This window comes from Seriola aureovittata, chromosome 9 (assembly GCF_021018895.1).
Source record: "Seriola aureovittata isolate HTS-2021-v1 ecotype China chromosome 9, ASM2101889v1, whole genome shotgun sequence".
NCBI lineage: Eukaryota > Metazoa > Chordata > Actinopteri > Carangiformes > Carangidae > Seriola > Seriola aureovittata.
The window spans coordinates 26,492,904-26,636,221 of NC_079372.1; the positions used below are offsets into that span (position 1 = coordinate 26,492,904).

General features: G+C 40.7%; 9 protein-coding genes and 1 long non-coding RNA gene across 13 annotated transcripts in view; 5 read left to right on the top strand and 5 right to left on the bottom strand.

The window, feature by feature from the left end:
* Positions 1-1,751: 1,751 nt before the first annotated feature.
* Positions 1,752-8,267, bottom strand: LOC130175015 (uncharacterized). Its single transcript, XM_056385275.1, has 6 exons — positions 8,187-8,267; positions 5,081-5,428; positions 4,582-4,689; positions 3,737-3,829; positions 3,617-3,657; positions 1,752-3,291 (listed from the first exon to the last, which is right to left on the bottom strand). Exons 1-6 carry the CDS (start codon positions 8,224-8,226, stop codon positions 3,169-3,171), a joined length of 753 nt encoding a protein of 250 aa, XP_056241250.1. The 5' UTR covers positions 8,227-8,267; the 3' UTR covers positions 1,752-3,168.
* Positions 8,268-13,666: 5,399 nt separating this feature from the next.
* On the top strand, positions 13,667-22,485 carry LOC130174300 (polymeric immunoglobulin receptor-like). Of its 2 annotated transcripts, XM_056384012.1 has the most exons (9): positions 13,674-14,004; positions 14,215-14,337; positions 14,457-14,497; positions 15,676-16,396; positions 17,454-17,777; positions 20,000-20,323; positions 21,513-21,608; positions 21,687-21,727; positions 21,870-22,480. In XM_056384012.1, exons 4-9 carry the CDS (start codon positions 16,357-16,359, stop codon positions 22,011-22,013), a joined length of 969 nt encoding a protein of 322 aa, XP_056239987.1. In that variant the 5' UTR covers positions 13,674-14,004; positions 14,215-14,337; positions 14,457-14,497; positions 15,676-16,356; the 3' UTR covers positions 22,014-22,480. The 2 variants fall into 2 exon arrangements, with proteins under 2 accessions (XP_056239986.1, XP_056239987.1); XM_056384011.1 differs by having other exon boundaries at positions 13,667-14,004; positions 21,513-21,727; positions 21,870-22,485.
* Positions 22,486-23,557: 1,072 nt separating this feature from the next.
* On the top strand, positions 23,558-26,933 carry LOC130175156 (uncharacterized). Its single transcript, XM_056385462.1, has 6 exons — positions 23,558-23,652; positions 24,444-24,788; positions 26,051-26,128; positions 26,505-26,609; positions 26,695-26,735; positions 26,853-26,933. Exons 1-6 carry the CDS (start codon positions 23,613-23,615, stop codon positions 26,931-26,933), a joined length of 690 nt encoding a protein of 229 aa, XP_056241437.1. The 5' UTR covers positions 23,558-23,612.
* A 3,797-nt stretch (positions 26,934-30,730) lies between these two features.
* Positions 30,731-34,275, bottom strand: hsd17b10 (hydroxysteroid (17-beta) dehydrogenase 10). The gene is made up of 6 exons (XM_056383926.1): positions 34,222-34,275; positions 32,781-32,945; positions 32,127-32,291; positions 31,876-32,004; positions 31,651-31,759; positions 30,731-31,184 (listed from the first exon to the last, which is right to left on the bottom strand). Exons 1-6 carry the CDS (start codon positions 34,243-34,245, stop codon positions 30,994-30,996), a joined length of 783 nt encoding a protein of 260 aa, XP_056239901.1. The 5' UTR covers positions 34,246-34,275; the 3' UTR covers positions 30,731-30,993.
* A 1,383-nt stretch (positions 34,276-35,658) lies between these two features.
* LOC130174944 (uncharacterized) lies at positions 35,659-38,326 on the bottom strand. The gene is made up of 2 exons (XR_008828663.1): positions 38,245-38,326; positions 35,659-37,754 (listed from the first exon to the last, which is right to left on the bottom strand). It is a non-coding gene; the product is annotated as an uncharacterized LOC130174944 (long non-coding RNA).
* A 680-nt stretch (positions 38,327-39,006) lies between these two features.
* Positions 39,007-65,027, bottom strand: fam120c (family with sequence similarity 120C). Its single transcript, XM_056383830.1, has 17 exons — positions 63,404-65,027; positions 60,895-61,141; positions 60,647-60,729; positions 57,622-57,750; positions 56,537-56,639; positions 56,325-56,398; positions 55,669-55,943; positions 53,907-54,069; positions 53,720-53,803; positions 53,347-53,518; positions 51,509-51,758; positions 49,107-49,221; positions 47,156-47,365; positions 46,599-46,839; positions 46,263-46,398; positions 45,672-45,735; positions 39,007-45,485 (listed from the first exon to the last, which is right to left on the bottom strand). Exons 1-17 carry the CDS (start codon positions 63,917-63,919, stop codon positions 45,228-45,230), a joined length of 3,120 nt encoding a protein of 1,039 aa, XP_056239805.1. The 5' UTR covers positions 63,920-65,027; the 3' UTR covers positions 39,007-45,227.
* Positions 65,028-66,480: 1,453 nt separating this feature from the next.
* On the top strand, positions 66,481-72,598 carry LOC130174213 (isocitrate dehydrogenase [NAD] subunit gamma, mitochondrial-like). Of its 2 annotated transcripts, XM_056383832.1 has the most exons (11): positions 66,481-66,605; positions 67,566-67,613; positions 68,126-68,223; positions 68,374-68,489; positions 68,656-68,716; positions 69,492-69,624; positions 69,751-69,884; positions 70,019-70,121; positions 70,427-70,573; positions 71,540-71,695; positions 72,005-72,598. In XM_056383832.1, the coding sequence occupies exons 1-11, from the start codon at positions 66,537-66,539 to the stop codon at positions 72,104-72,106; spliced, it is 1,167 nt and encodes a 388-aa protein (XP_056239807.1). In that variant the 5' UTR covers positions 66,481-66,536; the 3' UTR covers positions 72,107-72,598. The 2 variants fall into 2 exon arrangements, with proteins under 2 accessions (XP_056239807.1, XP_056239806.1); XM_056383831.1 differs by lacking the exons at positions 66,481-66,605; positions 67,566-67,613 and adding an exon at positions 67,697-67,926.
* Positions 72,599-74,958: 2,360 nt separating this feature from the next.
* On the top strand, positions 74,959-82,985 carry LOC130174282 (vasopressin V2 receptor-like). Its single transcript, XM_056383986.1, has 7 exons — positions 74,959-75,098; positions 77,073-77,347; positions 77,519-77,764; positions 78,746-78,892; positions 79,039-79,336; positions 80,273-80,491; positions 80,925-82,985. The coding sequence occupies exons 2-7, from the start codon at positions 77,078-77,080 to the stop codon at positions 81,107-81,109; spliced, it is 1,365 nt and encodes a 454-aa protein (XP_056239961.1). The 5' UTR covers positions 74,959-75,098; positions 77,073-77,077; the 3' UTR covers positions 81,110-82,985.
* A 27-nt stretch (positions 82,986-83,012) lies between these two features.
* LOC130175226 (monocarboxylate transporter 1-like) lies at positions 83,013-111,812 on the bottom strand. Its single transcript, XM_056385586.1, has 5 exons — positions 111,652-111,812; positions 98,435-98,781; positions 87,970-88,113; positions 86,833-87,648; positions 83,013-86,718 (listed from the first exon to the last, which is right to left on the bottom strand). Exons 2-5 carry the CDS (start codon positions 98,649-98,651, stop codon positions 86,426-86,428), a joined length of 1,470 nt encoding a protein of 489 aa, XP_056241561.1. The 5' UTR covers positions 98,652-98,781; positions 111,652-111,812; the 3' UTR covers positions 83,013-86,425.
* Positions 111,813-126,640: 14,828 nt separating this feature from the next.
* Positions 126,641-143,318, top strand: part of lima1a (LIM domain and actin binding 1a) — a 23,065-nt gene continuing 6,387 nt past the window's right edge. Inside the window, exons 1-4 of one of the 2 annotated variants that reach the window (XM_056384069.1) lie at positions 126,641-126,837; positions 128,617-128,789; positions 130,577-130,619; positions 135,038-135,511. In XM_056384069.1, the coding sequence (XP_056240044.1) occupies positions 128,665-128,789; positions 130,577-130,619; positions 135,038-135,511 (642 nt within the window). In that variant the 5' untranslated portion in view covers positions 126,641-126,837; positions 128,617-128,664. The remainder of the gene's footprint in view (positions 126,838-128,616; positions 128,790-130,576; positions 130,620-135,037; positions 135,512-143,318) is intronic. The other variant, XM_056384068.1, reaches the window with a different exon arrangement.

Below are 143,318 nucleotides of genomic sequence, written 5' to 3' on the forward strand. Positions count from 1 at the left end.
ATAACACACTGAAAGCAGGAACTTCTAATAAGAAAGTGTGAACACATATAAGCTAAAAAAAACAAACAAAAACACAGGAACTGCCATTTGACACCCATGTGGAAGTTGCACTGCCATGTTGGTGGCAGAACTGTAATGTCATTGTGTAAAATTTACCTCAACTGCTGCTGCTTCCAGCTACAGTTTGCAAGTTACTCAAATGTTGAATTTCTTTTCATTATAAATTAATTTCTGATTTATTTGTGACAGAGAGTGTCACTGAAGTGTCACTCTCTCCACATGCAGCTGCTAAAACAGTTCAAATGTATGTTCATATTTTGTCATGTCTGTATCATATTCAGATTCAGCCCAGACATACATTATATTGCCAAAAGTATGGGCTCACCTGCCTTGACTCACATATGAACTTAAGTGACATCCCATTCTTAATCCATAGGGTTTAATATGACGTCGGTCCACCCTTTGCGGCTATAACAGCTTCAACTCTTCTGGGAAGGCTTTCCACAAGGTTTAGGAGTGTGTTTATGGGAGTTTTTGACCATTCTTCCAGAAGCGCAAAATCTCTTGGTATGCTGAAGCCTTCAGAGTTCCTTTCACTTGAACTAAGGGGCCAAGCGAAGCCCCTGAAAAACAACCCCACACCATAATCCCCCCTCCACCAAACTTTACACTTGGCACAATGCAGTCAGACAAATACCGTTTGCGAGCGATTCGTCACTCCGGAGAACGGGTCTCCACTGCTCTAGAGTCCAGTGGCGGCGTGTTTTACACCACTGCATCCGACGCTTTGCATTGCACTTGGTGTTGCATGGCTTGGATGCAGCTGCTCAGCCATGGAAACCCATTCCATGAAGCTCTCTACGCACTGTTCCTGAGCTAATCTGAAGGCCACATGAAGTTTGGAGGTCTGTAGCGATTGACTCTGCAGAAAGTTGGCGACCTCTGCGCACTATGCGCCTCAGTATCCGCTGACCCCGCTCCATCATTTTTACGTGGCCTACCACTTCGTGGCTGAGTTGCTGTCGTTTCCAATCGCTTCCACTTTGTTATAATACCACTGACAGTTGACTGTGGAATATTTAGGAGAAAATTTCACGACTGGACTTGTTGCACAGGTGGCATCCTATCACAGTACCACGCTGGAATTCACTGAGCTCCTGAGAGCGACCCATTCTTTCACAAATGTTTGTAGAAACAGTCTGCATTCCTTGGTGCTTGATTTTATACACCTGTGGCCATGGAAGTGATAGGAACACCTGATTTCAATTATTTGGATGGTTGAGTGAATACTTTTGGCAGTATAGTGTATTTCAACTATAATGGAAGGTGTCCGTTTTATGTATTGTTGCTGGTATGATGTCAATATGGCATCAAGGGAATTTCCTCCGTCTATTTTTGCCTTTTTACCTGACTGCACATCTCTGCTTGAAGCTAGAGGCTACATTAGCTGCTACTAGGATAACTCACTTGAATCCCAAGTTGCATTGTGGGTAACGTAGGTCCCAGGTTCAGACAAGGAGGAAGCTGCTGCATCAATTATGATACATCTTGTTTAGACACAGTTCATCATGAGTCCCGCTGTTATGGGAGTGTAAAACTAAAATCAGAGAAGCTACTTATCAACAACAGATGAGATACAAGACTGAGATTTTTCCAAAGTCCAAAGTTTTCTGTGTCCAACAATCTACATTAATGATTTGTGTAAGGAATAAATATATTCTCCCAAAACTTCTTTAGCAAAGTGTGTTTATTTAGAAGACAGGGTTGCTCCTGTGAACGAGAGTAATTTAAGAAATGATATGCATTAGAAAATGTCTGACTTATACAATAAAACAGTAATCAATAAAAAGCACATAACATTGTAATAAGACTGAGATAATAAAACAAAACTTAAGAGTATTTGATATTCAGTCTGCTGGCATTGTGGCTTTTAAATCCCACCATAAAGCACATACACAGTCAGCTTCCTGTCTGAACAAACAAGTTTCTCTTATGTCCTTTTTTCACCTGATGGCTTCATTTCCCGTTTCCTATTTGTCATCTTATTTAGACCCTTAAGCATTTGCTTTTTCTTGTAATATTTACATGCTTGTTGTTCTTATAGAGACCCTAATTTGAAATTTAGGGTTTCTGTAATTTGAATTCTCACTTCCTGTATAAGGAAATATAAACTATAATCATGCGGCTCTCTGTATCAGTACTGTCACTCAAAGCCAAACATTCACACTTCCCAGAGAACATTAATGTAGGGGCGCGTCACTGCAGAAAATTAGATACCACTACAGCTGCAACTATAAGTTAATTAATTGAGTCCATTGGCAGAAAATCAACAATTTTAATAATCAAATGATAGTTTAGTCTTTTTTTTTTTTTTTTCTTTTTTACAAACATTTTCTGGTTGCAGCATCTTAAAAAGAGATGTTTCATTTCGTATTATGCCCTGACATTACAACATGAACCTGCACAGTAATGAAATCCAGGTCTAAATTCAGACAGTATAACTTAAGTTGTGTGTAAGACTTGTATTATTATATCATTATATGTATTGTCTCTTATATATTATACATTACTAGTTATATTACTTTGGACTGGGTGAGGATGAGGCTGGGCTGGATCGGATGGACGTGGAGGATGTAGGTTCCCTGCCTGGCCTCTGGGCGACATGTGGGGCAAGACCTGGGGAGACCTCCCTCCCTTTGTCTTACGGGGCGAGGAAAAAGAAATGTATCTCTCCTCAGTGGACAGACCCCCCCCCCCCCCCAGAAAGGTCTGGGGGTTGTCCAAAGCAGGAACAAAAAAACTAGAATTACGGGCTTGCGGTTGTATGCCTCCGCCACTCACACTAGTTTGAGGTCACGTCCCTGTTTATCTAGAGTCACATGAAATATTAACCGTTCTGGTGTGGCCTCTCCCCCACTCTAACTACATGAATATAATAATTTATCATCATGATGGATGGTATCAGTATTATATTTTATCAATATTACACTACATTATATGATTATTATATATTAGTATTGTTTGCATATATAAAATGTTGCCATGTCATTATTATCACAACATTGTTCATCATGTAATTGCTACTAAAATTATTATTATTATTGTTAATGATAATAAGTATTATTATATGTCACTTTCTGTTCATCATGTTTTGACAAATTAAAAAAATTATGTGTATATGTGAGTGAGTGTGGAGTAGATTTGGTCATGGTCCCTGCTGGCTGGATTGAGGCTCATGTAGGTGGAGTCTTCACATGTAGAGGGTGGAGGACAGTTCTCATGGGCGACACACTGAAGTAAAAAGAAACAGCAGCAACTTTACTGACTTGACAGGAAATGACAGCACAGCTGAGATACAGTCGTAGTGCTGAAAGCAGGAGTGGAAGCAGTAATTGTGTATTTGGAGCGTTTGAAACATCTTGTCATGCATACAGAGAAGTGAACTATGTAGTTGTGGTTTGTGACATGTTTAAGCCCTTCTTCTTTCTGTGAAAAGCGTGACTATTTAAATCCACCAACTCATGTTTGTGTCTGTCTCTTGAAAACAAATGCAGTAGCAGTAACTGTAAAGGCCACAGTGAGAGGAAACAGAGAAAGATTAGTTAGAAAAAATCACCTCAATGTTGCTGTTGTCCGAGTTTCCTTTTGTCTTTAAACCTGCAGAAAAGATACAAGATTTTCATTCTTAAAATTAGTTATTATTAAAAGGTGCAGATACGGTTGGAAGGTAACTCACCACAAGAGTCCTTCATCTTTTTTTTGTTGAGCAGCAACAAAACAACAGCCAATAGGACGACCACCACACAACCAACCAAAACCAGGGAGAAACCTGGACAAGAGACAGGAAGAGAGAGGGGAAGAAAAGAGGATGGAAATTCTTCCTGTTACAAGAAATACAGCTTCAGAAAGTATTCACGCCATTTAATTTGCACACTTTATTGTGTTGTAGATTTAATTATAATTAAATAATCTTGATCAGTTTTTTTTAAATCTTATTTTAATTGTATTTAGGATAAAGCAGACAAATCTGTGACGGTTCTTCATTGTTTTCAGGAGAAATATTCGGAGCTGTGAACAACAAAAACAGGGTCATGTCTATTAAACAAGAACTGATTTTTGTATTACTGTTTAGCAGCAGCTCAACACTACTTATTTGTAGTATTTTCACATTTATGGTCATTACAGTTTGTGTAATAAAAACACATCTATCAAAATATAGTGCAAATTCTGAAATATAAACCAGAATAACCAGTAACCAATAACAAATAAAGGCTGGTCCCCAAATCACAGCTAGATATAGAACACAGAGAGAAAGGGGACCAAAGAACATCTACTATCTCTAATAATTAATAAAGCCAATCAGTAGAGGGAAGAAATGTGTCCCTTAAAGCACAAGAATAAAATCTGTGCAGGAAGTGTTGAGTTTCATTGACAGTAGCTTAACAACAAATTCTTAAAAAGGAAAAGCAGAAAGGATTAGAATTCAATTGTTGGTGTAAACTTTTTTTTTTGTTGAAAAGAGAAACTTAGAGCTCAGAGTGTTTTTTTATGCTGAGAAACACCTTTGTATGTGTAACATACCTGCAGGTGATGTCTCAAGCTGATTGGTGGCTGCTGAAGGTGTGGAGGATGATGGGAGTGAAGTTGACAACGGTCGTAGAGTCAAGTTTGGTTTTGAAGGGGTTGAAGCTGTGAACAATGAAACAATCAGTAACTGATACAGATAAATCGGGATGACAGGATGTTTTCCTCCTGATGTTACAGGCTGGAAACTAAATGTCAGTGAAATGACTCAGTCATCTACAAACAGGCAAACACTTTTTAATCATTACAACACTGGGTTCAGTAGGTTAACTGTCTGGGTCATTAATATTCAGATAAACCCGTGTGTCTGCATGTGAGTAACTCATTGTTATATTGAGCTTTAACAGGTGTTCACAGTGATGAAAATAAGCAGCACTAAGTTTTTTTTATCATATCAGGTTATTAGAAACATAAATAGCTGTCAGGGACCAGTGAAAGTTTCTTCACACCTGCAGAGACATGGAGGAACATTTCTATAATTTCAGTAGAAACTCACCTTCTATGACTCTGATCTCAAACTCCTCGTATCCATCTGGACCAATTCTTTTCAAACGACACCAGTACCGTCCAGAGTCAGACATGCTCAGCTGTGTGATGCTCACATAAAGAGTTTTTCTTTCTATAACACCCCCTCTTTCATATTCAATCCTGTATCTGCTTCTCTCAGCTCTGTCTTCTGTTGTTTCAAGGAGAATGTCTTCTTTTTTTTCACATGTGTCCTTACAGAAGATCTTCGTATTTCCATTGAGGATAAACGAGCAAGAGACTGTGATGTCTCCTCCTTCAGTTCCTGTATAGACGCGTCTTTCTGCATTAATGAGCCCAGTCTTAACATCCTGCAGCACTGTTAAAGAGATGAACAATCACTTATTATTTTCCAATAAGATACTGCGGTCTAATGATAATAATTCCTGCTTCACATTTACACAGTCACAGTGGGAGCTTCCTACTTCCACCACAGTCGAACACAATTTGATTCAGTTTTGATGTTGTCAAAAAGATTCAGATTTTAACTGTAATTAATGTCTTTGATTCTGGTTCCAATGAACTGATACCAGAGTTGATAAAACTTAATTTTATTGCCCAGCAGGTTTAGTCTGATAATCAGACTCGCTCAAGATGAACTGCACTTCGTCTGGAGGGCAGACAAGAGCAGGTGGGGGCAGCAGGGGGCAACAAGCTGCAGTCAAGACAGTTTGCTGTCGCCTTCACAGTCTGAACAGGAAGTCACAGAAACACAAGACTTAGGCTTCACAACTGTAATATAGGCTGGACGTATGCAGTCACCACACAACATTTATACTGTTAAATATTAGAACAAAACTTCATAATGTAAAATCAGATTAATTAAATCAAAATCTTTCCAATTAAACAAAAAAAATGTCTATAAAACATCATGTTATCGATCCAACATCTAAACCAATCAGCTCATAGATCAGAGGAGAGCCAGGCATTTCCCATCATGCCCTGAGGCCTTGAAGTTTAATGATGATGGCAACAAATAATGCACAAAAAAATAAAAAAATAGCAATGAACAAATTCAGATTCGGGCATCTGGTGAGGATGCCTCCTGGACGCCTCCCCGGGGAGGTGTTTCGGGCCTGTCCCACCGGGAGGAGGCCTCGGGGGCCGACCAAGGACACGCTGGAGGGATTATATCTCTCGGCTGGCCTCGGAACGCCTCGGGATTCTCCCAGAAGAGCTGGTGGAAGTGTTGAAGGCTGCTGCCCCCGCGTCCCGGATCCGGGTGAGCGGGAGAAGAAGACGACGACGACGACGACGACGACGAGCCACATTTACTCTGTTACATTTACTTGAGTAACTTTTGGGATAAATTGTACTTCTAAGAGTAGTTTTAATGCAACATACTTTTTACTTTTACTTGAGTATATTTGTGAAGAAGAAGCGCTACTTTTACTCCGCTCCATTTATCTACATTACGCTCGCTACTCGCTAATGCAATCAAATGTAGTCACTGGTGACGTTTAACTCCGTTTCACCAATCAAACAGAGCCAGGCGGTCACATGACTAACTGCACACAAACTTTCAGCGGCAAACACCGGCAGCAAAGAAGCAGAACACAATGGCAGACACAACAACGAGCGCTTCGCGACAACCAGAGGAGGAAGAACACCCCTGGCCTCACATAAAATCGATGTTCACGCTTCAGACAACCAAAAAAAACAGTTATGTAATGCGCCTCTTATGTGTCTCCCCAAACAAGTGGACATTTCAGCTTGCATAAACTCAACGTCAAATTTGAGGAAGCACATAAGTAACGTTAGTAGATATTTTGGCTGTCACCGTGGGCTGATGTTAGCCGCCCTGCTATGAATCACTGTCAAATATAGAGTGTGGGGTAATTTATTAACGCACTGCAGCCTCATAGACAGACAGATAAATATACACACACACACACACACACACACACACACAGAGCCGCAGACTGATACAAACACACAGTCAGTGAACAGCAAAGCAGAGTAACTTAGCCACAAATGGAGAGGAAATAAAGTGAAAACTAAAGTTTTGCCAGTTGATTTCAGTGAATAAAACAATTTATTTTCTATTAACTTATTTTTTCTGTTAGGTCCTACCTGTATGTTTTTTCACACATTTAAGTCATGGTATCCCGCCATCATGGTGTGGTGATGAGTCTATTTTAATGGATAAATTCCCTGTAGCCTCATTGATATTTTTTCTGTCAACAGAGGGTTCACCCCAATAAATTGACAACATACACAGACTTGATAGAATCACACAGAAAGAGAAGATCGTCTTCTTCTGAGGAACCCCCCATCAAGAATGCAAAGATCACAAGTTCCCTTACTGTCTCTTCACGGCGGGTAACACAGACAACACTTGACAAGCTTGTGCTAAATTTTGTATGTCGAGCCAATCAACCATTTTCTGTGGTTGAGACACCATCCTTCAAGACCATGATAGAAACCCTGCAACCTCAGTGTACAGTTATGACAAGGAAAACATTTAGCTGTAGAATACAGGAAGCTGCAAAAACAATGAAGTGCATAATTGTCAGAAAACTGGGTGCTGTGAATCATGTTGCTACACATGCACACACACTCACACACACACACTCACACGCATGCATACAAACACCAATCAGAAGTGCACAGTGTGTTCCCAGGTGCGGCCCACACCTATCAGAGTTTATGGTTTGCGTAAAGGCTAACTTGTTCTTTTCCTTTGTAATCTCTGCCTACTGAACCTATTGTGCTGTTATTAAGTTATTGTGGCTCAATTTGCCTTAATTTATTTTATTTTAATGTATTATTTCATTTATAATTGTTTTAGTTGCTTAAGAGATATTCTTGGCTCTGAATTTGTTCATTGCTATTTTTATGTTTTTGTGCATTATTTGTTGCCGTCATCATTAAACGAACAGGTTACTCATCAGTTACTCAGTACTTGAGTTTTTCACAACATACTTTTTACTTTTACTCAAGTAAATTTCTGGCTACTCTACCCACCTCTGACGAGAGATGTAACGAAACAGACTCCACTGTTAAAACTGTTAAATATTACGATTATTGTGAAAAACAAATTAAAAATGAGAGAAATATAAAGTGGATATACTCACTGAGAAAGAGGCAGCAGATCAAAGTGTGATGGACTCTCATGTTTGAAGCTCAGGTGGTTTATTACTGCGTCTTCCTTCTTCACTGTCAAACCAAGAACTTCTCTTTTCTCTAAATGATGAAAAAAAACCCTCTAATCTCCTCCCCTCTATGTTTACCTTTTTTTCTAATGCAGAATTCACCAACTGCACATTTTGTCAGTCACTCAGTCATGAGACTACATAATATGAGCAATAGAGAGTAAATGACCTACAGCCCTCTCTTTTCCTTCTTTGACAGTATAGCGCCAACAGCCGCTAAAAAACATACACATGACGTTTATCTGTTGGTAAAATAGTTAGCCACAAAGCTAGCTAATGCCATGGTTTGTCAGTGGAAGACAGCTAATGAGCAGTAAACGTATATCGTTATACTTATTCTGCCAAAATGACATAATGGTAAATGTATGCACGACTTGCATGTCAGTACAGGTACAGTCGGTACATTAGAAACTCATGTCATTTTCACCAGAGGTTACACCGGTAGTTTATCACAAACGTTTAAAGCTGAGACACAGAGCCTCTTCAGAATTGACACTAACCCCCTCAGTTGATATCTCACCATCACATTTCAAAACTGCTGCTAGAACTGGTGACATTGGAGAGACAATAAGACCAGTGAAACAACACTTGAGAGAAGTTAATGACAGCAGAAGTTGATTCAGACACTCCACATGTATCAGATTTTATAAACCCTCAAATATCAACATTGAAATTGTATTGGTTGGGCTCCAATTTACTACATGGTTTGAGTTGTTCTTGTCCTCCCCAGTAGGCAGCCATTTTCCAGCACACAGGCTCCAGTGGCCACTGTCCAATATTCATCACCCAACAGCAGACAGATAAAGTCTGGAGAAAGTGCAACATGTTGCTATTAAAGGCCAAATATTTGTTCAGGAACTGGAGGTGGAGGTCTTCACAGGTTTACTGGGTTCCTAATAACAGAATGTTTCTTCCCAATTTATATTCCACATAGAAACACAGGTTTATTTTATGACCGTCAGTTTTAATCATTTGAGCTTATTTTCTGAGAAATCCTGTGTGTCTGCCAACTACAGGCACCAAGCAAAGCTTGTAGTAAATTCAAAATGCTTCTTTATGGAATATTCAAACAGAACTGAACTAGATTTTAGTGGCAAAATTCAACCAGAATTCACCCAAATTAAAAAAGTGAATAAATCTAACTTGCAGTTTGTGTTCAATTTTCTCAAAGTAGCATTAAGCATTTAGCAGCGCACATAACAATTTTAAGCCCTATGATTGGACATTTCTTGCCTAAATGTATCTTGGGAGTTTCTATGCAGGCGCGCACCGAAAACTTTTTAACTTTTGTCATGATGATTTAAGCGGGGGAATTTCATTCCAGTCCAACAATAGTCCAACACCCAGAAACAAGACTAACAGCCATGTCAGCAGCTAAGGTTGTACTTGGGCACAACAGTGGTGCTAATATGCGACTCTTAGGCAGGTATGATGTTTAGTGTGTTCACCAGCTAAGCTTAGTTTAGGATGTTTGCCTGCTAAAATTTGCGGTTGAGGTTGATAATCTGGGCGTCATGAACACAGCACAACATTTCATGGTAAGCTATCCAATAGTTGTTGAAATATCTTTGTAAATATATTTCATATTTTATTTTATTTTTTTTTTTTTCCATCGTGTAACTGGTCCCAGCATGGCTAAAAACTACAAGACAGATTAAAGTGTCAAAGTCACACAGGGTGTCGCTTTCATAAAACTGCACGTCGGCACAAAATGGCATTACACATTCAGCCTTGATGAACATCATCACCACAGACACAAAGAGGAGTAAGTGGTTGCATCACATCAAGTTGGGTAACTTCAGCCTCATTCATCACACAGACAGAGACTGGAAGGAGTGAAGTGATAGAGGCAGTTGTTCTGCAGTTTAATGAATTTTCTCCGTCAGAATGATGGTCCACCCTGTTCTGTTCCTCTGCTTCTTATCAGGTGAGGACTGATTACCTGGCAGTCTTTTTAATGATGTAGTTTCTTATGTACACGCTGTTCTTACTTTCTTGTTGAAGGTGTTTGAAACCTCCTTGTCACTCTGGTCTAAGTGAAACAGTTATCTACCGCAAATATTAAAATCCATTTTTACTCTTCAACTGTATTAAGATTTAATTGATATTTGTTCATTGTGTGTACAAAATACTTTGTTGTGTAGTCTTAGTGAGATAAACTTATCAAACTTACTCTATTGTACGGAAGTGAAATATTTGGATTTGGGTTTTTTTTACAAATTCAGAATTGCAAGATAACCAGCTGTTCAGATAATTTACTCTGGATAAAGGAACATCAGATCGAATAAAAGTGTCACTACAAAAAAACGTCAAAGGTAGTGGGAGATGGGAAGCTACTGTTTAATACACACCTACATGGCACTAAATGTCTGGTACTATGTTTCCCTGGTAAATAGCTCCTGCAGCATTTCTGCATCTGTATCATCTCTAAACCTCATGAGACATAAATCTTTTTTCTTCCAAAGAGGTTGGGAGTAGAAAGTACTGATCATCTATATTCAATAAACACAAATGTTTATGCTTTAATGCTTACAGGAATCTCCTCCGGACACATTACCCTCTATACAGTGAGTGAAGGACAAAGTATCTCCTTTGAATTCCCCTTCACTCAGGCTGCAAACAGCAGGAGATACTTGTGTAAGGGAGACTGCACAGAGGAAGGCTCCCTCATTACAACACATCATGCCTCAGCTCAGGTGGGAAGATACAGCCTCAGATATCGTGAAGGATTGTTGGAAGTGACCATCGAAAATCTGACAAAGTCCGATTCGGGGCAGTACAGGTGTGGTGTGAGGAGCTCGTTTTTACCAGATTGCTACGAGGAGCTCGTTGAGATCAGAGTTACAGAAGGTGAGTTTCAATGCAAAGTCGTGAAAATGCTTCTGCATGAGGTTAGAGGTATGACCAGAGTTTAAACTGTTTCACCAACAGCTGTTGATCTTTTATTTGTTTAACCTGAACTGGATAGTTCAAAAGCAAAATATCCAGAGGTACATATGTTCACTCGTGAATATGTCGACAAATGCCATTTACACAGCAGATTCAGGCTTCACACTTTTGTGCAAGAGACTGTTTTTCACGATTTGGGCTGGGCCTCTGAGACCCTGTTCGGACCTGGTATTAACATCCGTATGGCTGATCCTATCACAAGTGAACAGCTCTAAGTTCAGGTGTGAACGCACCCAAGATGCATTGAGGACGCATTTGAGATTCAGTCACTCAGACCACATTCAGAGGTGGTCTGGGCCACATGAGGCCACATTCTTTTGGCAGTGTGAACACAAATGCGTCCTGGGCCATATTGAAGGACCGCCTACTCTACTGACGTCCTATGAAACAATCTAATTAGTCCCAACACAGTTTCATTGGGAACCGAAAATATTTTACTATTCGATATAGCTAAAACCTGATTTCATTGTAAGAGCTGTGAGCACCGCATTGATTCGCTCAGCCCCCTCCGTGCCTCTCTCTCTCTCTCTCTCTCTCTCTCTCTCTCTCTCTCTCACACACACACAGATAAAAACAACAACGCATGTTGCAGTTTTCGATGTTGCAGTTTTCGATGTTGCAGTTTTCCAGTTTCAGTTTCCTGTCCTTCAATGTATTAACAATATGTTTGCCTATGGCGTCTTTTCACAACAGTGAAATATTACCACGCTTTTTAAGTTTTTACATTATTTCCATTGTATTTCCATTTTTGGTACGGTACCAGTCATCAAGTTAGAGAGAAACGTTCCTCTAGACTACTTTTCTGTGGGTGGCCTGGGTCATTCTGCGTAGGCCGCAGGGTGTTACAGTACAATGTCATTGCAACACTTCAGTTCATGTAAAAGCAGAACCAAAGTGAGTAAAATGCATCCACTATATTTACACTGAATGAATCACATTTACTGGCAGAATGAGGCAAATTCAAGCACATGGAGATTCAATAACTGCAGCATCATGAGCCCTGCAGGGCTAAGCAGCAGGGTCTTTCCCATTAGACACGTCTGCAAATTACACTGCAAATGTATATTCCATTAGTTTTAAAATGGTGTCATAATTAGCAAATGATTGTTGTATGACATTTTAAGAAATTTCATCACGGTACTTGATTACTGCGATATCACGTTCACGAGAATATGATCTAGAGACAGAAAACATAATGCGATGACATGTAACCTGATTGAAAATATCCATATTGCCCACCCTTAAATCAGTTTAGCTATTCTGTTAAAAACCTGAATTAAACACAGTCACTACAGTTTCTCTGAGGGCAGTTGCAATGACTCATTCAATGTAATAACAATGTGCTTACACAGCACTTCTTTATACAAGTGTGAAATATCACCACAGTCAGAAACAACCAGATTAAAGACCATATGTGGCATCTATTGATTTGTTCTTTATCAGTATTAATTTCATTATTTGCATTGTATTTTCATTTCATCATCACAGCTCAGCCTTCAGTGGAAATAACCGAGCTGTTTGAACAACAGTCCACTGTGAACCCGAAGGTATAGCACAATTTATATAGGCAGATATTCAGATGTTCAGAGTTGTTCTTCTAGACTACTTTTCTGTGGGTGGCTCGGGGGGCAGCAGTCAGCCTGCGTAGGCCTCAGGGTGTTACAGTATAATGATGTCATGGCAACATTTGGACAGCTTAGTTCTGCTTTTCTATGAACCGAGTTAAACACAGTCACTATAGTCACACTGAATGACTCGAGGTTAGCTGCCACCAAAGTATGATTAACAATCAGTTGATGAATATTTGCACACGACGGCCTGGGTTCGAGTCCAGCCTGTGGCCCTTTCCTGCGTCTCTCTCTCTCTCTCTCTCTCTCACTATGACTGTAGGCAAGTGCCTGAAAAAATAAGAAAGATAGTCCGTCTCTTCTAACTTTCTCTGAGTGATCATTTTATGAGTAAACACAGCTGAAATCACAGCTTAGTCTTTGTCTTTAATTCATGCGTTGGGTGACTTTGTCAGACGATGTCACAATCATAAAAATCAGGATTTGACCACAGGCGGTCAGCCACATACTGGGTTTTGACCTAGCCGTGTTCATTGTTCACAGATTTAACCACTTCTTCAAAAACCACCAAGCAGTTTGAATGGGAGCAGACTGAGGACACCACAGCTACAGGTACAGTACAGTTCATGGAAGATCAAAACCTACAGAATCATAAACCCTGCAGGGCAAAGCTACCAACAAGTCAACCCAAATACACTATGCTAACATACGGTAACATAAATGTGGCTAAGCTACCAGCAATCCATCACCAGCACCCAGCGGACGTAGATTTGGGTATACACAGGTATGGCACACACACAAATGTCCCTTCACTTGAGTAAAAGAAAATGTAGCTTCATGGGCTTCATCATCATTTCATACATCACTTCATCTGCAGTCTCCAATTTGGAAAAAGTGCACTGTGTTTATGCGTGCGTTGCAACACACCAATACCTTGAAAATGTACATTCTCTGGACCAGAGTTGGACCAAACTCTGCGGACTGCCTCTGTTTTCTCCTTCTACTAACCACGCATTTCTCTGCATAGGCACTACACCCTCTCCTGGACATTTACAAGAAATGCAATAACAACCCTTCCATTTAATTTACCCATTTCCTGTTAGAGAGCTCCAGCTATTTAGTATTGCACTTCCATAAAGTGTGGGATGACGAATTATCACAATTGAAGAAGTAGAGGTTTGGTTCAAGCTCTGAAGTCCACACCACTAATTTGTAGCAAAGAGGTTTGTGAAATGCTCCTTTTAATCTCCTCATAAAACTTGAGGTCTTGCTTAAAGACTCTTTGTTTCAGAGAAAGAAACTTGACAAGAAACTTTTACCAGTTCCAAAATCCTAAACTAAAATCTTTTTAGTTTGGTCAGTTAATTTTTTTTTTTTTTGCACCAACCCCTCTCTCTCCCTCTCTCCCCCCTTTCCCCCACTCTCCTCTTTAGTGTCACACTTGGCTTACCCCCTGGTTGTGGGCATATGTGCGGCGCTGGTTGCTGTTGTTGTCGCGCTCTTGGCTGTTTTTATTCTGCTGCTTCACAAATGGAAGATAAATAAGGGAAGTGATGGTGAGTACAAATACACACACAGAAACAAAAAGGTCGTCATTCTCATTAGAAATATTGATCTGACTAAAATAAACAACAAACCTAACTCAAGCTTTTCTTTATTGTTTTTTATTCCACAGGTTTGAACACCAGGGAAAAGTCAGACAACACAAACACAGAGGTGACTTTGTTAAACTCTTTGTGCTTTTACGCTCACCCTCAGCTTCTGCAATGGCTTACTACACTGTAAAAAAAACTACACTTTGCTCACCAAGAACTAGCATTAAGCCTCTTTACTACTCTTCAACTACTCACCTTTTATGTCAAATTAAAACTTTTGTTTGAATAAACTGTAATGACCTGTTAAATTCAAATTTTAGAGCCTACAAGCACCTCAGACTGTTTAAAATAGTTCAGTAATAGTTGAGTAGACTTTACTCTTGGTCCAGGAGTGGATGCTCGTAAGATTCACTATTAACTTGTTCTATTAGTATTTTGGATTCTTCACAAGAAATGGCAAAACAAATGTAAAGCAGGTGACTAGGCCTGGGCGATAAAACCAGACATCTTCAATAGCAAGAAAATTGTTCAATAGAAAGTCAGATAGTTTTACGATTGCATGAACAAACCTCAAGCATGCTCCTTCCCTGGCTCATAAACAGCCAATCATACCCCAGGATAATGGAGCGTTATACGAGTGACATGCAAACAGCCAATTATTTAACAGGTGTGTTCAGTTGAATCAAAACCAGAAAAGTGATAGAAGATGATGAGCACATAGTTAACAAAGAGCACAGGTATGGCGATGTTTCTAACCCATATCAGAGGACTGTTGTGTGTAAACTGTGCAGGAGAACTGTCCTGAACAAGAGCGACAATACAACCGATTTATTTCATCACCGTTGCTGCTTCCACCGTTTGGATTACACAACAAGTCACCAGTCACAACCAACATAAGATATAAGACAACACAGTAAAATATTTTTAAAAAACTATACTAAAGTGTAAGACACACGCTCTGAACTCTGACGGATCGGCTTTGTTGGGATGGTGGATGCATTAAGCTATGTGGGTTGTGTTCGAGTTAGTTCCAACTAATTACATCTAATTGTTTGACTTTTTGAAAAAGTGACAACCCGACCAGCTACCTGAGGGATCCTGATCAAACGTTGTTGTTTCTGTTCTGTGCTCACGTATAGAAACAAATAAATCAGATTTATGAAGCTGTCATATATTGAGATTAGTACTTGCTTCGAAAATCCCTCTTTAATTTTGCACTGATAAAAGGATCTTTGTGTGTGTGTGTGTGTGTGTGTGTGTGTGTGTGTGTGTGTGTGTGTGCGCATTTGTTTTCATCAGTTTGTCACCTATGAAAACTGGGATCGAGCCACCTGGGGCGACTCCACATACCAGAGCCTTGATCCAGCCAGCAGAGACCAGGACCAGCTCTACTTTACCTTCACATAGGATGTGCCGTTGTTGAATGGACACTTTTTTAACATAAAATCTTTCAGTGCAAATGTGTGCGATTCCTTTTTTGAACATCATTGGTCCTTCATCTGATGCACCTTCTGCTGACGGACTGTGTGGGACAAAGTAAAGGAAGGGATCATTCACTAATCTAAGTCTAATCAGGTGTCAGTTATGAGTCAGACAGCAGTTCGACCTGATGGTGGAGGCTCGAGGCAGAATCTCCAGATTCAGATTTATTCAACTTGAGAAAAGGTCTGAATGACCAACGGTTGCTGTAGTGAACTTTTACAATAAACTGTTTACAGGAAGTAAGAGTTTTAATGCAGCAAAATGACTGAGTACCTGAGCATTTACCTAAAGCTCAGTTCTGAGAATCAAGAGAGGGAGTGGGTGAGAGAGCAGGAAAACATGTTGAAATAAAAACTTAACCACAACCTCACTGAGCAATTTAGTGGAAGCTGAAGTGAGGAACTAAGTTTGTTTATACATCAGAGACACAGTGGAAAGTAAAGTGGTAACATTTCTCCTGCAGTTGATTAATTTCTCTTCATCAGGATTAAATTCAGAATGAATATCCACCATGCTCTGCTCTTCTGCTGCTTATCAGGTGAGGCATGATGACCTGTATGCTCTTTAAAGCTGAGGTACACGCTCCCGTACATACTTTTTACATATTTTACACATTTGTCCTTAATTTGTGTAAATATTAGAACTGTTTAATGCTTACAGACAATTTCTATATTGTTTTGTTTGCATTTATTAGTATCCCACTGTTTAATTTTAGCCTCAGTTGTAATATCTTCATAATCTGTGGAGTATTTTCTAATTGATTTAATGGTTCAGTTGTTGATAGTGATGAATGCTCTTTGAAATTTCCCAGAGCCAGAGGTTTTGTATCAGATTGCTTGTTTTGTACAACTAATAGTATTCAATTTACTAATGATACAACTATCAGTTATTTTCATTATTGATTAATCTCCTGATTATTTTTTCAATTGAGTAATCCTTTGCCCATTCCTTGAGGTGATGGATTCATACAGCTAAATACATTACATTTTAAAAGCTGGGGAACTAGGGAATTAATTTGTAATTTTTAGCTGAAAATTGACTGAAACAATTAATCAATTATTAAATAGTTGCTGATTAATTTTAAGTTAGTCAACTAATTGATTAATTGACTTATCTACAATAACATAAAACCGAAAAAGCAGCAAATTCTCACATTTGAGTTTAATTTTGGCATTTTGCTTGTGCCTTGGCTTATAGCTATTAAATAAGGTCCAGCAGTGACAGAAAATGCTCTACTTATTGACCTTTCATTAATAATCTAACATGTATGTTTGAATGTAGCATGTATGTATGAATTGATCCAAAGCTTTTACAGTTTACTTTTCTATTGCCTATATGACTTTGTATTTGTCTTATTCTTTACCTTATGAAATACTTTGTAATCTCTGTTTTTGAAAATTGCTGTAGTAGTAGTAAGTAGTATATTGCATCATACAGCTTCATAGGTTTATAAACCTAAAAGCATTATTTTTTGATAAAGTTGATACAGTCATTGCAACTACAATAAACTACATTTTAAAAACGTTATAAAAGTTCGGCTTTCAGTTTGCATATAAAGGAAACTGCTACTGACCACTACTTTTTCTCTTCAACAGCACTGTCTGATAGAAACACTGGTCTTATCAATGCACAGACAATTTTTACAAAAACTGAAGGAGAAGATTTCAAACACAACTTCACTGTTATGAAGGCTGAAAAAAGCAGAAAGTACCTCTGTAGGAATGAGTGCAAAGAAGGAGACGTGCTCATCGAAACACACGGCAGAAGAGCTCAGAGCGGCAGATACATCATTAGATATGACGGTGTTTTGAATGTAGCCATCACAGAGCTGACCCAGTCCGACGCGGGACGGTACAGGTTTGGTATAAGCAACTCTTCCACACTGGGTGTATTCCAGGACTTTAAGATCAAAGTTAGAGGTGAGTAGAAATACCTGCATTTACACCGATCCACACTCGGTGAACGCCTCACTGGCACACTCTAAATGAAAATGAACATTACAAGCTTCACAAAGGTTTTAATGCAGCTTTGTTGTATTAAAGTGCATCATTTACAGCTATGACCCGTGTATCTATTATCTGCCCATGAGGCATCAGGATTCTTCTAACACTTCGGTCAGATCATAAAACTGCTAAAACTCTGACACCACAGTAGGCAGGGTTTTAAACTCTCTCTCTTAAGCTGTCTTTTTTTCCATTCCTTACTCAATAACTTCTGTAATTTTTTGCCAGTGCAACATCATGAATGCTTTCAAGGAGAATCTGTGGCCATTTGTACAATACATCACAATTCACCTCTCTCTTTGACAAGCTGCCTTTTTGCTTTACCTTCAAGCAGGGCCATCCAGAACAGCTATGAACATTTGTCTTGGTTGTAGTTAAACACGTCATGTGACCTTCTGTAGCTCATTTCAAGCATTGTCCAGCCTATAGTCGTTTCATAACCATGTCGAAACAACATAAATCATTAGAATTCAGTTTGATCTAAGTCACAAAATGCTAATAAGTCAATTTCTGCTAAAAGGTTTGGTTAAAAAAAAAAAAGACTCAATGTCAAAGAAAGAAATTACTCTCTCAGCATGTGCTAATTGTTACTACAACACAAATTTCATAAAACAAAGTACTGGATAAAATTAAATTGTGACCTGAAGATGGTTCCCGATGAAAAGTGGCAACAAGTTGGTGCTTAAGGAAAGGTCATTAGAATTCCCCACTCTGAGCATCTTGTACACCTGTGCCAAATTTCAAGGCAATCTATCCAAAGGTTGTCGAGACATGTCCCTAAAAGCCAAATATGTCAATGTGCTGGTGGTGTCAGGAGATCACCACCAAGTTTCATGGCAACACATCCAATAGTTGCTGAGTTATTTCAACTTAGAGAAGTAATAACTCTTACTTTTTCAAGTTTGAAAAAAAAAAAAAAAAAAAAGTGCCCTGTCCACATCAGGGTACTTCATTACACAATGGAGATAGAAATACTTGTTTCTGATTGGCTGTTAGTTTATGTACAATTTTAGCATAAAATTGCCACACAAAGCTGAAGGTAACCATGGTAACCAGTTTGTTTAGTCATGTTTTGCTCCTAAAAAGAGGAAACTGAAGATTTTCACTGTTATTTTTGCTCAAGGCAAAGTTATAAAACTAAAATAAAAAGAAAGACCCAATTCCTCTTTCCTTTAGATCAGTGGACAGATATAGTGACCGAAGCAAAGAAAGTGAATCTCCGTAGTCAGTGGCGTCAACAGGCCTTGAAACTTCTTCTTATAAATAGAAATCATTGGATTCAGAGTTAATACCAAAATATTGTTTAATGGATCTAAAATATCACTATGTATAGAATCTGTATATGATAGGATCTTTTAAGTTATTGTAATGGCATATCCAACAGTCCAAACAGGGTTATTGTCTTGGATGTTGTTATAATTGTGGTTTAATCCTATCTTTATAACTTTGACGCTGCATTAGTAGTCACCAAGTTAAATTTGCTGAGAGCTAGAAACAAGCAAATGTCACTACAACAAAAACAGCATTTACACTTAAGTCATGTTGTGCGTCTTGGGCCGATCAGATTGAGACAGCGATGTCCTGAGTAAACAAACGGACAGTTAAGCCAAATTATCCAAACCACTTTTTACAGGCTGGTCAAATTGAAAGTACGCTCACCAAAAGCTTCAGTAACTATGTTTCATTGCACAAGAGCACGAGGGCTGCAACTAATATTCAAAATTGATTAATCTATTTTTTTCAAATAATCAATTACTTGTTCTTTAAATGTCTTGTCTTGTTTGACCCGCGGACGAAGCAACCCAAAATATTCAGTTTAAGACAAGAAAAAGCTGCAGAATGTCACATTTTTGAGAAGCTGAAAACACATTTAGTATTTTTGCCTGAAAAATTATTCACACAATCATTTGATTATCATAATAGCTGCCAATTAATTTTCTATTAATGAACTAATTGCTGCAGCTGTAGCGCACACAATTACGGTGAGTACAGGAGGTTGTCGAAGTTGAAGAGGAAGTCTCTTGATTGATCAAACTTTGCTAGCTCATCTCTGTTTCTTTGTCAGGTGTGATGTTTGATCCCTCATTAACCTGCAGAACAAACTGATCATCCCTGTCCACCGTTGATCTTTTCAACAGAGCTGTGCGAAGGAAGCGTCGTCATTGGAGAACCTAGAGATTATAGCAGCACCGAAGGAGGAAATGTCACAATTAGATGCTCCTTGGGTGCAGCTGAACGAAACAGGAAGTTCCTCTGTAGGGAGGACTGTAAAAAGGTTCTCATTGGAACCATTGATGTAGTAGCAAAGAGTGGCAAATACAGCATTGTGTATGGGAGCAATAGATTCTTCAATGTGACCATCGCACAGCTGACCAAGTCCGACTCTGGACGGTACCGGTGTGGTGTAGGAAGACAATCGTCAGAAAACAGGTGCCTGGAGTTTGAGATCATTGTTACAGGTGGTAAGTTTCTACTCAAAGTTTTGGGGTTCTGAAAAAACTTTTAAATAATCTACTGTATTTATTGTATGTATTACCTATTATTGATAAAACCTACCCTTTTGAAATCTTACAGCTTTGTTATACATTGTTCACTCATATTTTAGAGGGGTCACCACACCTAAACAGGGGGACCCCAGGAAGAGTAGCCATTGTTACAACACAGCGGCTAATGGGGATCTGACTAAATAAATAAATACATAATACGGCATATTAACTAAACAAATTTCAACTCTTTAGTGTAACAAAAGATGAAACTTGATATTTAAGAATCAGCTTGTTCACGTCACGTTGATAGCACAAGTGGTAATTTTAATTATGATTTAGGGACCAATAGCCAGTCAAGCATAACACTGATGTTAATTATCTATCACACTCAAACCATGAATATTCTTTTACCACATATTTTATCACCGCTCTGTGACGTTCATCACCTGTCCTGAGAGAAAGCAGTATTTGCTCTTCACTGATGGGCTGTGTATCTATAGAAGCTCAAGTTAAAACAACACAATGAAAATAATATGCACAATGCACTTGATGTTACCTGAATGTAAACCCACTGGTGCACCACTTCAGGTCATCATCCTCACAGGTCGCAGAAGGCAACTTAACCCCGAGCAATCGTCCTGCTTAAGTTATCTAAAATAACTGTAGAAATTTAAACAAAGGAGTTGTCTATAATCAATAACATTGATTAATACAAAGTCATCATTCCCCCCTTTGCCATAAGTGTCGGAGAGAGAGGTCAAACAAACAGAACAGAGAAAGTGTATGAAAGATTCAATAAGGGACTCGTTAGACACATATCTTAACGAACCCAGGTATTTTTTAACCAGCTCAACCCTAAACCTGCTTAATTAAACCAAACTACCACAAAAGTAATATTTGAATAAATATACTGTAACACTAGAATCAACAAACACTTTGTGCATCTCGTACATCTCAGCAGTCACTTCACCCTAGCAACTATCCGTACTCGAGATACTGGAGCAATCACCCTAAACACCATAACTGCCTCCCAGAGCTCCACAGTAACCATAGCAACAGTCTCTTCCTACTTCCAAGAGAATGCACCAGCAACAAATTAGCGAGCATCTATAATATGTTTTTAATTAATTCATTAATTGTTCCCGCTCTCGCACGTCTCATCCAGGTCACACGTTGCCTCTGGTTGTTTGTCTGATGGTGATTGTGCTTTTAGCCGTTTCTCTCCTGCTCCTGTACAAATGGAAGAGAAGAAGCTCCACCGGTGAGTTAACTTCCTGTTATGTCACCTGTATCATCAATAATTACAAACTGAGAACAAAGAAAACTTTCTGCTCCACAGATTTGAAATGCTGGAGAACCTTGACTCACAGCAACATGGAGGTAACTCTTTTCTCTTTTTTTTTTTTTTTTTTTTACTTTACAACATGCTTTTATACAACAAATCAAAATGTTCATATAACAGATACATATCTGGACTGTTGCCACTGTATGTCAGGTGTGTGATCATTCCTTGTCGCTTCAGTTTGTCCCCTATGACGACTCTGCCCGAGCCTCCACGCTGGAAGACCCCGTATACGAGAACCTCAGTTCACCCATGTATGAAACCCTCCACAAACAAGACGCAGATAGTGATCAGATGTACTCCACACTCAGACAACACATATGATTCATGATGTTATTAGTTTTTTTTTCTGATTTACTCTTCGTTTTCTTTCTGTCTTGTGTGTGTGTGTGTGTGTGTGTGTGTGTGTGTGTGTGTGTTTTTGTTGTCATTGCTGTTATGGATGTTTATAAATTGGCACATGCAAATGAAATTTATTTTTTATTTCATGCTTTGTATCTGTCTTTCTATTGAATAAAAATAAAAGGAATTTGTTGAGTCTGAGGAGATTTTGAGAGGTTGTTTCTTGATGCTTTCATGATTTCAAAACTGGACACTTTTTGAGAGTGTTAATGAGGAACTAGACATGAAGGCATTTCTGTTAAATCTACTTCACTAAATTTGTTCTGGATTAACAGGATTTCTTTGAGGGACATGTTTTCATTTTGATGGTCTTATATTGAAGATCTGGTTTGTTTTTTCTTTTCTACAACACAATGTTTTCTAGTATGAGTTGAGGAACATGTCCCTGATTCTACTTACAAACTTTTACTTACGTAATACTTTCAATACAGGACCTGAGTATTGAGAAATTAATATTTTACAGTGTACAGTTAGTACTTTTAGATAAGTATATGGTCTGAATACGCTCTGGTTACACTTTACCTCTCATTAAAAACAGCCGTAAACACGTAGCAGTAAGAAGGAGCTGCCTAACCTTTTGTTGGATAAAGCCATCTATTCCCAGACTGGAGGCATTCTCCGCTCCACTTCGTTTCGTCACCTCATCACCACGAGGAAAACGTCCAATCAACATGAAAAATGGTTTATAGGTTTATCATCATTCCTTTTTTGTCCTGCTTTCTACAACATTCATCAATATCCATCATTTTTTTAATCAACTCACCTTTTTTCAGATTCTGCTGAACTTCACCGTGTGAATCATCTACAGAACAAACTTGCTTAAAGCTGTTCTAGAAAACTTGATGCTTCAAACGATTTTAAAGACATAAACAAATACACTGTAAGAGCATTGCTTGAACGAAGACAATCGGCTAGTGTTCTGAAAAGAAATTATCAGTCGTTGCCAAAAGTGGCCCAGGTTTGATAGTTTTAGTCTATAAATAAAACTTTTCCATCCTCCTCACATATTTCTGCTGTGGCACCACGATGGGGAAGCAGATAACTGTGAAAGAGGCACCTGATGTCTTTTTGGTCTATTTCTAGATCATGGCGCCAGATCAAGTTTCCAGTTAACAGCCTGTAAAACTGGCTGAAGAAGACTTTTTAGATGTATTTTTTAAAAATAAATGACTTTGTTGTTACCCTGGGTGTGGTATTTGTTGTCTGGGTGTTAAACAGCAGAACCTAGAAGACCATTTTATGTAAACTATACAGGACGTCTCTTATTGTGTTCTGTTTGTTCATCTTTAAATCTAAACAGACTGAGGCTGCTGACATTCACTGGACTTTGACGTCTCTGCTTATTAATTCAAAACTATAAATTCAAAATGACAAAGTCATCACTGCACCACATCATAAACCACAGAAAGGAAGGGAGACATTAAACTGGGCAGCCTCAGTTTCCTGATTGTTCAGACAGACAGAGACCGGGCCAGAGGCAGTTCTCTCGCAGTTTATTGATTATTCTCCATCAGAATCAGAATGAATATCCATCGTGTTCTGATGTTCTGCTTCTTATCAGGTGAGAGCTGATTACCTGTTTGTCACAACTATATCTGATTATTGTCTGGTGTTTTCCAGTCATGGAAAGCAACTACAAATACGTAGCCTAAACTGAAGTACTTAAAAACAATCATGAGGTACCGGTACTTTATACTACTGCTTTTATGCAACTTTATATTTCTACTCCACTACAAATCAGAAGGAAATATTTTTCACTCCACTGTTTGTGCTATAGTTCTGGTTGAAATTTACAATAAAAAATATGATTAATTAATAAAATATGATGACTGTTATAGATTAAACTACCCAACACTACTTACAGATTATTGCATTGGTAACAATAATAAAACAATACACATACAACACAACAATGACAGGGTCTGTTTGCATAACAAAAAGATTTAAAACATCCTGTTGACTATACTTGCCTATTTTTACTTATGTAAGACCTTCAATGCCGGACTTTTAACTTGTAGTGGAGTGTTTTTACACTGGAGTACTTCTGCCACTACTGTAATGTTTTTACCCATCACTACTTCTTTGTAATTCTCTAATGTGTTACTAATCAATAAAAAAAAAGAAAAGCGACACAAAGACAGGTAGGCCTACTTTTGCAGCTGTTGCACTGTAGAACAACCAGTGTAACTGAGGCTGATACGGTTACCCTTGCTTTCTGATGTGATACAAGGAGAACATTAATTAACTAATTCATTAAGAAATAAAAAAAAGGGACTAAAACAGATAATAGGTTACAACAACAACTCACCTATAGACAGTGTTCAGTCTAATCACACATCATCTTTTCTACAGCACTTTGTGATGGAGACACCGGGCTCATCAATACGAACACGTTGGTGCGTGCTGAAGGAGAAAGTGTCATGGCCGCATGCCCCTTCACTCTCTCTGGAAGGAAGAAGTTCCTCTGTAAGGACGAATGTAAAGCAGGAGACATTCTCATTGAAACCAAAGGCAGCGTAGCTCAGAGAGGCAGATACACCATCAAATATAAAGAAGGAGCTTTTCCAGTATCTTCTACATATCTGTATGTGAGCATCACACAGCTGAACAAGTCGGACTCAGGACGCTACAGGTGCGGTTTGGAAAGACCTTTCTTACCTGATTCATACTGGGAGTTTGAGATCAGGGTCACAGACGGTGAGTTTCTTTGTAAGCGTATTGAGAGTCATGTAATGCTGCCTGGATCACATCCTTTATCCACATAATGAGAAAACTACAGTTGTATTAGAGTTAAATATGTAAATATAAATAAATATTTGTTTACTGACAATATCCACCCACAGCAACTAAAGCATGATTCATGTTTTTAATATTCTTGAGGTATTTGGTTAAATTTGAAGAAAAGATTATGATCCTGGCTTTTGATTCATTCATTCCTTCATTTCAATTTCCATTCATGGTCCCCTGAGGGTGAATACTACTTTGGAAATAATGGTGGGCTGCATAAGCATCCGATAGGAATGTAAATCCTTGAGACAATGAGCTGTATTGTTCACATATGCACACAAAAGCAGTTGACCTGAATTTCTTGCCATTGGTAAGTTGAGCAAAAAGGTCTGTTTGGGTTGTGACTAAATTCTTAATGACATTTCCATCAGCCTCAGTTGTACTTATTGTTTCCTGCCAGTTAGCATGTTAACAGCGTAAACTAACACACACCTGCTGAACATCAGCACGACACACTCACATTGTATACAGTGCACTTACAGACCATTTCTAAATATGTCACAAAACTCCGGTGTAAGAGAGGCTCAGAGCCTGTCCTCTGATTGGCTGACTGTTTTCTGAGTGATCAAATAAAAAGTATAGCAGATTTCAGGTAAACAGTCAGAGAATCCAAATCCTGCAAGGCTTGACTGTGGGTGTGACGGGCCAGGCTGGGGGAGTGGCCGAGGTCAGTGACTGCTTCGTTGTCCTGACAGCTCGTTTTAAGTCACACTTTCTCATTTCTCTAAAGACTGAGCACTTTGATACTTACAATGTGGGACCTTTAACTTTGGTGTTTGACTTGCAAATCAACAAATCACTGCTTACATTTAATTAACTGGTTGCCAGTATTTACAGGTGGCATATATAGAAACAGTTTACTGTAAATATACAGTAATTTGTGGATGTGGGTTTTATCAAGAGGCTGCAAAACTAGTCCAGCCTTGTTTGTTTCATTTCCATGTCTTTGGTGACAAGAGGTCTGCAGCTTTTGTTTCCTGACAGCTGCTGATGTTTTAAATATCCTGACATTGAATCAACAAACACATTTAGTTGTGTAGATTTTCATTGGTGTCAATGTTAGCAAATGCCTATTTAGGACCAAACATGACCTAAGTACAGTATGTAAATGATCATTATTTATGCATGAATGTGATTGTCATTGATTTGCATTATGGTTTTGTTGTTCACAGCGCCGGTTTTCCCTGAGAGCGTCGAGCAGCCTGAACAGCAGCAGCAGGCGGAGGAAGCAGCTGCAGCTACAGTTAAAGGTTCAAACCTGCAGACTGCAACCTGTTATATCCTTAACTAAATACATATATTAAAATATTATATGTGAATCTTTAAAACAAGTTTACATAACATGGAACCGATTAATGATGCAAAAGTTTATTGTTGATATAGGACATATTTTTATGTGTGATGTAAATGTAACATATAAAGATGTATCATCGTTTCCTATAAATTATGTTTATATACTTTTAATCTGCAACAGAAAATACACTTTGTGAGAAACATAATGTCACCTGAGTTATGTTTTTATCAACACAATGAGTAAGCGTATCTGACAAGTCAAACAATGTGAACATACCAGTAAAATGTTCACTGACTGTTCTCTTCCCTCCTCTTCCCCATTCTCGTCCTAAGTCTCTCATCCAGGTTACATCCTGCCTTTGGTTTTATTTGTCACTGTGCTGTTTGCTGCTGTTGTGTTGCTCCTCTACACGTGGAAGACGAGGAGGGAGTCTGATGGTGAGTTACAATCTGACTCCATCTCAGTAAAACATTCAACCAAACAGAAGAAACGAACTTGATTTTTCTGCTTTGTACTCCGCAGGTCGGACGACCAGGGGTCCGTCAGACCACAGAAACATGGAGGTGACCTTCTTTACCTCACTACTTGAGTCTGGATTCTTTAAATCCTTGTAACTGTTGTTTTATGTCATTCCTTGTCATCTCAGTAAAATTTCATTTTTAGATATTGTTTTGCCACAGTTTGCCACCCGTGAGAATTGTGCCCCAGTCTCTCCAGCTGTAGCCGAAGCCAGTCGAGACCGAATCTACTGCAACCTCTGACCTTTCATTATTGCACAATAACAGCAACACATGTTGAGAAGAAGTGTTCGTCTTTATCATTATCATCTTATATTTTACTTCATTGTACTTTGCAAAAATAACCTTATCTTATCTGGTTAAAATATTTTTCAGTAAATTCCCAAAATGATGGTAAAACAGCATCATGTTTTATTTTTGGCATATTCTGTACTTATACATAGCAAAATTTCTTGAATGTATTTTTGAATAGTATTTTCTTGAGCTCTTGAGCTTTTCTTTCCTCTTTTAATGTGTTTTAAAAATATCTATATTATTTTTTTTACCTGTTCTTTGAAAAGGGTTGAATTTTAATATTTTCTGTATATTTTCTTCAGAAATAAATTTACTTCATCTTGATTAAACTTTCAACTTGTATTTCTTATATATTTTATTAAACATTATTATAATATTGCAAGATTTAAATGTATGTTTTTAAATGCTCATTTAATTGTAAAATTAAATTATAAGATTATAATTAATCTCCTGTTTTATTCATACTAGTACAATCCTTTTTATTCCTTAATATTATGTTTGTGTTTTGTTACTTACAACTATCTACCTACTTTACGGTAGAAAGGCCAATAGCCAGTTGAACAACTGTCTTTTTGAAACTGTATGGCTGAGTAATGACCATAATCTGTGTTCAGGGTTTCTACAGTGACTATTAGCAGTTTATCTTTGATCAGTTTTTAACATTCTTTAGTTTTTGTCTTTATGACTGATCTTTGTCTCTTTGTTCTGAAGCTTGTTTCATACTTTCAGTTTCTTTTTCAGACACACACTCCCATGCAGTCATACTTCCACTTCAGAGGACTATACATTGTCTTACATAAAATAAAAGAATTTAATGATTTACATCATAGGAGCTTGCTTTTTGTCCACAAAATATAAGTCGTGTCCCCACAATGGGACTCTTTAAACAGATTTATTGTATGTCACCGCAAGATGAGTAATATAAGTGCACAGACTCACACACACAGAGAGTGGGAGGAACCTTTTGCAGTCTGGTATTTATGCCCCTGAATGGGAGTAGTTAGTTAGTACAGAAGTTACGCTGAGTAGACAAGTCATAACAACTTTTACAAACCACACAATCTCATTCTGGTAAGTCTCACTAATTAATATTTTTTGAAGCTCAGTGTTCAGCCTTCAGCTCCAACCTGAGATAATCACTGAACTGCTTTTGTCAAGTCTCAGATCTAAATAGAGTTAAATGAAACATTGCTGCATCTCGTCTGTTTTTTATGTTGAAAATCTGACAGAGGATTGTGGAGGTTTTCATAATTTCAATATCACATTTATGCTATTTATATAATATAAAATGTATTAGCTGGTGATGGGTATTATTAAAAATTTTACGGTACTACTACTTTAATCGATATCACTTATTGATCTGGTACTTTAATGGTACTGTTATCTGTACTTTTTTTTGTCATTTTGTAAGAAAAAAACAAAAATGAAGAACAGAATTAACATTGCTTATTTTCAAACAACAGAACAAAGAACGTGTCCATAACAATCAGATGGCTATTGGTTACTTTTCATCACTAATCCATGTTTGTATAATTTAATTGACTGTGTGTGGGCTCCAGGCTGCAGCAGTAAAGCGCTTATCTCTCGCTGCCATTGATAATAACAGCAGGGTCCGGGTGTGTCTCTGTGCTGCACGGTGCAAAGCTCCCCCCGCCCCGCACAGAGAGAGAGAGAGAGAGAGAGAGAGAGAGAGAGAGAGAGAGAGAGAGAGAGAGAGAGAGAGAGAGAGAGAGAGAGAGAGAGAGAGGGGTTTCTCCTCTGGGATGGGAACAGTGAAAATGCATCATTCATAGACGAATGTCTTAATCAGAAACGGAGTTGGTGAGATTGAATGTGCAAGAGAAATTTGTCGTAATAATAAACAGGAAATCTATTTTCTTAATTTCTCAAGTACCGAAGGCAATGCCATTAACGCTGGAGCCTATCGATACTCTGGTCTTTAGCCCCGGGGCTGTTTAATACCTTGTTTCGGTACATATCCTTAGCTATAAATGCAAACAGTGTATTTCCAATATGACAATTATTTTCACTCTACTTGAAGCAGTAGAAAACGTGATTCATCAGAATCACCTTCTTCCATTAGTCTGTGGTCCAGGTCTGACGCTCATGTTCCCATTGTTGTTGTTTATTCTATTTATTCTTTTTCTTTTATTTTTTATTTAGATGTTCATGTTCAAGTGAATCTACCGAAATTGTGCAATGCCAAAACAATTGTAGAGGAGGTGTTACAATTAAAAATGTAGACAAGTATTAAAAAAGGGGTTACCTAAATTTTAATAGGAAATAAAATTATAAATTTTCTACATTAATAAAATTCGTCCATAACAAAAGAAAGTATCTAAGACGATATGACACACAGAGACAAGGCGCCCTTTAAAACTTGCTCATACTTTTCACCCGCAACACAATTGTGATGCAGCTGTTAGCTCGCGGCTAATGGCTCCTTGTTCTGTGAAGAGTTCACACACCTGGTTTAGTAAAACACACGAAGACAACACACACACACACACATAATACCGCCGTGAAGGCCACTTACCAGCAGCTGAAGTTTCCCTTTGGAAGAGTGAAACAAAACTCCAATATTTCTCCAGCGCTGAGTCTGTCTGATGTGTCCCAGATGAAGGCAGTGACCCTAGAGCACGTCATGGTTGACCTCTGGTGAAAGGTCATCATGTGACGTAACACTGACGGACGGCTCTGAAGCATAATACACCCACGCTCTGAAGGCAGCCACGTCACTTTATTTATAGCTAAATTATTATTAATTGTTAAATGTTGTTCTTGATTAAAAAAAAAGAGGAACAACATAAAGAATGCCACTTATTGCAAAGGGCACTTTGGACATCCAGCTGCCCCCCATCTGCATGTGCATGTCATAAATTATAATATACATAGTAGTTCAGAGAAATTATATCATTTAGAAATTGTTATCACAAGAGGACAATAACCCAACACATGTTTTTTTATGGGGTTAATTCAGCCAGTCCTCACACTCCAGACTCATAGTTTTGCAGAGGGTTTAGAAAAGAAGCCGCCACTCCAGTAATATCATATTTCTTCACTTTAAAATCATTGGGAAAAGGCACATTGATATCTATGTTTCTTTTAGAAAATACGCCCCAAATATTTTAGGATGCTTCATGCTTTGCCGAGGACAATTTGTACATTTTGTAGAAAGACAGTGAACTAATACAGAATAAAGTGCAGCCCATGTGTGATCTGAATGCAGACTGAAGAAGAGAGGAGTCTGTTCACGATGGCTTTGTGTACGTTTATAAAGGAAATGGACAGAAGATGCTCTGAAATCTTACCACCAGTCGTGTTAAGTGACTTCATTTATTCAAGTACTGTACATACGTACAATTTCATGTTACTTTCTACTTTCTTTGAGTATTTCCATTTCGCTTTTTACTCCACTACATTATCTGACAGTTGCAGTTCGGCTGTTTGATATTTTTCACATTTTTAACATTTTACATTAAATTAAAACATGCAATGGGTTTATGAAATACAAGGCATTTAAAGGAGCTATTTGTATATTTTACTATTGCTACATAGCCAAAATTAGCATTAGCAGCCATTTACTTACCTGTCTGGAAGAAATGTTTACAATTCAGCATCTCCTTTTTTTATAAAGTTTTTCTGTGGTGTTCCCTGCAGCTTCTCTGAACTGGCAGTGCACTGATCCAACGTCAATCAACCCAAACAACCCCTTTAAGGTCTTTAAGAAAAAAAAAATCTTGGAATAGGTATAATCAAACCCATCAGAGGTTTATTATAATCTGCATTAGTTTACAAAACAACCAAAGTGGAGTTCACAAAGCACTGCAATGCTCTGAATGATGTACAGTCTCATTTTTACAAACTTTCACACTCTCACACAATAAAATGGTGTTGATGATCCATGACAGTTAAACATAACATAAACATACCAGGCAGCCACACACATACACACACACACACACACACACACACACACACACACACACACACACACACACCATCCGTCTCAAGGCTGCATGCGAATGGCTCCGTCCAGTCTAATGACCTCTCCGTTAATCATGGGGTTCTCAGCCAGTGATGTCACCAGGTGGGCAAACTCTGCGGGGTCTCCCAGACGCGAGGGGAAGGGCACCTGTCGGGCAAGAAAGGAGCGCACCTTCTCTGGAAGCCCAGCCAGGAGAGGAGTGGAGAACAGACCTGGCGGAAGAAATAATTAGAGTATTGATTTAGATGCCAAGGAAGTGTCACCAAGGTTCATTCAAGACTTTGCAATAGTAACACCAAATACAATGAAAAATAATACCCGTTGACAACTCGTTTTTTTATCCCATGTTCAAGGAAAAGGTTTGTATTCTCATATGTTCATATCAGTTCATCCTTGAGTCCAAGTGAATGTTTGTAACAGATTAGAAGAAATTCCCTCAAGGTGTTACTGAGATATTGTATGTACAAGAACGGGAAGATGGACAGACAACCCACAAACATGACACCTGCGGCCACGTCTGTCGTTGGCGCACAGGTATAAAAATATGAGTAGAGATTTAAAGATGATTTCTTAGCAGGAGCTCAGGATCCTACTAGACTCTATCTGTATATTTGTAGACAACATGTTCTAGTTCACCTACTTAATTTGAAAACTGTTATGTATTGTATGTAAACTAACCAGGTGCTATGGTGATGACTCTGATGCCCATGGGTGCCAGGTCTCGTGCGATGGGGAGGGTCATTCCAACGATGCCACCTTTAGACGCAGAATAAGCTGCTTGGCCGACCTGGAGCAAAAATGGAGAGAGAGAGAGATTAAAAAAAAAAAAAAAAAAAAAAAAAAAGCTGACAAACAGAGCAACCACTTTGTTATTTTTTAATGTTTGTATGTGTTTTAAATTACCTGTCCATCAAAAGCTGCCACACTGGCAGTGTTAATGACGCAGCCTCTGTGTCCATCTGCATCAGGCTCGTTCTTCCCCATCTCCCCCACAGCGAGGCGGATCACATTAAAGGTTCCTGCAATATTCACCTGCAGGAATACACACACACACACACACACACACAAAAAAAAAAAAAAGCAAAGAAATGTCACACATGACCGTCTGATGAGCTGTGGCTGGTTTTGCCATTTCTTCTGTCTGTCCATCTTACATTGATAACACGTTGGAAGTCCTCCAGGCTGTGAGGAAGGTCCTTTTTAAAGTTGTAGGTTTTGGCAGCCACAGCAATGCCGGCACAGTTAACTGCCAGGTCCAGCTTCCCGAACTTCTCTCTGGACAGCGACACTGCTGACTGCACGTCTGCCTCTGATGTAACCTAGGAAATGACAAGGCCTCTTTTAGTCCAACGGCTGTTTCAGACCTCACATTAACTTGTATCCTGGCTGATGAGATAATTAAGATATTCAATAATACACGAGTAAATGCACTAAAGATGAACTGATGATACCACTCTTTGGTGCATGCAATCAAGGAACTACAGACAGGTCTGGTATAAATAATGAATAATGTACAGGAGCAGAACATGCAGCATGAACATGAACTACATGCATTCAGTACTGACAGTGTCGGTTGGTGTGAGAGTGCCATCTACTGAGCTGAGAGTATATTACAACTCCAGTTACAACTGTAGCCATGAGCTAGATTTTATTCACTTTTTTTCCCCACTCTGGTTCCACTGCAACAGAGTTCAAATTTGGCATTATGTGAAACAACTACATATTACCTCTGAAACACTCTATGCAGAGAAATAAACATACATGTTGTTTTTGTATCAGTGAACATGTCCAGATCTAATGTGACTCACGTCTGCAGGAGCGAAGGCACAGCGGTCTCCCAGACTGGCCGCCAGAGCTTGTCCGTCAGAGGAGGGCAGGTCCAGGATCACAGCAGACGCTCCGCTCTGCACCAGACGCTCCACAGTGGCCCGGCCCAAACCTGACGCACCGCCCGTCACCAGGCCAACCATGCCCTATTCAACACGTGCACACACACATGTACAGGGATGGGAGGGTGGTACAGGAAAGAGGAAAGACAGGGAATTAAAAATAAATAAATAAATAAATACAGGGAAAAACCTGGGTCACTGAGAAAGATGGATGGAAGGAGAGATAACTGTTTGATTAATTTAAAATGCAGAGGAGAAAACCTCACATTTTGTCATTAAGTAGTAGGACAGTTGGAAATCAATAGATGTTCTCACCCAAGTGAATAATTGCTCTTAAGAGCTGAAACACTTGGTCGATTTATTGATTAGTTGATCAACAGAATTGGACCTCATACAAACATGTCAAATATTCCCCATATTCCCATTTGCTGCTTCTCTTGAATTGAATTGAATATCTGTGTGTTCTGGACTGTTACTCGGACATTACAGGACATCAGATGCAATCTTTTTGGGTTTTAGAAAAAACATTTTTTAATAATATCTTGAGATAATCACCATATTTGACAGTGAGGTCTTGGGGTTATCTACAACAACTGAGACACTGTTTCTATTTCATTTTTCACGGCACCTCATAATAGGGTTTTACATCTTAAGCATGTCTCTGTAACGTTTGACATTTAACTCACATTTCATGTACACTGTGAGTTATTCTCTAAGTCGGTTTCTACAGCCCATTTTTTTCCACAACGTCAAACCAGTGAGAAGAGCAGAGACAAAAAAATAAATAATAATCGTGTGATATAACCATAAACTTCACCTTCTAAAACACCTTAGGAAGGTGACCGAGAACTTTTGTTTGGTTGTCACGAGGCGTCACAGATGTGGCATCACATATCGTCCACTAAAATACACTACACAAAACAAATTAACCTAAATAAATCAACAAATTATCGCGCCCCATGGCCATTTTTGTCCTGACGCCCTACATCAGTCTAAACACCGTGTCAGGCAAAGATTTCAGAGAGGTTAAATATAATCAAAATTATATGCAGGGTTAGACAGACTTAAATGCAAGAGGCAAATCACAACGCGTTTTATATTTAAGAGGACCGACCCTTTAAATAAATAAATGTGGTCTGCGGTGTCAAACACACGACGGAGGGCGCTGTGTAGACTGATTGATTCCCAACACGTTTGCTGAACTTCAGAACTACAGGGAAAACAGCCGGGCAGGAGGAGAAACACTGGCATACATCACAACACAGGCCCGTTATCAGCCTTAAAAATCATATTCTTTCGCAGTAAATAACATAAACGCTGCGGTGCGGAGCTCAGACAGATTCATTTTTTCTTTCCTCACCTTGACACACCGAATGTTCGCCATCTTTGTTCGGACAGCGGCAGTGACGTCACACCAAAGATCGTCTATGTTCGAGAGGAGTCACTATTTGTAAAAAATGTTAAGGGCTCTTATGCAATCGTAATTTATCAACTAAGAAAATTAATAACGATTCTTATACATTATTTTATTACATATTTTAAAACCTATCCAAGACATGTTTTAAAGTGTAAAGCCATACAGTGTGAAAAACAAGATGAGTCAATCAACAGAGAATTAATTGGCAACTATTTGATAAACTATTAATCTTTTTTGTTCACTAATATAAAAGCAAAAATACTAAATATTCCGTATTTGTTATTGACACATTAATGCAGCAGTCATCCAATAATATAATGTAAGCTACAGCATAATAGTATAACTCTCACAGGGTTCATGTTTCTGCACTATACAGTACTTGACAGTATAAGTGCATGTTTCTAATAATATTTTTTATTTAGCATAAGAAATATTCACAATACAGGACTTTTGTTGTATGTGGTATTTTTACTTGAGTAAAGGATTTGAGGTACTTCTTTCACAAGTGGAATTTGTAATGTCATAATGTGGCCTTTAAGTAGTGTGCTAATACCAACTAATGACTGTAGTTACAGTAACAATTGCTGAACATGAAATGTTTCTTGAAAAAAATTTTTAAATACATAAATTAAAAAAAAATTCAGTGAAAATATGACCTTTATTAGCCAAATATGTTAACGTACGCAAGGAATTTGACTTTTGACCTTCTAACTTTTCTCAATGACTTGTACAAAGTTTCAAAAACTATGTTCAAGAAGATGTACAGCCAGCCAATGCAAGGACAATACAGATGAACATACATACACAATCATAAATATATGTAGTTATATGTATTTGTATACTGTAAAATCAGTGTATACTTCACGATTGAAGAGGGAGTTGTATCCAAAAACAAAGTCAGTGTGGGCGCTCTGTCATTTTATGCCTCTTTGGTCACAGCATGGAAAGGACCGCTGAACCACGCCCTCGTGGTTCTGATGTGACCAATCGATGGAAGCGTTCAGGGAACGCCCCCCTTTTGTTATAGGTTGGTTATCAGGATAAATATGAGGGATGCTGTCCAATCACAGCAGCTCTGCAGCTGAGCAAGGTCAGCTCAGGAGACCAACTGATGCTTCAGACGTTATTGTATATTAGATTTTATTTCCAATTTACAAATGAAATTTTGACTTTTAACAGTTTTAACTGTTACATGAGTGTCTTGACAACAGAGGCCTGAAATCCTGTTTTATGTGCTGCTTAGCCAATGAAAAACCTGTAGTTTGAGACATTAATAAAGATTTTACTCAATGTATTTCGGCCTGGAAATCAAGATGGGTAGAACACTTTAAATACAAATGTCACAATATGAAAAAACAGCAAGGGAAACAGAAGCAGAGGTCTAGCCAATAAATATTTTTTTTTATTATTGATAAATCCATTTATTTATTTTCACAATTAACCAATTTATTTTAGGTCCAACCGGCAGTCCAAATCACAGAGATATTTAGTTCAGAACTGCAAAGATTACTTTATTAATCATTTAGTCAAACAACAGAAATGTAATCATTAGTTATTTTGAAAGTTAATTTAACAGGTTCAGTCATTTTTTTAAAGGGAGACTCCAACCAGTTTCTGGAAGCAGCATCTCCAATGAGAGAAAAAGCAAATTTTATATCACATATTATATATATATATATATATATATATATATATATATATATATATATATACATATATATATATATATCTAAATCATAGTAAACTGCATATCTCTGGGTTTTGGACTGTAAGTCAGAAAAATATGACATTTGGCACCGTCACCTTGGACTCTGGGAAACTGCGATCTGCATTCTTCACCAAGTTCTGACATTATACAGCCCACAAGATTAATCGAAGTAATCAGCAGATTTGAAACTAACAGTACAGAAACATTTAATAAATAGTTCATAACGCACCAATAGATCTACAACTAACAATTATTTTAATTTTCAATTAATCGATTAGTCATTTATCTATAAACTGTCAGAAAAAAAAAGGTAATCAAAAACTCCCACAGCTACAAGGTAACTTCTTAAATGAAATTTCCGATACATTTTTTGTTGATTGACTAATCAATTAATAACTAATCGTTGCAACTCTATGATATAGTTGTAAGCAGATGAATGTAAAAAATGTTTTGTTCATGTATTTGTCAACAACTGAGAAGTGGAGACTGGTGCATGAACAAATGATGAATGACCAAAACATAGTAAAACACAGCTGTCATAAAACAAAATGTTATCATAGTAGATGTTATAATTCCTTACAAATAAAAAAAATATAAAATACTGTCCATTAAAAAAATGTTCTTGTATCTGGTTACAGCGACATAGTAGCGTGTTATAAAACCATGTATTAAATATATTTTGTACTTTGTCTATAAAAGCTAAATAGGGGGACTTAAAATAAAATGATAAAAATAATAATAATAAAATAACTAAACATTTGAATAAAAATTAATATCAGACATAGAAAAGCAAATATCTAAATTTAAAAAGCTGTAACTGTCCTTTTTTTAAAAACTTTTGTTTAAAAAAAAAAAAAAATTAAAGACCAACTATCAAAATAAGTGTACATTAATTTTCTGTCATAAATCAGCAAAACACATTTTCAACAGAAAATCTACCTATTTACTTGCAGATTCAAGACCTGCAATACAGGCTGTTAAAAAAAGAAGCATGTACCTGTCTGAAAAACACTGCAGATGCTGGAACACAGTGCATCATGCTGCCACATTGTGGAAGGCAGTAAGTTGTATAGTTGTATCTCCAAAATAGGGGTTGCAATATCCCACACCCCCACAACAACACAACTTACTACCTCACCACAGCACAGCTACAAACACATCTGCCCTGCACCAGGAAAACAGAACCCAAAAGAATTCCTGAAGATTTGTTGTCACTGTGCGAGGGCAGACTTGACATTTGTCCCATCTTTAAGTAAGTTTGGGTTTTAGTTTGTGATGTGTTTAAGTGAGCTGCAATAATGTCAGTGGGATTATTAATGAGACAGATGTTGTCCTCTGAAAGGTGTCCCAGCCAAGGAAACAGAATACAACCAGTAAACCGGATCTAGTATTCATTGTGCAATTTCTGACAACAGAGGCTTCAGTCCCTGTGGCAACAAGACGTGGAGGTGTCAGGCAGTCTCTGCAGTCAGGTGATGGTTTGGATGCCGTGAGAAAGACAGTAGGCTGTATAGTTATCTCCCAGATCTGGTGTGATCCTAAAACTATACAAACTACTACCTCATCCCACAGCTCCCCTGGTTCTTCTCTGGAGTCCAAATCACTGAGATCTTTACAATAACGAATTTAAAAACCCATATCTATCAAGGACAGGAGTTACAAGGTAAGACGTGAGGAAAAAGAAAAGGTGACCGGTCTGAAAATGTTGAAGCCTACTTCTCAGAGGCTTCCTGTCCTTGAGGGGGGTCTCCAGTGCCAGACCAGAGAACTAGGATACAAAAAGAAAAAACCACATGCTACAAGGAGCAGGACATGATGGACTGGCATCTACACAAACAAACATGAACCTAACCAACATATATTACTACATTACTAACGCCTGCAGCTTGTATCCTAAACCAGGTGAGGCTAACAGGCTAACCTGGGCACTACCTCAGCCTCTCAAACTGGTTAACACAAGCTATTTGATGTTGTTGACATTACGGCTACATTTATTATATGAGTAAGAGCGAAAACTAGGTGCTGATGATGCAACGGAGTGAATTTAGCATGTAAGCGCAGCGTGTCTTGGAAGTCAGCTAAGCAGCTAGCTGACAGCTAGCTGGAATTGGCGGTTCTCGACCTCTCAGTCCGGCTGTTGTCACATCCGCCGTCCCGGAGACACTCACGCAGACCCGCGGCTGACTGTCTACAACGGTGAGCTTTTCCCCCCCAACTCGTCGATTACGTGTGTGCCAACCCTAAGTAGCGGGGTTTACCTCAAGCCTTCAGTTAGCCCAGGTGGCTCCGCTATCATCCTCGCCATCTTTCCAGGCGGAGCGGGTTTGTGATCGCTGGTTGAGAGCTAGTGGCATGTTAAAATATCTCGAGATTTCCGCGCCCGGAACGAGACTTCAGCCGCAGCCACAGCGCAAATCACCGAGACTTTATCCTATGAAAAAGTACTCAGATCCTTTTACCAAAGTAAAAGTATCATTACCACGTAGTGGTAGTTCTCCATTAAAAGTAAAAGTTCCACTGTCTGATAAGGCGGGGTTTATAAGCTGTAATTAATGACTTTATTAATGGTTAATACATCATTTACTAATGCTTTATACATCAGTTAAACATGGGCGGATTATGACACAATAGGCCCAACCATGCAGCTCGGAAGTTTGTGTATCTTAATGTTTGTTAGCGTCTTTTTGTGGTCGTTTTGAGTCTCTTTTTTTGTCATTTTGCATCAATTTGTGATCATTTTGTGGTAATATCGTGTCTCTTTGTGCTCATTTTGCATCACTTTGTAATTGTTTGGCGTCTATGGTTAGTTTGTGTCACTGTGGTTAATTTGCAATCTTATGCAAATAGACAAAATGATTGTTTGACCACTTTTATTCCTGAAAAGGGCCATTTATAGACTGCTTAACTACAATAAAACAAGCCACTTAGAGTTAGGTGTACAGTATGATTACATAATGATTTCAAGATTTCAAAATCAAAGCGAAAGTAAATGTAAAAATCACAACACTGGACACAACAAATACTTTTTTTACTAAAAGAATAAATTTTATTTCAGCACTGTAAGTCATTTCCCAACCAGTACAAACATGACTGCCATCTTTGTCTCTTTCTGAACCATTCCTCCCCTCCCTCTGTGAGATCAGACCACCAACAGCCAGACAAATAAAAAAAAAAAAAAAAGCTTTCTTTTTCTCGTCTTTACACAAACAGTCTGGTGCTTCCATAATGCTAACAATGATGACAAATTATACCAACCATAATTATAACAGCAATAATGATGATGATAATATTTCTATAACAATAATATTATGGATAAATTTAACCCTTTTTGCTGCACAGGTAGTTTTGGGTGGCCCTGGGAACTCAAGTACATGCACTGGTACACATGTTGCTGAGGGCGTGATTGACCAACGTGACAAGAAATGGCCCACAATGATCAAATGGAGCCCCTTACTGGGACTCAGCCATAGAGAGAGAGAGAGAGAGAGAGAGAGAAGGGGGGCTTATACTGGAGCTTGGGGGGCTGTTGAGGGGGGGAGTGGCAGTGTAGAGAGAGAGACAGACAGAATAGGGACCTTAATTCAAACTGGACAAAATGCTGTGAGAATCCTGCAATTAGATCAGAACAGGTACAAAACAACAGATGATTCCTTTCCACATTCTGTATGACAGACATTAATACTGTTCAACTTCTACAATACTACATAGTACATCTCTATTCTGGGACTTTTGGTTCTCTTAACATTGTCAAACTCTTCAGAAATGCTCCCATTTTTGTAGGCACAGAGGCAAGGTGCTTTCATCCAACTGACACAACTCTCATCATTTCATTTGAGAGGATTGAATTTTCCTCATGTCATTTCAGCTGAGATGGTTTGTTGTTATGCCTTCCACTTGTCTTCGACAAGAAAATCACCAAAGAATTTAATTTATGTGGATGATAAAGAAAGCTCTGAGGTTGATCGCAGTAGCAAGTCTTTTAGGGCTGCAACTTATGTTTTTGTTCATTACAGATTAACCTATACATTATTTTCTCTATTAATCAATTGTTCAGTCTATAAAGTGACAAAAAAAGTGAAAAATGTACATCACAATAAACAAAACCCAAAAGTGACATTTTTAAATTCGTGGTTTTGTTCAAGCAGCAGGTAAAAACCTAAGGATTTTACTTTCACGTAAGAAAGAAATTGAAATGCAAAAATGCTTGTTTTTACTCAACCATCAGTCCTACACAGAAACATATTCAGGTTACCATCATGTAAGGCAAAGGTAAGCCCCAAATTCTCACATTTGAGAAGCTGGAACCAGTTTTAAAATCAAAATTGTTGCCAATTAATTTTCAGGCACTCGAATAATCGATTTATTAACTAATCATTGCAGCTCTAAAAGAAATCTTCACAACTGACAGAGCATGCTTTGTATTTTTACTTAAAAAATGACTCAAATAGTTGCCAATTAATTTCCCATCAATCAACTACTTGTTTCAGCCCAAAAGTCTTTTCTCCTGATTTTTATTTCTGGCTCACATTTCATCTACTGGAAGGACAACCAGTCTCAGATTTGTGTTTTGAGGAAAACTCAGCCACTTTCGACAGCCTCCATGCCCACTTACAGTATGAAGACTCAGTACAGCTCTGTGTGCTCTGTCAATCTGAGTCTGGGGAGTTAAAGGCAAGTTTGAGAGAGCGCAACAATTTACATGTAAGAAAAATGCAAAAGAGGGCGCCAAAACCCCAGCAAGAGTGAAAGCATATTTGTCAGGTGTCGTTCTTTCCTGTGTATTAGTGTAGATCTGATGCGAGCGTGTGCAGTGGTTCACACAGCCTAAATTCAGTCAATGAAGAGCTCACAACTGAGCGAAAGCGAGCAACATGAGCGGTGAATCTACCCACAATGCCTGCAAAAGACAAACTCACTGTCCAAACCTGCCTGCTCATTCACTCACTCACTGTCCGCGAACACACTCCGTTCCTTCTTCCCTGTCTGTCTGCGTCTCCACAACAACCACAGTGTAAAGACACTGTTACGTCACAGACTTGTCAGATAAAATCACACGTGCTGTAATGTCATTATATATATAATCATACTCATCAGAAAACTTGTTACTCTGGGCGAGGGGCGGGGCAAACTGTCAATGTCAGGGCGGGGGGGGGGGGCGGGACTATAGGGAATTTCAAGGGGGATAGAGGGGGATGCTAGGTGCACTTTGGTTCTCAGGTGTTTACAAGAGATGTTTCGCTGCTTTGTGCAAGGGCGCAGAGTTCAGCTTCGATTGATAATGAGTCGACCACGAAATCGTTATCAGGGATATTATGAGAATCAAACATAGTGCAGACAACGATTTTCAATTCGAAAAAAAAAAAAAACCAAAACGGGCAATATTTACTTACGTACATCATAAATGGTGAAGTGGTCTAAAGATGCCATATAAAATACAGGTAAGGAAAATCGCAATCATTACAGTTCAAATCTCTAGGTTGGCTAAGCGTATTTCAGTACTAACTGAAGCAATGGTAGAAGGATTAGATTAGAAGATGTAATAACATTAAAAATAGTAAGAAAAACACATTTGCACAATTGAATAAAACAGTTTTGATTTTTTTTTTCTGATTTTTTTTTCCAGACTCTGGCTAGATACATACAGAAACTGATTATCAACGTTAATATAACCTTTACTGTTAGTTGGGTTGATTAAGGGGCGGGGCAGCCCAAAGAGAAAAAGAGAAAAACGGCCAATAGTAACGGTCCTAAGGGCTAAAGGAGAGGCAGAGAGGGAGGTGGTAAGAGTGAAAGAGAGAACTGAAATACAGAGTCGGGTGGGGGGGGTGGGGGGGTAACCTGTGTGTAAAATATCTGTATTTGTGTGTGGCTGCTTTTAATGCCAATCAATGGGTATGATGTGTGTGTATGTGTGTGCACGTGTGAGCATGTCATCTATGAGGAAGATACGAGGGCAGAGAAAAGAAGTGAATGAACAGTTTGGGGGGAGGGGGGTAGGGAGGAGGGCAGGCGAGAGAAAGTGTCATAGCAGGAAGATGAAGGGAGTGGGTTGGGGGGGTGGGGGGTTAGGATAACAAGCATAAAAATCACTGATCAAATATCTATCAAACTAAAACAGACAAGGACAAAAGAGGGACACTACATCATGTATTGTGTTGACTTTTTTTTTTCCATACTAGCTACTGTGTAACTCAGGGTTTAACATCTATGTATCTGTGTGTATGTGTGTGTGTGTGTGTATTAATGTGTTGTGTGTATAGATGGTTGTTTCTGTGCCTACCCGACGACACCGGTAACATGTTGTTTTTTTGTTTTTTTTTTTAACCCGTCCATGCAAACTTGTGAATGTGGGGTTTTCGAGTCAGTAGAATGTGTTACCAAATGATCTCTTGATGAACTGACGACCACTCCACTGGGAACTGAAACTGCACAAAATCACTTCAGCACAAAAGCAGAGAGAATGCTGCTGGTAACAAATGCAACTGAATACCTGTCTGTCGTGTGCGCGTGTCTGCGTCTATGTGCTCTTGTTTTATGTATGTCTGTATGTCTGTATGTGTGTGTGTATGTGTGTGTGTGTGTGTGTCTGTGTGTGTGTGTATGTGCGTGTGTGTATGTGCGTGTGTGTGTAATGGTTATCTGGCGAGCGAATCGAGAGAGGGCATCGTAAACCGGATCACACTCTGGCTCGCCGCAGAAAAGCCATCTTCTAACAATGTACTGTTGCGATACACATATTTGTACTAATGTCAAAAGTTGAAAGCAGTTAAGTATATGACTCCTAGTAATTCTAGACTTAGTATTTCGGCCAGTGGAGCTATATTCTCTAGCCTAGTCTTGGTGTCTGTGTATTACGGTCATGTGTTAAGCCCGACGCTGTTACCTACTCTTAACCTATAAACACCTAAAGCACTCGTATGCTTAATCCCTACCAATAACGGCTAACATGTCCAAACCTCTGATTTCATTTGGTGTTGGTGTAAGAGACGGCGGCGCGGCCCAGCCCTGTGATGATGAGCGTACGCCTACACTCATGGCTGGGTCAACTGTCAGCGTTTCACTGTAATGTGTTGAGTTCATAACAGAGGGGATGTCTGACGCGACTACATTAACACTTACATATATAGTCAGGGTTTTGTCCTTCAAAACGGCATTTCATAAGAGCTTTATCCATGTCAATTTTGTGGCACACAATAGAGCACAAGTCATCAACATAGTAAGAAAATAAGGTGCTTCTTGTTGACTTGCCTTTTTTTAAAATGAGCTCATTTCAACCTCTTACGTACGTTTATAGAGATTACAATGTTCATGGCCAGCATCTCTCAGGCAATATTTGTCGGTCTTCTGCTTTTACATTTGCAGTTGTGCTACCAGTAATCGGTAAGAAGTACATATTTGTATTTCCATTGTCAGATGAAACCTACTGTGGGGGACACATCTCATTCTCTACAAACATAAGTGCTCTAATAAAACAATTCAGTATCTTATAAGTCTCAGATTGTGAGCGGCACACTCAGGTCCGCCATGAGGCCTCCCTCTCCCCTGTCGTGTGACATGTGATCCAACCCATAAAGCCTCTGCTGTGACTGAGGTGCTTCAGGGCAGGGAAGTGCTTCCTGCTGGTCTAAAGTGACACACCAGAGCTCTGCGGGGCAACAGCTCTTGGTGTTGGGCTATTGTCATGACAACATTTGCTCAACCACCACCTGAGGGTGGAGGGATCTTTGAGGCTTTGCTGCCACACCCCTTTTATATCAGTGGCCGCCTCAGTCGGCTAGCCTTATTAAAATACACTTTGGAAATAACTTTTTAGAAATCTGAAATGATTCCCGGGAATCCTTGACATGGACAATCAGGAGTCCTTTCAGCTTCATTGCAAAGTTCTTGATTGAATGTGTGAGGCCTGTCTGAAGGGCACTCTGCCTGGCAGCAGTCACCCAAACCCTCACCATCCATCTCCATCTTTCGCTGGGTTAGCATTATTCTTTTCTTTTTGGCCTTAACTCCAGAAGGTGCCTCAGAGTTTCTCATTTCTTTATCACCTGGTAGAGGACTGTCCAGTGTGGTTTAACATTTTTTAAAACAAAGTGCTTCTTTGTCTGAAACCACTCTGTTCACATTCTGACGTCTCTCAAATAGATCTTTACCTTTAAATGTAGTTCTACATGTCATTATGATTTACTTAGGCGCAGGGGACACCCCTCACAGACTGTCAATTCAACTGTACAGGGGCTTGTTCAATTTCATTATATTTAAATACAACATTAAGTGCTTCTGTTGGGATAATACAATCAAAGCTTTGGGACAAAGGGACAAAGGGGGGGTGGGTGGGAATATAATATAATAATGCACTTTTTTTGTTTTTGGAGGAGCGGGGGGGAAATCTTGCATACTTTAGGGCTTAAGGTGCATAAATTCATGGGGGTCTCTTAGCACAACAGCTAAGCACTAGGCTATGCTACATAGGTCAAAGTAAAATAGCACACTAATACCATGGCGGTGCAGAAGTGCTCCAGTGATAGATAACCAATTGATCTATAAAGGGGTTTGATGCTAGCAAGTGTGCCAACACTGTGTGTTTAGCAGTGCGGCTAGCCTGCAGAGTGAGGGGGACGAGGGTCACTGCACAGAAGAATGGTACATCACTCTGAACGTCTCTCTCAACTCATGTAAGACAAACTCACACGAGATGGCTATGGCAACAAACCACATTAACACACAACTACCGACCATGGCGACCAGGCCTAGATGCTGTAACCACGGAAACCACATCCAATCTGTCACCGTAACCGCAAGCTTAACATCTGTGTGCAGAGATTCAAACAACGGGACCATTAAAAACAAAAAAAATAAGAATCTTAAACTGTACAGATACCCATACTTAAAGAGGGGGCTCGTTCAAAATGGTGGGTTGTAATGGGGGTGGGGCTTCAAGCTTATTTTTACTCTGAGTGCGGGAGGGAGGCATTTAGGATTTTTGAGGGGTGGGGCGCTTACAGACTCATGGAGAAGACCTCTCTTCATAAAATAATGTAAAACCACATGAGAAAACTAAAAAGGGAGTAACAGCTAACTGCTTTAGCCTATCACATGGAGCAGCGGGGAGGAGGAGGAGGAGCCTCGCCTCACCTCCTGCTCCATGTGATAAGGTGCACAGCTAGCAGGCGGGGCTACAAAAACAGGGAAAGGCAGTCGAACACAGATAACTCTCTCAGAGCAGTGCATCCCGGGAAGGATGCCATCACTCTTCCTTCTGTAGCGCTCCGTCTGACGGGCAGTCGTCAAGGCAACAGGGGGCCTCCACTTCCACCCCCTCTGATTGGTTGTCTCTGCTGGCTAAGGCACACGGGATTGGCTGGGCCAGGGGGGCCAGCTCCAAGGACTGGCCGATGGCGGAGGTTGCTGAGCTGCCGTTCAGCTGCTGAGTCGCAACCTCTGGCGTGGAGCCCGCCTCTTCTGAGGGCTTTGGGGGACTGCTGGCTGGGGGGGATGATGACGTCTGGAGGAGTTTTAACAGAACAGCAGGAGGCATGAGAAGGAGAGAAAGAGTGTGGGAACGTGACAGACAAAGAGGGAATTGGTATCTGTGATGTTCTCTGGTGGTTTCAACGTTCGTGTCAGGATTTGAACTACAGGGCGACACAGCTTAGTGTGAAAGTTTGGTTTGTTACTTGATGGGTCATACCTGTGTTCTGTTGGCAGCTGCCTTTTTCCCTCCCCTTACTTTTGCTGGAATCTCTTTACCCCTCCTGTGATGAAGAAACAGAGTCATTTAAAAAGTACCCATCTCGTATTGCACTTCTGTAACTTTGTTGGACTCCTGATGGATAAAATAATACAGGTCAATGCAGTAGTTTATTTTCAAACTCATACTGAACAAGCAAAAACAAAAAAAAGGCTTTACACAACATATTTCACAAATACAGTAACATTGTAGACAGCATTTGATGTTCAATATCAGTTCCCCTTTAAATTGAGGAAATATCAGCAATGAGCCTTAGGGCTCAGTCACACCAACTTTAACGACAAAATTCAATCCCTCATTGGTAAAACATGAAGGGGCAGGGCAAAAGAGCCTGCATATGAAATGTTTTTACAGCCTTGGAAAGCTGGCAGTTGCATAACAATATAGCTGTATACAGCAAGTACATAGCTTGTAGTTGATACTATTCACAGTTATACAGAGTATATCCAAGCTCCTCAATATCTTCATTCTCCCTGAAAATTTATTGTGGCAAAAGTGTTGTTTTGGAGACTAAAAGACCATATTACTCACCCTTTCCCTGCTCCCACTGACACCACCTGCATGTTGAACCCCCCTCTTCCGCGGACTGGTTTGTTCCCAGCCCACTGGCCAACCACCATGCCAGCTATCTCCAGTTTCCCTCCCTGAGGGGGGATGGACTGAATGCCTGAAGAAAGAACATTATTGACAGCTTAGACAGACAGTCTTTTCTTACTGTAGAGTGACAAACTAGAGCTGTCCCAATTGTATACAACACATGCACCACAGGGCTCCGTTTTTATGCAATGCATATTTGGATCTGCTTAGAATGAGTGTGTTGTAGAGCTATCGTCTACATAGAGACAATATGAGAAAGCAACTCTGTACCTGGGAAGGCTCTGGGTCTGTGCTGGGCGGGGTGATGTGGATGATGTGGGTGATGATGAGGGGGCATGCCGCCCATGGGGCGAGGTGGGTAGAGAGGAGGCATGGGGTAGAAAGGGGGCACCATGGCAGGGGGCAGGAAGGCAGGAGGTGGAAGAGGAGGGGGAGGAGGAGGAGGGCGGGACAGGTTGATGCCCTCGAGGATCGCCTGACGCATCTTCTCGACCTTAGACACCAGCTCCTCCTGCAGAGCAGAAAGACGGCCGTGACTGAGCTTTTGAGGTACAGTTATTGAGATGAACACACCTACACAGCCTGGGAAAGTCTTGAGTGAGGACACTGATGAGATTAAAGTCTATTTGAGACATGCACCCCTTAAAATACAGAAAAATACTTAACATGCAGCATGTTACCAAACTGGAATTAAACAGTAAAAAGTCAAAAAGTTTTTACCTACCTCATTACTTCTGTGATTTTCTTGTCATTTGGGATTATTAAAGTACTCCATGAGCTGAGAGGACTACACACACACACACACACACACACTCTCTGGTTCGTACCTGCCCCTCACACATGTCCAGCAGGGCGGCCCGGTCGCGGGCGGCCCGGGCCAGTTTGCTCTGGAACAGTTTGCCGTCGAAGAAGCCCCAGGGACAACAGTGTTCCCACGGCAACGGCTGGCCGCACACATCATTGATGAACAGCGCTGTGTCAACGCCGGCCATAAAGAGAGCAGCCAGCTGCACACCACGGGCATCCACCTTCTCCACCTGACAGCCAACACACAAATGAGAAGTGACAGTAACTTCAGACTGTGCGCAGTACACAGAGATGAGGAGAACACAGAAGAAGTGACAGTGCAGAGGAGCTGTGAATCACAAGCTCTTGAACACATGGTTTGTTGGCACACACGTCACACTTTGTCTCAAAGGAGGATTTCTAAAGAATCAAGTGCGGTTATTTAAGTGATCAAGATCACTTAAATAACCGCAAAGGAAGGATATTGAGATTAGATTAGCCAGCAGACTCAAACATGCTCTGCACAAAGAGACTAAATCAGGAGCACAAAAAGCAAGAAAGGAAAACATGTGAATCGTGTATAGAAATATTAGATTTAAGTGTAAAAACCCTGATCTATCACTCTGTTTACAGGCACCATATACCCACCATACACTAGAAGACTTCGAAGAGACTTAAGAGTTTTTAGTCCTACACTATACTCATACACACAAACAGACATGTACACTCATCGCTTGTATTCATTCAGCTCCATCCGTCAAAGGCGCACATGCACACACGCACACACGCAACATCCTAACCAAGCATTAGGAATTAAAATCAAGAATTAAAAATTGGTCTGAAAGTTTCCAGGTTTTCCAGGATGTGTGGGAACCCCGTCTGCTGTGTGTGTGTTGGAGTAGACTGACAGCGGAGTGAGAAGAGAACAGGCAAACAGCATGACAGTGTCACTGTGTCTGAATTCAACAAATAGTCAAATGTTCAGCAGTGGAAACGTCTGGAGGGACTTTTCCCATTAGCTTCAGTCTGACTTATTGTACATACAAAGATACATTAATGAACTGACTGAAGTACTGAATCAATGAACTTCATGGATTACAACACAAACACATATTCCTACATATCACCATAGTTACCAAATAAAGAAGTCACACATCTACTATCATTAAATTCTCTGGTAGTACTGTTTGATTTCAGACCACAAACAATCTGCACCAGAGTCAGCCTGGAGGCGGGCTGAGACCCTCCTTTTCATGCGGCCTTGGTCCGGTTGTTTAGTCCGCACCAGAGTTTGATTCACAGCTTTCACACCATAGTCCAAACACATGCACCAGGGTTTGTTTCAACTTAACTAGACCTGAAATGACTATTTGATTGATAGAAAAATAATCTTCAACTGCTAAATTTTGATCATGGAGTAATTGTTTGTCATCTTTCAATCAAAACTTTCAACACATTCTCTGCTTTCAGCTCCTTTTCTTTGTCATATATCACAGTCAAATGAATATCTTTAGGTTTTAGACTTAGTTAAACAAATCAAAACATTTTAAGATACCACCTTGGGAAATGCAAAGTGAGGGGCATTTATTCACAAGAGTGCTCACCTGAAATCCGCTATATTTTTATTTGATCACTCAGAAAACAGTTAGCCAATCTCTTCTGATTGGCTCACTGACCTGTTGTTACTAGAGGTCCAGAAGCCTGAGAGAGGAGATGTAAAACTACACTTCAAATAAAACACAGGAAAAGTATAAAATATGGGACCGTTAAGAAAAAAAAATAAACTGCCAGGTTGATTGATGATGTAAATAATGGTTAGTTGCAGCCCTGAGCCGAACTTGTGCACCTCGATTTTGTGCTTCTCAAAAACACACTGCACTAAACAAGAGCACAAATAAAGGAAAGTAGAAACTAAATGAAAATAACGTGCAGAAACATCTGTTTTCAGTAGGAAACCCCTCATCAGTGATGGAAGGAGGAGTTGTGTCTCACCTTGAGTTCCTGTAGCTGGTCGGGTTCGTAGAGCTGGCTGGAAACAGCCTGGGCCAGGAAGGCATCTAGCTCATGTCTCTGGAGGATCCTTCCTCCAGGCCACTGCATCATATACCTGAGAGCGAAGGACAAACAAAGCTAAGTTGAGAGCAGGAACACAGAACTATGGATTATAGTGATGTCTATTGTTCCTTAAGAACTAGCTCCAAACCACTTAATTTGAATTGCTGGCTTTGAATTGAAATCTGAACTAGTTAAAAGATGCCTATAATCACATAATACAGCATTGACACGGTAAATGCAATAAAAATATTTTTTAAAAAACAGTCCCATATGTAGTGTAAGAGGTGAGTGTGACAGCAGACGAGGGCTATCACCTAAAACCCGAGAAGTGAGCAGAAGAGCTTTGAATAAAATTTCTGTTGCAGGGGAACGATGCACAGTGTACTTCAGGGACTGAATCACTGGTTCCTTTGTATTAATAGTATCATAGTTTGACTTAGTGTCAATCCCCTAATAAGCCCTTTCCACAGAGGACATTGTGACATCTCACAGTAGGAAAAGCCCAGAAGTGCATAATAACAAGAATGACTGATGAACTCCATGTAACTGCCTCCGTTTCAGGATCCTGTTCATGCAGGTTCCCTGTTGTTACTAAGACGGAGCTATCGTTAATGTCATTAGTAAAAACCTGGGATTTTTCTATTATAACGTTTGCTGTGACAAAGTCCTGGTGACAATGAATACGCACAGAACCACTTTGTTCATAGTTTCTGAACCACCTTAACAAAAACACAAAAAATAGGAAGTTGCAAATTCACAAACATGATTCAAAACATAGTAAAACTGAAAGACTAAAACATTCACACCATCACGCTGACATGATTCCATTCAAATTACTAGTACGCTGTAGTCCAATGTTGTTAAGTAGGTGTCCAAGACCGGTTGCCATATCTTAATGAATCCCCCTACATTATCATGAAGGGTGTAGGTCACTTTTACTCAGTACCTCCTTACACCAATCATCCAGAGCAGGGACGTCCTTACAGATCCACAACTTGACAAAAGTCTTTCTCGCAATATATAAGAGTATTCAATCAGTTTAGCGTTGTTTTAGCCTTGGCGATAGCTCCAGGTCATATCAACAACTTAATCTTTCACTTCTCTAAAAAATGTTTCCAAAACAGCTGTTCATATGTGCCAATTTCTAAACTGCATTTAATACATTTAGGAGAGCTTAGACTAAGCTTACCTCTCAGTAATAGTGTACAATGAAGCTTGTGTAACATTTCAAATTGTGTCTCCATCAGTATTAAAGCTCACTATAGTGAGTATTTCTTCTGTTTGACATTCTATATTAATTTGCCATTGCTTTCAGATGTTATCAGTAGAATAATTACAACTTAAACTTAAGAAATAAATCTTTTGTCACTGGTGGTTTAAGAATGTCTTCCTAGAAAGACACGTTTGGAGCTTGTGTGTGTCCGAGTGACATTTTGACATCATTTTGTCCTGCAGAAAAACTTCTCACTATGCTCACTTTGTGTAGCTCAATCGTTGTATTTGTGTTAATATTAGATTTTATTTTGCAGCTGTTTTGCCACAGGCTTGCTGATAACTCGGTTACTCTTTTCAAAAAGTGGGAGATAAAATTGTCAGAGGCTCATGTGAATGCTTGTTCAACTCGGCTGCTCGTAATTACCATCAAACCACTCATGCTCGAACCATTACTTAAACGATTAACTGATAGTGATTAGCTGATTATCAAAATAATAATCACAGATGTTTTGGCCAAGAGAATTAACATCCACCAGCTGTAAACCTTCATTTATCAATACCAAACTTATCAGAGCACAGTGGAAACACAGGTCTACTGGAACAAAGATTTACTGAGCAATATAACTTAATATAACATAACTTATCAAGCAACTCACCCATTACGATTAGAAAATCACAGAGCTACTTCCTGCTGTATAAATGTAACCAACACCAACATGGAGGTCAAGCTGGCGTAATAATACACTGCATGCAGTGTACTAAGATACTGTGCAGCCTTGAGTATATACTGTCATTTTCATGAGCAAAACAATTCAGAATCGATTTATTTGCTGAGTATTTCCTGAATAAACTAATTTTTTTTAAATGCCAATCACCATTTTCCATAGCCACTAACAGCCCCACTAACAGTCTAAAACCCAAGGATGTTTAATTTGCTATCATATAAAACAAGGAAGAGCAGTGAAAAGAACTGAGCACATATGTTCATCCACACTCTCCGAGACTGGTTCTCACTGAGGTGCCTACAAAGACACACACTACATTTAGGGCAAGACACGTGCACATTTTAATGAGGCATTATAAAAGAATACTACACCCAGCAGAGGTGTACAACACTGTCATACCTGAGCACGCAACACATGAGCAGCAGATGCTGTGGAACCTGTGCTGGGTTGAGGAGAGCTGGGCAGTCAGAGCGAAGGCAGGCCAGAAAGGCCCTGGTTCTCCTGGAGCGGTCCTCGCTGGCACGACCCAACCACAGCCGCCTCAGGTTGGGGCAGGTCCACTCCCGGAAACACAAGGCTGGAACCAGCTCTGGAGTAAGGGCTGACTTGGCCTTACCGCTGCTCCACTCTTTGACAATCACTGGAGGAACTGTCACAGAGAGCCAAGAAAGAGAGGTGTGGGCATGGTTTGGTTTAAGGGAAATGGTACAACTGGCACTATAAATGTATGACACAGACAGTTCAGTGCCAGGCTTTAGAGCTGGTTGGTATATCACTGTTGCATTGTGGTATGAATCATGTAGCTAACAGACTCAGTAAGAGTGTAGGTAGGGTTAAAAGACTCTCAATGCTCTGTAATATAAATAAAGGTTTAGTTCCCATGGTTAACTTTGAGACTTTCTTGTCTTTCTCACAGCAGCCATTCTGACATTTCATCTCAGGAAAAGCACAAGTGTAACTTAATACAGCAACGCCGCTTCAGTTACATGTAGGGGTGTGGGAAGAGCCCTGCAACCAGTAGACCTGAGTGGAAACCAGCCAACAGTAATGACATTATCTACACCTGTGTTTGGCAAATCAAAATGTCCTCTGCCTACACAGCAACATCAAAGCTGCAAATGCAAATAGTGGCTTGTTCCCTTAACCAGCTTTCTGGCGAGTCAGCAGACATACGACCACTTCAAATCTACTTCACATTGGCTAAGGAAACCTTCACCGCTCTAATCTATGCCTTGCTCATTTACTGATGCATGCTTTCGGTAAAGGACCTTCCTCAAGTGTCAGCAGATATGTGAGATAGCCCACTGAAAAACAGAAGCACTAAAAATGTGTCCCAAACCCGAGCTGGACTGACATGAAGCCAACTGCTCCCTCACTTCTGTTCCACTAGCTTTCACTTCTCACCGTGTTTCTCATTAGATGCTTTTACTTGTTAGCTACAACGGCTGCAACCAACATTTATTCTCATTTTACCACAGCGATCTTCAGTTTGCCTCTGCTGTCCAACCAGCAGTTCAAAAGCTCAAGATATTTAATGTACTGTCACATATGACAAAGAAACATTTGATACGCTGAAACCAGAGACTATTTCGCATTTTTGCTTGAAAAAATTAAATTATGAAAAGATTAGTCAATTATCAAAATAGTTGCCGGTGAATTTTCTGTCAATTGACGAACCGGCTAATCGTCACAGCTCTACTAGCTACCATTTCTGCTCACATTGACAAAAAAATCATTAAACAGTAGAGCTATAAGCATCAGTTAAACAACCAAAAATAAACCTTGGACTTGACAAACTTCTGATACTTCAATACAGTACTGTGTTGTATTTGCCGGTACATGCCGTACAAACAATACTTGGGAAATGTCAGACTATATCAACAGCTGATGTATATTCTACATCCCTGTATTCGAAGATTACATGACAAAATAAACCAAGAAACCAACTGAAACTGAAATTGGTTAAATCACACGATAAGGGCACAATAGATTACCCAGCTAAAATATATTATAATCTAAATATGAGGAAAAAAAAACAAGAACCCTAAATTAAAGTTAACTAGTTACCAAGAGGGCCAACCAACCTGGTTCAAAGTTGATCTCAACCAAGCCCATTAAGGGAATTCATTCATCACAGAAATGATGAATTCAAAAGAAAAACACAGATTTGTGGAGAACCCGTCTAAGAATCTGTCTCTCTCTCACTGGCCTCATCTACATACTGTACTCAGGCCTACCTTCCAGGGGAGCCCTCTTTCGGAGGGCAAGCCTCTCCAGGCGGCGGTGTGTCTCTGCCAGACTGAAGAGGACACCGTAGGCATACTGTCTGGCAGCACGGAACAGCAGAGAGGCAGGAGGAAGCTCAGAGTTACACTCATCCTCTATACACACTGGCATCTTCATCTCGCCCTGGGGGGGCGGATGGTGGAGGGAGAGGTAAAGACAAACGAAATAAGAAGAGAGATTAACAGGAGGAAGCGGAGGTCTGACAAGGTTTATTTATTACTCGTCTTTTTTATAATTCTTTTTTTTAACTAGACAAGGTGATAAGGGGACAAATGCAAAGACAAATAAAACTTGGCTGTCATATGAGTGAGGAAAATTGTGTACCTTGGTCAATATGTGGTAAATCTGGGGGTACATTAGTCCTCTTCTGTGTCTGTGTTCGGCTACACGAAGAACCTCAGCACTGACCTAAAGTGACAAACAAAAAAAACAGGAAACACTGATGCCAAAATGCAGCTTTCCACAAAAACAACCTACAACTGCTACTTGATTTGTGTTTTATGTCTCTCACCTGAGGCAGAGGGGGTGTGGTTATGTCCATGTGACTCCGCGTCGCCATAGACAGCAGTGACGGAATGTTTGACCCACTCCCGTTGCCTTGGGAACCGTCTCCAGAGGCCGAGCCCCCCCTTCCAGCAGGATCCTCCCACCGAGAGGACTTGTCCGTCAAATGGCTGAAAGAAAGGGTTCATGGGAGTGTTTAGTCATCCTGGCCTAGCATTCATCTTATGTCTGTGGGTTTAATATGGGTGTAAAGATTAAATAATACATATAGGAAAACAGCTGAACACTGCTAAAAGAATGTGGCCCAGACCACCTCCGAATGTGGTCTGAGTGATCGGATCTCAAATGCGTCCTCAATGTGTCTTGGGTGCGTTCATACCTGAACCTGAGAGCTGTCTACCTGTGACAGGATCAGCTGAGACAGATGTTAATACCGGGTCTAAACAGGGTGCAAGAGACTGGGGTTAGCACCTCCCAGTCAGAAGCATTTTCAGCAACCTAACTGAAATGTATCCAGTGTATCACCGTTACTGTTGATTACTGTATGTGTGGCAGAGGAGATAGTTTTCTGACGTATTTCTGATTCAGTATTTGAAATAAATAATTGACTGTTGTTCCTGGACCGTTGCTGTTCTGATCGTGGACTTCGGACTTAAATGTGTATCAAATCGTTTCAGAGGAAGAGATACACACCACTGTTTGTGTGTGTGTTTGCACTATTGCACAGTTTCTGCAAAAAAGGCATTTCCTCAAACGTATTTTGTGCAAACGTTTCAATGCTCACTTTGTTTCAGCGGCTCGCTACAAAATAGACACTAATGCAGCAAAAGAGTATAAACCTCTACAACGTGTCCAAGGGTTCCCCCATTTCTGACTTTTAAATCCCATTTCAGGAAGACTAGTGGGGCAACAAAACACATGAAGAGGCAAAATCACATGTTCACCACTGAGGAGGATTTGCCTTGCTGCTCTCTTTCTCCTCAGTCACTCCTTGAATCTCTAGGCTGCAGCTGGGCTACTTCACACCACAAGCTTGTTGACAAAAAGCCAGTCAGTCAACAAGTGTCTGTGAAATAGAGATGCTATGAGTGCAGTGCATTGTGGGAAAGGCTCATCTGATATGAAATTGGCTTTATAAATCTCCGCCTGCACTGTTCTCAGGTCAAGCAGGACTTCATAGTGGTGCTTTAACTGGGAAAAGATATCTGTGTGCTACTGTGACATCATTGTCAAAGCACCGCCTACTGAAAACAGGAAATAACCCTTGAGTGACAATCATCATTTGATTTACATGACATTTTCATGGTCTGGTTTACACTTGATATACAGGAACGTAATGCATGTTGGCGGCCTCGACTGGGCTCCTGGCAGCGGCCCTGAGGTTCGTGACATTGCGAGGGCCCGGATAATGCTGCTCGCAGCTTAAAATTTTCACTGAATCCTTCATAATGATTGATGTGAGAGCGAGGGACACAGGGGTCTCACAAGTAAACCCTCTATAAATTCTCACATCAATTACATTCGTCTGACAGCGCTCAATAGCTCTCACAGACTTAAAATGAGAGAGATTTCATTCTTGTTTATTTCCTTTCCATTTCCTGACCTGTTGCATGTTCAACGTAAAGTGTAGCCTGCCAACGTACTGTGAAAGCTAAGCTCTTCCTGTGAGTAGTCAAAACAAGTGCTTTGTTCCACCTGAAATGACAAAGTCCCCTTTTGACTTAAATGTAACGAGGCACCTTGTCTGAAACCCGGACTACATGTCTTACTTTGCATTGCTGTCATTGGGTTCGTCTCCATCTGATGACGAGGAAGGTGACGGAGAGGGACCAGACTGACTGCCGGTGTGATGATTGGGTAATCGATTTCCCCCCTGAGTGGAATCATATGGAGCTGACCAGTCAGTGAAGCCCATCTTGCCCGTCAGTGAATCGTTGCAGTCTTGGGACGGTGGTGGTGGGTTCTGGAACAGAGGGGTGGAGCCAGGTCCGTATGGAGCATTTTGATAGGGTGGCTTTAACCCTGGGACCTGGGGAGGAGGGAACTGCGGTTGGACAAGAGGGGAGAGGAGAGGGGAGGGATAAGAAAATAAACGGGTTGGAAAAGGAAGAAACAGAGAGAAGTAGGAGAGGAGAGAGAGGGAAGGGAGAAGGGAGAAGATGTCTCAGGGACGGGAGCTAATACTGTCCTATTTTAATTCACATCAAGCTAGAAGCATCTAATCAAGGCTGGTGGGAGGATTTTGGATGGAAAGGACTGCACCCTCCTCAGGCAGCCAGTTTTCCCCCTAAATGAACTCTTGCCACAAAGGGATTTAAAAGAGCAAAAAACTTAATCCACTCTGCTACATATAGATTTATGTAGAGCAGAGAACAATTACACACACATCAAGGAAGATGAAGGATTGCCAAGCGCAGGAATTTACCTGATTCTTTCCAGGCTGCATCGGTCCCATGTGGCCAGGTGGTCCCCCAAATGGAGTGGGTCCAAACCCAGGTACTGAGCATGAAAAGATGAAAAAAAAAAAGAAGCAAATTAACATTTTTTTATAAATATATATGCAGCTCCAATAAAACAAAAGTGATTACATAATGTTGTAGACACTTTATTCTGTTTCCTGTGCAGTTCAGGACTCACAGATGAAAGAGGAGGGCCCCATGTTGGGCGAGCGTGGTTTGGAGGCAGCTGAGAAATACTCCACAGCTTTCTTGAATCGCTCCACCTTGTCCTCCATACGAGACTGTGAGAGGAACAAAGCATCGTGTTGACTGGGATTATGACACATTATGGGCACAGAGATGCCCTGGCATTAAATGTTCACATACATCAAATCACAGTAAACAACGCAACAATGAGCCCCTTAAAACCTAAATTGACCCGTCACTACGTTGTCCCGCAGGAACTCTCGCAGAATTTGATACTGTTAACGAGCTTCTCGTTTCTCAGCTGTATCAACCTTTATTTCTTGAGTTAGCCAAACTACTAAATGAAATTGTTGGCTGTTACTTATTAAACACATATTTCAAACTGGTGCCTGTACACTCAGCCAAGGTACAGCAAATACTTTTCTGATAAAGATTAATTTGTATCATCATCTGTATCATTAAAAGCACTGTTTGCACCCCTTGTTTGGAGCACAGACCCCCTAGAAAAGTGCCATCTGACCCTCTCCCAGGGCGAATGTCACAGAGCAGTGACAAGACATACTGTATATAAACAGATTAGAGAGGCTGCAGATTAATTGCAATGCTTCTTATTTACACCATTTGCTCAATCATAAAGATATTTAACACCAATGGGGACCAAATTTACACTTCTGCATAGAGATAAAACAACAAGATTAATCAATAATGAAAATATTCATTAGTTTGGGCCCAAATGTGTCCAGTGTAATCAACACTGTAAACACTGCAGCTTCCTCTCCTGAAGAACTGAGACTATTTAATCCCGTTAAGCACATGGATTATTATAAGGTCTGGTAGAAGTCTATGGTTTAGCACTGATGTGTGAGTGAAGTACAGATGCGGACTTAAGTTTGAGTCTGGTATATAAGGTCAAACATTAGTTGAAAGCACATTCATTGTTTAAAATTTTTAGGTGGAATGTGCATGTATACTTTTCATAAATTTAAATGAATTCATTACATTGATAAAAAAAAAAAACAACAAAAAAAAAACTAAATCATAATAATCAGTGAAATGTACAGTGCAAACATGACTCACCTGTGACTGTTTGAAGACATCTCTGGCGATGGCGTCGAGGTTTCCCAGGTCTTTGATGGAGGAGACGTACTCTGAGACGGCCTTAATCACCACCTCACAGGGCGGCAGCACCAACTGATGAGCTCGCACCTGCAACAGCAAACACAGTTTTGATGCACATATCTCTGGTTCAGTCGGGAGAAAAACTATGAAAGGGCCACAGAGATATTTATCTGAATATTTATCATTTTACAACTTTTTTTTATTAACTCACTTTTCTTCTTTTTTCTTTTTAAATCAACTTGGAGCAGAATCGCTTTACTTAAGTAAACAGAAACTTCAAAGGTACTTAGTGCACTGCAGGGTCACTACATGGCTAATGTATTCGACCACAGTTACTAAGGGAGGACTGTTTTTGAATTTTGAAAAAGCATTAGGGCCAAACCAACATACCTCGCCACTCATATTACTGGTTGATGACCTTTTACAGATTTTGGTGTTATTCCATTAATAAAAATTATAGTGCAATTACAAAAGGAATCTGTGCTATAATTTATATGTTTAATTTTACAATTATATCAGAAACTTTTGAGTCGATACTCATTTAAAAAAAACATGTACTTTAGCCATTAGCCTCAATACTGAGTCTGAGTTGTTCTTCGCCAACGGTTCGTTCAAAACAACAAATCTTTTGGGTGAACGAACTGTGAATCACTTCCTGAAACGACCCATTCATTTCTTTATTCAGTTGAACATGCAGGGAAACACTCCCTGACTGAGTGAGTGATTCAAGTCATTGATTCACTCACTCAGTGTGAGTGAGTGAGGGAAACACTGACATGTATATTTAGTTGTTAGCAGGGATACTCTTACTCACTGAGTGAGTGCTTCCAGCCAGTTTTGTTCGCAGGTGTACTGGGGTATGTTCAAGTCTAGTTTGGTACTTTATTGATGCCGGAGGGAAATTACTGCACGTGTTGCCACAGCAGCAACACACGTGCAGTACAACACAACGCGTCGCAAGTAGCGTATACAGACAAACAGCTTTAGAACAAAATATGAGTGAGTGATTAATGGTAAAAAATAATTGTGGAAGAACAAAGTATATATGAATGCCAACAAAATAATAATAAATATAAAGGGATAAAAATAAAAAGGACAACTAGATGTACAAATCAGCAGAATATACGCCTGGTGACAAATATGTGAGTGGCACAACAGAATATGAATAGCAGAGCAAAAAAGGGCTCAGTGATAGTCAGCGGCCCCTGAGACTGCCTCAGATCCTTCCACTGTGAGAGAACGGTGCATGTTCAGTGATTCGTTCACTGAATGTACTACAGAGTGAATGTGAAGCTCATGAACGTGAACAGTGAACATGAGCCCAGAGTGACGGTCAGTGGCTCCAACTGCCTAAATCAGGCCCATTAAGTTAGTAATGTAAGTTTAATGCTAAACTGTGCATCAGTTAAAAAGGGTTAACAGTCATTAAAATAAACAGCTTTCAACTCCCATATACAGTCAGGAAAATCAAAATATCAAGAATTACAAAAAGACTTTGGCATGTTTGTCAAAGCGACAGCGACCGTTCAGGAAACCAGGGGTCATGAGGAATATATTCCGTTCAGCTGTGTCAAGCACTGAGCAAATCTTTTTAATGAACTATTTCAAGTGCATGTTTTAACTATTTTAAGTGATCCACGATGCTGAAGAGAAAACGGCTTTGCACACTGCTGAATCAAAGAGAAATTTTAGTTATCCAGACATCATCTTCAAGCCAGATTTGAAAAATTCGAGATATAACATTCAGGAGATCCCCTCATCTCAAGTTACCTGGCTAAATAACTTTAATTGGATTCTGCTTGTGTCTGGTTCATAGAGTTAAACCTTTAAATTCCTCTGTTATTATTATGTATGAGAGAAAATGCCAGGACAGGACAAATCTAAAAATTCAAACACCCATTTATATCAGCTCTGATAATTTAATTATAATTTAACTGAGAGGCATAATTAGAGAGTAGAGAGTATGTCATGTTCTAGAAATCGTTTAAGACAACAGCGCAGCTACTAGAGGATTCCCAGTGTAATTGGTAAGCAATAAAACACAACATGAAGGTAATAGACATAAGGGTAATAGACAAAGTTGAAGCTGTTCTTGCACTACGTAACATGGGTTGAGCTGGTACAATCTCTCACAGGATGTGCGTTTGTGGTACACACCACCAATTATATGTCTTCACCTATAAGAAACAGTGAGCTTGCTTTTCTCAGTACAGACATCATGGCAGAGGTGAAGAGACTAGCTCCTAGCATCTACATCTTACCACACAACTGCCGTGGGTTCAGATCAGATTCGGCAAATACTGACTCGACATGAGCGGACAGTGTGATTTCTGGTTTGTACTGAGATGATGATTTTTTGTTTGTTGCCTGAGCGATTGATAGGCTTTGTTTTCTGTACATGAGCTGTTAGTTTCTAGTGGTCCACTGCTTCCAGTACCGTTAACCGCTCAAACCCAACAGAATTTAATGCGCCAACGTCCTGTAATAGCCACTTGTTGCTGTAGAGGCAGCAGAGGCTGCTGCTTCTGCTGCGCAGCAAAAGGTACATTGTTTTGCTTTAAATAGTCAAAATGAGAAGACAGATTTGAGCAAAGTTTAAATATTTCAAATGTTTCATGTGTGTGGAAACAAGTGCTGGAAACTGATGAAAATCCACTGATGAGAAAGCATTATGCTCCTAAACCACAAAGGATTTTATTTTGAAAGAGCAGCTCTCAGCAACAGCAAATTAGCAGAGAAGATGACCAGAAAGGCTTCTCTCCAGAAATGATACTATACATATAAGAGAGAGAAAATTAGACCTTTAAAGACCTAAAGTAAGCAAGTAATCTGGTTGTGTTGACACTTGAGCTAAGTCAGGCCTCACAAAACAATTTGAGTCATTATATCATTACGTTATCGTTAAATCTTGGTGTGATTTGGTGTGATTTGGTGTGATATGGTGTGATTTGCGAAAGACTTGGGACACAGAAGCATACAGTACCTTGAGAGAAGCTAGTGGGTGTTCTGGTCCCAGCAGACTCCAGTGGAAGGCAGCCAGGTCCTCATCAGGCAGAATATGATTTCCTGCAAGACGGAAATGCTTTCAGATGTTTGCTGTGTCAACGAACAAGCACAACAGACAAAGAGAGGCGCCAAAAATACACTTCACAAGTAGGGCGTGTGTTTCAGTGAAAGAGAAATGTGGCATATGTTTGAATTTGTGGAAGTTGAGGTATGTCTGGTCCTTACCCAGCAGAGCAGCAAAGCAGGGCAGGTGCTGTGTCTTAAGCCCGAGCTGCCTGGCAGCCTCAGACAGCAGATACTGGTGTGTGGTCAGGTTCTTGCCGTTCCAGCTCAGTTTGAGTGCGTGCGATGAGAAATAGGCGGGTACGTTGCAGAGGGCAAACTCAGAATCCTGAGCAATCAGACCAGCAAATCCATAGTCCCTGTAGAGAGACAGCACTTCCTGGTGGTGGTCCTCCAAAGTCTGTACAACCTGTGGAAACAGAATGGGCAAACTCAGCCTGCTGTGTCATGAAAACACAAACTCTGGATGGAGTTTGATGGCATCTCTTGTGAGTGCATCACAGTTTGCAGCATAGTTCAAGTCAAACGATCACAGTAATAATTAGTCAATTAATCAAGTAGCTGAGTGACAGAAAATTTATCTGAATCTATTTTGACAATTGCTGTTTTTTGAGCAATAAACCAATCCCAATGTGTCTCTAATTTGTGGATTTGTGACAGCTTTTTTTTTTTTTTTTTTTTACTATTTTCTCATTTCTTTTTAATCACAGATGACTAATCAAGAAAACAACTGTAAGATCAATTGATACTGAAAATAATCTTTAGTTTTGGACAGGAAGTAGTTGTTTCTGTATAATTGCACAAACACCAAAGAACAACATCAAAGACTGTAAAAATTACTCAACATTTGCTACCAGTCATCGCAATATACTCAATTTATAATGAAGGTAAAGATGAGAGACTCCCAGTGGTGCTGATACCTGACACTATGTATACCAAGCTTAGCTAAGCTTAGCTCCATAGTCCACACAAACAATTCATAAACCACTGTTCTCTTGAAAAAAAAATACATTTGTGGTAATTTATGCTGCACCAATCACTTCCAAATTGCTGGTGATGCAGATACCCAGACCTAGGGCAACATCACTTTTTCAGAAAGCATTGATGCAGTACCCAAATGGTGCATGTGGTGCATAGTTATTGCACAGAGAGAGCACGGAAGAGCTTCTGGATTATGCCAGAACTGTTATGTTAATCTTGTTAATCAATGTCTGTGTTAATCAATGTGAAAACTAAATAATTACATTCAGTTACCTCATTAAAAATCTATTTAATGAGCTGGTAATGAAATCTCTTTCAAATGAATGCAATATGGGACAGGGATGGCAAGGCTGATTCTGAGGAAACTGTTTTATTTGTTTGAACTGTTTCAAATTTCTGTTGTGTCACTCGACAATAATAAAAACAAACTAATATAAAATTTCAACAGCCAGAATAATAGATATGCAAAATATCAAATAGATAGGTTAAATGGGCGTGTATTACACGTAAAGATGAGTAGGCAGTTTCTGCAACGAGAGGAGCAGCAGTGTACTTTATAAAAAGGTGTAATTCAAGCAGAGGCAGGACACTTGAAGCTGCAGAAATAGGACTGTTTCTCAGAATACGGGTAGAAAAACAAGTACACATGGGAACTGTGAGTAATGATGCTGTACTAGCACAAAGAGCATCTGAGTGTGTTGTACTGTAATGTGGGTGGGATTTTCTGTTCTAACAAGTACCTTCTGAGTATACACGATGGTACGGGGCTTTTAATACTAGCATGCAATCTGTTGGGAAGGTAAGTCAAAGGCAAAAACTGACAGCCAAGTAAAGCTGATTGAAAGGAAACTTCAGGGGCAGTGTGGCTGCATTTACGGCAGGCCTTCAACATAACATTATGAGTCACATTTCCTTTTTCAAAGACTTCATGTGAAGTTATTCAGTGTCTCATTAAAAGATTTGGTTACATTACAAAACATTTCTTTATCTCACTTAAGCCGACTATATTTAAAGATATAGTACATCCACCTTTTGGTGCTTTTGTGTCAATAGGTCAAATGCACAAAAAATAAAATACTTTAAACTTTCATCAACCAATTGAAACGCATGGAATAAGTCCTTACAAGTGTACCACTGTCAGGCACTGGGGATCTATAAATAGTCTATCCACTCAGCAGTTGTTCAACAATGTATGAAAGGTTCATTGAGTTCATGTTATGTAATATATAGGTTAAACTGGGTCATGTTGTGAAATACATGTTTCTAACCGCTCTTGAATAGGGTTGCACAGAGCAGCCGTTCATCCAAAATATCTGTTGCACTGGAAACATTTGTCCTCCCAGTAGACCATCCCAAATACATCCATGAAAGCAGAGCAGACCAGCTAAAGGTGTTAGCTAGAGACAGGAATCTATACTCTGCTTGCAACAAACAGCCAGTGCAAAACGGCCAGTTTGACAGCCCGGGTCTGCCTTCGTTTGAAGCTGTAAACAACAAAACCCCAGGTTGACTAGTATCAGTGGTTAGGTCAGGCAGCTACACTTGCTCACTAACTGGAAGGAGTTAAAACAGCGCTGGATGATGTAAGCTACTAAATGGGCGTGCTGCGAGAAAGGGCAACTGTTAAATGAACGGCACGCCATATGACCACAATAAAACAACTTCACACAGCCAATATCACATTGCTCACCCGCACTCGGAAGCGGAACATGGCGAGGCGGACACAGTGGCTGAGGCAAGCCGGGGGCAGGAACCATGCCCGGGGAGGCGGGGTGGCCTTGCTGCCGACGTGGTTGACTATCAGCTGCGCCGTCTGTCGCTGGCCCTGAGCTCGCCGCGCCCACTCGGGCCAGCGCTCCTTCCCCAATGTGCCGTTGAAAACCACGACCAGCTCCAGGCCACCCTGGTACAGGCAGGCCTGTGACAGGGCAGCGAGGTAGCCCAGCATGGCGTTCCACTCGCCCCCGCACACCCAGTCCGTCTGATAACCGCCGTAGAGGCGCTGTAGGCCGGAGTCAGCGTCGATTAGGATCCTGGCAGGCGGGGGCGGGGGAGGCATGGGCCCGGGGTGATGTGGGTGGTGGTGTGGATGATGGTGGTGAGGGGGCTGGCGGGCCGCGGTACGGGCAAGCTTCAGGAGGTCCACCGGGACTGCGGCCCCGGGACACCGCTTCTCTAAATACTCTTGAAAACCCTGCACTCCCATGACGGTGTTGTTGAGCCTGTGTGTCTGGCCGGGAGCGGGCTCTGAATACGTTCTGTACGCCGTGTTTGTAATGTGATGTGGGGCGAGACTGTAGCTAGCTGTGCACTTCAGGCAAGCTAACTGGTCTCCGATGTAGTGACTAACTGTAGTTTCGTTAACCCTGCAAAACAACTTATCCGACACCCAGACTGGTGAAATGAGTCACTATGCACTGCTGCACAACCCTGTCAGTCAAAGCTACTTAATTACCTAAATATCGAAATGCCAATTTTTTTCAGTTTTGGTTGCGATTGCTCAGTTTAGTGTCCATCCCTGTGGATTTTTGGTGAGATGCCAGCAAGGCCAGTGCAGCTACCTACAACCAGAAAAAGTTCAACATATTTACTACTCCCATAATTTGGCTTTAACATACCCAGCTTCCAAAATGTAGTTGGCAGCAAGTAACAGAAATGCAGCTGGCTCGTGGATGTTATTGAGAAATGACTATAAAATAATGATCCTGCTGGTTTGTGCACATGAAACAGAGTCAATACTGCGCATTAGTTAGCAACCAACAGGCTGGATGGCCAGTTCGCGGACATGATGTTAAACCGAGTAGCTTGTAAAATCGTTACAGATTCAGTATTTGGACATTTATTCTGCACTACCTCAGGCTAAATTTCAGCACATGTGTAGCGAAGCTTGCTGGCTCGCCGGTGTCAGAGTATGGATTAAAAAACAAACTAACAAGCTGTGTGCCTGCCTGGCTGACTGACGAACTGTACTGATATTTGCTAACGGTGTGGCTAGCCGTTAGCTGCTGGCAGGGTCCCCGGCGTGATTTGACGCGTCAACTCCCGAAGACAAGTCCGGGGCGGACACGACGCGGAATGAGATGGATGTTTGACGAAATAAAAGAAAAGTAACTAAAAGAAAATAAAAATAAAAGCCCGATGGTGCCTCCCTCGCTTTCTTCCACACTCACGGCTTCATGTTGCAGAGGGGAACATTACTTCCAAGCGACATCAGCCATCTTGCGACTTCCTCGCGGCCCAGTGGAGTGGGAGGGAAGGCGGAGGGAGTGAAGGGAGGAGGCGCCGCCGCGGGAACGCTGGGAAATATAGTCTAGTAACCGTATCACGTCTAATAAGCGACACTGTGGCGACAAGGAGAAAAAAACTACAACTACCAGTAAAAGGATAACGGCGGTTTGGTTGGGGATAAAAAGCTGGAGAGTAGAATTTCCCCAAGAGGTCCACAAGTGATTCAACTAGAAACACCGTCATTTGTTCGAATATTTACATGCTCAACATGCAAATATAACATGTAAAAAATCATAATATAACAGCTGAAATGGTAGGCTAATGTTGATGCTAAACGATCCGCCTTATAGTAGCTCTTAACAAATGCTTAAGCAGTGATGCAGGAAATACAAGCAAGAAAAAATAGTGAATTAACAAATCAAACATGAATAAGTCGTTATTTGGTGCATGAAAAACGATTGAGGTGTAACAGGTAGAATGGTGCTGACCTGTTCATGTTCAATCTCTGTCGCCTCCCTGTGGTCGTTTTTCAGCTCTGCTGTTGACGAAAAACAAGAAACTAACAAACTAACTAGGCCAGCGGGCCTCAGGGCTCTCTGTTCAGGTTGGCATGGTGACATGAAGCCAGCTCCAAGTAATGCAACCGCACTGTGTTTGCCTGTGTTACCGCTGTCTGCGTTTCCTCTTTCATCAAAACTATGCACAATAAGGATCCTTTTGTGGATGAGTGAATGCAACCAGAGCGGTGGCCGGCCCAGGAATGAAACAAGGCACCCACGGAATCTGACTGGCAAACCTCGGTGCCCTCCCATAGGAGAGTCATAAGGAGATAGGTAGTTGGCTGTGTAAGTATCAGAGCCTCTGTGTGAAGTGACTGTTAACTGTTGACTTGTTTCTTCACCATTTCACTGTTTCTTCAAATTTCACTAAAATGAACACAAATAGACATAAAACAACTACAAAGCGATATAAAATAACCACAAAGTGTTGCAAAATAACCACAAAATGATACATAATTACTACAAAGTGATGTGATACATGAAGTGATGTGATGTAACCACAACGTGATGCAAAATAAACACAGAGACACAGAATGACCCCTAAGTGAAACTAAATTACAACAAAGGGATGCAAAAATATACACAGAAATGCAAAATAAAACAAAACAGTTACAAAGACACACAACATAACCATAACTAAAATCACTACAATCTGATGCAAATTCATCACAAAATGACCAAAAATTGATGTAAAGCGACCAAACAGTGGCGCAAAACAACCACAAAGAGATATACAAATCAAATACATAAACACGTAAAGCATCTACAAAGAGACAATGAACACAAAGTGATGCAAAAGGACCTTAGAGTGATGAGACGCAAGACAATCACAATATGATATTCAACATCACTGAAAATCTGTAGGCAGCCTATCTTACACATTGTGTGTGTGTGTGTGTGTGTGTGTGTGTGTGTGTGTGTGTGTGTGTGTGTGTGTGAGAGAGGGAGAGAGAGGGAGAGAGAGAGAGAGAGAGAGATTAAGTGTGAACGCGCAGCTCGTCCGCGTGTGTCTCTCCATCCGCGGTGAGAGTGAACATGTCGGCCCGGTCTCTGCGGTCTCTGTCCGGAGTCCTGAAGCCAGTGTTCAGCAACCGGTGGCCCAGGGTAGGAGCAGCTGAGTTCAGCAGCAGTTAAACAGGCGTTGTTTTGACATGTGAAGTGGTTTTACAGGTTGATTTTCCCCCCGAAAAGCGGAGAATGTAGCTAAGCAGATTAACGGATGGTCGGTTGGTTAACAGTTAGCTGGGTTTACGTTGCTGTCCTTCAGCACTTCTCTGTTTGCTGTCAACTTGAATTCCCTGCAGACTACATTTATTTCGCTATTTGAGCAGCATTATTTGTTTAGCTCCCAAGCGAGATAAATGTAGGCCTACACTTAAACTGATCCCTGTAGAGAGTCATTAATTATTCAGAGACTAACAGAAGAGTATGTCAGTTCCTCCTCTCAGTGGCGTAGTACAAAAAGATAGGTCCTGCAGTCCCAGTGGGCCCCCTAGCCTGTTTAAAAAAAAAATTGCTGCATCATCACAGGAATAACTAGATAAAGTGATAAAGTGTTTCAAAAGAAAAATAGTCTGTATAATCTAAAACATCAGCATCTTTCAGCCTCTTTGCTCAACATACTGTAATTTATGGTGTACTCCATTTACCTCACAAGTCAGATGTTGGGGCTGGGAACGAGGTCACACCCAGGTGGACCATTATTGTTTGCAATACCAGTTGATAGCAACACAAAACATAGTGTTTTGCACAACACGTCCACAGATAGAAGTCGGACAGTTCTGTGAGGACGACTGATTTAATGAGACACAAATAAGACTAGTGCTAAAAAAAACAAATTTTACTACTGCTTTCACTTCTTTCGATGTGTGGAGCAGCCATCTTGGATTTCGAGGTCAGGGGTTGGTGAGGTTCTTCAAACTTTATATAGTATATATAAAATAGATAATATTTATATAAGTATCCATTTTCACTGGTGTATATTTGCTGGTTTTCGTTGTCTTTTCATAAAGTAAATTTCTTTGAGATTTTCTGCAAATAACCACATGTCCTCTGTATTCACAGGTTTATGGTGCTGCTACATGTAACCGGAGACACACGTCCACTTACACTGTAAGTTGCAGAGAAAGAGTAGATTCAGAATCAGGGCTGAACAATGGTTTTCTCACTTCAGGACCCCAAACTACAGACCCACAGGTTCACCCCGTGACTTTCCTATTCAGCCAGTAATCCCACTGTTAAACACCTTTAAGGGGATCCCCTAACCTGCTAAAAACTGAAGCACAAAAATGTCAAAATGTCTGTTCTGTATATACAGACAATGTTGTTTTGTGTAACCCAATGTCTTCCCCTACTCTTTCTCCTACTAACCTTCCTGTTTTCTTTCCTCCCTTCTGAATCCCTGCTCCCTCCACAACAGACCATAGTGAGTATGGCTGCTTACGACACACACAGATGGTGGTGTAGCATTAGTCATGTGTTAGGATAGGAGAATAGCCACAAGATCACAAGTTTGTATAGTTGTCTCTGTAGTAGCTTAGAGTCTTCTCAGTGCTTATGGTACGGATGCATCTACTGCCTTGTATCAGGAGGACTTAATGTGCGTGTGTGTGTGTGTATTACAGCCTCCCCCTGCACGGTATGGAGGCAGACACACAGTGACTCTTATTCCTGGAGATGGAATTGGACCAGAGCTGGCCCACCATGTGCGTGAATTATTTCGGTGAGATTTCATATATTCTCTACAACACACACACACACACACACACACACAATTTTAGGATGGAGTCAGTAACCACACAGAGACTTATACTGTCTCTAAATGACTCAGCTCTGTTATATTGAAGTGTTCTCCATCTTTTTATATTACCAGGTTCTGCTGCGTGCCAGTGGACTTTGAGGTTGTCAATGTGGACTCGTCTATGGCCTCAGAAGACGACATTAATAATGCTATAATGGCTATCAGACGCAATGGAGTTGCACTGAAAGGTTGGTGTTTTATATGTATGTGTGTGTCTCTACAAGCTCTCACGTTATACCAAAGAATGCAGCTCTGAATTTGTCAGTTTAGAAAAGAAAGTCGTGACGTTGTTATGTAATATCTACAGTACATGTTAGCTGTCATTATTTAGGCTAACTGGGTTTGTTCTTACAGGTAACATTGAGACCAACCATAACCTGCCACCCTCCTACAAATCCCGGAACAATCTGCTCCGGTGAGTCCACCACGTTTCATCTTCCTTATCTAATCTTAGGACACTTTCACACATGTACTTCAGTTCATTTGGTCCAGACCAAAGGAAACAAATGACACAGTTGAATTTTAGTTCTGGTCCAGTACTTGTTCACAGCTGACTTTCAACAGACAAACTAAGAGGATTAAACATGAAGGCGTCCAGACTGACAGGTAACTCACTGATTGTCATCCTGCATCATCCAGGACCAATGTCACCGTTGCTGTGACTGACTGCAGGTCATGCTGCACTTTAATGCTGCTTATGTGTATATTTGGGTTTTCTGGTGTCAGAGCTCACAAAGAAATAACTAACTATGATCATTATAGATAAAACATATTCCAGGGAATGTTATGGTGGGACATTTTAATGGACCTAATGGACTGACAAAGTTTTAAACTCTTCTAACTTTTAGACTGATCAGGAAAAACCCCACATCCACGAGGTCACCTAATGGTTTACAATAACAGTTCACAAACTGCAGATGGATTTATTAGTAGTCTAGCCTGTGAATTCATGCTAAAACCACATTTAAAACCAGAAGAAAATCCAGTGGTTGGTCTGTTTGCTTTCAGAACCAATTGCAGCAGAGACCCTTCTTTTCGAGTGATCTCGGTCCAAAGTTCGATTCACAGCTTACACACCAGTCCAAATGAACCACACAACAGGGTTACCAGGGTTAGGTTAGGTGTCAAAGTATTTAAGTCATCTGTGTTTCAGCTGTAGCATCGACATACCCCTCTTCTTGTTTCTGCAGCACCACTCTGGATCTGTATGCCAATGTGATGCACTGCCAGTCTCTGCCAGGAGTGAGGACACGGCACAAAAACATCGACATCATGATCATCAGGGAAAACACAGAGGGAGAGTACAGCAGCCTGGAGCACGAGGTGTGTGTGTGTGTGTGTGTGTGTGTGTGTGTGTGTGTGTGTGTGTGGTTCCTAGTCACTTTTATGGAGAAGGACCTGCTGCTCTGTCCAAATCATAACAAATCCAGCCTCTGTGTGTCTCTGCAGAATGTACCGGGGGTTGTTGAATGTCTGAAGATCATCACCAGGACCAAATCCTTGCGTATCGCTGACTACGCGTTTAGAACGGCTCGGGAGAAAGGACGCAGACGAGTCACTGCTGTACACAAAGCTAACATCATGTCAGTTTCTGAGGGTTCAAAGGCCTCGACTCTGCCTGTGTTTTATCTCCCTCTTTATTTGTCTTTCTTTCTCTCTGTAAGAGACATGATACGTCTTAATGTGTGTGTGTGTGTGTGTGTGTTTCTTGGAGCAGGAAGTTGGCTGACGGCCTCTTTCTGGAGTGCTGTAAGGAGGTTGCCAGCGGTTACCCTGAAATCAACTTCGACAGCATGATTGTAGACAACACCACCATGCAGGTAGCTGCAGGATGTCTGCGCACTGCCATACTGCTCATTTCATTATATTGTGTTTATATCATCACCATCATGCTAAGTGCATTACATTCCTGCTGCTATTTTTAATCAGATGGTTATGGCTAAAAGCTAACGTAATGTTTAAAATACAAGTAATTTCTACAGTCACACGATACATTAATTGGACCTACATATACTTATACCTAGTTATTCTAAAGTTCTCCCAATGTCATGCAGGCGTCCTTATTCATATTTAAAGAAACAAACTTCTTCAAGCTCTAGAACTAGATTTTCTTTGTGTGTATCAGCTGGTTTCCAGGCCTCAGCAGTTCGACGTAATGGTCATGCCCAACCTGTATGGCAACGTTGTGAGCAATGTGTGTGCGGGGCTGGTCGGAGGACCGGGCCTGGTGCCTGGAGCTAACTATGGACAGGACTACGCCGTGTTTGAGACGGTGAGAGGACACACATCCAGAATTTATGGATTAGTTGTCAACAAGAGTGTGAGGGATGAAAGGTGATATGAGGATCTGGAGATTTAGTGGGTAATGGAGGCAGAGAGAAGCACAGAGACCATTTATTAAAGGGAAGCAGGAAAAACCTTTGATATTGGATAGATTTTCTGGCGTCTTGCGAGCAGCGTTAGGGTTATTTCTGGCCGTGCGATGAATCCAAGTCCAATATTCATTCTCGTTGTAGCTCTGTTTTGGTCTCAGTCTTCTCCTAAGGGAAATATCTGGCTCTTTAGGTGCTAAATGTTTCACAATATTCACCAGTTAGTAGATAACTGTGTCACCGTGACACACAGTAGGTTTATCAAGAAAACAATGAGCTTAAAGACACTAAAGTGTTCCCTAGAGCTGAGGGCAACTGCAGAGTTGGGTGGTGATTCTTTGTGGGTTTAACATACACACGGTCATTTAATACACTGTTAATACATTGTTTTAAAATGTGTTTTCAAGCCGCATCAATTAGATTCAACAGGATCTAAATGGCCTTCACTATTATTTAGCCTTTCCCATTTCACTCTGAACCATTTGGAAACTAGAAAAATGGAAAAGGATTTTCCAAAGGACTAGTTTTCAGAGTTGAGCAACAGCATATCAGCATCAGTCACTCATAGCATGAGAGCTTAATACTGAGCAAGTCCTGTAAATGGCATATAAGATTATAAACAAGCCCAAACATGTCCTACTTTGAGTTAATTCAGTCAGGAATGTATTTTAGTAGAAGCTTTGGACCTTAGGTGGGATACTTGCCTTGAATTGCCTCTTCAGGGACAAATTAGGTTTCTTGAATTGAATTGAATTGAACTGAATTGAGCACAGCGGTAACACCAAATAATCAGATGTTAAAGCTGCTGTTTTCTTTCATACAGTATACAGTGCGATTTCTGTTTAAATCATGCTTTACTGGTGCAGGGAACAAGGAACACAGGAAAGAGCATTGCTAACCGCAACATAGCCAACCCCACGGCCATTCTGCTGGCCTCCTGCCTGCTGTTGGATCACCTGAAGCTCCACGCCTACGCTAGCATGATCCGCAGAGCCATCCTGACCATCGTCACCGAGACTCGGGTACGGCCCCAGCACACGCCTCGACGTCTAACTGATTAACTAAAACATGTCCAATAATTTGTTACCTCTAAGCAACATTTGACTTTTGTTTTCAAGCCGTGGTTTGACAGGATGAACCCAAATAATGGAAGCAGAAAAACTCTTAATATTTCATATATGATACGATAATATTCGAATTACATAGAAGATAGTTCTGGTGTTTGTTTTTACAACTTTCATTCAATGATGATGTGTTACACAGAGAGTAGAGAATATTCTGCACACAGTGTTTTTTCTCTCTCTCCATGTGTTACCTCCTTTGTTTTTCAGCTGCACACTGCTGACCTGGGGGGCCAAGGCTCTACCTCTGAAGTGGTCCAGTCCATCATGAATGCTATTCAGAGCACCGGGCCCCGCACGCTGAGCATCTAGAACACACAGACATAAATATGGGAAACCCCTCAAATAGCAGAGATGAGTACATCTAATACTAGACCTCTCTTTACTAACTCTCCTATGCAATTTTACAATAACAATAGTGAGTTGTTTAAAAGTAATACTGAAATGATCTATGCAATGGTTTTTATTTACTCACAGGATTTAGTAGTTTTAAAAGTTCAATTTAAAACAGATTAATATATATTAATATAAATTGTTTCCTGACCTCCTGTTTTTTTTTTAAAGTTGTTTGAGCTCTTTGTTTTAAGCTACAGTACAATCACACAGCAGCAGTCCGAGTTACACCCATTCCTCTCCATGTGTATTAGTTTATTCATTATTAAGTGAACAGTTATTCATGTATTTGAAATTTAAATTATTTTAGACCAAACACAGCTGTCCTCCTGCTGAATGTATTGTATGTATGTCAGGATTTCTGGCTGTTGGTCTGAACCTGACACCTCTAATAAAGCCTGTTTCCCTCTAGTTCATTCATCCCCACAGTCGTCTGTGCTGAAACACCCATGTATAAATGTGTCCCGCACTGGCTCAACTAGACCACAGGGAGGCCACATTGTCTTGTGTAACCACTACATTTGTTCTGTTATGGAGTGACACTCTAATAACTCTAATAAGATCTATAATAATTAAATATTTGTAAAATGTATCCATTAAAACAATATTAAGCAGAAAACTAAATAAAACTGAACAGTAGATAAAATGTTTGATAATAATACTATAATAATGCACAATCATGCCAAGAGGAAAAACATATAATAAAAAGTATAGGTAGGCAGTTAGTTAATAATACTGGTAATAACAGCCTACTACTAATATTAATGTACTTTAACAACTTACTTAAAAAATAATAAAGTGCTTCAAAACTCAAAACCTCTATCCACCTTTTTTTTTCCAATACTGAACTCCTGTTCAGACAGAGTGACTTACCTGTGATGAGGTGTGCACAGACTCATACGGGTTAAGGAGTCTGAAATATAGCCAACAGTGTTGTTATTGAAAGTGATCAGAAAAAACAGTTTCCGAGTGAACAGAGAGTCAGAGTGAGCAGGAGGGTGAGGGGTAACATCTCTTGGTCTGAATGAGTGAGTAGTGATAACAGGAAGCAGATAGAAACATTTTGAATAATAACTTTGACTCCATTTGCTCCCAACATGAACATGGGATCTGTCTTTGGATATTTGAATAAGGAAAAACATAACAGCATTGACCAGGATCACATGCATCAATAAGGCTTTTCTACAGAATCATAATCTCTAATACTCAAACACATTTCACTGCTAATATTTTACAGTTACATAAAGGATAAGTCTGGTGATGTTCTATATTTTTTTATCAAAGTCAACAAACCTCATAAAAAGACCAAACCCAACCATGAATTTGGATCTGATTGACTAACAAGTATCGTCTGTGTATCCAAAGCCTGGTATACATTATTCCTCGGTGACACAGAACTCCATTGTTACCCAAAAACCATTAAATACACATCAATGAACCATGAGCAGACTGTACAGACTGTTGTTTATTATTGACTCAAACTCACAGGCACCAGTTCAGCTGCCAGAAATATTCACTGAAGCACCAAATGCGTATTAATCCGCTGCTGAAAATAGCCTCTACCAATGCACTCTTTCCTCCTCTGAGTAGTGTTTGCTAAACTGTTTTTGGGCATAATTTTGGATTTTTAAAAAAAAAACTGTTTATAAATATGAATTTCTTCAGTAGGAACGAATTGATTTGAGTGTCACAGAGTAGAGAAATACTGAGACACAGACGAAAACATTGGTTTTGGTCTTTTCTTTGGATTTGCTGAGAGGGACAAAAACTTTAATCCAGTACTTTTTCTATTTAATTCTTATTACTTACAGACTTTGATCTACGATGTGTGGCTATGAAATAATGAGACTAATGCTGGATCAACTTACATAAGCCACACCTCAAACGCTTGAATCTACGCTTGAATTACAAGTAATTAAAGTCCATTGATCAAGTTCACTTGTATTGGGAAAATCTGTTTTGTAGTAGCATGATATGAGAGGAAACAGCTTGAGCAAAGACGAGCCTCATGTTTGAGCGTGTTCATGTTTCTGTGTGTAGGTTTAAGCTCACTCAGCGGGCCCCTCGATAATTAGAGGCTTCTCCAAATGAGGGGGAAATTGAGGGGAAGCAAACAGATTACTGCCCTGTCAGAGAGAGAGAGAAAGAAAGAAAAAGAGGTGGAATGCAGGAGACGGAGAGAGGGGGGAGGAAAAACAGGGAACAGGGGTGAGACTCTTTCTCACCGTTGAGAAAGATAACGCTCCTCTTGTTGCTGCCTTCTCATTTCTCTCCAAAAACCTTACATCCCATCTGTCACAACATCTGACACTGCCTCTCCTCCCTCACTCCGCCTGTTCCCACCCCTCTCCATCCTCCACTGATGCAAAAATCAGACGCGCACATTAGTTTAATGTGTGTATGAGAGGTCTTTGATCATTCAGGGAGGCTAACGGCAGAGATCTCATTTGATCTGCTGGTTGTACGGCCCTCGTGTGCACTTCTGTCCTGCACTGAATGTGGATCAAAGTAGGGCCAACAGCAACACGGTTATTATCTGAACAATCAGCAGGAAATTGCATTAATTCACTGACGAAGCCTGGGCATCACGTCCTTTCATTAACACACCCGCTTCCCTCTTGAGAACCCCGTCTTTCCTTTTCTCCCGCTTTTAATATATTCAAGAGACGCAGGAAGAGGGAGGGATGAGTCAAAGAGGAGGGAGAGGAGAGTGGACGAAAGGGAGGAGATGGGGAGACAGGAGTCAGCAGCGAGAGGTGGCAGAGGTCACCGTCAGAGCGCTAAGCAAGAGAAAAACACACACACACACACACACACACACACAGCATGGATGCGGCTAGTGTGTGCAACAGCAGATCGGGTTGTCCTGGCTCCTACAGATGCTTCACGGGACGCTGAGGACGAGGACGAGGTGAGTAAGTCGTCTACCTCTGCTTGTACTTCGCTCTTGATTTTCCCGACTCTTTCACTGTTTGCACTGAAACGGTGAAATGAAAATCGGAGGAAGCGGCTGTTACTTTTAATGAGGTCGGAGAGGTTTCAGGTGCATGTTTGGGTGTTAAGACTATAAATGAATCCGTTAAAGTTAATCAAGAACCACTTCTGACATGAACAATCAAGACAAGAATGATGAAATTACTCTTACATGTTTACAGAGAAGTTTAGCTTTCTGGTTTGTGAAAAGAAAAAATTAGTATTGAACTGCAGGTGTCCAGTCTTCTAATTGGATTAACATACCCAAAGGATGTCAACAGCCTTGGTTGTGCTATTGTTGATTCAGAAACAGACTCGGAGGGATCCAACCATCAGCTGCATGCGATGAAATGGATTCTGTATTTAGCACCTGCAGGTACCAAACTGCAGAGTGTTTTCAAACTGTATCTTCAGGCTGCACAAACAACTATAAGACTCTCATCTTCAAAATGAAACATTACTTCCTCAAGGTGCCACTAAAAGGTTTTATTCCAGCAGATTATGTAACTATTTTTAAAAGAAATATAAAAAGAAAAAACAGCTTGTCATTTTGTAAGCTACAGGCTCACAATCTTTTTTTACATTTACTTTTTTTTTTTGTCATAATCCATTTTTCAAATCTTAATTCACTGCGTAACTGTTTCAAGTTTTGTATTAGGGGCAGAATTAAGGTGGAAAGCAATTTTTCAAGGCAAGACTAATGAACCTAAGGACCGCTGAGAGTACTGGAAAACCTGTTTTGTGCTAACACAGATAGATGATACTGTCAGCAGCTCTCTTTCATTTCTGCTTTTCTTGTTGAAAACTCAGTTACTTGACTTGAATTATGTGTCAATAATAATGTTAAAAAATACTATACTGTAAGTATAAGTCCTGCATTTAAAACTTAAAAGTATTATCAATAGAAAATAAGTCTGCAGAAAAATGTCCCTGTGACCTTCTCTCTAATGTTTGCTGGATAATTTGACCTCTTTAAGCCTCAAACAGTTATTTCAATGAAACCATGTGAGAAGTTTAGATGGGTAATGTCAAATAGCGGAACTGCTAACAGCTCATAGACATTTGAAACATGACACTGGGGCCCAACTGTGTTTTACTGTGGAGAGGTCACAAGGTTCAGAAACACTAGCAAGTACCAAGTGCAGTTTTTAGTAATCCCTGAACGTGTGTGATGTTGATCACTGGACATTGGTCAAACAACTTTGACCTTACAATCTGCACTCAGTAAACAGTCCCAAATGAGGGGCCCTCTCTGCATGCCTCTGCGATTGTGTTCGTTTCTGTGTGCGCTGAACTGTAAGTGTGTGTGAAGGACTGCTGTAAACATGAGTCACGTCTCATTGTTTCGCAATTAATGTGCTCACGGAGGCTTGACCCTACACATAAACATCTATTAACTTTAGCTGTGTGTGACTGTGTGTTTGTAGGATGTTTACAGGCAGAAAGATGCTCAGCTAAAATAGACCAACATTGACCACGAACGTGCAGCCGTATAGACGCGTCCAGAGTCGATGCTTTGGGGAGCAAGTGGCCTGTAGATGGTCTGTAAACCGCCTAACGCTCATGTTTCATAACCACTGAGGCCACAATACGTCCTGTGATCATTTCTGGCAACATGGTTGAGAAGTACAGAAAAAAGATGGGAACTGCTAATTGGCAGTCACTAATTGGATGGAATATCAAGCAATAAATCAACAGGCAGTGGTAGAAAGTGACTAAGTCCTGAGGTACTTGTACTTTACTTGAGTATTTTAGTACTTCATACTCCACTACACCTCAGAGGAAAATATTGTACCAAAAAGGTTGGCCACACTCAAGTAAAGTATAAGTACCTCAAAATTGTACATAAATACAGTATAGGATTACATGGTGTTACTTTCCACCACTGCATTTATCTCCTCTCTTCTCCTAGCCAACATGTCAGTCTCCATGGTAACAGACTCATACCCGTCCATCGACTGGTTGGTGGTCTCTGTCACTCCGGCGGGTTCTAATGTCACAGGATGGCAGCGTGACACCCTGCTGGCAGTGGCCGAGGTGGTGGTGCTGGCGGTCATCTTGGTGATGGCGTTGCTCGGTAACGGGCTGGTGCTAGTGGTGTTGCTAAGGCGGAGACTACACCATAACCCACTGCACCAGTTCATGCTGAACCTCTGTCTGGCCGACCTGGTGGTGGCTCTGTTCCAGGTAACACACACACACACACACACACACACACACACACACACACACACACACACACGCACACACACACACACACACACACACACACACACACACACACACACTATGGGCACCCCTTCTCAACATCTCACCCCATCTTTCCTCCCCCTCCTCCTCTCCCTCTTCCTCTATGAGGTGTTGCCTCAGCTGGTTTGGGACGCCAAGGGCCGCTTTCCTGGCCCTGACTTTGTGTGTCGTCTGGTGAAGTACCTGCAGGTGCTTGGGATGTTCGCCTCCTCCTATATGATCGTAGCCATGACGGTGGACCGCCACTACGCAATCTGCTGCCCCCTGCAGGCGCACCGCAGCGGGGCCACCCAACGATGGAACACCTTCATACTGCTGGCCTGGGGGCTGTCACTGCTGCTCAGCCTGCCACAGGTAGGACGACACAGGTAGGACTATACAGGTAGGACGACACAGGTAGGACTATACAGGGAGGACGACACAGGTAGGACTATACAGGCATGAATCTGTATCCTGAGAGTTTGATCATGTGTACCACTGCAGCTGCTCTGCCTGGAAGATTAATAATAAAAACACCAGGAGATCCACTGAAACTTTAAACATACAAGAGTAGAGTTACTCCAAAAACATACAGAGGCACTGCTGCAGTGTCAAGCTTTTTACTTTAAACCCCCGTCAGGAGCAGGTAGAGGTGTCAGGAAACAAGTGCCGGCAGATTACTCAGTTAAAGTTTGGCTGACGATTTCACAGGCCCACACTGTTATTATCCCAAGGAGGAAACCATTGTTTGGCCACACAGCTCTTATACAGTCAGAGCTTCCCAGTTTTAGGACATCCACCCATTAAATATACATCCTTTGCATATCATCTTAAAACCTGGTAAAAAAGCTGCCAGAGAAGCCAACATCACTAATCACTGCGTGCTTTCTTCTCTTCTCATTTATTTTGCTTTCAGTTTGTGTTTCTCTTTTGTTTGAATGTGTCCTTTGACCTTTTTATTTTTACAGCTTTGATGGTTCCACTTCTGTCTTCTGATTGTGATGTCATATGACTGTATGTTGTCATTTTTGTTTTAACTGCTAGCATTTCCTACATGTACATTTCCTACTCTTCATGTTACTTGCTTTTGTCGTTTTAGCTTTTTATCATTTGTTCATTTGGCTACCACTCGTACATTTACAGGGATGTTGAACAATGCACATTGTCCATTTCCCATATACGGTAAAACTAATGTTTTACCCATTAAATGCTCTTGGTGATGATTTTAAAGTAAAACCAAAAGCATGAAACTGCAACAAAGCCTCCTTTTTATAGAAGCAAACAAATACACACACAAATATGCATACAAATCCCTGTCTTTACCGTCACCTCCACACACCTTTTTGCCCCCCACAGGTTTTCATCTTCTCCCGTTCAGAAGTGGCTCCAGGGGTGTATGAGTGTTGGGGACACTTTGCTGAGTCCTGGGGCCTCAAAGCCTACGTGACCTGGATGACCCTGGCTGTCTTCATCCTCCCAGTCCTCGTCATCACTGTCTGCCAGGTGGAGAGAAACAGATCAGATCACAATAGAATTTACTTCTTAAATAAACAATGCTTCTAAAAAACAATTGATAGTCAATGTGATGGACAACCAGAATTGTAAATTACCACACCATCACTCCCCGCCTCTTACTCCTTTCCCCTCAGGTGCGAATCTTCAAGGAGATCCACAACAATCTGTACCTGAAGTCAGAGCGCCGCCTGTCCCCCACCTCCCTCCCTCCATCCAGACGGGACAGCCAGAGAGGAGGAGGGGGAGGAGGAGGGGGCAGCAGAGGGAGGTCCAGTCTCTCCCTGTATGTGTCACCCCTCATGTACAACAACCCTGTCAGTCACACCAGCTTTGACCCTGGATCCACCTATCACCACCTGCCCCTGGGTCCGCTCAGGTCCGACAGCATCACTTCACATTGTGATAATCAAACCTACACCGCTGTTCATCCTGGTGAGAGCCACACCGAGTTCACACTGCTGCCACTTAATCTTCATCTGCTCCGGCAGACTTTGTTTTTCCCACTTCTCATGGATCCTCAAGTTCTTACCTGATAATCTTAAATATCTGCTTCAGGGTCTTATGGGATTTTTAGCCACGCAAGTGGCACTGCATGCAACTGCCCATAAACAGATTGAACAAGATATTAGGTATTAATTAGAGCTTTAGTTGAACTGGTAGGAGGATTTTTTTTTTTTTAAATCTTTGGACAGAGCCAGCGGACAGTTTTTATGCTATATGGTATCGATCCTCTCATCAGTCAGTTTTTGTCTCTATATTTCATAATATATACAAGAATAAATGAATGAACAAAGTGAAAATGTAATGGCAATACAATGTGATCATCAGGGCACCACGTTCTGCAATTCATGTAGGACCTTTCAGCAACGTACCATCAAATATTTATATATTAATAAAATAAGTGTCAAAGCAGATATGATATTAACTGATTGATTGATCATATTAATATATTGATTTTTTATTTAGTGGCTAGATGGGCTCCTGAGCTTACTATGTGCGCTTAGATTATCTGTATGCTTTGTGTGTTAGTGTCACTACTGCTGTGGGAGTGTGTCTTTCTGTGTTGTCTGCTTTGATTTGTGTTATTTGCCTCTGTGCATGGGCGCAGATTCTCCTCCTGGGAATAATAAAATGATCTAAAAATAGGGATAGAGTACATATCTGGAGCAAGTCACAAGTCCATACAAGTTGATTTTCACTGGTAGTAAAAAACAAAAAGCATGTTGTGCTTTGAGATGGTAGGAAGTGATGTATTTGACAGTGATTGTACTTGGAGTTGAGATTTAAGTTTGACATTAAGGGACTAATTCCTTCAGAAATTGCATTATGGTCCTTTAAAGTTCTGTCTGTTCCTGTGCGCCCCGTCAGCCGAGCTGCAGCCTGATGTGCTGCCTGGCCCTGCAGCGCCCTCTGCTGTCTGCTGCCCCCCGCCAAAAGCCCCCGCTGCCCGGGGTGGGGAGGTATCAGCGGCCATGTCAAAGACAGTGAGGATGACGCTGGTCATAGTGCTCGTCTACTCTCTGTGCTGGGCCCCATTCTTTAGTGTTCAGCTGTGGGCTGCCTGGGACCCCGACCCACCTCAGAATGGTGAAACCACACACACACACACACACACACACACACACACACACACACACACACACACACACCCATATAGTCATCACACAATTTCCTGTTGTTCATTACCTCCTATATACCTCTCATTTTCTGCTATTTATACTTCTAATCCACTACATTTCAGACAAAACTATTGTCCTTTTTGTTGCACTACATTTATTTGACAGCTTATGTTACGTTACAATGTCAATCTCAGTTTAGCCCAGGCCTAAAAAAATACATAACCCCCCCCCCTTTTTGAACAGTACATTATGCTTTACTTCTGAATACTTTCCCAGAAATTGGTTTATTTATTTATTAACAGTATTTCAGTAAGAAGAACATGCAATGGAAAAAAGCAGTCTACAGACAAGCATACAATGTGTGTGTGTGTGTGTGTGTGTGTGTGTGTGTGTGTGTGCAGGTGCGGTGTTCACCTTGCTGATGCTGCTGGCCAGTCTGAACTCGTGCACCAACCCCTGGATCTACTCTGCGTTCTCCAGCAGCGTCTCTCCAGAGCTCCGTCTGCTGCTGCTGTGCCGCGCTCACACACCGCGCAGAAGCTCCTTGCCCAACGACTCCACCGCCACACACACCTCCAACTCCTGAACCACATACACATCCGCCACATAGTCACGTGCAAAATTCTGCCTTGCCACACATTAATACACAACAGTCTGCATGATCTTTTACCTATTCTCTGTAGAACACCACAGAACTCAAATAGTTAGAGGAATAAATTAGTTGGACACATGAAATATACTCACCCGCTTTCTTGATGAGAGCCTGCTGTCCGTACAAAACCAAGCCCATCTTAAAGCAAACTAATGAGCCTATCATATCTCGTTTGTTTAATCTGTTATACCTCATATTTCTTTTACAGAATATATTATTGGATTAGGGCTACACGAGAAAAAAAAGTGGAATTCTGATATTAAAGTCAAAAGTTGTTTTTTTTTTTTTTTTCACGTGACCGTAATCCTCTTCTGTAATATTAATTGTACGAAAAGCAGATTGAAAAAACTAGAGGCCTAAACTGTCCTATGACTGACTATTTCCTGGCTTGGAGCCGTTGCCAAGCAACCAGTGAAACCTTTAGGCCAGGGGTGTCCAAACCTTTTGCAAAGAGGGCTAGATTTGGTAAAGTGAAAATGTGTGGGGGCCGACCATTCAGCCTGACATTCTTTGAACCATTAACATTAAATACAAATTAACTATTTTATGAAATTTTTATTGCAAATGGCATACTTCATTTTTTTTGTCATTTTCAAGTTCTTGCCAAAATCTCTCTGCCTTTCATATTTGAAGACCATAAAATGAAGAAAAAGTCTGTCTGGAAAAAAAACTTTTGGGAAGATGAAACATATCTAGGTTCATTTGAAACATTACATATTATCCACTATTAAATGCTCACTGTAAACTTCTAAATTTAAAACAGTGGCTCGTGCATATTCAAAACTGTGGTTTTGATCATCACAAAAAAATCAATTCACTGAGATTTTAGAATTTATTCACCTCAGGACTAAACACATATCTTGCCTGCACTAATGTGAAGGGTGAGACTGAGATCTTCACTGCAGTATGTAGGCCTATTCCAGGTCTGGCTCAAAAACAGTGGTTTTGATGCGCATGACGTCACGCAGGTGAGAGTCACTAAGTCTCGTCCTCACGCGGCTCTTGTTAATGTTCATAACCGAGATTGTCTTCTCGCACAAGTATGTCGAGCCAAACAAGCTCAGCATTTTCTTAGCAAATGTTCGAATCTCTTGGAACCTGCCTTCATCCAGCTGGAGGTAGAAGTTGACAAGAGGGAGCTGTTGGTGCCGACTGCTTCGTAATTCAGCGAAGAAAATACTCCAATTTCCACTTGTCCCGGAAGCGGCGGCCCTCGCTGTCAACTTCTCTGTTTTTAGTTACAGTCGCCATGTCAGAAATGGGCTGAAAGGGTCACACAAGGGTCGAGAGTGCGGCCACAGGTCTACTGCCATCTTCTGGTGAAATGTAAAATAGCTTTTTTTGTACGCGTGTATTTTATACTGTGGTCAACAGAGCTGGGGGGACGTATATTATTGATTTTATGACAGAGGCTGCGGGCCGGTGAAAATTTAAACACGGGCCGTAATTGGCCCCCGGGCCGGACTTTGGACATGCCTGCATTAGATAGTAACTTATATATATTATATCAGTCGGGCACTTGAACCCACCTAAAATGGCAATATGTCGTTTTTACTTACACTTTGTTTCTATGCTGCTTAAATGAACACCATAACTAAGTTAAGTTAGCGGTTTAGTCATAATGCTAAGCTAAGCTGCTGCAAGCACAGCAGCCTCCCATTATTGATCTCTGGACAAGAAAGAAAATACATATTTTCCAGTGTCCAACTACTATTACAAACTGACGTAATAAACTTTTATAAAGTGTAATTATGGTTGATGTATCTGTGTATTTCTCCATTTGCTGCTGAAGTAAAAAGATCAGATTTTTCGACAGAACAAAAACAAATGGAAGGAGTTTTGTTTTAAAAACTGTTTATTCATTCATTCACCAGTCATTTACACTTCACACATACAGCGGGGTCCAAAAGGTCCAAACGTTTGGACCTCACTGTACAAACATAAAAACATCTGCTGAAACTAAAAGAAAAGAAAAAGTTATTTTCGAGAAACTTAAAACTTGATTTGTTTTCTTTTTGTCCTTTTTCCAAACATAAAATAAGGTGCTGCGGCTAAGAACAGTACCGTTTTCAAAAACTCCCGCACCGGAAAAAACACTAACATTAAGTTTTTCAATGAAATGCTTTTGCTGCAGTCTTTCCAAGTGCCAACTTTTCTTTTTAATTACTCATCTGAAAGGCAAAATAACTGAAGGTTTTAGTTAGTTTTGAAGTAGTCCTGATACGTCTCAGGCTGTAACTGAGACTTGGCTTTAGAGCAGGCAGGGGAATGTGGACACAGAGACAACAGGCTGCAAAAAAATTCTCTATTTCCACTGAAACACAGATCTGTCCATTATCCCAAACAGAGACCCACCTAAAAGTCAAACGCATGAACAGGTGAATACTTCAGGTAGAGCGAGAGACAAACTATTCTCCCATTGGTACCAACAATACCTTTGAACAACAAGCAGTGACTTCTGTCAAAATCAAATAACATTTAGACGACAACTTCTATTTTGTAAGTAATTGGTTTGAAACTAATACTTACATTTGGTCATGGTATAGTTACCAAAAGAGCTTTCAAGATACACAAAGGTAGCATACAGTGTAAACGTACACCCTTTAACACATTAATTTACATTACCACTTAAACAGAAAGTGTGATTTGCCTCCCTGGCTGTCGCCTTATTGCTCAGACATTTTTCTCTGAAGAGAGATGTTCGAGCAAATAACCATACAAAAGTTTTTTTTTTAATCTTTCATTTGATCAGAATTGTCTTCACATTATAAAAGATAAAACTGATCATATTTTACATTTTTGTTATTGTCAACAAATCCCATAAAAAAGACCAAAACTTACACTGTCAATCCATATATATATATATATAATATATAATATGGCACCTCAGCCACGAGCCCAATGGTTCCTACTGAAGATGTAAATGTTTAAAAAGAATTCAAAAATATGAAGTTTCATTTTTGAAAAACTTTTCAGTTCACATGAAGCATTTCTGAAGCAAAAATTCACAGTTCAAGCTTCTCAAATGTGAATTTTTGCTTGCTGTCTTAGACATTTCTGACAATGAATTGGATATGTTTGGGGTTTGGACTGTTGGTCGAACACTCGTCACCATCTACTGACATTCATAGACCAAGCAATTAACAGAGAAAATTATCAGTGGATGAAAATAATTATGATGATATAATAGTCAGTTGCAGAGCCCTACTTATTAGTAGGATCAATTCATTATTGGTTTTGGTCTTTTCAAGGGATTTAATGACAAAAAATACAGAACATCAACATACTTATCCTTTAAAGTATTTTTAGGAAGGTACACATTATTCCCGCTTCAAGATACGATCACAGTCTGTAGTGTTAAAAAAAATAGTGAGCCTTCCTTCAAAACTATCATTTCATTCTATGAAACCAAAAAACATTCAACAGATCTATACCAAATATTGAATTGTTTAAAACCTCCATTTATTTTCCTGTAATGAAAAACAAAGAGAGCTTGTTGAGGCTGAGGAGGGCGAACGTGTCTCATGTCCTATGCACACAGAAACTTTACTCAACGCACATCAGCAGTTCATGCTGACAGTAAAACCCAGTCACCGATCAATGTACAACTAATGGTTGAGAATCTGTGATAGATTTTAAACTAAAAACATTTGTGGGTCTGATATGAGACATTCTGTTCAGTTCAGAGACGAACTGCAGGACGTGCTGATAGTGCAGCTGCTGAACAAATGAAATGATGAAACCTGGCTACAGTTTAATCTGTTCACTGACACGAACAAACACACACATTTCTCTCTCACTCACACACACACACACACACACACACACACACACACTCTTCCTTTTCTCCAAATACATCTGCTTACAGATTCATTAAAAAGATTACTTGCTGTGAGATTGTCATTATACACTGAGCTAAAATAGATTATTTTTTAAATCACAAAGGTTTGTTGATATTATTGTAAACTACAATGTGTTATTCACAATATTTAGAAAAAAGAACAACACTACAGGGTGCTGCAAGTGCTATAATCCAAAATGAAGGAAAATGTGGATGTTTGTGTGATTCAGAGTGAGATGTTTTCTTCCTATTTTGGCACCACTCTGGTCATTTAATACTGCGAGTCGTCTCATCCTGCTGCTTGCACAGCAGATAGACCTGCGGGGCGGACGAGCACAACTGACTGACTGTTTCTTTTGTGTTTTTTGTTGAAATGTGTCTCGTCGTTTGTCAATAAAACTGTGTGTGACGAGCTGCTCTGGTTTGGAGGGTGTGATACAAAATGACACACACACACACACACACAAGTCCACACATATGTATGTACAAGCACACCATTAAAAGGTGCCTTCTACACTGCAGGTTAGTAGCTTTGTAACCGCCTAGTTTCATTCCTACATTAGTTTTCAACTTCCTTATTTTCCAACATCTTTGTGTTTTTAAACATTTCTCAGTTTAATATTTCTTGACTAAATATTACAGCTGTCATCATCAACATCGCTTCTTCCTGTGTACTAATGAAATTTCTGAATTCTCTTTACTCAAAATTTTAATCATATCTTTTGTGTTCTGCATAAATGTGCATAAAAAAAACCTGGAAACGTCATTAACTCCACTCTAACGTGAACAGACAGATATACTATCACTGCATGTATAAAACTATGAATGTGTCCTTTTAATTTATGTCCAGCCCTTGAGGAGTGAAGCAACGCAAGTGTGTGCATGCAGAATGAGAGGGGGAAACGTACAGTATCTCTTAAGTACTGTAACAAAACGTACTGTTTGACTCGGAGCCTCGGCTCGACTAAAGCGGAGTCGAGGCCGAGCGATTCGCAAGAAGACCCTGAGAGTAAAATCCTCATTAGTTTACTGGACTATTTGCTTACAGTCTTTCCGTCTGTTGTGCGTCTATCTGGTGTTTGTGTGAGCGATGCGTGGGCTCCTGGAGGACTTGAGGTTTACCGAAGGCACGTCAAATACCAGAACTAGAGGTATCAACGCAGTGAAACGCTGCTTGACGAGCTTTACGGTCGGCTAAGCTTCATGTCACAGCAACAGGTCTCAGTTTTGAATGATAAAAATAATTGTTTCTATGGCTTCAGGGTTGTGTACAAGGGTATTATCACTCTATAAAGACAGTGTGTGGTTTGCACTGAGTAACTGCAACTTTCGTGTGTGTTTCTGCAAAGTGTGCGATGCCGTGTGTACGTCCTTCTCAAGTCTGTTTGTTGTTTTGTTTTTTTTTTTTCCTACACCGTGTCCTCATCCATCTTGGCGACGTCATCCAGTGTGACAGCGGCCGGTACACTGTTCTCCTCGTTCGCCTCCTCGTCCGATTTAGACGGAGAGGGGGGCGCCAACATGGCGGTACGCTCCTCCTTGGGCTCCTCTCTTTCTCTTCTCTCCTCCTCTTTCCTCTCTCGCTCCAGCAGGTGGTAGTTGATGCCCATTCCCACGAAGAGGAACACACTTGCAACCATGAGGATGATGCCACAGGTGATGTAGGTGTAGCTATAGTGGTTGTAGTAGTTATAGAAAGTACCTGGAGGTGGAGAAGAGAGACTCGGATTCAACATTTGTTGCAGCAAATGAAGAGAGCAGAAGAGTGAATTACCTTACCCCCCCCCCCCCCCCCGAGGCATGCTAAATGTCTTACCTGTTAGCGGTGGGCCGAGCAGCACTGGTCCACACTCCACTATAGTGACTAGACCCACGGCTGAAGAAAACCTCTGAGCTCCCACCAGGTCCATCAGTGTCTCGAACAACACGGCACTCAGCCAGCCAAATGCAAAACCGAAGAAGATGGCGTACACTACAAATCCAGTGTAGTCCACCGACAGCGGCGCCAGCACGTGACACACTCCGTTGTAAAGGACAGCAGCAGCAAAGAAGTACTGCACCCTAGGCCGGACCCACCTGGTGTTAGCCAGCAGGCCCATGGAGGGCCGGGCAAACATGTCAACGAATGCCAGCACTGACAGCAGGAAAGCCGCCTTTTCCTTGCTGATATCTTTATTCTTGGCAAAATTAGAGAGGAAGACAAGCGGAGCAAAGAGGCCGAAGAACATGACACTGTTGCCCATCAGGTACAGCAGGAAGCCGCGGTGTTTGAACAGCGTCAGGTCGATGAAGGAGTTGATGGTCTGCAGGACTGTCTTCTTGGGCTGCGGCTGCACTGAATCCGCCGCCTTGCCCTCACCTGCTTCCGAGTCAGGCTTTGCCGGCTGAGGTTTGGGGCCGATGGGACGCATGAGGGAACCGGCCACGCAGCAGTTCAGCAGAAGTCCGCCCAGGATGAGGAAGCTGCCTCTCCACCCAAACTCATCATAGAGCCAGGAGTTGAGAGGAGCCAGGGTGGACAGGAACACGGGGCTGCCGGCCATAGCGATCCCGTTGGCGATGGGCCGGCGCTTGTAAAAGTATTTACCGATCATAGTGAGGGCTGGATTCAAGTTGAACGCCAGTCCCAAACCTGGAGGGAGAGAAAAAAGTGATGATGCACTGACTCTTTGAAAGGAGCAAGTACTGGTTCCTATGTTACATTAAAGAAAACTTTGCTCAAGTATTTTTTTCTATGACATTAAATATTCATGATTAAATGATTAACAGCAATCAATTAAAACATATTTATGTGTTATTTGTTATGAATTTAACACTCAAGAACTCAATCTGCTTCATCAGGACTCTGTTGGGTGAAATCAGTGAAATCACACAAACAAAAGAACATACAGAAATATCACGTGACATCAACTTCAAAGGGAACATTAATGTTGGAAGTGGGTAAAATACTGACCTCCCACTACTCCGATGAAGAAGTAAAGCTGCTCCACAGTGTTGCAGAAGGAGGCCGCGACCAGACCCGACCCTGCCAGACAGCCACCGAGTATAATGATTGGCCGACTGCCGTATTTGTTCACAAGGATACTGCTGATTGGACCTGGAGAGAATGAAGAGAGGGGCGAGACGGAGGACTGATGAATTAGGTTTAGGAACTAAGTATGACGGCAGTGTTGAGTCTCACTGCAACATGTACAAAATAGTGAAAGGTTTGCTGCCATGATATAAAGAAACGCATGAAATCCTTTGGATTTGACTTTAAAAATTAATAAACGATTAATCAATCATCAAGAGTTTCTGATTATTTTTTCTGTAGATCGGTTAATCAATTAACAGGATAAAAAAATGTGTAATCATTGTACATAAGGAGCTGTAACAACTAGATGAAAAATCAACTAGTCGATCGAGAGAAAATTAAGTGGCAACTATTCTGACAGTTAATAATTAGTTGTATCACTATATATATATATATGAACATTTTATGTGCAGGTATAATACATGAAGCTGTACTGGTCCTGTTATTACCGCAAATACGATGTTGTTACATCAGCTCACCATTTTGACTGTTCACCAGCAGGTGGTGCTGTGACGGCAAAAATAAAAGCGGGACAGTTACTGATTGTGTAACAGCATCCGATGCATGGAGGTTACAGAGAGAGAGGAGGGAGGGAGGGAAGACGGGAGACTATGTGAGTGAGGAGGAGGGAGGCAGGCACTGCGAGGTACAGCACATACTTTTACTGTTAAGTGATACACATATAGATATAAGAAGAGACGTGAAGTGTGAGACGAGAAGAGGCGAGGCGAGAGGAGAGGAGATAAGAGGATGGAGGAGGAGAGGATAGAGGAGGAGAGGAGAGGAGAGGAGGAGTGACGACGTCCACTCTCAGCTTGCGTGCCAGCCTCACTATGAATGGGCCTTCACATGGGTCCAGGCTGACGCTGGCTCTGCTGGATGTGAATACAAAGTAAAGGCCTGAAGAATCTATACAGCAGCTCTGTGTTCAACTGTTGTACAACACACTTTCAAGACTTCCTCCAAGTGTCTTCTCTTGTTGATCACCTGTTCTCTCTGCCTCAGTCGAGACGCTAAAGATCTCTACAAGCTAAATGCTACACTTAGATTTGGAGACCGCCATTTGTGACTCCGTTGAACTGTACTGCGTTATACTGAACAGGCTATTTTTGGGCAACCATCGGCATAAACACAATTAATCAAAAAGATAGTCAGCAGATAAATCAATAATGAAAATGATTGTTAAGTGCGGCCCTAATTATGTGTGACAGAAGCTGGGAAAACTAAGATCGCGGACAGAGAGAGGAACACAAAAATTAACAAAAATTCGACACTATGACTGATCTCAGAGGACACACTTATTCTAGAGTCACTGCCAGGGTTCTCGGATTCGGCCTCCATGTCCTCACAACCAGCTCGTGCCCCTCACACAGACTATGGCGTCTTTGCCCTTGAAAACTTGGCAGCTGGCCACAAAGGCCGGGGGCACTCAGGACACACGAGCATTCACTAACGCAATTGCTAAATACCTCTCTCGGACACCTCGTTTCTGTGTTGTCTGTCACTGAGAGTCTGACTGGCTGGCACGGAGCCCTTGTTGGCGGGTTGCCACTTTCGGGGCGGTGGGTTTTTCTACGTCGGAGTCAAACAGGTGATAGAGGAGGCAAAGACGCACTGCAACGCACCAGACTGCCACATTTCTCCTGAGCTCATTGCAGCTTCACTGTAAAGGAAAGCTGAACCTGCACAAAGACAGGAGTGAATGTGCATCCCCTCAACACTCACGCACATATAAACAAATCAGAAGTGACAGTCTTTCTTGCTGTCTGGCAAAACACAAAGAGAGCAGTGAGCAGTGTTCTCAGAGATATTATATAAACGATTCATTCAACCCCCCTCCCTCCATCATTTTGCTCTCTTTCTCTCGGTGAAAGAAAGAACAACACTGTCCTCGGCTTTACACTGGCAGAGCATCCACAAGTGAGCGAGCGCATGTTGGGAGTGAACCCAGCTGTGACGAGCTACTCCTTTGTCTAATTCTAGCATTCATACTTTTGGTTCTTGCAGTGTTCCAGGTTTTATTCTAGAAAACATTTGTTACAGAACAAACGCTCGTGTTCAGCGTCAGTGGCCATGTGAAGTGTATGAGGGAGAGCAGCAGCTGGTGCTGATCAGTCAGGGCGACTAGAAACAAAACAGAAGAGGGACAGGAGAAACAGCTGATTGGATTTGCCCCAACAGTTCCTGAGAATACATCACATTTCTCGACCGGTCACATCGCTCGCAGACCGACGTCCTCCACTTGGTTTGATGAGAAGATCAATATCACTCGTAGCAATATGGTGAATGTAAGGCTGGAGCCAGAAAAGGGTTAGCTTAACTTAGCATAAAGACTAAACAGATAGCCCGGTCCTGTCGAAAGGTCACAAAATCTGCCGACTAGTTCCTTGTAAGCCCTTTAATGAACATTTGTTTAAGCTTTACAAAAGTCAAAGTGTAAAAATGAGAATAGTTGTTATGGAATTTTTTTTTGTTTGTCTGTTGTGAAGTATTTTTTGTTAAGCCTTTATTATAAACAATAAAGAGACAACAGGAAATGACGGAGAGAGATGCAACAAAGGTCGCTGGCTGGACTCACACTGGGGATGCTCTGCTTCATGGTTGATATCAAAACCCCTAAACCAGGGGTTCCCAACCTATGGGCCGGGCCCAATGGTGGGTCACGATAGTATTGCAAGTGGGCCGATAAAACAGTGTAATTTTGGTGAAGAGACGACCTAACACTGTGATAAACCAATGATAGGAACTTTTACGTTGTCACTGGCTGGACCACATTGTAAACTTGTTTGTCTGATTGCGTGATAAAAGATTACATCCATGGCAAAAACTGGAGTATAAAAATGGAGAGCTGGTTGGCAACAGGAAGAATTAAAAGGAAAGAGAGTCAAAAGGACCCATTACTTTAGTTGGAAAAAGTTGGGAACCACTGCTATAAACTATGGTGGTGCGCCACGCCAAACTATTTGGCGTGGCGCTAAGAAATAGCCCGGCACATGACCTCTTGCAAAACAACATATTGATGATTTTAGACCAATGAAATTAATCAGTGAACTTTAGATTTGCTGATAGTTGGATTTTTTTTTTTTTTTACCTTTGCGCAGAACCAGGCTAGCTGTTTCCACTTGTTTCCAGTCTTAATGCTAAGCTAACCTGTCCTGTCTCCAGCCCTCTACAAAGAAGTTTGTAATGTTCAGTCTTTAGTCGTCAGAAACGTGTTAATTCATTAAATGGTGGTGTTGTACTGGATTGGAATATACTGAAAGGTGTTCCTCATTTTTTCTTCATATCTCTCAGGATATAAGAAACACCTTCTGAACATAGTGCAGCTCAGTTCAACACCACAACCATGACCTCAATGCTAAAGCATAATTAACATCTTTATTACATTATTGGCATCATAAATAGACTTTATGGCAGACCAGTTGTTGGACAGTTGGATTGTGTTAAACTGTGCAGGTGTGCAATAAAGTGTATTGTATGCATTTGAATTGTACACTGGGAATCCAACTTTGACACTAATCTAATGTAATTCTGTTTGGTCATTCATTTGCTCAGACTGGCATAAATCTAAACTCTCCCATCTCCAGACCACGCTCAATCACATCAACATCCCATAACCCCCAAACACTTATCGCATTAAGACAAGCTGGTCCACGCTCACGCACAAACTCTCTCTCTCTCACACACACACGTACATCTGTCTTTCTTCACACACAGGCTCTGTTTCACTCCTACACTCAAGAAAAGCAGAGAAATCCCACAGATCACAAGAAAAGTCCGAGAGAAGTTAGTCATCGACGCCCCTCCACAGCGAGGCTGTGACCGCTGCTATGTGAAGTGACCGAGGGCCCTTTTTTTTTTTTTTAATCTAACATAGTCGCCTGAAACCAGAGCAACAAAAAAAAAATGAAGGAACATGTTTGTGTTTGTAATTCCACCGCACCTCAAAAGCCATGAGGATTAGGCACAAATGACGGGCCAATTCTGTTTGGTAATCCTCTTGTTCAGCTGTTCCCAGACTGCTCAACGGAGTTATATGTTATAGTATTGCTGAATCTGAATTTCTTTTCTTTTTGTTGTTGTTACTTTTCCATTCCAGGTCACTGAAACAAGCAAAGTAGAGCTTGTATGATGTCATCAGTTTTTTTAACTGAAGGAACTCTGGCCAAGGAACCAAAAGTGGAACCAAGTTCTTCATGGAGGATAAAGATCTATATTTTGTGTCAATGTCACCAAGCTCAGAGAAAATTTCCCACCCTGGAAAATGGGCAAAGTTACGACTCTGCCAAGTGTGTGGGCGCAGACATAGAAATCTATGAACCGCTCAGGAGAGTTTTTAGGGCTTTTTCAGAGGAGTATGTATGCTGTTATTTTTGTTGTAGTTCATGGTTTTGTAACATATGTGCAACTGTGAAGCACCTTGACTCACTGCAATTAAAATACACCCGTGTTCATTCCTTCCAAATGTGACAAAATGTCCATTTGACAGCTCCCAAAAAGTTTTGACATTAGTGCGAAATAAAACAATAAGATACAGCATCCTGTTTATCTGCTCAACAGTGAGGAGCTACCTCAAAGAATATATCCTGCTCCACTACAAGAAGACTTTTGAGACGATGAGCTTGCGTCAGACGCTTGGCATCATTGCTGGTTTACTGCTTTTTATACTGAAGCAACTTTGAACACTTAGCTACTGAGCTGTGGAGGAGCCCTCTGTTTATCTTTCCCAAACTAGAGCATCCTGGATATTCAGAGAGTTCCCTTGAGAAAGACTCTTCGGTTGAAAAGGCAGCAGAGCCACAGCACTGGTACTTGACAAAAATGGTAGAAAGTGGTGTGTATTTTGTATATCATGTATCTTCATCGTTGAGCTCCTATTCTTGCGTGTAAACGTGGCTCCTGACTTCGCTTGAACAGCTACAACTCACCAAGTTCAATCAGCACAACCACCAGAAATCCCTTTAAACAACAGATAATAGTTTGAGCAGCTGAAATGTTATTTACTGAATGTTTATAATTTTTCTGGGATAACTGACTGACCCAGCTGTTGGAGGGTGAAACTCCAGGAGAAACACGGTCACAGCTATGACCTAATATGCTTTGTTTTTGTCTGTCTGATCTGCTGGATTTCCCAAATTTTCTAAATGGTGCACAAGAAAGACAGGATACTGAAGCTTACTGAAATCTTGTGACAACAGGGAAGGGAGGGAAGGAAGGAAGACGGGGTTAGCAAGGGTTCTTTTCTTTCCTTCCATGAATGAGTGAGTGTCATTTTCTTTGAAATATCTTCATCCCAAAAACTAAACTAATGCAAACCAAGACATAAAAGACATGGGGAATGTTAAAAGACCATTACCTAATGTCTATTTTACACAATTCACTCTTCTGTTGGGTAACATACCTTAAACTAGAATGGTACTCAGTAGAGCATTTACCTTTGCCAAGGCCAAACAATCCTACAGGTCTGAGGAAACCAGATTATTATCTGGATCTGCACCAAACTGTGCTAAGACATAGATCTCAACACCATTAATATGTCTGTTTTTTGTTTGTTTTGTTTTTTTATATCAAGATAAACACATTATTTTCTGAGAAATTGACAAAAATGTGTGAAAACGCCCTATCTTGCAATGTTTAGGAAAGAAAAATTCCTGGATCTGCCCATATAACCGGATCTGCTCCGACCTATTTTAACGATTAACACACATCATTGTATTGTTCTTGTCCATATTGAAAACATTATTCAAACATTCACAGTGTGGGCTGGAAACAGTATGTGAACCCCTCGGCTAATGGCTTTAACAGAAGATAACTGGAGTCAGGGATGAAACCAGAATGGAGGTTTGGATTAGAGCTGCTTGAACATTTTTAGTTCGAGAAACATCCGCTGATGTGAATCATCCCTCCAAAGACGATTTCAGAAGACCTGCTGATTTGTATTAAGCTGAAAGGGCCCTATGTACGGTGTAAGAAGGCCACTGCACATCAACAGGAAAACATCATCCCAAAGATTAAGCACAGCAGAGGGAGCATCATGATTTGGGGCTTTGCTGCCTCTGGGCCTGGACAGCTTCTCATCATTCAGAGGAAAATATATTCCCAAGTTTAACAAGGTCCCTTACGGGATCATGTCAGGGCGGCTCCACCCGCTGAAGCTCAGGAGAAGCTGGGTGATGCAGCAGGACAATAACCCTAAACATCAGAGTAAATGTACTACAGAAAGACTTCAGATGAAGAAAATCCACCTTAAGCCAGTAGAGATGCTGTGGACTGACCTGATGAGAAACGCTCACACCAGACATCCTGACCAAACTTCCTCCTGAACAGAGTGCAGGTCTGACCAGCAGCTACTGGAAGAGCTGGTTTGAGGTTTTTGCTTTTTGTTAAATCCAAATGTTGACTTTACTTTTTCCATCAGCACTGTGATGGCTGTTCAATGAAGACACTACAGATTATAAATGTTTGTGTGACATTCGCTTGAACACACTGTACTTGTGACTTAGATGATGATCAGATCACATTTTATGACCAATCAATGCAGAAAACCAGGTGATTCCAGAGGGACCACATACTTTTTCTTGCCATTGCACATTGGCAGCTAAAATCAACACTCCTCCTTTATCTTGCTGCTGAGAGTTTCATGTTTCCAAAAAAAAAAAAAAAAATCCTCAATCAGCTTATTTTAATGGCTCCTGTAAAAGCTGGACTCTCTTCTCTCATCTTCTTCCTCCTTTACCTACGTGCAGACCATCATGTGCATGAACTGGTTCACACTATTAGTCAGCTGTAATCCAACCACGATGAAATGTGGATGAATGTGTGGTTGTTGTTTTTTTTAGTCTGTGTGTGTACGTGCGTTGCCTCGTGTGTAACCAGCGAGTGAGTAATATGATAATTGATGCCCAGGTTCCTTTAATAAGTCTGACAACTTCCCTCGTCCTACAGTGCGAGCAGCCATAATGCTTGTTAAGAATGACTTGTGAAGCAAGAGGAAAATAAAAAAAGAAACTACTTCAACATCTGGCTCCTGTTATGCAACTTCTCTCCACTCCTCCACCCTGTTCCTCCCCCGGCAGTTCCCTCTCTACTAAATGCCTAAACCGACTGAATACGACTCCGGGCTGGCGCACAGCTCTGAAGAGGATGAATGAGTAAGTGGAAGGAAGAGAAACCATTTCTAGAGACGGAGAGTTAAACTGAGGAAACAGACACAACAGAGTCGAAACGAGATGATGGCGTCTAACGAGCGGGGTCGGCTTGGTAAACACACCGGGGCAGAGAGAGTGAGGAAAGAACTTGCTTTGTGTCTTGAGATAGAAAGAGAAACCTGAACCGAAACCTACCCTGACCTAACCTGAAACTGGATCAGTCTCTCCCTCTTTCTTCCTGCCTTAACATGTAAATGGAAAAGTCTTTGTTGCAGCAGTGCTAATTAAAAAGGGGTCATTACGTGCAAGTGGTTGTTTTGAAATCATGCAATGTGCCTCACATTCATGCAGCTAGTTATTGAGTGAAAGCAGCATTGCAGACTGAAATATCTCAAAAACCACTGGAAAGATTGACATGAAATTTCGTACATACGTTCATGGCGGCTTCATGGCGCTGACTTTTCCGCTAGCGCCACCTACAGGTTCACATTTGTGGTTTTTAATGAAATATCTTCAAAGCTATATTATGGCTTGCAATGAAATTCGGTATTCATGGCCCTAATGACATTTCAATAATCATGCTAATTATTGATGAATCTGCAGATCATTTTCTTGATTAATCATTTAGTCTACCCAATGTCATAAAACTGAGAAATAGAGGCCATGGTGGACTCGTTTTGTCCAACCAACAGCCCAAAGACGTTCAGTTTACAATCCCATCATTGGAGAAGATGCAACCAGAGAATAGTCGCTGGTTTTGCTTAAAAAATATTATTTTAAGCAAAGTAAACTTACTAAACTCATCTCTTTAGGTTCAAATTACACTGATATAATGTACATAAGACAGAGATGTTATAGGGAAAATGAGGAAATAGAGAGGCATTACACTTTTGCAAGAAAAAACAAATTTCAAAAACGGAGATGTTACAACCAAAGCGGTAACATAACATTTGTCATGAGGAACAAAAACACACCAGAAGCTCATCATAAAAAAAACTGCAGGTTCAGTTTTTTTTCTCCTTTGTATTTTGTTTTAATTGTGTTTTCATGCCTTCTGCTAAAGCAAACTGTAAACCCTGCAATTAAGATTAAAGATTAAATGTAGTCATTAATTCAATGTGTGCTCTCTGCCATTTTTCTCTGGCAACTTTAGTCAGATTACAGCAGAACAAATATCTTCTTCTTTTCATATCTCTCTTGCAAGCTCTCCAAAGTATCCATTTCCCATATTGTCTCCGGCCCAGAGTCTTTTCTAAGCTGTGAGAAAGCTCTGAATGAATGGAAGAGATGTGGGACTGATAGAGGAAGAGAGGAGAGTATAAGAGTGTAAGGAGCGAGAAAGAAAAAAAAAAGAGGCTGGTTTGCTTTTGTTTTGCTTCAGTGAAGGGAGAAAAACGAGGAAGATAGAACCTCCCAAAGAAACGTCATGCTCAAGCCCTGACAAAAAGAGCAGTCTTAAAATAGTACGAGTTACGCAGACGTAAATATCAACAAATCCTCGTCTGGCAACTGTGTTTCGCTTACTAACAAACAGGGGAAGGAAACACTACAACCAGGCCTGAACACCAGTAAGAGAAAGGATTTAAACAGCTTAGTTTACAACCCACTATTACACTCCATCCTTTTACAACTTATAAAATGTATAATTCTGCCTCAACTTTTCCCTCCTGCTTTTATTGTTATGCTACAAACTATGGAGTATGGCCTCTGAGTTTGTTTTGGTGTCACGATTATTACATAAAACAATTCTCCAGGAGCGGTTAGCCGCAGCCCTAAAGCCAATATACAGTACTTCTATGTGCCAAAACATTATGACCCCTCACAGATGAAGCAAATTACTTTAATTGATTATCTTGTACTGGTTCGTGGAGCCAACATGTTAGATGCTGGAGAGATGGTCAGGTGTAAAGACCGCAGAGACTTTGACAAAGGCCAAGTTATTTTGGCCACATCACTGGGTGAGAGTAGCTCCACCTTACAACTTACAGGATGTAACAGCTCTGCTGCTAACGTCTTCACGCCAGACACCACAGGGATCCCCTCAGAGGTCTGGTCACAGCAGGTGGGAGCAGTTTACGTGGCACGAGAAGAACCAACAGTATACTACGCAGGATCGCTCCTAATGTTTCAGCTCATCAGTGTAAACCTCTTAGTAATAAAGTCAAGGATGTAAATGTTGTCAGAGCTGCCGCCATCAAATATTGACTTAAGGTCTCTGTTTGCAAAGATTCGTCTTCACTTTGACATTAAAGAGTGTTTTTTTTCAGTCAACCAGTGACTAAAAGTGCACGAATGTCAAGTGTCAGTCAGATGTTATAAAACAATAAAACATGAAAAAGACTTGAGGTTAAATTAAACGCTTCAGTATTGCCAACATTTCAATATCCCATGATTATTAATTATGGAAAGTGAAGTCACAATATAGACACATAAAAGACCTCTATAGCTCTAAAGATGTGTTACAGTCCATATGATTGTGAAGCAGAAGTTCACTGTTCTTAATCTGTGACCTAATGTGTGTGTTTTTGCAGTCACTGTTTATTGGGCAGAAACACCCAGTGTACAGACAACACACACCACCTACATGTGCGTGTTTGTGTAACAGATCAGAGCAAAACTGGCTTCAAATGAATGAATCCAGCTCTTGTTTTTTTTGTTTGTTTTGTTTTCTGTGTACGTGCATAATGTCACACAGCTCAGGTTAAGTGCCTGTTTAGTCCTGTAATATGACAAATCTTTAAGCTTTCTTTCACTTTCATCAGCCTCTGGTTGGATGTGATGCTGCAGATTTGAAAGAGCAGCGATTTCAATTATTACTTACATAACTAACAGTGTTATAATGAGCTGCAGGAAGTGGAAGGTTTAAGTGGCTACCATTGATTTTTTTAATGACTGGCAAAGTTTACTCAGCTGTAGCTAATCAACTGTTGTCTGTTAAATATGCTCCCTGTGTGCCAGGGTCTGCACGATTTATCGACCAAGAGAGGAGGACACACAACTCTGTGCATCATGGAGACTGATAAAAAAACAACACTGGGAGGTTTATGTTGCTCTAAAGCAAAATATCTACCTGCTGAATCTCCAAAAAAATGGAGGAATATAAATAAATGAATAGTGAAACAACAGACAAATGTTTTCTGTAACACTACACTAAAAATTAATTAAATTACACACACACAAACACACACGCCACTCACCTCCAGCGTACATGACAGCCAGCATGATGGAGGAGATCCAGGACACCTGACTGGGCGTGGCACTGAAGATGACCTCTATCTCTTTGAAGAACACTGTGATGGATTTGGGGAAGGCATAGGAGAAGCCAATGGAGATGAAGGCTCCCACCACCACAGCCCAGCCCCAGCCACCTTCAGGAGGAGTGTACCCTACAGGCCCACCCAATGTTGGAGGCATGTTTGCTCGCGAGGAAGAAGAAGAAAAAGAAGCAGAAGAAGAAGAAGTCGAATGCCTCTGCTGGACGACAGCTGAGCTTCAGAGGAATGGAGAGGGCTGGACCAGCTGAACTGGGATCAGGACTGAATACCTGCGGGGGGAACAGAGCAGAGAGATGATTAAAATCAACATAGATGGTGGGCAGGCATTTTTATCTACTTAGACTGACACAGAAAAATATGGAAGAAGGAAACTAAATATTTATGTTTGTGATCATTTCTTAAATGGCAACACCAGGTCCTGTCATGGTATGAAAGAGCATCTGTTCCGGGCTGCACGCCAACATACCAGCAGTGGACAAGGAGTAGACGTGTTTACCTTACAGACCCAAACACAAGCAGTAGACCATGAGAACTTTGGTGTGAGATGTTGTAGGTGTAGAAACAGACAAAAACACTGAGCACAGTGGGAAAACTTAACTTCCCATTGTTAAATATGCGTTTTACTCAATGGTGTCAATCAAAGTACAGTCTCCGTATCAGTACTGAAACTGGCCTTTTTTCACTGCAGACATTTGACTTGTCACACCAGGAAAAACACTAAGGAAGGTTCAGTTTTATACAAGTCAGCCAGTAGGAACACAGCCAGCATGCACAATACCCGGACCCTGAAACTGAAGCAGATAAATGCCATTCAAACATCTTTTTACTTTATTATGTATATCTGTGTTTTTCCTAATGTAACGTGTCTAAACATCTTCTGTTGCACTAATATCCATCAGTAAATGTTGTATGTTGGTACTGGCTTCACTAAAACAGAACACTTCGTGCACTTTTTTTTCTAATTTTCTAAACAAAACATCCTCATCTACATAAAACATTTATCAATTATCAAAATAGTTGCTTATTCATTTTTTTTTAGGCTGACTAATCCTTGCAGCTCTACTCAGGTCTAGATCCACTCCCCTCCTGATCCCTATGTTTCTCCCACTCTGTGCATTGTGTATGCATTAGTTGGTAATTAGCTCAAGACTGCTTTACAAGATGGGCCTCGACATTATGTAATAGGCCCAGTCTCCTTAAAGCCCTTGTAATGTTTTTGTGGTGCATTCAGCACCAACAAACATTTATCAAAGATATCAAAGAGCCTTGAGGCTTTGACTCTACTCACAAGAGCCACAGTCCCAGTCCCAATCCAATATCCAGATTTATAAAATCATTTTGAATCTGAACAGGTCACTACAGTTCAAATATTTACCCCCGCCCCCCACGCTCAAATGAATGTGGGGCTGTTGAATAAAAAGTGACAGATTGCTGGTACTGACCCACATTAGGCAGGAGCTTTAGGAACCAGTTCTTGAAGAATTCAGCAATTTAATCACACTCATGTAAAACACTATCCCAACTGCAACCAGGAAATTTGGTTGAAGGTCAATCAAGTTTGCACTCAGCAGAACTCACTAAAAATAAATGGCGGTGAGCAAAGTGATTGTAAAAATAACACAAACAGCCCCTGAAGGCCAACGACTGCCTGACTGACAGCTCGGCCTCACCTCACCTCACAGCGTGCTCTTCCAAGCAGCTGGTAACCAAACTGTTTTCTGTCTAACGCTGAACTCACTGTAGCATTTGATTAAATCACTGACGTACGTTTCCAGCTCAGCACTTCCTGCGCTTCTTCATTGAATGACTCCATCTAAATGTCCTCTTTTCCATTTAGGCAACAAATAACTGAGCTATTTATGGTCTGACATCATCTTTGCTACTGTTTGGGCCATTTGCCTTAAATTGGCTCTAGACTATAAATCTACAAACCACACTGGGACTTTGCGTGTGGGTACTGTGTGGGTATGCTTCTGTATATTTGAAGAAAAGCTCAGTAAAGCTATGTTAGTGACAAAAAACAAGGAACCAAAGACTGGACTTTTTACATTACTCAATCAATGTCTGCAGGGAAAAGAAAAACTTGCTGGGGTGAAACGGGAAAACAATATGTCCTTGTATTAACTAATGAACAGCTAGGCGTCATGCGGCCTTACATGGCATTTAGCCTGGATCGTGCTGTAAACAACCATGCTCCACCAATCATTACACCGTCAGCAGCCTGTTACAGTAACTGGTTAACTCATCTCTGTGGTCACATTGCGCCGAGACAGCTCGGGCTGCTGATGCTCATTTCACATACTTCAAACTGCATGGCTTTCACTTCCGTCTGCTGCCTGTTTTGAAACCATTTTTAGGGATTAACACACGTGCCTGTCTGAAACATGTATGCACGAAGATACATACAGAAAGAACGTTTTAAATCTGCCTGCCTGCAGCTCTGCTTTAATTTGATTTAAGAATATTTGTTTCTAGTTGCAGGACGGATCTCATGATATCAAAGCAGCGATATCATCCGGTTGTTTTGCATTTCCTTCCTTCATTTAGTTTCAGTTCATTCCTGTACACTATGAAAATCATCATCTATACTTAGACCTGGATTAAGTGATATCCATGTTATTAAAACTAATACTCAATTAAATTACTGCTTAACATCAAAGAGTCACTAACAGAAACAGAGAATAACCACCCTCCTCTCCAGTGCTATGCAGCTTTTATTTTTTTCTGCATGTATATGGACTTTTGAGTCGAGTCCTACAACAACTCCCTTAAAAACACTGAATTAAAACTATATTGACCCTAACCCAGCAAGGAAGCTGTGACTGCTGCCCAGCATAAACCAACAGAGCCAACACAAACAAGTCACTGGTGAGAAACATTATCAGGGTTCTTCCCAGACAAAGCTGTGTGATATATAGTGGATTCAGTCGCAGGATATTTTGGAGGAGCTCCATGCTCTTCAGTAAAATAACTCACTGATCAGTCAGTGACGCAGGTACAACGACTTTATTGACAATATCTGCATTTAAACAAAACAACTCAATGCGACCATATTTGGGATAAACTTGTATTCAGCTGCTGATTATATAACTGACTGCAGCCTGGTGTTTGTCAAGCGACGTCGTTAGATTTCCTCTGCTCGTCTCAGAAAATCCCACCTGACTCTAAGGGCATTGTAAATTTCACCAGTTTCTGAAAGCACATTTTCAATCTGTGCAATAATGTTTTTTTTTTTGCAGGCCTGTAGTTAGTTTTAGCCAGGTTTACCTTAACAATCTGCCAACAGTGTGTAGATAAGAATGCTGAATTCATTAAGAAACATGCTTTTTGATTTGACTGAAATACCCAGACATACCAGTCGACCCACATGTTGCTTTGGCATGAGGTTTGTGTAAGTCAGTGGTGGTATGTGGTCGGTGTCACTCACGTGTGGTGAGTTATCACATCACTGCTTAAGCACCAATTCAAAACGCTCATGGGGGAAGATGAGTTGGTGGAAATAATACCTTAACACATCCCTGCTGGTCTGCCAACATGTGACACATGTCATGTACTGTGCGTAGCAGACGGGTTACATTTCTACATACACTGAAACAGATCTGTGCTCTGTGCACCTGCTGTGGTTCCTCAAGATAGAAGCCAGTGCATTCAGACCAACACCATCCAGTTTTACCTGCACAAAAATAATTTGACCTGATGATTTAGTACATAGCTGGACTTGAACTTCTCTGCACATGCACACACGCCCACACACAAATTCACAATTGGCAAACTCACAATGCATTACTGCAGACTGAGTCATGATGACTGCAAAAAGTTTGATTCAGGTCCCATGAATCTGATGGAACATCAGAAAAGAAAGATATAATTCAACAGAATTCGAGGCTTTAACCCTGGAAAACACAAGAACTCACACAGGGTTACTCAGAGTGAGCTAGACAGCAAAAACACACTATTAAAAGTTGTTTTATTCCTAAATATGTATATTGTAAAATATAACCAAATTTCTCTGGTAAGTCCATTTAAATCATGATTTTAATGATGTGAAAAATCATAACTTAGGCAGCGAGTATCAACAAACAGACGGGTGACGTCAGAAACCAAACAGTCAGCACACCCAGAGCATACAGGCAATTCCACTTCCGCTTTACTTGTCTGCGCTGATGATATCAGATACCACCCATCCACATTAGCAACCAAACAGCTGGCTAAGACACAGCACCAACCTCCAGATGAACCCCATCAGTCATGAAATAACATACTTTGAGTTGGCCGGTCCTCACGTCTGGTGGGTAATCGGGAACTCAGACCCTTCACACCACAGCATCGCCACGGAAATCAACTCCGACGGTCAATGTGTGGCATGTGTATTCAGCAGAAAATGTAAGTGTCCTTGGTCAGAAAGCCAAGTCTCAAAACATCCCAACAGTTATTCAACCCTGAGCCCAGTCCAGAAGCTTCATGTTATACAACAGGCGAGACGAGCAACTGACCATCCCTGAAATTCTGGAGGGTGGCCATTAAATCTAAGTAAATGTCATAGTATCTCACACCCTGCGGCGCTGGGATTTAATGTATAATGACCTTAGAACAGAGTAAATTACGTATTGCAACAGGTCATCCAGGGGCCACAGAGTAAGACTGGCAAAGACTCTCATGCTGGCCCTCTCATGTTGCTCACAGAGCTGTTTTCCACACAGCCCATCCTACATCTTGCTGACCTCACTAACACACAGCCATGCATACTGTCACATGCTTGTGCAAACACTCTTCCATTTCTTACTCGGGCTGTCACTGAAGCTCTGCTCTGATCTGTTACACTGTTAAAAGGGGAAAAAACAAACATGTGACTTAATGTGCTGCTGATCAAATCTCTGATCAGAGAACATCTAGCAACAGAAACAAATCCCAGAGAGGCAACCCACACATCACTGCTGACTGAACCAGCAGTACGCTAAGCATCAGGTGCTGACGTCGTTCGCAGTATGGTCTTCCTATACTGAGGAGGGAATGTGATGACTATAGGTGTAACGCTGCAGCCAGCACTCCTTTAGCTTTGACGTGGAGCCCTCAGGACAAGGCCCAGGTTTAAAACACACAATATACTTTTGGAACTGGTACTTTTTTCAGGTTTGAGTTAATCCAATGTACACTTCCCAGTAATAACTGACAACTGACAACTGTGTTGGGACTTGTTTTTGTTGGCAGATGTTCTCCGATCAGTGATTGGATCAGACGTGTAACTCATTTACTTCCTTTAAATCTCTTCTTAAAAAGCACTGCAGCTTTGTCTTGGCCTTTGGTAATGTTTCATACATGCTTTATTTATATTGTTTTATTTGCCAATTATTGTTTTTACATATTTTATTGACTCTCTTCACTTGAAATGAAAAGAGCATTGAAAACAAATATTCACGAAAATTTAGACTGTATATGCATTTTTTCAGGCTACCGTTTGGAGTTTAATGAATGGAAAATCACAAATCAAACAAAGCATGTTCTCTACTACGGCATCAAAGAAACGTGCTGCCTGCCAGACGTAAGGAAGGAAGCTGGTGTCGGCGGTCTGATCATGCGTATTCAGGTGACCTCTTTTTTAGATCACATAAGGAAATCATGTTGTATTTTTTTAAGTCACTGTTGCATTAATGTCCTGCTGAACCAGAACAAGGACCAGATCAGGAAGACAATAGCTGCGATGCAATGACGCCGTTAAAGGTTTCTAAAAGGAGAAATCTGAACTATAAATGATCATAATGCGTCCATTGTATTATGGTGTATTCAAGTGTGACAACGAGAATGAAACTAGAATTACCGCATTGCAGTTGTACGCCTCCGCTCACCAGTAAAGTTTCAGTTTACATCCACATCTGTCTGCACTCACACCACGTGTAGTGAAGACTTGGAAGGAATCGAATTTAACGTTTTTTTTGCCTCGCCTTTGTTAAGCTTTGTTGGCGTTCTTCTGCTGTACATCTACGGTATGAGTGTTGAGGAAGAAAATACACATCCTGTAATGTAAACTGGCTTGCACCTAGAAATAACCCTATAACCCCACTGATTCGACTCCTTGATCCTTGATCAAGGTGATACTACTTACCTTAAACAAGTACCCTTCCCTGTTTATTATCAACCACCGTCTCCCTCTTCCCTCTTACATCACCAACGCTTCATTGTCTTAACAACATCTTACCTGTGCATATGTTGATTCAGTCTAGGGGCCCTGTCTGCCCTATCCATACATATGCTGATCTAGTCTAAGGGCCCTTCCTGGCCCAACTATGGATATGCTGATCCAGCCCAAGACCCCCTCCTACCCCCTGATAACTTGAACCAAGGTGCTACACTACAAGACCTCTGATAAACATTACCTTTTGTTATAACTTCCTTTCCTGTCTGACCAAATGTCTGTAACCCCAGGTATATGCAAATACAGTTGTCCATCCTTTGTCTTTCACTGTATAAGTGTCCCCCTGCCCTACACTCGGGGTCAGTCTACTGCCTCACACCCGCTCTGTGTCAGTTGGCTCACCGTATCCTGGGGTACCATTAAACTTACTTACTTCTCTACAGCAAACTTCAAACTAAGGACTTGAGTGAATTTTTTTCAACAGTGTGTAAGCTCACTGAGAGAAACGACGAAGTTGTAGCCATGATAGTAGACGACGCTTCAAATATGGAGGTTGGTGCAAAAAGAAGCTACACATTCCAAAACATGGCTGCTTCACACAAGTCTTCAATGCAGCATCACAAAAGATCTATACAGTCACCACGGTTTCAAGGTGGGAACCAAGATTAGTGTCACCAGTTCAGTGTGTCATTCATTTTTGACCTTCAAGATTCTAATCAGTTCATCTTTGAGCCCAAGTTGACATTTGTGACGGATGTAATGATATTCCCTCCAGACATTTCTGATATATTGCATTCACAAGACTGAGATGGATGGGTGGTCACAGTAACCTTGACCTTTGACCACCAAAATCCAATCACTTTATCCTGAAGTCCGAGTGAATCTTTGTGCCAAATCTATACTTATTCCATCTTAGAGAGCAACTTAACACCCCACTTCAGCTCGCACACTCCCCCTTCACAAATTCAAAAAATGCATTCAAACCCAGACTCACATCGCCGCCCAACCCCAGCCCCTCCGACTACTGACACCCCCACCCTCTCACCGCTCAGACTGTTCCTTCAGTGTCCCTCTATCTTTCCACCAGACTTTCCACACCAGTGTGCTGCAGCTGTTTTCATCCGTGTTGATGCCAAGATATTACGTCTTGCATTTGTCCAGAACCCATGAAACTGTAGTTACATGCTCTCATTTTAAAGTCTACGGAGAGCCAAAGTCATGATGTCCGTCTGTAACTCAACGCAATCTCTCATTCATTTCTAAAAAAATGAAGCGTGTTCCTGGGAGTTACTGTCTAAGACAAATCCGCTTCAATACAGCAGCTGTTAGAAACTTGAGACCTTTGTGACAGTTAGACAATGATTACTTTCATCAAACTTTCAAACTCACCAATGCTCTCTCATTTTTCACTTCATTTCATTTTTTCAATTTTCTAGTTGTAATCTTCAATGTGTATAAACTTCAACACTGTTAGCTCCTCTCTGTGTTCGTTGGAACACATGAACCGAGCGCCACGACATACTGTTGAGACAGGCTCTGACCCAAGGCTGGATTTTTAGCTATTAGCGTAGTTAAAAATGCCAGTGGGATTTTGAATTAGGTTTTCCTTCGTCTGGAACAAACCCGACGTTCTGGTTCGTCTATACCGGCTGGTAACTGTTGCTGTGAAGAGTTTTTTTTAAAAAGCGGCTGACATGTAAAGCATTGACAGTCGACCAGTGTCTACACGATCACTGATGGCCAAGAATGTGGTTGATATTTGAACTTAGCTTAACTTAGCAAGGGAGATGTGACTGAATGGTAGGGAGGCTGTAAATTTGCCCTAAACACTATAAACACAGACGGACACTGCGATCTCTTTTTATGTCTCACAGACAGAATTACCACATTTTCTTAAATAAAAGGCAAATAACTTTCTTCACTATCCTTTAGCTAGACAACCTCATACACACAGCTTAACTGGACGACAGTCACCAAGGGAACAGGGAACCATCCAAAATTCAGAAGTGAATGCAATGTCCTTATACCTAGCTTTAAACCATTGGTCTATTTGACCAACATGCAACCTTGTCTGGGACTGACTTAAGACCAGGAGCTGTCTGTGAACTTGGGAACAGAAAGGTAATTGAAGGACAAAGCTGACATAGAAAAAAAAATGGCCCTCACAATAACTCATGGGGAATGAACAGGGTGGGGAAGTAGGCCATAGCGAGGCCCATTTTAGCAGCACTCTCAGGACAAGATGTGCTAATGCTTCCAAAGAAAAAAAACAACATGGCATTTCACACAAAGAATGTGAGAAGTTTTATTTTGTGTTTATTTATTATTTTGACTGTGTTCCTAAATTTAATTGACCATTCGTCAAACAGCTTTACAAACATAGCTAGGTAGTCAGAGAAGATCGATACTCTAACGTATCACATCATTCTGTGATATAGTGTATATCGCAGTACGCCCCCAAACAAGGTTATGTGTCTGTGTCTTAATGTCGTGTGTTTCTGTTGCTGTTTTATTAATACTTTTATTTTGCAAATAATATATCTGCTATCCACCTGTGGTAAATAATAATAATAACAATAATAATAAATAAATAAATAAACACACACTACTATGAATTTTCAGTTATAAATCTGTCACTTTTATCATTGCAAACATTATGTACTGTGTGAAAACGGGCAGGTTAACATCCATAGGAAATTACTTTGCTTCAAGAATGTCCAGTGTAGGAGCTCATTTACCTGGAGGCACCCTGGAGCGGAGCACAGCACGATGTAGACATTTTTTGGGAGTTTTATGTGACACAGACAGAACAGACATCAGCTGGACCAGTTAAAGTGGAAAAGAGACAGAGGAGGAATGTGATTTCCAGTTTGGAGCTGGCTCTTAATGGGAAGCAGGCTTCACCAGAGGGAACGGATTTATGCCCCCATGTCCCCTGAGGTGTCACTGCTCTCTGCTGGAGTGTAGTTAGTTAGGTGTGTGTGTGTGTGTGTGTGTGTGTGTGTGTGTACCAGTAAAGCAGGACAACTCCTGAAGGAGTTATCAATGAGGCCATTCATTCTGCAGTATAACAAACGCTCCCTTTACCAAAGTGTGTTCAGGGGCTGGAGTTACCTGAAATCACTTAAACAACAAATAATAGTTTCAGCAGCGGAAATGTTACAAATTTTACAACAAATACACATGTGGCCAAGTTTATACTGAGTGGTTTATACTTTTTCTTTGTTAACTGACTGACCCAGCCGTTAGAGGGTCCATCTCCAGGAGAAACACTATCACAGCTATGATTAAGATGCTCTGTCTCTGTCTGAACTGCTGGATTTCCCAAATTTTCCAAACAGTGCACAAAAAAGACAGGACACTGAAGCTCATTGAAAACTTGTGACAACAGGGAAGGGGAGGGAGGGAAGGAAGACGGGGTTAGCAAGAGTTCTTTTCTTTCCTGCCATGAATGAGTGAGTGTAATTTTTACAGAGTCATCATGACTGCGAAATATCTTCACCACAAAAACTAAACTTTAATAAACACCAGGTAATAAAAGACATGATGAATGATAGGACATTACTTAATGCCTGTTTTGCAAACTCTCAGCTTCTGCCGGGCTCTCGCATTATAAATTTGTTCTCTCCAGCCAAAAAGCTGTGTAATGCTTGACAGCTTAACACTAATGACCACTTAAACCTCATAGGCATGAACTAACGTTGATGTGTCCCCATACAGTATATCCCTCTCTCCCACACGTCTGTAATCCTGAGAACACTGTATGCACATACACACAAATCCTTGCATGTGCAGTTGTGCGTGACCTGTGCATGCACACAAACAAACACACACACACACACGGCCACACATGAAGGAACAGGCTCCGGGAAACAGATTTAATATGTTGGTTATGCCTTGTGGCCATGTGACAAACTTGTTTGTCCCAAAAGCTTGTGCAAGCGTGCCTGCACACAGACATAAGATCCGTTTCTCACGGCAAACATAGAATATGGAAATATGATTGAAGAGAAATGTCAATTGCACTTCATCTATTCAACTTCCACTATTGGTCAGAGGATTATTTTCTCCATTGTCCCATTAATTGTTTGGTCAACAAAATATCATAAAACAGAGAAAAATGCCACAAATATTTCCTAAAACCTGAGTTGACATATTCAAACAGCCTGTTTTATCCATAACCCAAAAGTTTTCATCTTACAATGATAGAACATCAAGGAAACGAGCAAAGGATCATTTGGAGCCAGTGCACATTTTGCATTTCTGCTGAAAAAATACGGCTTTTATTTGATTGTAACTTGTTGTTGATTACTTTTCTGCTCACGACTCGACTCATCATTTAACTGACTAACTGTTTTAGCTCTAGTTATGGCTTGGCATCAAACTTCAATAGTGTTATGGACCGACCGAATCAGTTTGACACTATCGAGGTTAAAAAAATTCCTTGTCAGTTGATACCAAGATCTAATAACGCTGATGGTTGGCTGTTTATTTACACCAACACATATGAGCGTGTAAAGAGTATGTAAAACTAAAATTTGTACCGTAATGCGTGTAGTAATTTTCTTTTAGTTATACTAAATTCGATAAAATTGGTATCGAAAAAAGTATTGTTATGAATTGGTATCAAGTCAAGGTATCGATATCAGTAGTACTGATACTGAAAAGTTTTGAATGATACCGAGCTCTTGCTCGAGTGTAAACCAGCCCCTCCCCAATATACACATGTGTTTAAAGCCAATCTACCATGCAGCCATTCTGCAAGGTGAAAAATATAGTTTGAAAGCTCGTTTTCATTCCCCCAAAACCCAATGTTATCTGTCATACAGTGAAATGTGCCTGGTTAGCTTTTGAATTCATTTTCCTATGAACTGGAGATGAACATATTCAGACATATGCGCGCCACGCATCTGATTCTACTTGTGACATTCCCTCCTAATCAGTACCATGTTTCCCGTCACACACACGTACAGTAAAAAAGAGAAGCAACATACACGACGTCTCACTGATGCACCGTGAATGTTAAACAAACATCCACGTAATATATTTCTTAAATTATAAAGTCACAATTCTCTGCTCATAAATTCCAGATAGCACAGGTCATACTACTGCCTATTGCTATGGAAACCAGCCAACAATCACACAAATAGTAATAGGCAAGGAAAGGAACAAGTCAGCATTATTGAGAGTGCAGCGTCTGAACTTTTCCTGGCATATCCTCGTCAGTGACAAGTCGTAACAATAAAGATTAGGTAAACAGTAACAGTGAAGATTGCACAACGTACTTGTGCATCTGCAGCCTTGATTGCCAGAACTAGTCGGGAATATAAAAACACAAGGAAACAGCAACTGGATATGTTAGTTTCAGAACAGCTCCACTAACCAAATGAGCCAGCACCAGAGGGCAGTAATGTGTGGTTAAAGTACAAAGAAGCAAGTAAATGGGAGCCTTTTAAAACAGTATCTCATTACATGAGACACTTAGGTCTGAAATCCTACAATAAAAAAATCATTAAGGGCTAAAACTTGACTTTACACATTGATTCATCTGCTCCAGCATTTTACAAATGATGTTTTACTGACACCCAGAGGGAAATATTCAACTGTCAGTCCTCCGGAGAGGTCGGATTTCAGAGGACAACACCACTGAAGCTGGTACATTCGTGCACTCACCAAAGGAAACTTCAACATGACACCAGGTAATATACTTGTCTTTCTACAGGTCACCCTGCCACCGCAAACGGAAAATGACATAGCATTCACTCGCTTTCTGCACCACACTTAGAGAATATATCCCCTGGTTACACACTTATTAATAGACAACAAGCAGCTCTGGTTGTTTTAGGACAATGGGGATTGCATGGGAGGCCGCACGTGTGGCTGTCGTGTGATCTTCCCATTGAGCCCTGGCCCTCAAAGAGCCGCCATGTGAAACTCATTCAGCTCTGTGTGCAGAATAGATCACACATTAGGCCGCGGTCAAATGCACTGCTGCACCCACTGGAAATCACAGCTATGGCTCAAGATCCCCAACTCTCTACTCTGTGTGTCAACCCTAGTCCGTGACCTGCAGCAATGGATGGATTACTGAGTGGGCATACCCATAATCCAGTAAGGGAGAGGGCAGAGTAAGGGCAGGGGGGCCCTTACTCTTTAGGCCCTTGGGGCAGAGCCACTGCATGTTGTAAGATTTCATATTTTATGTTGGAACATTTAATAAAGATGACGACAAAAAGACACAAAACAACAAGTACAATGGGATGCAAAATAGCCACAAATACAGGGAGGCATGAAACAAACAGAAATGCAAAATGACCACAACAACATGCAATGTCCAGACCACAGTGATGCTACACAGCTATAAAGAGACATAAAAATAACTATATGTGGTCATATATGTATTTTTATATAGGGACGTAAAACAACTACGCAAGAACCACAAAAAAATAACATACCACTGAGTCCTGGTGCAGCTGCAAAACAACTACACATGTCATTTTGTGTCTCTTTCAGTCTGGGTGTCTTTCTCCTGTGTAAGGGGGGGGGGGAACCCTTCCTTACATGCCGGAGCCCTGGACCCCATTGTGTCACAATCCGTCCATGCCCGGAGCGACGGGCTGTCAAACAGCATCAGGCTGGTCGGATGCGACAGGGCAGCCTCACCGATTTTTACGTGTGAATGTAAAAATAGCGGCAGCATCACGCCACAGTGAATGAAACCACGTCGGTTCAAAAACTGCCGTATGAAGCCGGGTGTTTTAATCATGTGCGCTCCGGGATATTGAAATGAAACATTAACGACGGCGGAAGCAGAGAGGATAAGCTGGGGGCACACGTACAGCTAATAATAATAATGGAGGCGCGGACCGGGGCTAATTTACAACTTCACTGTTCATTCAGAGGCAAGTTGAGATGTGGACCGTAAAAAAAAAAAGAGCCGTTTTATTCAGCCGCAGCCTCTTTGTCTCGACACACCACGCCGTGGACGCTGAGTCCACTGTTCACTTACTGCGACTGCTCCGCTGGGTCCGCTGGGTCCGCTGGAGGCTCGGTTCGGCGGGGTGAGTGTCTCCCGGATGCCCTTGGTCGTGATAATGGCTCCACGTTGAATAGCAGCAGCTCAGGCAATCACACACACCAGTATACCCCTGGATGTGGGGATGGCTCTGTGACCACTGCGCATGCGCACGACAGACCTCCTGCTCTCAGCAGCAGTGGAGGAATCTGAGAATATGCACGTGCGTGTGGAGGGACGCTTAGCTAAAGTTTATTGTACAGGCTAGTCAGCAACAGTTTTAGGTATGGAAGAAAATAATTACTTTAATAAACATTTTTAGAAATATTATGACTGATGTCATAAAGAACCATTAATCGAAGAATCTGTCTGTCTGAAACTTTCTTATAATTATCATATATAATAAGTATGATAAAGGTGGTAAGTTATAATTTTTGCTAACTTTGTAAACTGTACAAATAATTCAGGAAGTCATTTCCAAGTCTAGGACCCAAAGAGACTTTATCACCATTGTATCTACATCTAGATCTGGAACAATAACAAGAAAAGCATTTGAAGTCTCAGGAAATGAGGAGGAATATAACACTGCTGTCTTTCAATAAAATGCACTACTCACTCCTCACACTCCCAGCCTCAAAACTGCAGTTGAAGCAACACTTCTCTGGCACAGACTCAATCTTGGGAAACTCCACAAACTTCTGACCTTTTTTTTTTTTCATCATCATATTATGCAGTTTCCTCAGTTTTCTGTGTCCACCACCTGCTCCATGTAAGGTCAACACAGGTCAGAAATATAGTGTTGAAATCCATCTTTCTCTGCCTCTTCTGTGCAAGCAAGATGAAAAAAACTGTTGCATGACCTGTGAAGAGGAGAAATGACAGCAACACAGATGCGACACACCTACCAGGGCAAGACGGCTGTGCTGCTGACACGGACAGCACATAACCATCAGATTAAAAAGAGTTTTGAAAACATTATTTGCACCTGCATCCCGCACTCTGTTTCCCTTTTTATCACTAATATCTGTTACTGTAGCCAGTGCCTCAAAAATAAAAGTACTGTATGTACTGTATAGGTATATGTTTGTTGTTCCTTTTACATGAACAGAATGAAGAGGAAACATTTACAGTGACTTTCCCGCCCCTCCCCAACAGTAAAGAAACAACTGTTAGTCAATGCTTCTTTATTTTTGGAGGCGAGACCAGATATGGTTTATATTAGAATATTTAAAACTGTTAATTTGGCATTCACTTACCACACTGAATAAAAATTGTACCTTTAATGTATAGTTTATTATTGCCATGAACCAGGGCGTTAAATTTGGGTCATTTTTACTCATTTCCCGACTGGATCCCACCTATTCAAAAGTTTGTAAACACCACCTCTGCTCATTTTCACAAGAATATAAAAATGTAAAACATGTTTTTCTGCCAAATGAATATGGGCTTGGATATTATATATATATTTTTTAGGTCTTTTCCCCTGTTGTACACTCCCACCCGCAGCAGACAACAAGTCACTCTCAAGCTAAAGCACAGGACATTAAATTAACATTCCATCCTCAAGCTCCACTAAAAAAAAAGAAATCACATGCTCTCAACCCTGTAACAGTAAATACAATCGGACCTACCCCTGTTTACTCACAGAAAAAGTTCAAACTCTTTGCTCCTCGCTTGGGAAAATGATCTGAGCGTCTGGAGCGGCTCTACCTGTATAATGTGCTTTTGTTTCATTACTGCGGCCACCGCCATCTTCTGTCAAATGTTTCCAGCTGACAGCATGTGAGGATGCTTTTGGCACAGCGATGTGACAGTCCCTAATTGGAATATTCAGTCTGTTTCGGCTAATGAGGATGAGGAAGAAGAAAAGGGGGACGACAGCGGCAGAGTTGAGTCTGGATGAGTTAAAATGGGAGGAAGAAGAACTTTTGTGTGTCTTTAATGAGTGAATTGTCTTTATATCCCACATCAGGACGGGACTAGTGAGATACCCACAATTTAGCTCGCTTCAGTAGGATCCCCTCCAACCAGGCAGCTGATTTTATCCACAATATTTATCTGGCCCCACACCCTGCAACAGACAGGGAAGGCCGAGCTGTTTGGCTAATGGGTGTCTCTATCTATTCACAGGGCTCAAGACAATAAACAGTTGGGGACACACACTCCTGTTTTTTGGGGGTTTTTTTTTGCTTCACCACAGACTTCAGAGCCAATGGAAGAGGGGGGGGGGGGCTAAAGAGAAAAAAAACTGAGGGGGATGGGAACCACAGTAAATCTGGGAATGAGAAGCAGGTTTTGCTTTGGGGAGGTTTCAGCAGGAGGTTCTGGGTGTTAGGGAAGCGCGCTGTGAGTGAAAACAGTGTTTGTGTGTTCGGGATGATCTCCTTCTGCTTTCACAATCTTCTCTCCTCACACAAGGGGATCTCAGTCATTTTAGCATCCTGAGAACAACATTGTCACAGGGACAGTTTCTATTAATGCCACATAAACTTTGAGACCATAAAAAAAACGCTGTGCAGAGTCCAACACACATGCTCCTATTAAAGTAACAGACAGACACACACACACACACACACAGATAAGAGCTCTCTCTTGCCCGATTACTTAAGTTTATCTGAGACTGGATTTCCTTCTGACACACACACACACACACACACACACACACACACACACACACACACACACACACACGTTAATTGTGGACAGCCTTACCCAATCCCTAACCGTGACCTTGACCAGGACCTCAGACATGGTGTTTTGCCTCACAAGGACCAGACTATGGTCCCCATGAGGATTACTGGTCTGGGTTTAAAAAAGATAACAAGGTGACTCACACACAAGCTCCTTCACCACAGTGAGACTGGGTTTCCTGCATGTTCCAGATTATTTTAGCAATAAAAGCCTGTTACCAGGTAAAACAACCTTCCACAATCACTGTGACAAACTGCTGTAGCATCATATTACCTTTAATACTACTATTACTACTACTACTACAAAGACACAGCATAAAAAGACAACCACGCATATAAAAACAACAGAACAATACATGCACACAACAGCAAAAAATATACATATACAATCATCTTTACGGTAAAAACACAACGAGTCTGGCAGTCAGAGTCTATAAGAATGAGGTCAAAAGCTGAAGGTGTCAGCAGACTGAATATGAACTGAAAGACTGCTCCAAAGCCGAAGAGCCAGTACAGTAAAGGATCATTCACCCCTTGACTTTACCCTGGATTCAGGAACAGCTAAAAGGCCTAACCCAGAAAATCTCAGGGTCCTTTTGGGACAGTAAGTTCACTGATGTACTCTGACTGAAGTAAATTTGTTGCACTGTTAGGGGATTATAATTTCCCTCCCGTTTAATACACTGTCAAAAGAAGAAGACTTATCCTGTGTCTCAATTGGAGTTTGGATAGGCAAGTGTTGTCTCAAATCAAACACTGCTATAGTGCACTCACTGGAAATGACGATCGCAACGTGTGACTGCGACTGTCGCCTGCTAAAGTCAGCAACCCTAACCTGCTCACAGCACCACAATACCACAATACCAATATGATGATATCTGATATTCAGCAGGTGTAATGTTAATGATAATCACCATCTAAGTTGGGCTAACATCTTCTCATTAACACTAAACACAAAGTGCGGCTGAGGCTGATGGGAAATTAGTTCTGCAGGTATATGCAAAATGAGCTGCAAGTGAGAGAAATTAGGGGGCAGTTATTGGAAGTTAGCAACAGGGACTTAGATCAATCACTGGACAGACTAAATGCCCTCCATTAGCTTTGTGCTTGTGCTTTGAGCTGCTGTAACCTTAGTATGCTAATATGCTCCAAATGACAAAATTACCATACTGATGTTTAGCAGATGTAATGTTCACCTATCTGAGCTTAATCAAAATGTCATTCGTTCTGCAGGTATTTGCTCATGACCAAAGTGTTCGACAAAATGACATTTTGATCTGATGATGTCAATGGACGAAAAGTCAGAGGATCAAAACTTATTAAACTTCTTTCTCTTGAGGCCATTAATGTTTGTGCAAAATAACATGACACTGCACTGAGCGGTTGATATTTCAGTCTGGACCAAAGTGGGAGAATGACCAACTTTCACCCGCAGATAACAAGTGCATGGAGATCAACACAAAACATTGCACTGTTTGTTTATGTCTGTATGTACAAATTGAGCCAGTTTTTCTTGCGTGGATTCAACAAGTAGTGACGTCTTTTGTGTGAATGGATAGTTTTTCTAGGTCATCCAGCTCATGTCAATGCTGGAAACTGGTTGAACTCCCAGTATTGATCTATTTATCTCGCCCACTCTGTGGCCAAACTCTTAGTTTTCCTCACCTTTGTCCAACAAATACAGATAGTTCCTGTCCTTTTTCAAGACCCTCTTACCTTTGTCCCACTTTCCTCTGTTCACATTTAACCCAGTTTGTCAAAGTCCAACTCCCATGCTCACCCTGATCTATCACAGCTATCTTTTACTGTTGAGCTTTACCTGACACTGGGAAATGGACAACTTGACAGAAAACTTGAATAGTTATGTCTGTCTACTCTCTAATGCAAGCTAAAGATAAATAATTCAATTAAAAAATACAACTTTAACAAGGTTTTATTTTAGTTCTGCCATTCAAAAAGGGGACTATGTTATTAATAATAATAATAATAATAATAATAATAACAATACAAATTATAATATAATTATATATAATACTTGTACTTTAGTATTTTGAATGATGGGATTCAGTGACATAACACCATGAGTTATTTTGTAATACAGCCTTAAACACATATGCTTAGTTTATTATATAAATTATTCAAAACTAGTTGCATTCTTTGGTGAGTTAACGTTATGGAACATTTACAATAAATAGTGGATTATCAGATTTATAAATTGAAAGAGAGGAGCTGATGGGGAGCAAACGTTTGAGTAAGTTGAGTAAAATGAGACATTCATTATTCTCAAATACGATCTCTGGTGAGATTTTACAGTGGGTTTTCTATTCCACAGAAAATAATTGCAACGTTTGATTTTGTAATATTTAGAGACAGTTTGTTTGCATACGCAGATGAACCAGAGTTAACATTTTTAATAAATGATGAGAAATTAGAGTGTGAGAGAAGCAAGATTGTGCCATCTGTAAATATTATGGACAAAAACATGCTGGTAATTGTTTATAGAAATGAGGAATAATAGTGTCCCAAGAATGGACACCTGTGGCACACCGCACTTTGTGAGAATAGCAACGCAACATCTTGACCAACTAGTTTCTATTACAGATAGATTTAGATTTAGCGATACAACTGATGTGTCTTTTGATAGATCCAGAAATATGGTACGAATGAATGACATTTTTATCCACCGCCCTCTGATATTAGTTCCACCTGTGCTTTTCCTACTGGGACAAGTCAACATGTAGTACAGTGAAAAAAGCCTTAAAAGAAACATGATCAACATATACGGACAGAAAAAAGACAGAAACCTGGTCAGAGAGATTCCTCTGACTCAAAGCGCTTGTTCTCAAAAACTCCTGAGTTCTTGCTGGACACTGCTTATTCAGGCATGAAACCACACTGTCATCACTGCACCAAACAAGGCAATGAACCATAGTGATAGCACAACACAAGTACTGCTGCATTCCTCTTTTTTTTTCCTCCCTGCTGGTTTCATTGGAATTAAAAGAGAGAAAAATCGCATCACACATTCACTCAATTATCTGAAGTTTAATCATGACAGTTAACGATCTCCTAATAAAACTGTCAAAATACATATATCAATGAGCTGAAGCATTGATATGCTTTTATTTTCCAGTAAAGATGTAAAAAGGAAATTTAAAGAGGGAGGAGAGGGAAGGAATGCTGAGTGTTTTTGAAAACAAAGAGGGAGGGGTGGGGGAGATAAAGAGGGTCTCTGGTCTCTGCTGGGCCTCAGCTCTGTGCTCAGTTGCTGTTTGACACATGAGTAAAATGACATTTATCTGGAATGGTGGCACATGAACAGAGAGACTTGGACGTGGGTTGTGAATGATTAGTGTGTGACCCCAAGCTGAGGTTAGTGAAGGTCACAGTCAGACGTTTCTCATTGTTAAAGCACACAAGAGCTTCAGCCTCATATGTGCACACATTTCACATGTCTGATTAGGATGAAGACGATGATGAAGACCATCAGCAGCAGTAAAATCAATGTCAGGTGTTTAGATTATTAAAAGAAACAGTGGGGCAACCATTTAACAAGCACCATGTAGACATACAGAGTCACATGACAAGCACAGTATGTCATCTCTGCAGTGACTGCATCACAACACATGAATGAAAAACAAATACATTTAATCAACACCATATGAACAGACTCTGCCAAGGACATTTTGTGCGCATCAGGCCACAGTTATTCACACAATGGTACAAGTAATCTATCTCAGGCTGCTACATCAAACCATAGGACATAGTGTCTTGCATTGTTTATTCTCAGCTTTACTGCCAGTTGCGAAATATGTTTCCTGCACCCTGAAAAAGGAGGAACCCCAAATTAAATCCAGGTGCCGATTCCAGCCATGTTTTTCTCCTCCAATCACAGCAGAGGTGGAGCAGTAACATGCCACGCCCCCTACTGTGAAATACAACACACATGCACATACATACATGTGAACGCATACATTTCCACATGCTGCTGTGCTGCTGTTTCTCTCACACAGGCGCTTCGACATTGTGCCACGTAGGTCAGTTCCTTTAAATACCAGTTACAGTATAATTACTCACAAAACAGCTTTCCACACTCTGTAATGTTGTTACCCATTCCTGCACGTTTGTTTGTTTGTTTGTTTGTTTGTCAGCAAGGTCACACAAAAAGTACTGACTGGAAGACTGATTTGCCCCAGATTTAGTGGAGGAGCGGGTCACGGTCCAGAGAAGGACCCATAAAATTTTGGGGCAGATTCGGTTAAAGGGGGGGGATCCAGGGATGTTATCCTAAACATTGCAATATAGTTTAATTTTCCCACATTTTCCTCAATTTCTCAGGAAACAGTGTTTGGATCCTGATGTACAAAAGCAGACAAATTAATAGTGTTGAGAATTTAGTGTAGATCTAATCTGGGTTTGGAAAACCCTCCAGACAATAATCTGGATCTCATTTGTAGGATTGTTTGGCCTTGGCGGAGATATGCGCTCTGCTGGGTGCCATTCTAGTTTACAGATGACTTTGCCATGTTTAAGGTGTTTTGGAAAAAGTGAGAACTTAGAAAGTATAGAAATATGGTTTGAGTTTGCACATAAAAACAAAATTTTCAATTCAATAAAATGACATAAATTTTTAATAGAGCCCAAATTATAGTGGATTTTTTGGGTTGACACAAAATCAATATTCGAGAGAGTTAAAAAAAAAAAATCTGATAACAGTAAATCAGCTGATGTTAATTTATTTTTCGACATTTTGATAAGGGTCTTTTAAATCCTGTCATTAAAGAATGACTGGTGCTCTCTGGTGGACAAAATGTGGAATGGAGTCACTTTTTTTAACCTACTACAAACATATCTTTCTGTACTGCTATTTCTCGTCACTTAGCAGCCAACCTATCTGCTGATATTGATATTTGTGATCAGCTAATATTTGCCTGATAATATTTTTTCCCATTCCCTTGATGATCTTTCTCTGAAGAGTCTGTATCACATGGAACTGCAAATACTGTGTCAGATTTGAACATGGAGGGTCTATTTCTTCATGTTGTTTTTGTCACACTGCAGGCCGGGGTAGGAAATGAGAGGCGTGGGTTGGAGGTGATACGGTCAGCTGATTTAGTGTAAAGGGGGGTGGGGGTGGGGGTGGGGGGTGTACATTGACAGGGAACAATTTTGCTGTGTCCTAACTACATACCACAACTCCATACTACATACCACTTCTATGCAGGGCTTCAGCATGTTGTGTGTTCACATGAGAAAAGTGACAAAATGAATCAGACAGTAGTTGATCATTGAGTGTGCTGATGATGCATGCTATTCCCCCACAATGCAATGCACAAAGGCAGATGGAGGAGCAGCTCACAGCTTCAAATGTTCAACTAAATTCAAATGAATAAAATAAACCACTCCCATCTGCCATGCAGCAACCCTGACATTTCCCGCCTTTATAGTCACATGATCCCAGGAGTGAACCAGGACTTACACATGTCCCAGTGTGCAATACTGCTGTTTACTAGTATACTTTACTTATGTTGTGTACAAGTAGACACCATGTCAAACACTCGTGCTCTTATTGCTGAGCTGGCGTGTTTCACATTTCATTGCACTGTTGAGCCTGTGTTAACCTATATGTGACTCGTAAAACTGAACTGGAGGTGAGCTGTTTGAACATTTTATCTGTGTGTGACAGTAATGACTCCAAAAAATAAAATATTCATTTGCACTGGAGTTGCAGTTGTATAATATCTTAAGGTACGTAGTTTTTTTTACTAACTGCTAAAACAGTTTACTATGACAGTTAGAACAGAATTAATATGTAGTATAGATTTGGGACACACCTGAGTCAGCATGCACAACACCATGCAGGACTGTGAGACCAAACTAAATGCCTCTATTCACCCTGTTTTTAAAGGAGTAATCCAGAGATTTAGCACTACACTTCCATAAAACTGGGGGATTCAGAGGAGATGGTTTAAATAATAAAATGGTCAGAGGTATCCAGACTTTTAGGCTTTAGTCAGAGTCAAACTACTGAATTGTAAAATTTCCATAATACAGCTCAGTAGCTGTACAACTCAATAATAGATCTAAAAACACCAAATCGTGCTTCACAGAAAGATGAGAGTAGGACATTATTCTATTGTTGATTAAGTTCAAATAAAAACAGACATAATTTAATTTGGCTATAAGTTAATTAATAAAGGTGTAGAATAGATTATCATAAACAGAGCAGCGCCCGACAGAGAGCAAGTAGATAAAAACAGACAAATAAAAACCTTCTTGCACAACTCCTCCTTTGAAGCTCAGGCTTTCTGTAAAAAAAGAAAAGTCTCAAGCTCAAGTTGAGATTGAAGCTCTTCCAGACAAACAGAAGATATTACACTGCTTTTTTCACAGGCTGAGTTATACTCCTTGTGATGAGTCAACTTAACATCATGCGTAAAAGGAGTGCTCCTTTAAAAGGCCAAAGCACTTCAGCATAAGCTTTTGGTCGTGTCTTTCAGGCTTGTGGTGAAAGGATGGTTCTGAAAATGTGTCTGCGTGGCCTCATATCTGCTCCTGTGTAAATGTTTCCCAAGTCACCGAACAGACTAAATATAGCAGTGAAAAGTGGAGCTGCTGGACACACACTTATGTAAGTATGGAGGTGGGTTGCCAGGTATGTGAAATGACATCGCATACAGGCCAGTCATTGTCTGAACTGGAACTGAGCAACAGGCAGCTCTTAGATAGATAGATAGATAGATAGATAGATAGATAGATAGATAGATAGATAGATAGATAGATAGATAGATAGATAGATAGATAGATAGATAGATAGATAGATAGATAGATAGATAGAGAGAGAGAGAGATAGTACATGCAGTCTTTTATTGTTGTTGTCTGACATCTAGTGGCACAAAAGGAACATTGCAAGATTTGCTCCCTATAGACTTTAATTTAATGGCCACACCGCCACCTGCTGGACTAAAGTATAATTAAGTAAAAAGCATAGACATATTTAGAAACTACATTAAGGACATTGGTGGAAAGTATAAGTACATTTACTAGTGTACTGTACTTAAGTATAAATTACTTGACTATTTCACTTTACTTGACTACTTCCATTTTATTCTGCTTAATAGTTCTACTACATTTCAAAGGGAAATACTTTGACTGAACTCTATTTATCTTACAGCTGTATTTACTTTTCACATTAAGATTGATAACGATTAGGAACAAAATAGGGGTTACATTTAAGAAATAATAATAATATATATTAAATCAGTGTTTCTCCAAAATACAAAGCATTGTCAAAGTTTAAATTGTGTGTTTGCAGTTCCACCAGACATTTTTTCAGATGGTTACATTTAGATAGCTGTTCAATTTATTCGATATCTTTTTAATAGCAGCAAAGATTACAGAACAGGCCAAGGTTTTACTGCAGAAATTAGTTTTTATCTCCCTACTATGATAATACTCCTGTATTTTTATTTAAGTTTGATTTTAAATTCAGAACTTTTATTTGTGAGTATTTTTACATTAGTATTGGTTGTTGTATTTTAACGTTAATGTTTACACTTTCCTTCCTAATGTACTATATATGAATGTATAAGGTATTTGGAATAATTTGGAGGGGTTTCTTGTTATTTATTTAGGCATATGTTCTTATTCTGCTGTGACACCTGGGTTTATCTGCGTGGGATCAATAAAGTTTATTCTGTGTGATTGGTGGAGCAACGTTTGCAGCTGCTCGTGCTCAGGTATTAATGGGCTCGCGGAAGGATACGAGTTTCGCAGTAACTTAGTTGCCGTTGTTCAAAATTGGCATTAATGGATGTATCACTACGCCGCCTGTCAGCTGAACAAAGTGAATAAACTACCTGTCCCAGCTCAGGTGAGTGTGAGTAATTATGAAGTACAACTTGACAGAAATGTGGTCTCAGGAGGAAACGTGCGCTAACAGGACATATGTCAGTCATCAACTTCGTATCCAGACAAGATCGTGAGTCAGTAAACACCTGAGCTTTTACCTGTCTCATAGTCTTGTCGGAAACGGACAACCTGTGTGAAGCTGACTCATTACAAAGCCTGTCACGGGGATGTTTCATCACAGCCGGCTGGACTGCAGCCAGACTTATGTAAATGTGACCTTATAGCAGGTGAGGAGCTTGGTGCTGCTCCGGAAGTAGGCCAAGTATGTAGGCTATGTAGCGGTACAGCACGTGACAACACCCGCGAAATACATAACCCAAAACAGGGGTGGCAGTGTTGGCTGGTAGGTTTGTTTGGTTGGTCCAACACTTGATGTCTTCAAATGTCCAAACAATGGCCCAAAATCCAGAAATATTCAGTTGACGGTAATGGAAGGCAAGAAAAGCAGTAAATTCTCAGAAGCCTGAAACCACCAACCTTTACCTGGACAAATGACGAATCACTCAAGAATATAATAATACTAGCATATTATTCTTCTGTTGATCAACTCATTAATTAATTGACTAACTGTTGCAGCTCCAGACTTTGCACTTTCAAAAGCAATGGCATTCCCATCAATCTCAGCTGTGCTTTGTATTTATTCTACTTTGCTTTAAGGAAAACATCGATGAAATGACCAACAGTACCTCACAGATTATAATCAGTTTGTGCCAAAATGTTTTGAAAATAATAAAATAAATAACAAAATACATAATAATAATAATATATATATATATATATATATATATATATATATATATATATATATATACACACACACACACACAGGCTGAGATAACCTGACTTTCAGTTCTTAATATGGCCAAAACTCTAGATACTACACTTCCCACAATGCATCATTTTGTTAGGCCTTCTCTGCCTGGTAAACGCCCATGTCTTTCAAACTCCTCGTGTCCAGTTTAAAACAGAGGCTTTTTGTTTAAATTTGTGGCGTCCGAGCAGAGATAACGCTGATATTTCCTTATGTGGAAAAACCCCTTTCAGACTCACTGAAGACAATGTACAACTGTTCATTGGTACTTCCTGTGATAAATAAACTGATCTTGATGTGTAAAATCTGGAGTCCCCCTTAAGTCATATCCAGGCTGTGGTCATTACAACATGGACTGAGAATTACAAAAGCCTCTTCTACAAATCTGCCTGCCTCTGTTTCTGACAGTGGTGGAGAAAAAGAAGAACTTAGATCCTTTACTGAAGTAGAAGTACCGATGTAAAAATACTCCATTACAAGTAAATGTCCCACATTGAAAATCCCACTCAAGTAAAAGCACAGAAATATTAATTAAAGTATTAAAAGTTAAAGTTCTTGTCACATGTGAGTGATTAATTATTATGTATGACATTATTAGATCAATACAGCAGTTTACTGTTCAAGCTGCTCAAAGTAGAACAGTGCTTTATATCAGGGCTACAAGGATTAGCCGATTAATTAGTTGATTAAAAGAAAATTAATTGGCAACTATATTGATGATAAATTGAAAGTACCAGGCTTGTTAAATCCAGTGGTTCCCAACCTAGGGATTGGGCCCCTCCAAAAGGTCACAAGATAAATTTGAGGGGTCTGGAAGAAAGAACGACAAAGTTCTGATGCACAAATCAGTTATCAATTTTTGACTTTTCTCTAATAGTTGATTTTATTTTATTTTTTTATTTGGAAATATTTAAAAGGTAAATCAGTGTTTAGTGTAAATCCTGACAGTTCATGGGTTTCTGAAACATGCGGAGAAGATAATTGCTTTTTTTTTGTTTGTTTTTTCTGGTCAAAAGGCAAAAAGACTGGAAACCACCGGGTTAGAGGTATCATTGTATTTCATAAATCAAGATGGTATTATGTTCATAAGTAACTGCAGCTGTTAGATAAATGTAATGCAGTAAAAAGTATAATATTACCCACTGAAATGTAGGAGAGTTGAAGTAAAAAATGGAAATTCTCAAGTAAAGTTAAAGTACCTCAAAATTGTAGTTAAGCACTTAGTTTTTCTGCACCACCGGTTTCAGAGCATGTTTTAAAACACAAGACTTTACTGATGCAACAGGAAGCTGTTTGATGATGAGAATCATCATGAACAAACAACAGAAAGAAGCAGGATTGGACAGATTACTAGATTAACAGATGAACTAGTTGCATGTTTAGTGAGGGAAGATGACACTGCTCTGTATCATGTGGTTCACAGGTGCCTTTTCAGCAGGTTATCTGAACACTGAAACAGGTTTCTGTGCTCATGAATATAACAGATGTCTCATCCTTTCTATTTCCTACTGACACCGTGAGTCACAACACTGATGCTGATCTACGCTGATGATTTCATATTTGAGATTGAGCTTGATGAGTGTGTCTGTACTTGCACTATGACATTTGTGTATTTATCTGTGTAGATCATTGTCTAGCCTACACAGACTGAGCGGCATGTACGTAGCTGGGTCATATGGGATAAAGGGTTTGGAGTCATCGTGTGCAGACAACAACAGGGCTGCAACTGACCATTATTTCCGTAACTGATTATTGTTTAAACTGACAGAAAATAGTGGAAAATGTCTCCACAGATCCCAAAGTGACATCTTCAAATGTCTCGTTTTATCTGACAATAGTTCAACACGTAAAGATATTTAGTTTATAATGATATAAAACAGAGAAAACCGTGCAATTCTCACACTGGAGAAACTGGAGTTTTGTTTTATTTTTATTTCTGGCGATCGTCTTGTTGATTAATGATCTAAAAGACAAATTTCCTGGAAGTGAGAGTGGATATCTGAAACCACTTCTCTCCACTCCCATCTCATTGTTCTTCTGCTGAAGTGCTGACGTTTTTAAAGAGCAAAGTGAAAGAAAAACTGACTTCAATTTAAGTTCTAGACTGCTGTAAATACCACGAGCGAAAATGAAACCAACTTCAGCCTTTATCTCGAAATTCTCAGGAATCCCTCGTGTAGTTGTTGGGAATTTCTAAGGTACGATGAGGGCAGTCCCTCTCCACAGCCAAAGAATCACAGCCATCATGTGTTTGGGATTAGACCGACTCACTGTGAGAGACCTGTCACTGGTGGATCTGAAGGTCTTTAGTGCCACCACAAAGCTGGAGTCTGATTATCCCAGAATGCCTCAGTGTTCTACCTCAGACATCAAACATGGAGAAGAACAAAGAATTTACTCAGTTAGCATGGTGAATAAAACTGTGTATACAGCTGAAACGACTGGAAAATGAATCTGCAGCTGTTTTGATAATCATCAAAGTCAGTGTATTTTTACTGTGAGTATTTTTAATTTGAGCAACATAAACATGAGAATGAAATAAAGGCACAGTTTATATTTTAAAATCTAAAACCAGTGTAAAAGGACAAATAACCTCAGACCAGCTTTTATGCAACACCTGGATGAGGGTCGGGTTCACGTTTTGATTTAGAAACTATTGCAGGTAATGGGTCAGTTTCTAAACTGAGTTTGGCGGCTGCGGGTTTACAAAGTTGGACCTGTTCAGGACTCTGATGGCTGAAGAATCAGTTACTGCAGATTTAGAAATACTGATGATTACAGTTATTTTATTGGTTTAGTCATTATGTTTTTTTCAGGCTTTATGTTGTTGACCTTTGGGCGAAAACACAAAGGGAACTTTGTTTAACCAAGACCCTGTTATAATGAATCATAATGCTACTAATAACAAACAATTAATCGTCATTGTGTATTGGGCACTGATTATTGTTTCAATTAATCGATTAATAGTTTAGACTGTAAAATGTCAGAAAGTTGTGAAAACATGAAGGTGAAGTCTTCAGACATCTTGTTTTGTCCGATCAAACATACTGAGTTCAGTGATATAAAACTGAATAAAGAAGTATATCCTCACATCAGAGAAGCTAATTAGAAAATGTTTGGAATGATTGAAACAAATCATTGATTTTTGTTAATGGCAGATCATTTTCTGTTCAGCTCTAGTAATAACAGGGAAGAGGAACACTAGCATGTGAAAGACGATGATTTCTCTTCCTCTCATTAACAAATAAAAACTTTATCTTAAAGCAACACATCGCCCTCTTTTCCCTCCTCTCCTTTCAGTCAGTCAGGATCGCGAATGAGTCACATCCTCTAAACCCTTGACCTTGTGAGAAAGTGGGCAGCCAGGAGTCTGCAGTTCACTCAGCTTCCAGGAATTCACTGTGGGATCCACCCCCCTGCTTCTCCCTCTCTCCCCCTCCCGTCTGCCATATTGTTGAATACGGGGGGGGGGGGGGGGGTGTCACATTAGCTTTACCATATACCTTCAAGTTTCCTAGTCACACTGAACCCAGCGGTGTTGCTGATTGGACGGGGAGGGAGAGCTTGTACCTGCCAGGTGGAGGTGAATGCTGCTTCACTATTGGCTGACAGGAGTTAAATGTGAGTGGTGGGACTCCTCCTACTTCCCCGTCCCCTCAAAGGCACTGGTTGAAGCAGCCGAGGAGTAAAAAAGAGAAGGAAATATGCAAGCAGTGCAGTTGTGAAGCAGACAGACGTCAGGGAGTAAAACAGCTGAGAGAGTCACAGGTAGGTGCGGTTGTTGTGAATCCACGGCTGCTGTAGTTATATCCTCCTTTTTATTTTGACTTGATGATGTTAAAAATGTGAGGTTAAGCTGTTTGAAACTTGAATCTTCTTCACTGTGTGTTTCTTTTGAAGTTTAAAAGCGAGGCTGCTCTGCTTCTTTGAACCTCACTGTCCGATGATAGTGTGGATGAGACCGAGCTTTGCATAGACTGCGGCAGTTTTACATGCTGCTTTGTTTGCAATGTAAACCTTGTGAGAGAGGTGACCTGAGCTGCCCTCAACAGAGTCACTATCAGACGACTGTGATGCCGAGCGTGGTGATAATGTGAGAGACTTTAGTCACATAATCGATTAGATGATCGACAGAAAATGAATCACTGAAAATTTGATTAATTGCTTGAGTAATTTATCAAATCGTGATGGTTACAGCGTCTGATGTGAGGGTCTGCTGCTTTTCTTGTTTGTTTGGTTTTTTTAGTCTTTGTGAACTGGATATCTCTGAGGATTGGACTGTTGGTCTGATAAAACAACACATTTATCAAATTGGGCATTTTCACTGCTTTGTTTCAGCCTAAATCCTCAGATAAGAAGCTTATCTTGATTGGAAAGCAATAGTTCTCACATTCTCGTGGTTGTAGAAATGAATGAGCCAGTATCCCAGGAATTAGGCAACATCCCTCAACATGCAATCATTGATTAGTCACTTTTCAAGCAATAAAGCAAGCAAGAAAATTAAAGCTCTACTGGTTTGTTGTTTGGATAAAAGTGGCTGTATGAAGGTGCCAGATTTTGATGCATTGAGGCAGTTTCTTTTATATATTTTCTGATGTTTTGTAGCCCTGACAATGAATCAGTTGACAAAATAATAATTGCAGTAATCAGCAGTGAAAATAATCTTTAATTGTGGACAAGCAGCCTTAATGCATCTTTTTGATGTTGAAATACTGTGTCACTGTGTCATTTCGGTTCAGAAAACATAACTCAAGGAAAAGTGTATTGTAGAAATGAATGAGCCGGTCCTAATCATTCCCACAATAGTCCCACCTGCTGAGTGACGTCGAGCTGATGAGTCGAGACCCCGGAGGCTCTGTCTTCATCGACCTCTTTGTTTAATTTATCCGGAGCGTGTATAACTCACAGATGACAGTTATTTATTGTAAGCTGACGCTGACACTGCGGCTGCATGTGTCTGCACGCCCCTTGGCCTCCAGACTGTGAAGTTGCAGCAGAAGAGGCAGGCAGGTAGAGACGTGTGTGTGTGTGTGTGTGTGTGTGTGTATACTGGAGGGTTTTTGTGTGATGCGTGCGTAACAGTTGTCATATCCGCTGGTAGTCGCCCTGGAGGCTCAGTTAGAGCTGTGTCACACAGGGAACAGATGGTCAATCGCTGTGTGACGTGCTCTATTGACTTTCTGAGTCAGACACCGGGGCTGTTGCTGCAGCAGTGACACAGTCAAATGTGTGGTCTGACAAAATATATTGATGTGTGGCTGAGTTTTTGTGCTGGTCTAAAAGCCTAACTGGCACCCTTTTTTCTTTTTTTAAATCTAAAGCCAGTTGTACAAAGAGGGCAAGTATGACATTTATTCAGCAGAGTGACAAGGGTGTCATAAAAATGTAAATGCACAGGAAGGGTGTTTCTGCTTCAGCCTGCTGGTGCTAAAGCAGCAGAGGAGAAGGAAGCGGACTCAGCAGCGCACCACAGTACATGTGCTTATTTGCCTCAGTTGTGTTTCTGTTTGGATAAACATCGTGTCCCCCCCCCCCCCTTTCTCTCAGAGTTGTGTTCCTGGAAAACTGACAGACAGACTGATCGCTCAGACAAACATGGCCTCCGTCGCTCCCTTCAGCCGCAGGCAGTGGGCGTCCCAGTCACTGAGGGTCACCGCCAAGGAGCTGTCCATTGTCTCTGCCCGCGGTAAAAACAACGCCATCGCAGAGCGCTTCTCCAAGTAAGTTGCTCCTCACCTCACCTCATCTCTCTCTCTGTCTCTCTCTCTGTCTCTCTCTCTCTCTCTGTCTCTCTCTCTGCCTCTGGCTGTGACCATGAGTTTAATAATTTACCAGCAGCCACTCAGCAGATAAGTCGCCGTCTCACCCAGTTGTCTCTTCCACTTCTGATCAGAAATGAGGTCATGGGTATCCCTCACAACATTTTCTCACTGCTTAGCTGTTTCCAGTTTCCTCTTTTTTTTTTTTTTTTTTGTAAAAAAGATTATCACACCATCAGGCCTGACCAGTTAGTCCACTTGTGTTTCTGTCTCTGCTTTACAGACTTTACTGAGTAAGACTGAGCTGAATCCATTATAGAAGCAAACCGCCACCCAGGGCTCACACCTTTACAATATAAATCAAGTTACTAAATTGTGAATTGACAAGCTGGTTTCATGGTAGGATGTTTCCTCTCTGTATTTTCCCCATCTGACCACCAGGAGTTAGTACTGCTCTGTGTCAGTGGGTCAAGGATATACGTCTACAGTATATTCACCTGTTCTTATATTAGTGTCTCATAGTAAAGGGGCAAGACAAACAGTTTGCTCTGACAGTGACATGATCGTCTTTTTCCTATCAAAGTCCTTCATAACTACGATCATTTGCAGATATTCAGTAGTTCCATGATAAACAACTATTAGTTAAATTCTGTGCAGGGTGGGAAAACGTCTGAGATCGTATTTAGATTTAAAACCAGTAAAACATTTCAGAATATAATGTTAAAAATATACATGTGAATTTCATGATATCTGCACTGATAAGATTATTTATAGGGAGGTCTTTTAAATAAAGAAATAATTACAACAAAACATAACTGGATAAAACGTGCAAAGAAACTGCTGTTTGATTTCAGGTTTTATTTAAATTAAAAAAAATAAAAATATCCAGTATTTTGTAAAAAAGAAAATCATTGATCAATGATTGCCAATGATCAATTGTCATTTGAGTGACAGAAAAGTATGATAAACTTTTGAAAAGCAAATAATTGTTCAATTATTTGTCAATTATTAAAATAGAATAACGAAACTTTCACATATCAGGTTTTTAAAATGCATTAGAGCAGCAATGATTAGCAATTAGCTGATTAGTCAACTGATGGAAAATTAATCTTTTTAATCATCTTTTATGATAATCTGTTAATCATTTGCAGGGTAAAATGCCAAACATTCACTTATCATCATCTTGTCTGATGGTAAACTGAATATCTTTTGGATAAAACATGTCATGTAAGTAGTTCTGGATATTTTCAAGATTCTGATATTTTATTGATAAAACAACTAAAAGATGAAATTGATTAATCTAGAAAATAGTTGGCAGATTCATCTCTTAAAACTCACTGATAAATTATTTATTAATGTATTGATTTTACAAAAGTAATGAGAATACTGTAGTTAGTTTTCCCTTCACATAAAAGCCAGTGTTGGCCTTATATTGTTAAACATTTGACCTGTTTAGTCATTTAAGGCTGTAAAGTATAAAACACCTGGACTGTTTCTCCGGCTCGTGCAGTAACTGAGGCAAAGATCTGACTCCCCTGTGTGGGCTGAAGATTTTCCAGAATAACTGTAACACATGAAATCATCTAAAGTCTCTGGAGAGGAGAAGCTACATTTCATATTAATTTCCTGGGTGTGTATAACAGGGAAGGGCAGCACCAGATGCTTCTGCTTCTTACTTTGTTTGTCATTGTTTTCCATCAGTGTCCTCTCATTAACTGTCTGTCCCAACATTCGTCTCCCTTTCCAAGGTATCAGATGGCAGCAGAGGAGGGCAACACAGAGAAGAAGGCGGTCAGTGCTGTATTCACTATGAAATATGTCCTGTCTGCACAACAGTGCTGGATGTATTACAAACAAAATGTGCTTAAGGCATCAAAAGTAAAAATACTCCTCATGCAAAATTATGCATTTTAAGGGTGTAAAATTACTAGAGCTGAAACATTTATTTTTCATGAATGTGCCACTTTTTAATATAAAATGAAATGAGTAGTGATAATTAAACAAAGGTAACGTCTGCAGACATCTTGTGTTGTTTGACCAACAGCCACAAATCCAGAGATTTTAAGTTTAATATCATGTATAACTAAGAAAAGCATCAAAACCTCATATTTGGCAAGTTACAAACAGCAAGTATTTTTTTGCTTTAAAAATTACTAAAAATGATTTTTAGTCAAAAATTACAATCAAAATAGTCACAGATTAATTTTGTGACTATTTTCGTTGGAGCTCTGACGATTACTGCACCTCGTTTTTGGCATTTTATTTGTACGACAAATTAAAAGTTTTCTAACTTCTGGGGCTCCATATTGAACATAAATAATAGTGGATTTTTGTTATTAATGCAGTAAAATATAAGCAATATTTTAATGTAGCTGGTTGAGGTGAAGCTAATTTGAACTATTTTATAAACTGTTGTGTAGTTCAAAGATCCTGCACACCAATGGTCCACCGCCACAGGTTTATTTATTTATTCATTTACCTATTTATGTATTTATATATTTATTTATTTATTTCTCAGGGCTGTGTTGCGCAGACTGGCCTTGACTGTTATCTCTCTCACTGTCCTCTTACTGTTTTTGCAAGTTAGTAAATTTAGGAATGAAATGGAAATGGAAATACTCAGGTAAAGTGAAAGTACCTGAAAACTACACATATGTAAAGTGCTGAGTTGCTTTTCACCACACGCTCCAGCCGCCCCCCCCCACCCACCCACCCCCACACACACACACACACACACCACACACACACACACACACACACACACACACACACACACACACACACACACACACACCAGCAGTGCATCAAGCTGAGAGCGCCAGTAAAAGTAGATGAGCAACAATGGCGTCTGCTGTCATGCAGCAGTGGTAACGAGACACCTCCGTCCCACCTGATCTGTGTCGGGAGGCTTGTTAGTGCCGTCTCTGCAGGGATGGAGCACAGCAGGGGGTGAGAGGGGTGAGGTGGGTGAGGAGTGGGGTACAGTCTCGGGTAGTAGATGTGTTGCTCATCGGAGAGAGTAGAAAAATTGCATAAATTGTTTATTTTGATTAAGACGTAGGGGGATTTTGATATCATAAATCTCTAAAATTTGGAAATAAATGTTTTTCATGTTCCAGTGTTTGATATGTTAAGAACGTCTGTCTGTTGTTGCACCTTCTTTAGCTGAGCTACGCTCTTATCTGCCCCTTGTTTATTGGAACACATTTAATTAAGGGTAAAAAGCTTTTAGTTGGACTATTGGTGTGCTTGGAAATGAAAATAATAATTGAATGAATTGGTACATTCACTGTATATTCTTAGATTCTGAGGCTTCATAGTTTTATTTTTGTTCTATGGATTGCGATGTCGGTTGTTTGGTCAAGACTGAATTATCTTTACTTTTCACATTTTACTGTAATTGCTCCAGTTCTTTACCACCACAGTGGTTTAATAACATTTGGCAAGACAAATTTTTATATGTATAATACATTATCACACACAGAGGTCATTCACTGTGACTGACAGAAATAAAATACGCATAAAAAAAATGGAAGAAAAAAGCATAACAATAAAACACTATAATATCTAATTAAAGTACATATTTGGTGGTATTTTGTTTATGACATTCCCATCAGCCTCAGCTGTGCTTTGTTGTTAGTGCTAATTAGCAAATGTTCACATGCTAATGCGCTAAACCTAGCAGGTGAACCCTAGTAAACATACCTGCTAACTAAACAACACCATGTTAGCAATGTCATCATAAGTAAGCAAGCTAACGTTAGCATTTAGCTCAAAGCACCATTGAGGCTAAGTGCAGCCTCACAGAGCTGCTAGCATGGTTGGCTATAGACTCTTTAACTACAGCCATTCTAGCAGCTACAGTTAACTTCCCTGTTTTTAATGCAGAACATTATATAAAAATGTTCTTTTATTAAGATTATCATGTTCTCTTTTGAACGTCTCTCTAGGTTTTTCTTTCTTGTTGTTTCAGTAAATTAATGAATGTTTTATAGCATCAACCTTTTCAGTAGAAAAAGTAAAGACAGTAAGAGACAATAGAGGTAGTCAAAGGCAGTTACTCTGCCTCATTCATTTAAATAAAGGTCTGATGTAGATGCCAGTCATGGAGGCTTATCAGAAGATTATTTATTTATCCTGGTTCAGTCACTGTGCAGCTCTTTGTGAGAGGTTATTTTTTACCCTCTGTTAAGGTTTCCAGTTCTCTCTCCCTTTTTACCTTTTTCTCATTTCCTGGACTTATTTTCCCTCTTTCCCTCACTGACCGTCTCTGTTTCTGATTTTCTCTCCCTCCCTTCCCCACCCCTCACCCCTCGTCCCCTTCACTCCCTCCCTCTCTCTCTCTCTCTCTCTCTCTCTCTCTCTCCTCTCTCTCTCTCTCTCTCTCTCTCTCTCTCTCACTGCTTCCTCCCCTCCTTCCTTCCCCCTCTGTGTTGTAGGGGGTGGGCTAGTTACTTCATGCTGCTCTGATCACTTCTCAAGGCGTTCACATCTGGGACAGCTTGTAGCATTTCCAGCCGGCCAGCAGACACACTCAGCTCTCACACACACACTCTCTCACACACACACACACACACACACACACACACACACAACGCCAACTGGACAAGCCGGGTCATCCGCCTCTCTCTCTCAGGTTTTTAACTCTCTACTTTGACAAAAAAGTTTTTCCAGCTCTTCTTCTGCTCTGCACCCAGCAGATCCAGGTTTATAGACATGCATGCTGAGCTGCTCACAGCTCTTTGTCTTTTGTGCTGTTTCAGTTTTACTTTCCTCACTGTCTTTTCTTCTTCTTCTCCTTCCATAGCTTAAAGTGTTGTGACTTAGTTTGCTCGCACCAACGCTAACATTTAGTTTAACTTGTTTGCAGCCGGTGTTATATTTAGTTTTAGTGTTCTTTTTAAGCTTCATCCAGCAGTGTGAGGATCAGGTGGCGTGAATCCAGCATTCACTGAGGAAACTAAAAACTGTTTCAAAGAGGGGCAAGCATCCCTCAGTGTCTGTGTCTTCACCACCAAAGCCTTAGAAACAGTGAGTCATTATAGCTGAAGTGTTTGTGCGGCTGGGAGGGATCTTCTGCTGCTTTGTCATTACTCTGTTTAAATACTTGTTCATATTCATGTACCGTACTGCATGATAGACTGTTTGCATGTGACCACAGCTGATTAGTTTATCAACTGTCAGTGTTTTTACTCTAACTTATGTGATAAAGAGCTGAATGATACGTAGAAACAAAAACATATCGCGATTATTTTGACAGATATGAGTCACATTTCAGTGGGAATGGTCATTTTTTTTATTTATTTAAATTTCACTGAAAAGAATATATAAAAGTGGTGATGATGTGATTGTTGTTGGGGCATGTTCCCTTACATCTGCTTCATTTATAATGGTGTGTTGTGACGCATTTTACCTCTGCCAAAAATTGCTAATATTGTGATTAGCCTTAATGTGATAGTGAATATCTTCGGGTTTTGTACTGATGGTCAGACAAAACAAGTAATTTGAAGACCTCACCTTGGGTTTCATGGATGTTCTAATGGTTATCTTTCACATTTTCTTAAACATTATAATCAAATAATCGATTAATCTATTTTTATGTTGACATTTATGTTTTATTCACACCCAAATCTAAAAAAGAACAGACACAACATTTGTTACAGGCCTGTGCCTGGTGGAGCTACAACCTGATGATTTACAACTGAAAAATGTTGTTTATGGTTTAACAAATAATCAATTTAACTGAGAAAATAATTATTAGAGTATCTTATGAGAATAATTTATAGCTGCAGTCCAACATCAGACCTAGGTTCAGTTGTGTTTGCAGATATACAGTCCAGTGTTTGGACAGCAGCACATTTTGTGAGCTCTGAGCTTCAGCTCATTTAATTTGAAAAAAGATAATGGATGTTGCATTAAAGTGCAAAGTCTCAGCTTTAGTTTGAGTCGTAACTAGAAGAAAGTATGAATCTTACTCAGGGGACAGATGTGGACTTTTTCAGTATGAATAAATGAGCTCGAAGCTGAGAGCCACAGACAGGAAGTAAGAAAGTATTGAGAAACACAGTTGTGTCACAATAAGAAAAAAAAAAATAGAATAATATCAGCCTTATGTTTCAACCAAGCCTGGGAGCCAAAATACATTGAGATTCTCAGACTGAATAGGATCTTTGTGTAAATAGCAGCTGAGTGCTTATTCTTCTCTGCAGGTTGCGGAGCCTCTGCCCCCGACGCTGCGCACTGGGAATCTAAGTGTTTTAAAGAAACGCTGGGAACAACAAGAACAACATCAGCAGCCGTTGTCCAGCCACAGAGCCCAAACTCAAGCCACACCCTTCAGCAACGCCGACCCTCGCACCCACGTCAGTCAATCAACGGGCCCCAAACCTACACCCAGGCCGCATATCGACAACCGGTCTGACACCCTGAAAGACACCACGCTCTGGGAGGATCAGGATACTGACCTGGCGACAAAGGTTCACTCTGAGATCAGTGAATCCACCTCCAACCAGCTCCAGTCGGCTCGACCCGAGGATCTGACAGACATGGAGGCGAAGCCCAGCAGAGATTCAGAGGCGCAGGAGGGAGCAGCAGCGGCCGAAGTGCTTGACTGCGAGAAGCCGAGTGTTCCCCTCAACAGCCTCAAGATGATGTTTGAGAGAGGAGAGAACCTGACCGACAAGGCAAGTCTCCTCTTATCTTCTCTTATCAGTGATGGCGACCAGCAGGGTTTGGAATTTGTTCTCATGTTTCACTGGACACATGAAGAATCGTAGCCAAGTACATTTACTCAAGTACTGTAATCTGGAGGTACTTGTACTTGAGCATTTTTATTTTTATGTTACTTCATACTCGACTAGAATTGAGAAGGAAATATTGTTCTTTTTACTCCACTACATTTATTTGATGGCTACAGTTACGAGTTACTTTTCAGACTGAGATTTTATATTTAAAAAAAACCAATGTGTCAGTAACAATTCCAATAGTATGATGTATATCGCACTATAACGCTGTAAAGGACCGTTATACGGTGGCCCTGAGAGCTCAACACACTGCAGCTGAAGAAAACACATGCAAATAACAAAACGCAAAAAACATCTTCATCAATTTGACAACACATGTGCTGCAAATACTCACAACACAAGCAAATAAACAAACACGCTGCAAATGCAACAGAAAGCTGAAGGATTGTGTAAGCAGATTTAAGTTTTTTTGTTGCTGCTCTAACTTTAACAATACGGATTCAGACGTTAATGAGCTGTGCGTTCACAGTCTTTAGTTCATCTCACATAAAACAGGATCATGATTAGTTTCAGTTTGAGGCGGAAAAAAAGTCTGTTTGTTCTCAAAGAGGTCAGATCCCTCCAGTGCTGTCATGCTATAGTCACATGGTGCAGCCTCTCTTCACCATCCTCCATCTCATCACACACACACACACACACACACACACACACATGTGAGCGCACACACACTCAGCTGACTTGCACATCCTCTCGACAAGCATCAATGACTGGAGCTCTGCGTCATGCTCTGCCCCGGGGGCAACTAATTGTTACTTGTGGAGCATAAAAGTGGAGGCATTTAACGTCCAGTCATGCATTTCCTGGAGGCATGTAAAATGTAAAGTGCTCATACCCAAGGTGTGACATGTTAACAACGGCCATGCTGTGCTTCCCCTGCACAGAGCACCCGTTTATGACAGGAAGAGAACATTACAAGTCAGGCTTCATGTTTTAAGAAGCATACTGATCACATACAGCCTGCTGACCTGGAATCAGCCTGACCTCAGCTATTGTAGCCTCCAGTTCATTTCAGATGTTCAGAAGTGTATTTGGTGCTATTTTGCTCACAGCATACTTTTCAATAAAGCTGCTCGATCAATATTTTTATATTGAAAGTTGTCGGTCGCTGTGAAGTGACCCACAAAGAATGGTCACCCAACTCTGCAGCTCCTCCCAGGTCTACAGTGCTTTATATAATATTTCAGCTCATTGTTTTTGGTTTTTCTGCTATTCTGCTCTCTCGGCTCACTGTCACTGCTCCTGCAGCTGTTTCCAGTGAAAAAGATCCAAACTACTGTACAATACCTGCTCAGCAGCAAAAAGCAGACACACCTTTAGCTGGTGAACAGAGTGAAGCATTTAGCAGCTAAAGCGCCAGATATTTCCCTCAGGAGTTGGTGGAGACCAAAAACAGAGGTTAAAGGGAGAGAATACTGTATTAAATTCACCAGGTGGACACAGACATGACTCCAAATGACTGATAACGTTGCTTCATAACTGCTCAATATGTAAATAAGTTCCTGTTTTCTCAGAAAAACTGTCACAATATCCACTTAAAAGGTGATAATATGTCAAGGTTGTCTTTACAACTTGGTCCTGTTGCCGTCAAGTGGCCAAAAACATCTATTATTACAGGTTAAAGTTGTTGGTTCAGAACTAAATGTAGTTCCTCAAAGGTTTTGACACTGGTAAATTGAGAATATACAACTTTAAAAGTAGATTCAGATGAGTCGTGGGTGTAGTTTAAAGGATAGGTCTGTCAATAGTCTCTATTTTTATTGTCAACAACATGCCATGAAAAGACAAAGACAATGTTTTACTCCATTTCGCAATACTTCCCAGCCTCTCCACCCTGTGTGTCTCAGCTCCGTGCCCATTCGTTTCTACTGAAGATATAAATCTTTACTCATCTTAAGTTAAGAATGTGGCAGTGTTGTGTTAACAGCTTGTTACTGCTGCCCCCAGGCGGCCAAGAAGAAATCAGTTACTGCAGGTTGAGGTTTGATGTTCTCACAGCTTTAGTCATGTGAAAGGAGTAAAAGCAAAACAAACGTGAAAGCAAACATCTTCTCTTTTGAATTTCATCTTCCTGTTTGTTTGACTCTGTGAGCTGTGGATCTGAGCGGCCTCATTAGAGCAGCTCAGTGAGCAGACAGCCCCTCCAATCACACGCTGCGAACTCCGAGCCAACTCCCCAGGCGAACAGTCACTCCTAAGAGTTTCTGCTCGTCCATCACTGTGAAGTTTTTTATCTTAACAGCAGGAACTTGTTGGGTTTTTTTTTTTTTTTCCTGTTAAGTCTTCCAGAGAAACAGTCTAAGACATTACCCATCACCAACCATGCGATGATCTTTTGAAAGTATAAGGATGATGATATACAATATTTTCTTTCCGTCAACAAATCCCATTACAAAAAAAAAAATCTGTGGCTTTCAATGAAAATATTTCAAAATCAGCAACAAAATATAAAGTTTCTTCTTTCTTTTTCTTTCATAAGGTTCCTAAAACATCAAGGCACTGTAGTTTTTACAGGAACAGTTTGACATTTTGGGAAATGCATTCATTCATTTTCTTGCTGAGAGTTAGATGAGAAATATTTACATCTTCAGTAACAGCACAACAGTTTTTGGACAACAATGGAGGAATACGATTTATCAGGCTTTTGGCTGCACAGACTGTACTTGTTGTTAGAATTAAATTCATTGCTGGTTCTGGTCTTTTCATGAGATATGTAGAGAATAAGAGAAATATATAATATCACCGGATTATCCTTTAAACCTCAGATAGTTTTTGTTGAGATTTCATCAGGTCCAGTACCAACAAAGAAAAATATTAAAATGTGCTGTTCCAACAAAGACTTTGTTTTCCCACCACCTCATGCAACTCAAACCTGACCTCCGATGTGGGCTTTTAAAAAGTGAGATCAAGCAGCTCTCTGGGGAGTTGGAGGGATTTGGAGAGTCTTTTACGGCATGTTGCATAGTTTTCCTACCAAAGGCGGAATTGTTTGGGGAACTGGTCGAGCAGTAAAACAGGATCTATACAGTCCTGCACACACACTGTCCAGGGATTTATACAATAGCCTCCACTGTAAAGCCTAAGCTGGGCCTTCTGCTTCTCTTTTGTCGAGCTTCTCGTCGCAGAGCAGATGATGTCATGGTCGGCAGGCTCATGACTGCAGACAGCTGATGTGACCATCACCCCTAAGGCCCCCCCCCCTCCCCCTTCATCAATCATCTGTTGTCCACTTCCTACTCCTCTGTCTAGCTGTTTTCTCTCTCAACTCTCTCTCCTCCTCCAACACATCATCGAAACCTCAACCTCCACAGACACTCACAGTGTCCAGACAAAGAAACCTATAACTCTGATGATCCTCTGACGTTTCCCCCCCAGCACCATCATCAGGTCAACAGGTGAGAAAAGACAGTGAGTTTATGAAGGAAAAAGAAGTAATTGCATAATAAATGCACAACTCGGTTCTAAACCCATTTCCTACCAGCGCCCAATAGACACATAAATGCACTACAGTGGAGAAAAAAAAGGATAAATCATTATTAATAATAAAAAAAGAGGTCAACACATTGACAGTGTGTTGCTTTGTCTCGCGCATCTTCTTGGTGATATTTCCAGCCTTCATCAGTTTAACACCCTCCTCCATGCACTCCCCTCCCTGTGCGGGGGGGGGGGGGGGGGGCACTCTGAACCCTCCCCTGCTTGGCCCCACCTATCCTCCCTCCCTCCCTCCCTTCTCTACTCCCACTGTCAAACCCCCCCCCTGCACCAGCTGCTCCACCACCACCCCCCCCGTCCCAAATGACCCCACCCCGTACGCCTGCCGCTTTATTCTGTCTGAAGCCAGAGCACCATGACACAGTTTTAAAAAAAAAAAAAGAAAACCTTAACCCCTCCTTACCCAGTGTTACAGATGGGTAAGGGGGTGGGGGGTCCCTTACCCATCCGTAAAACCATGACACAGTTTGCCTCCCCTCCTGTCATCGTCCCCACCTTCATCCGGCCACACCCCCCTTTGAACAGCCCCCCTAGGAACACCTGCTCCCTGTCGCCTTTTCCTTATCCCACCCAGTCTCTCTTCCTCCTCCTCCTCCTCCCTTCTCCCTCCTCCCCCCAAAACAGTCTCCAGAGACCCTTCCCCACATCTCCCCTGCCATAAGCCAGATTGGGCTGCTCTGCTCAGTCTGTGCCTCTCTCCTCTGGAGCTCAGTCCCGTCACTGCTGGATTCAGTCACACCATCAAACTCAACCTCAGACCTGGCTTCACCTCCGTCTCTCTGCTGACTCTTCATCCCTTGCCGCCTTTTCTTTCTTCGCAGGAGGTAGCTATGGTGCTTTTCATTTTATACATCCATGTGGTGTTTCTTGCTTTCTTTGTTTGGCCCCAGCTTCATTACCCTGAGACACTGTCTGCTTTTACTTTCTGTGTTTGTGTTGACTTCTCTGTTGGATTAGGATGTTTTCACTGCAGCTCAAAGAGGCCTTTTAGACGGCACGGCTGCAAAGTCTCTGTAATGAAAACAGCTCCTCAGAGTCCACTTCATGGGCTACTTTTATCAGTGGCTCCCTTCAGCTGTGTCAGCTCACTTTGAATTGTATTACTGTGTGGCTCGGGCTGAGCATATTACAGTGTTTAAAGGCTGTTAGCTGATGCTGTAGGTGCCTTCCTCTTTGGTCTTTGTTTTGAGGGTAGAGTATTTGGTAAACTGTGTGTGTGTGTGTGTGTGTGTGTGTGTGTGTGTGTGTGTGTGGGTGGTTTAGGGAAGGGGTGGGGTCGAGATGGGAGCTGCAAGTCAGTCTGTCAGTCTGAATGAGCGCTTTAATAGTATCAGGATTAGCAGCAGATTCTTTGTCTGGCCCGCTGATCCAGCCTCCTGAGACCCAGCCTGGCCTCGTATGGCCCGCCTGCTTGTTTACATCCCACTGACCCCCACATGTTTACACCCCCTCCTCATGTACACACACATGCAAACCAGTCTCAGACAACTCCCCCTCCCCCCCCTTTACAGAGCTGCACCTCCAGTCTGTGGAAGATAATCCACCCTTGGGGATGCATTCATTATGATGATGATGATGATGATGATGATGGTGGTGTTGGTGGTGTCTTTTGTTTGTGATTTGTCTCTGTTCTTCAGAGCCAGACAGGAGCCCACTTACAGTCCGAGTGCTCATTAGTGTTGCTGCCCACAGTCGAGATTCAGTCAGTGCATCTTGTCATACATGTGTATTATTCATGATAACAAGCTGTGATGTTTAACTCAGTCCTGACCCGCCCTCACATGACATCATCTGTTATACTCATACTGCTCACCTGATCGGAGGATTCAAGTTCAGTTCAGAACTGTAAGATTTAACCCCTTAATAGACACCAGCCTGAATATACAGTAATGCACCCAAATCGCATTATCTTTTGTTCTAACCCTTGTGGTTACAGTCATCACCCTGGTCTCCTTCAAAAGGTTACTCTTTAAATTTTACAAATTAAAAAGTCAGAATGCGTAGAAGAGATACTGAACCAAAGCTACAGAGGCACAGACCTGGAGGAGAGTATGGGGCCTGTAGCTTTTGTGTGGAAAACACTTTGAAGTCAAGGCCACAAGTCCAAACCAGTTCTGTGTCAACAGCTGTCGCAGTGATACGAGGATCCTGAAATGATTTGCATAGATAGAATCAGGAAACTAAGAGCTTTCAAACGGTGTGTAACTGATAAGTTGGGTAGATTGTGTGAAGACTGAGTCCAGACGAAAAACGTGACTAAAGTAGTCAAGGCCAAAGTGTCCACAGGTGGGATGGTGTATTTAAAAGGTTGATAATCGTTGCTGTTTGTTGTTGCTTCAGTCTGAAATAAGCACCTGAAAGATTTTGATTATACTAAATTAAACTAAGCATGGCTAATACCAGTAACGGAAAACAACCCAGTACTTTTACTCAAGTAGCCCGTTGTATTTAAATACATTTGTGAGATACTTTAAATAAAATATTTCTATGTTATAGTTCTACTCCAGCAGCCTGTTTCAATCTTTTAAAAGGAAATATTGTACATTTTGTAATGTTTACTACGCTAGATTCATTCTGCCGTCGTGCCTTTGCAGCTTTTACACACAGAACACATGTATCGTTAAATATCCAGTAAATATCCAGTGTTTTTAGCAGTGTATTAAATGGCCAAATTAAGCTCCATATCAGCCAGCTGTCATAAATAATTACAAAATAACTGATAATAAATTATTTAATTTTTAAGTTTAGATACTTCACTGCATTTTGCTGCAAATACGTCTCTACTTTGCCCAGTGTAAAATTGTGAATTCAGTTTTACTTTTATATTTAGATTATATTTCTCTGTTGCCATGTAGAGGATCTGAATACTGAATACTTCCACCACTGGCTAATACCAGCATAGCTTTGCTTTGTAGTTACATTTTCCTCTTTTTAAATTAGAAGTTGAATTCATAAGTAGTAAAACACACCCGTGTTGAATTCAGTGGCTTCAGGGGTTTGATTCTTACTTGTTGTGGTGTGAATTGTAAACCTTAGCTAGATGATGCTCGTTACTGACAAAATACTGAGTCAGGTCTCTAACTTTATCACTCTTTTCTACGTGTGCTAAAAGGTGTGCAGGCTTTAAATGCACAAAACAGAGCTGTGTGTGGTCTAAAAACACAGGGCTGTGTTATGTGTTGTTTGAGAGACTCGTAATGAAAAGGAGCCAAAAACGCAGCGCTGAGCCATGATTCACTGATCGTTAACTTGTCTGAACCGTACTTGTTGTTTTTCAGTGTGTGACACCTGCACTCACCTCAGCTTTGTTTTCTGTTGTGAAATCTTTCCCTACTTTACTTGCTGAAGCCTGCAGACGCTCTGAGCCTATCAGCGCTCAGCCGGCAGCTCCGGGCACCGAGTCTAACACAGACACAGAGAGAAAAACCACACATTAGACGATTTTATTTTTTTTAAATCTATTGAACAGGGGCTGGAGACACGGTGAAGGCGAGTCGCTTGTGGCTCTCGCAGACTGAAGGCTAAATGTGTCGAGGCGTCATAGTCACTGTCTGACCTATCGTGTAATCTGCACCTGAAGTGACTCAGTGCAGCGATTGGCATGACTGTCAGTGGGAGTGGTTTGACTGATGCAGGAGAGTTGAGACTTGTCGGCTGCAGTGACCTCAGATCAACAAGATGTATATCAATATCAGATATTAAAGTTTCCCTTTTATGGTGACAGCAGGGCCTCTCTGTCTGCACCCATCCTGCATTGAAAGAATAGTAAAGCTCTGGTTCTTTAGAAACTGATCGTACATAACTATGACCCGTGTCAGGTCGATAGATAGATACTTTATTTATCTATCTATCTAAAACTCCTGGTTGAATTATTATATGTTCATTATATTCATAGTTTATCAGGTGTGTAAATTGAAGGTCTGAAAACCACGACAGAGAAATGATCAGTTTGTTTTCTGGCTGGCGGCTGTGGACAGACGGGGTGTCTGTCTCAGACTCCGTCTCTCTGAGCTCATAAGGGGATTAAAGAGGTTTGGACTAAACGAACACACACACACACACACACATACATACACACACACACACACACACACACACACACACACCACTCTACCTCTTGTCTTTGCGTTTTGTTCATCCCTCTACACTTTGATCATCCTGATGGACACTAGTGCTTCCAGTCTGCTGTCTGCTCCAC

What these genes read in the sequence shown, in the direction of transcription:
- LOC130175226 (XM_056385586.1), bottom strand. Translation starts at nt 98,651, where the DNA reads ATGCCTCCAACATTGGGTGGGCCTGTAGGGTACACTCCTCCTGAAGGT. An exon ending in CTTCATCGGAGTAGTGGGAG is followed by an intron (nt 87,649 to 87,969) that starts GTCAGTATTTTA and finishes CTCTCCCTCCAG; the next exon opens with GTTTGGGACTGGCGTTCAAC. An exon ending in GCTCGGCCCACCGCTAACAG is followed by an intron (nt 86,719 to 86,832) that starts GTAAGACATTTA and finishes CTCCACCTCCAG; the next exon opens with GTACTTTCTATAACTACTAC.
- LOC130175015 (XM_056385275.1), bottom strand. Translation starts at nt 8,226, where the DNA reads ATGAGAGTCCATCACACTTTGATCTGCTGCCTCTTTCTCA. An exon ending in TGAGATCAGAGTCATAGAAG is followed by an intron (nt 4,690 to 5,080) that starts GTGAGTTTCTAC and finishes CATTGTTCACAG; the next exon opens with CTTCAACCCCTTCAAAACCA. An exon ending in GCTTGAGACATCACCTGCAG is followed by an intron (nt 3,830 to 4,581) that starts GTATGTTACACA and finishes TCTCTTGTCCAG; the next exon opens with GTTTCTCCCTGGTTTTGGTT.
- LOC130174282 (XM_056383986.1), top strand. Translation starts at nt 77,078, where the DNA reads ATGTCAGTCTCCATGGTAACAGACTCATACCCGTCCATCGACTGGTTG. An exon ending in TCGTCATCACTGTCTGCCAG is followed by an intron (nt 78,893 to 79,038) that starts GTGGAGAGAAAC and finishes CTTTCCCCTCAG; the next exon opens with GTGCGAATCTTCAAGGAGAT. An exon ending in CCCCGACCCACCTCAGAATG is followed by an intron (nt 80,492 to 80,924) that starts GTGAAACCACAC and finishes GTGTGTGTGCAG; the next exon opens with GTGCGGTGTTCACCTTGCTG.
- hsd17b10 (XM_056383926.1), bottom strand. Translation starts at nt 34,245, where the DNA reads ATGGCGAACATTCGGTGTGTCAAG. An exon ending in CGAACATTCGGTGTGTCAAG is followed by an intron (nt 32,946 to 34,221) that starts GTGAGGAAAGAA and finishes CGTGTTGAATAG; the next exon opens with GGCATGGTTGGCCTGGTGAC. An exon ending in TGGCAGCTTTTGATGGACAG is followed by an intron (nt 31,760 to 31,875) that starts GTAATTTAAAAC and finishes TTTTTGCTCCAG; the next exon opens with GTCGGCCAAGCAGCTTATTC.
- LOC130174213 (XM_056383831.1), top strand. Translation starts at nt 67,798, where the DNA reads ATGTCTGTTCTGTATATACAGACAATGTTGTTTTGTGTAACCCAATGT. An exon ending in TCCCTCCACAACAGACCATA is followed by an intron (nt 67,927 to 68,125) that starts GTGAGTATGGCT and finishes TGTGTATTACAG; the next exon opens with CCTCCCCCTGCACGGTATGG. An exon ending in ACTACGCCGTGTTTGAGACG is followed by an intron (nt 70,574 to 71,539) that starts GTGAGAGGACAC and finishes TTACTGGTGCAG; the next exon opens with GGAACAAGGAACACAGGAAA.
- fam120c (XM_056383830.1), bottom strand. Translation starts at nt 63,919, where the DNA reads ATGGGAGTGCAGGGTTTTCAAGAGTATTTAGAGAAGCGGTGTCCCGGG. An exon ending in ATGTCTTCAAACAGTCACAG is followed by an intron (nt 56,640 to 57,621) that starts GTGAGTCATGTT and finishes TTCCTCTCACAG; the next exon opens with TCTCGTATGGAGGACAAGGT. An exon ending in CAGACCCAGAGCCTTCCCAG is followed by an intron (nt 46,399 to 46,598) that starts GTACAGAGTTGC and finishes TTCTTTCTTCAG; the next exon opens with GCATTCAGTCCATCCCCCCT.
- LOC130175156 (XM_056385462.1), top strand. Translation starts at nt 23,613, where the DNA reads ATGAATATCCATCGTGTTCTGATGTTCTGCTTCTTATCAG. An exon ending in GATGTTCTGCTTCTTATCAG is followed by an intron (nt 23,653 to 24,443) that starts GTGAGAGCTGAT and finishes TCTTTTCTACAG; the next exon opens with CACTTTGTGATGGAGACACC. An exon ending in GACGAGGAGGGAGTCTGATG is followed by an intron (nt 26,610 to 26,694) that starts GTGAGTTACAAT and finishes TGTACTCCGCAG; the next exon opens with GTCGGACGACCAGGGGTCCG.
- LOC130174300 (XM_056384011.1), top strand. Translation starts at nt 16,357, where the DNA reads ATGAATATCCACCATGCTCTGCTCTTCTGCTGCTTATCAG. An exon ending in CTTTAAGATCAAAGTTAGAG is followed by an intron (nt 17,778 to 19,999) that starts GTGAGTAGAAAT and finishes TCTTTTCAACAG; the next exon opens with AGCTGTGCGAAGGAAGCGTC. An exon ending in TGACTCACAGCAACATGGAG is followed by an intron (nt 21,728 to 21,869) that starts GTAACTCTTTTC and finishes TTGTCGCTTCAG; the next exon opens with TTTGTCCCCTATGACGACTC.